This window comes from Panthera onca, chromosome X, assembly GCF_046562875.1.
Source record: "Panthera onca isolate mPanOnc1 chromosome X, mPanOnc1 haplotype 2, whole genome shotgun sequence".
Classification (NCBI taxonomy): domain Eukaryota; kingdom Metazoa; phylum Chordata; class Mammalia; order Carnivora; family Felidae; genus Panthera; species Panthera onca.
Window position 1 is genome coordinate 86,924,063 of NC_138357.1, and position 124,593 is coordinate 87,048,655.

At 50.9% G+C, this 124,593-nt stretch overlaps 8 protein-coding genes across 19 annotated transcripts; 4 read left to right on the forward strand and 4 right to left on the reverse strand.

Annotated features, from left to right (window-relative positions):
• Positions 1–9,793: 9,793 nt before the first annotated feature.
• Positions 9,794–25,786, reverse strand: PPP1R3F (protein phosphatase 1 regulatory subunit 3F). Its single transcript, XM_081792899.1, has 4 exons — positions 24,697–25,786; positions 15,150–15,205; positions 14,629–14,708; positions 9,794–11,562 (listed from the first exon to the last, which is right to left on the reverse strand). Exons 1-4 carry the CDS (start codon positions 25,701–25,703, stop codon positions 10,267–10,269), a joined length of 2,439 nt encoding a protein of 812 aa, XP_081649025.1. The 5' UTR covers positions 25,704–25,786; the 3' UTR covers positions 9,794–10,266.
• An 11,127-nt stretch (positions 25,787–36,913) lies between these two features.
• On the forward strand, positions 36,914–43,560 carry FOXP3 (forkhead box P3). Its single transcript, XM_081792901.1, has 11 exons — positions 36,914–37,825; positions 38,352–38,456; positions 38,544–38,682; positions 39,070–39,157; positions 39,229–39,333; positions 40,220–40,307; positions 40,496–40,576; positions 41,335–41,485; positions 42,157–42,233; positions 42,977–43,078; positions 43,288–43,560. The coding sequence occupies exons 1-11, from the start codon at positions 37,565–37,567 to the stop codon at positions 43,435–43,437; spliced, it is 1,347 nt and encodes a 448-aa protein (XP_081649027.1). The 5' UTR covers positions 36,914–37,564; the 3' UTR covers positions 43,438–43,560.
• Positions 43,561–44,267: 707 nt separating this feature from the next.
• Positions 44,268–58,046, reverse strand: CCDC22 (CCC complex scaffolding subunit CCDC22). The gene is made up of 17 exons (XM_081792900.1): positions 57,856–58,046; positions 56,585–56,762; positions 51,129–51,261; positions 50,249–50,355; positions 50,038–50,104; positions 49,751–49,929; positions 47,993–48,187; positions 47,388–47,450; positions 47,184–47,303; positions 46,511–46,630; positions 46,298–46,414; positions 46,089–46,190; positions 45,896–46,003; positions 45,523–45,618; positions 45,217–45,276; positions 45,063–45,137; positions 44,268–44,626 (listed from the first exon to the last, which is right to left on the reverse strand). Exons 1-17 carry the CDS (start codon positions 57,903–57,905, stop codon positions 44,513–44,515), a joined length of 1,884 nt encoding a protein of 627 aa, XP_081649026.1. The 5' UTR covers positions 57,906–58,046; the 3' UTR covers positions 44,268–44,512.
• A 1,338-nt stretch (positions 58,047–59,384) lies between these two features.
• On the forward strand, positions 59,385–84,204 carry CACNA1F (calcium voltage-gated channel subunit alpha1 F). Of its 11 annotated transcripts, none has more exons than XM_081793586.1 (48): positions 59,385–59,480; positions 61,177–61,429; positions 62,036–62,141; positions 62,365–62,504; positions 62,750–62,892; positions 62,976–63,128; positions 63,770–63,966; positions 64,064–64,167; positions 64,872–65,062; positions 65,329–65,421; positions 65,535–65,628; positions 65,797–65,823; positions 65,962–66,122; positions 67,247–67,472; positions 68,372–68,579; positions 68,672–68,792; positions 68,909–68,990; positions 69,902–69,947; positions 70,132–70,183; positions 70,598–70,760; positions 70,947–71,076; positions 71,547–71,606; positions 71,755–71,861; positions 71,953–72,040; positions 72,490–72,597; positions 72,685–72,737; positions 73,712–73,858; positions 74,676–74,877; positions 74,970–75,128; positions 75,940–76,050; positions 76,300–76,383; positions 77,197–77,217; positions 77,424–77,552; positions 77,882–77,947; positions 78,207–78,298; positions 78,984–79,143; positions 79,371–79,498; positions 79,778–79,874; positions 80,062–80,164; positions 80,428–80,529; positions 80,696–80,826; positions 81,073–81,207; positions 81,501–81,670; positions 82,453–82,578; positions 82,680–82,807; positions 82,914–83,026; positions 83,422–83,619; positions 83,900–84,204. In XM_081793586.1, exons 1-48 carry the CDS (start codon positions 59,456–59,458, stop codon positions 84,128–84,130), a joined length of 5,964 nt encoding a protein of 1,987 aa, XP_081649712.1. In that variant the 5' UTR covers positions 59,385–59,455; the 3' UTR covers positions 84,131–84,204. The 11 variants fall into 11 exon arrangements, with proteins under 11 accessions (XP_081649712.1, XP_081649716.1, XP_081649715.1 ...); XM_081793590.1 differs by lacking the exon at positions 83,422–83,619 and adding an exon at positions 83,161–83,225 and having other exon boundaries at positions 83,900–83,983; XM_081793589.1 differs by lacking the exon at positions 83,422–83,619.
• A 3,453-nt stretch (positions 84,205–87,657) lies between these two features.
• Positions 87,658–99,523, forward strand: SYP (synaptophysin). The gene is made up of 7 exons (XM_081794035.1): positions 87,658–87,773; positions 88,941–89,006; positions 90,128–90,252; positions 93,088–93,283; positions 94,016–94,207; positions 95,368–95,695; positions 98,003–99,523. The coding sequence occupies exons 1-6, from the start codon at positions 87,738–87,740 to the stop codon at positions 95,689–95,691; spliced, it is 939 nt and encodes a 312-aa protein (XP_081650161.1). The 5' UTR covers positions 87,658–87,737; the 3' UTR covers positions 95,692–95,695; positions 98,003–99,523.
• A 1,500-nt stretch (positions 99,524–101,023) lies between these two features.
• PRICKLE3 (prickle planar cell polarity protein 3) lies at positions 101,024–109,945 on the forward strand. Of its 2 annotated transcripts, none has more exons than XM_081793378.1 (9): positions 101,024–101,178; positions 102,320–102,405; positions 103,245–103,428; positions 105,372–105,485; positions 106,056–106,193; positions 106,945–107,169; positions 107,267–107,453; positions 108,230–108,529; positions 109,113–109,945. In XM_081793378.1, exons 1-9 carry the CDS (start codon positions 101,137–101,139, stop codon positions 109,703–109,705), a joined length of 1,869 nt encoding a protein of 622 aa, XP_081649504.1. In that variant the 5' UTR covers positions 101,024–101,136; the 3' UTR covers positions 109,706–109,945. The 2 variants fall into 2 exon arrangements, with proteins under 2 accessions (XP_081649504.1, XP_081649505.1); XM_081793379.1 differs by having other exon boundaries at positions 101,036–101,178; positions 106,966–107,169.
• Positions 109,946–109,948: 3 nt separating this feature from the next.
• Positions 109,949–112,890, reverse strand: PLP2 (proteolipid protein 2). Its single transcript, XM_081793381.1, has 5 exons — positions 112,627–112,890; positions 111,386–111,538; positions 111,185–111,280; positions 110,557–110,647; positions 109,949–110,357 (listed from the first exon to the last, which is right to left on the reverse strand). Exons 1-5 carry the CDS (start codon positions 112,720–112,722, stop codon positions 110,335–110,337), a joined length of 459 nt encoding a protein of 152 aa, XP_081649507.1. The 5' UTR covers positions 112,723–112,890; the 3' UTR covers positions 109,949–110,334.
• Positions 112,891–116,364: 3,474 nt separating this feature from the next.
• On the reverse strand, positions 116,365–120,281 carry MAGIX (MAGI family member, X-linked). The gene is made up of 6 exons (XM_081793380.1): positions 120,177–120,281; positions 119,170–119,316; positions 118,290–118,372; positions 117,977–118,213; positions 117,695–117,866; positions 116,365–116,923 (listed from the first exon to the last, which is right to left on the reverse strand). Exons 1-6 carry the CDS (start codon positions 120,223–120,225, stop codon positions 116,616–116,618), a joined length of 996 nt encoding a protein of 331 aa, XP_081649506.1. The 5' UTR covers positions 120,226–120,281; the 3' UTR covers positions 116,365–116,615.
• Positions 120,282–124,593: the final 4,312 nt, after the last annotated feature.

The window sequence follows — 124,593 nt, forward strand, 5'->3', positions numbered from 1 at the left end:
AGAAACTGACGGGGCGCCTGGGTGGCTCAGTCAGTTGAGTGTCTAACTTTTGATTTTGGCTCAGGTAATGATCTCACAGTTCATGGGTTCAAGCACCATGTCGGATTCCGTGCTGGCGATGCAGAGCCTGCTTCAGATTCTCCCTCTCTCTCTGCCTCTCCCCTGCTTGCCTGCTCTCATTCTCTCTTAAAAATAAATAAATAAAACTTAACAAAAAGAATGAGAAACTGAGGCTGGGAGGGGACAGATGACCTACCCAAGGTCACACATACCAGGACTTGGGGTTCTGGCTTTTAAATGAACTCTTCCAGGGGCGCCCGGGTGGCTCAGTCGGTTGAGTGTCTGACTTCGGCTCAGGTCATGATCTCTCAGTCTGTGAGTTCGAGCCCTGCGTCGGGCTCTGTGCTGACAGCTCAGAGCCTGGAGCCTGTTTCAGATTCTGTGTCTCCCTCTGTCTGACCCTCCCCTGTTCATGCTCTGTCTCTCTCTGTCTCAAAAATAAATAAACGTTAAAAAAAATTTTTTTAAATAAATAAATAAATGAACTCTTTCAGGCTCTAAAACCATGTATGAATGAGGTCCAAGGGAAGATGGACTCCGACGTCTGATGACAAAATGGACAGATCCTCTCCATCCCCCAAGAGGTGCGTGTCCCCATTCCATGGCTGGTGTCAGGAGACACAGAATAAACAACCCCAAAACATGACTTCCACAGACAGGGTTGGGGGAGCCTCAGTAACCTACAGGACTAAATGCAAGACTTTGACCCCAGGGGAGGTTCTGAAGGAAGTAGTCCACCTACACTTCGTGGTCTAGACAAGAAAAACTGGGGTCGCTCAGAGCTTGTGTGGAAGAGTCCCAGAGAGTCACATCACTGCCACTACTCACTACATTTTGTTTTAGTTGTAATTTCTTCTTTTTCCTGAGAAATGTACATTTCAATGAATATTAATGACTTGTACACCCATGAACAACCACCCAGGTAAAGTTGTAGACCAGTATTGACATTCCAGAAGTCTCCTGGGCCCCTTTCCAATTACATCCCTCCCTCCTTCCCATAGAAGTAAATATTATCATGACTTGGTGATAATCATTCTCTTGATTTTCTTTATAATTTTACCACCAGTAAACGGATTCATTTTGCCCATTTTTCTGTTTGACTTCTTTTGCTCGACATCATGTCTGTGTGATTCATCCAGGCTATTATTCCATGTTGTTGTAGATTTTTCATTCTTATCATACAATATTCCATTCTATGATATATAATTTATTTATACACTTGTTGGCACCCACCTTGTTGGTTTTTCTATTTGTAGTTTTTTATATGTTCTAGGTTTGAGCTTTTCATCAGTTATATGTGTTTGAATTATCTTCTCACAATTTGTTCCCAAGTTGTGATTTTCACTCTCTTTAGGGTGTTTTTTTGGTTTGTGTTCTTGTTTTTATTTATTTGTTTATTTTAGAGAGAGAAACAGCACAAATGGGGGAGAGGAGCAGAGGGAGAGAGAGAATCCCAAGCAGACTCCACGCTCAGTGCAGAGTCCAATGCAGGGCTTGACCCCATGACCCTGGGCTCATGACCTAAGCTGAAATCAAGAGTCGAATGCTCAACTGACTGAGCCACCCAGGCACCCCAATGGTGTTTTTTTAATCAACAAACATTCTTAATTTTAACGTAATTGAATGTTTTATAACTGTCATTTATGCTTAGTGTTTTGTATCTTGTTTAAGAAAAACTTTTAGGGGCTCCTGGGTGGCTCAGTCAGTTAAGCATCTGACTTCGACTCAAGTCATGATCTCATGGTTTGTGGGTTTGAGCCCTGCATGAGGTTCTGTGCTGACAGCTCAGAGCCTGGAGCCTGCTTCAGATTCTGTGTCTCCCTCGCTCTCTGCCCCTCTCCCACTCACACTCTGTCTCTGTCTCTCAAAAATGAATAAACGTTTAAAAATTATTTTAAAAAGAAAACCTTTTTTACCATGAGTATATGAAAGTATTTTTCTATATTAAAATCTTAAAGGTCTTTGGTTTTGCTTTTCACGTTTAGGTTTTGAATCTGCCCTAGAGTTATTTTTGTGTTGTGAGGTAAGTATCCAATTTCATTTTTTTTCAATTTGGATAATGGATTGTTCCATTTTTTGAAGTCCCAACTGTTTCCCACTGTCTCATAATACCTCTCTAGCCACCTACTCTGTGTCTATATATGAGTGGGTCTGTTTCTGAGACCACTGGTCTTTCATTGTCTATTTGTCTACCTTCGCAGCAATATCACACCATCTTAATTGCTATGTCTTACAATAAGTATGAGTGTTCTGGCTAGTTGGCACTTCCACATAAATTTAAGAATTAACTTGCTATGATATGCACACACACATCTATTGAAATCATGATCAGATTTACATTGAACCTATGAAACAGCTTGGAGGGAACCGACAGATTTATGACATGGATGCTTTAATTCGATGAACATGTGTATCTATTTATCTAATCTTTTAAAATGTCTTTCTTAAACATAAAATCTTTAAAAGAAAGATCTTGCCCTCTTTTGATAATTTCTGAGTAGTTCATAAATGGTATCTTTATTAAAATTGTCTGTTTGTTGTTAGCATATAGAAGCAATTGATTTTTTTTTAATTTTTTTTAACGTTTTTTATTTATTTTTGAGACAGAGGGAGACAGAGCATGAACGGGGGAGGAGCAGAGAGAGAGGGAGACACAGAATCGGAAGCAGGCTCCAGGCTCCGAGCCATCAGCCCAGAGCCCGACGCGGGGCTCGAACTCACAGACCGCGAGATCGTGACCTGAGCTGAAGTCCGCCGCTTAACCGACTGAGCCACCCAGGCGCCCCAGAAGCAATTGATTTTTTAAAGTGTTTATATTTGAGAGAGAGAGAGAGAGAGAGAGTGGGGGGGGGGAGGGGCAGAGAGAGAGGGAGACACAGAATGTGAAGCAGGCTCCAGGCTCTGAGCTGTCCGCACAGAGCCCGAAGCAGGTCTCAAACTCACGGATCACAAGATCATGACCTGAGCAGAAGTCGGATGCTTAACTGACTGAGCCACCCAGGTGCCCCTCAATTGATTTTTGAATATGGATTTTGTATCAGAAAATCAGAGTTTTTAAACTATTAATAATTAATTCTAATACTTTGTCCATGGATTTTTTTGGATTTTCTATATACACAATAGTATCATTTACAAATAATGACAATCCTGTTCTTCATTTCCAGTCTTTAAATATTTTTTTATTTCTTTTCCTTGGCTTATTGTGCTTGCTAGGCCCTCCAGTACAATGGTGAGTAGAAATGGCGATAGCAGACATTCTTGCCACGTTCCAAATGTCAGAGCTCTTAAAATTTCATTTGAAGTATGTCATTTACTGTAATTCCTTGCAGATAGATACCTTTTAAGAAAATTTATTCAACTAATTTGCTAAGGTTTTTTTTAATTTTATTTTTTATTTTTAAAAATTTACATCCAAATTAGCATATAGTGCAACAATGATTTCAGGAGTAGATTCCTTAGTGCCCGTTACCCATTTAGCCCATACCCCTCCCACAACCCCTCCTGTAACCCTCAGTTTGTTCTCCATATTTATGAGTCTCTTCTGTTTTGTCCCCCTCCCTGTTTTCATATTATTTTTGTTTCCCTTCTCTTATGTTCATCTGTTTTGTCTCTTAAAGTCTTCATATGAGTGAAGTCATATGATTTTTTGTCTTTCTTTGACTAATTTCACTTAGCCTAATACCCTCCAGTTCCATCCACGTAGTTACAAATGGCAAGATTTCATTCTTTTTAATTGCCGAGTAATACTCCATTGTGTGTGTGTGTGTGTGTGTGTGTGTGTGTGTGTACCACATCTTCTTTATCCATTCATCCATCAAGGGACATTTGGGCTGTTTCCATACTTTGGCTATTGTTGATAGTGCTGCTATAAACATGGGGTGCATGTGTCCCTTCGAAACAGCACACCTGTATCCCGTGGATAAATGCCTAATAGTGCAATTGCTGGGTCGTAGGGTAGTTCTATTTTCAGTTTTTTGAGGAACCTCCATACTGTTTTCCAGAGTGGCTGCACCAGCTTGCATTGCCACCAACAATGCAAAAGAGATACTTTTTCTCCGCATTCTCGCCAACATCTGTTGTTGCCTGAGTTGTTAATGTTAGCCATTCTGACAGGTGTAAGGTGGTATCTCATTGTGGTTTTGATTTGTATTTCCCTGATGATGAGTGATGTTGAGCCTTTTTTCATGTGTCGGTTGGCCATCTGGATGTCTTCTTTGGAGACGTGTCTATTCATGTCTTTTGCCCATTTCTTCCCTGGATTCTTTGTTTTTTTGGGTGTTGAGGTTGATAAGTTCTTTGTAGATTTTGGATACTAACCCTTTATCTGATATGTCATTTGCAAATATCTTCTCCCATTCTGTCGGTTGCCTTTTAGTTTTGCTGATTGTTTCCTTTGCTGTGCAGAAGCTTTTTATTTTGATGAGGTCCCAATAGTTCATTTTTGCTTTTGTTTCCCTTGCCTCCAGAGACGAGTTGAGTAAGAAGTTGCTGCGGGCAAGATCAAAGAGGTTTTTGCCTGTTTTCTCCTCGAGGATTTTGTTGGCTTCCTGTCTTACGTTGAGGTCTTTCATCCATTTTGAGTTTATTTTTGTGTATGGTGTAAGAAAGTGGTCCAAGTTCATTCTTCTGCATGTCGCTGTCCAGTTTTCTCAGCACCACTTGTTGAAGAGACTGTCTTTATTTCATTGGATATTCTGTCCTGCTTTGTCAAAGATTAGTTGGCCATACGTGTGTGGGTCCATTTCTGGGTTCTCTATTCTGTTCCATTGATCTGAGTGTCTGTTCTTGTGCCAGTACCATACTGTCTTGATTATTACAGCTTTGTAGTATAGCTTAAAGTGTGGGATTGTGATGCCTCCTGCTTTGGTTTTCTTTTTCAAGATCACTTTGGCTATTCGGGGTTCCATACAAATTTTAGGATTATTTGTTCTAGCTCTGTGAAGAATGCTGGTGTTATTTTCATAGGGATTGCATTGAATATGTAGATTGCTTTGGGTAGTATCGACATTTTAACAATATTTGTTCTTCCTATCCAGGAGCGTGGAATCTTTTTCCATTTTTTTGTGTCTTCATCAATTTCTTTCATAAGCATTCTGTAGTTTTCAGTGTATAGATTTTCACCTCTTTGGTTAGATTTTATGGTTTTTGGTGCAACTGTAAATAGGATTGATTCCTTGATTTCTCTTTCTGTTGCTTCATTGTTGGTGTATAGGAATGCAACCGATTTCTGTGCGTTGATTTTATATCCTGCAACTTTGCTGAATTCATGAATCAGTTCTAGCAGTTTTTTGGTGGAATCTTTTGGGTTTTCCATATAGAGTATCATGTCATTTGCAAAGAGTGAAAGTTTGACCTCCTCCTGGCTGATTGGGATGCCTTTTATTCCTTTGTGTTGTCTGATTGCAGAGGCTAAGATATCCAATACTATCTTGAATAACAGTGGCGAGAGTGGACATCCCTGTCTCATTCCTGACCTTAGGGGGAAAACTCTCAGTTTTTCCCCATTGAGGGTGATGTTAGCATTGGGTCGTTCATATATGGCTTTTATGATCTCGAGGTATGCTCCTTCTATCCCTACTTTCTTGAGGGTTTTTATCAAGAAACGATGCTGTATTTTGTCAAATGCTTTCTCTGCATCTATTGAGAGGATCATATGGTTCTTGTCCTTTCTTTTACTGATGTGATGAATCACGTTAATTGTTTTGCAGATATTGAACCAGCCCTGCATCCCAGGTATAAACCCCACTTGGTCGTGGTGAATAATTTTTTTAATGTATTGTTGGAGCCGGTTGGCTAATATCTTGTCGAGGATTTTTGCATCCATGTTCATCAGGGAAATTGGTCTATAGTTTTCCTTTTAAGTGGTGTCTCTGTCTGGTTTTGGGATCAAGGTAATGCTGGCTTCATAGAAAGAGTTTAGAATTTTTCCTTCCGTTTCTATTTTTTGGAACAGCTTCAAGAGAATAGGTGTTAACTCTTCCTTAAATGTTTGGTAGAATTCCTCTGGAAAGCCATCTGGCCCTGGACTCTTGTTTTTTGGCAGATTTTGATTACTAATTCGATTTCCTTACTGGTTATGGATCTGTTCAAATTTTCTATTTCTTCCTGTTTCAGTTTTGGTAGTGTGTATGTTTCCAGGAATTTGTACATTTCTTCCAGATTGTATCCATTTTATTGGCATATAATTGCTCATAATATTCTCTTATTATTGTTTTTATTTCTGTTCTTTTGGTTGTGATCTCCTCTTTCATTCTTGATTTTGCTTATTTGGGTCCTTTCCTGTTTCTTTTTGATCAAAGTGGCTAGTGGTTTATCAATTTTGTTAATTCTTTCAAAGAACCAGCTTCTGGTTTCATTTATCTGTTCTACTATATTTTTGGTTTAAATAGCATTAATTTGTGCTCTGATCTTTTTTATTTCCTGTATTCTGCTGGTTTTGGGTTTTATTTGCTGTTCTTTTTCCAGCTCCTTAAGGCGTAAGGTTAGGTTGTGTATCTGAAATCTTTCTTCCTTCTTTAGGAAGGCCTGGATTGCTATATACTTTCCTCTTATGACCGCCTTTGCTGTATCCCAGAGGTTTTGGGTTGTGGTGTTATCATTTTCATTGACTTCCATATACTTTTTAATTTCCTCTTTAACTGCTTGGTTAGCCTATTCATTCTTTAGTAGGATGTTCTTCAGTCTCCAAGTATTTGTTACCTTCCCAAGTTTTTTCTTGTGGTTGATTTTGAGTTTCATAGTGTTGTGGTCTGAAAATATACACGGTATGATCTCGATCTTTTTGTACTTACTTAGGGCTGATTTGTGTCCCAGTATATGGCCTATTCTGGAGAACGTTCCATGTGCACTGGAGAAGAATGTATATTCTGCTGCTTTCGGATGAAATGTTCTGAATATATCTGTTAAGTCCATCTGGTCCAGTGTGTCATTCAAAGCCATTGTTTCCTTGTTGATTTTTTGATTACATGATCTGTCCATTGCTGTGAGTGGTTTGTTGAAGTCTCCTACTATTATGGTATTACTATCAATGAGTTTCTTTATGTTTGTGATGATTTATATATTTGGGTGTTTCCATATTTGGCGCATAAATGTTTACAATTGTTAGGTCTTCTTGGTCTATAGACCCCTTGATTATGATATAATGCCCTTCTGCATCTCTTGATACAGTCTTTATTTTAAAGTCTAAATTATCTGATATAAGTATGGCTACTCCAGCTTTCTTTTGTTGACCATTAGCATGATAGATGGTTCTCCATCCCCTTATTTTCAATCTGAAGGTGTCTTTAGGTCTAAAGTGGGTCTCTTGTAAACAGCATATAGATGAATCTTGTTTTCTTATCCATTCTAATTTGCTAAGGTTTTTACAATCATGAATAGATGTCAAAGTTTATCTAACCCTTTCTCTACATCTATTGAGATTATTGTGTTTTTTCTCCTTTAATATGTTAATGAAAGAACTTATGCTGATTGAGTTCAAATGCTAAACCACATTGCAGTTTTAGAATAAATCCAACTTGACTATACTATACTTTTTAAATATATTGGACATAAGCAGTGCTATAGACTAAATGACTGTGTCCCCTCACAAGTCATATGTTGAAACTTAATTCCCAGTGTGATGTTATTAGGAGGTGGGGGGGGGGGGTTGGGAGGTGATTAGATCATGAAAGGTGAAGCCCTCAGGAATGGGATGAGTGCCCTTATAAAAGAGACTGCAGAGGGCAACCTTGCCCCTTCACTATGTGAGGACACCACTAGAAGACAGCCATCTACGAACCAGGAAGTTGGTCCTCATCAGACACCAAATCTGCAGGTGCTTTGATCTTCAACTTCCCAGCCTCCCAAACTGTAATAAATGTTGTTTTCTAGCCACCTAGTCTACACTATGTTGTTATAGTGGCCTAAACAGACTAAGACAGGCAGTTATTTAAGGTATTTGTATATTTTCTTGAGATCTGTAATATTCTTTCACTCATCAAGTTTTGGTATCAAGGTTGTATCAGTCCCATAAAAAGTATCAGAAATGCTCCCTCTTTCTGCCCTCTGAAATTGCTTTTGCAAAATCAGAATTATTTTTTCCTTGAGTATTTCACCAGGGAAGCCATCTGGACCCAGAGTTTCCATGTGAGAAGATTTTGGGCTATAGGTTCTATTACCTTTAACGGTCATAGGACTGCTCAACTTTTCCTTTTTCGAGACAATTTTGGCAAGTCACAGGTCTGTGGTAATTTGAGTGATTTGTCCATTTAATCTAATTTTTCAATCCAGTTGGCATAAAGTTGCCTTTTTTGACATTGAGCAAATTATCACATCAATGGAAGATGATGGACACATGTCTGGAATTTGGTATTTGACCAAGTCAGAATATCCTCATTGAAAGGCAGGTGAAATAAGTGGGTGTTGAATTTGTTTTCAGTAGCTATTTTCCACTTCCAGACCTCTGAAATGCTATTCTTTCTGACTGGACTTCCCTCTCTTCCCCTTCACTACCTGATGTATTCCTTCTCATATTTTAACTCAGTTAAGACACCATACCCTCCAAAAAGGTTTCCAGAGTCCCCACAGTGGGCTGAGCATCTGTCCTGGGACCCCCATCACTGCAAATGCACCAACCACACTGCACTAAAATCCTTTCTCTGTATCTGTCTCCCCGACTAGACTGTGAGATTCTTCCTCTGCGTCCCCAGAGCAAAGGCGGTCAGTCAATGTCAGTGGAACGGAACTGAGCTTTTGACCACTGAATGGCCAGTTAAGCTCTCTAGCCATGTCTCTGTATTTCCCCACATAGATTTATCTGTTCCTTCATTTATTTCATTCAGTAGGTATGTACTGAGTACCTCCTATGTGCCAAGCACTATTCTAGAAGAGTGGCCGATGAGGAAAGAGGAAAACTAGGCAAATGTGCTGTCCTGGAAACCAAGTAAAGAAGGCTTTCAAGGTTGAGGGGATGACCAACTGTGTTAAATGCTGCCAATAGGTCAAGTAAGATGAAGTCTGGGATGTGGCCATTGATATACCAATGTGAATATCACCAGTGACTTCAGCACTTCTGCTGATGTGGTCAGACAAGCAATCTGATTGGAGCTGTTTCAGAAAAGCACCAGGGCCCTGGAAGAGAACTGAAGAAAGCTGGTATAAAATTTTGCTATGAGGGGAGGTAAATAAATATATGGTTTTATTTTGCTATGTAGAGATTTTTATTTGCATGCAGTAAATATATCTATCTTTTCTGTCAAAGCTTCTGAGTTTCCTGTTTCAAGTTAGAAATGCAATGTCTGTGGACAGCAACTCCAGTATGAATTCTTCACAGTACATTTCTGAGACCTTCCCAATCTTGGGGGGTGGAGTGGGGAGAGGGGTCTCCCTCCTGGTGTCAAAGGCTGTTTTTTCTCCCGGTAACTTCAAAACTGTGGCTGATTCAAAACTGGTATCCCCACATCTATGGTGGACCACAGCTACGTGTTTGACACCAAACCCTCATGTGGCAACCACTCTTCCTCCCTCCCTGGCAGAATATGGAAAAGACCAAAGGACCTGCCTCCCCCACAAGACCACTGGACCACACAGAGTAGGCCCATGAGGTGAGGTGACACAGATCCTCAAGGATACACTGAAGCAGCAGCAACAGGCATGACCATGTCTCATGCCCCCCTCCCCACCTTCATCCTCCCACAGAACACGACCACCCCACACGCTCAGGCCCAAACAGGAGAACACGGCACAGAAAGACACATCATTTCTCATAGAGCTCTATTGTGGCATATAATAATAGGTACTCTATATAAATTAAATTAAAAATAAAGCTCCAGCAGGTTGCACAGGTTGGCTGTTAATAAATATATCTCTGGGTAATTGTGCCCCAAGACCAGCTCACGACCACTCTCCCTCATCCAGAGAATTATACAAAAATAAATACAGGCTTGGGGGGGGGGAAGGGAGGACATGCCCAGTTCCTTTCTGAAAGTTATCTCACACCATCCACCTTGCCCTGTTCCCCTCCACTAGTGTCACCACAGGGAGCCCTGTGCCAACAAGACCTCAGGGACAGGAAGGTCTCTCTTCAGTAGGGCATCCTCAGAAGCAAAAGACCCCTCACTATATAGGCCACATGTACCATCTGAAGCCCCTGGGGGTGGTGCAGGGACTGCCTCTCCCCAGATCCCAGAGAGGGGAATGCCTGCTACTGCTGCTCCCCACAAGCAGCTCCTACGAGAACCAGGCCAGAGAGAGGCACAGTGCAAGCACCAGCAGGGACATACCACTGTTCAGAGCCACAGGGACAACTACCAACCCAGCCAGGACCCCCAGAGTCTGGGTCAAGGGCCCCCAGAGCTGGGGAGGCAATACACACACACATTCTGCAGGAGTTGCTAAGGTGGGTGACCTCTTTAGGGGCTCAAGGCTTGGGCCTGAACCCTTTTCATCCTGGGAGCTCACGTGGGGCCTGGCCAAACTGGAAGGGCAGACTTCAGCCCCCGAGGGACTAAGGTTGGTGAGACCTTGCCTCCATAGGGCTGGGGCAGCTGGTTCCTTGCCAGATATAGGAACGAGGCTGCCTGCCCACTCAGTGGTAAACTCCTTGCGGCCTTCTTTCCCACCCAGGGACCTAGTCACCCCAGCTGTCACCTTATTCATGTGCAAAGAATCAGTGTCCTTGCCCAACCCCTTTTCTGGAGCCCCAGCGAACTGACCCTCTGTACCCAGAACCACGGTGCTGTCACATCCCGAGCCCTCTGCCCACGGGAGCCACACATCTCCCATAGTGGCTACCACAGAATGGGCCCCAGAGAGGATTTCCGGAGGTGATTCCTTGGGGGTATCCCCTTCTGGACTGGAGGGTATAATGGAAAGCCCCTCTTCACCCTCCCCCTCCTCATCAGGATCCTCAGTGTCCTTGATAAGCTCCACACCACGCCCCAGCCGGGCATAGTGCAGTGTGATCTCCTCAGCCAGGGCACTGTTCAGAGCCCGCTCAGGGCCAGGCCACTTCAAGATCAGGTCGCGGTCCGTGAGTATGCCCAGGGGATGGCTGGGGGACACCCCCCCATCTGTGGGGCCCTCCCCACCACCTCCTATCCCACCTGCAGCCACAGCAGCCCGCAGGCGGCTCAGGTGAGACAGGTAGAGCTGCTCCAGCTCTTGGTCAATGGTGTCCTCGCCAAGCAGCTCCTCCAACCCACTCACGACCTCCAGACCCCCAGGGGGTTCATCCATAATGGCCCCCACGACTGAGTCCTTTCGGCCCCCTCCATTCTCTCTCGATACTTCCCACGTGGCCTCCACCTGTTGCTGGCTGGGTTCCAGGAGAGGCCCGGCTGCCCCCTCACTTGCATCGGGCCCTGAGGCCTGGTCCCTGGGGAAGCCACCCAGGCCAGAGTGAGAGGAAGAGGGGAGAATCCTGATGACTGGTGCCTGGGGGACCTCTGTGAAAGCCAAGGGCAGATTGCTTCTAGGAACGTCACCTTCCTCTGGGGGTTTGCCAGTCACTGTAACTTCAGGAACCTAGAGCCATTGGGAGGGGGCAGGGCAGGAGGGGAGAGAAAGGGAAAGGAAAGAAGTAGAGGAGGGGTTGGGACAAGCAGAGACAGTGAGAGCTGGTGACAGCCCACACCCAGCCCCACAGGTGTTTCCAAATAAACACTCCTTAAGGAGCCCTCTATAATTCTCCAAACTCGAAAGACTATGTCATCTGTATTAAAATAACACAATCAGATGTAGGAAAAGGGGGCTTCTTGCAGATCATAAAGCTAAGGAATTCCGTGAGCACCAATGTTTGGTGAATGGCTGTCAGTAAATATTGTTGGTTGGTGTCCAAAACATATCTAGAATATCCATATGTGTTCATGTGTTTTCTCTTTTAAAGCAAATTTATTTTGGGGCACCTGGGTGGCTCAGTCGGTTAAGCGTCCGACTTTGGCTCAGGTCATGATCTTGCGGTTCGTGGGTTTGAGCCCCACGTCGGGCTCTGTGCTGACAGCTCAGAGCCTGGAGCCCGCTTCGGATTCTATGTCTCCCTCTCTCTTTGCCCCTCCCCCACTCATGCTCTGCCCCCCCCCCCGCCCCTCCCCTGCTTGTGCTCTCTCTCAAAACTGAATAAATGTTAAAAAAATAATTAAAACAAATTTATTTTGACAAGGCCTAGCAACAATGACCAATCTAGCAGCAACAAAAACATCTAGCACCCAGATCTTGATTTCTAAATACCATTCTCCACTAAAAGGAACCAGAGCTTTTTTAAATAAATGGCTGCTTTCAGGTGTGAGGCAGGGAAAGCCCAAGATGAGTCTAGGCCATACTGTCATTCCACCGTGTAAGGAAGTATTCAAAGAAGGATGGGGAGTGGGTTCACAAGGAATCTGGAACCAATGTAAGTAAGTTCACACTGACCAGAGATAGTTCAATTCAAGCATCAAAACAAATAAATGCAATGGATTGAAACTTATTAAATATGTTTAAAATTCATGAGTTAATAATACCCCAAAACCAAAAATCCTTTAATTGGTCACCCTTGGAGAAGTTCATTACTTCTGAAAACTGGTAAACAAAAGGGAAAAAATTAAGTATTTATACAGCTTTTTCAGCATAAACTATATACCCTCAAGGTAGCCAAATGGCTGATACGAGAAAGTTTTTTTTTAGAGAGGAATTCCAGTTAATAAATGAAATGGGAATAAGAGAATTCAATAGAGCCCCATTCTAGTTAAATTAGTTTAATAATAATAGATTATATTTAATAAATCAATTGAACAAAATTGATAGTTAAATAAATTAATTCAATTTAATAGAGCATACCAATTAAATGGAATTAATATATTAATAGAATAAGAAAGGTGTTTCCACATGAATACAATCAGCCAAAACCAGACTGTGGGAAACTCTAAAGGACAAACAAGGTTTCTTCAACAAACAAATTGCCAGAAAAAGTGGGGGAGATTTAAAAATCTAAAAAGACTCATCAACTAAATGCAATGTGTTGACCTGGTTTGGGTCTCACAATGCCTATGAGATAAGGAAATTTGAACACTGATCAAATATTTCATGATACTAAAGATTGACTGTTAACTTCCTGAGGCATGATGTTGCATCAAGTGTATGTGGTTTTTGTATGAGTGCTTAATTTTCTGAGATACAAACTGAAGTCTTTATGGATAAGATAATGCTTGGATTTTTTTTCCAAAATAATTCCATAGGAAATGGGGGAGAGGGAGTAAGGAAAAAGTAGGAATGGACAAGTGCTGAAATTTGTTGAACCTGGGTGATGAATGTATGTGTGTTCATTATACTAGTCTCTTTACTTCTCTGTATGTTTGAAAATCTTTGTACTAAAAAGTTAAAACATACATACACATACACAGTAACATACATCTCCAGAATCTCTCTCTATATATCCCTGCCAGCACCGCACCGCTTGCCTGGATCACTGCAGTAGCCTCCCCCTCACCGTCCCCCTGCTCCTGCCCTCACCCTTACAGCCTATTTCCCTCACAGCAGCCAGAGGGAGCCTGTTAAATCCTGTTAGATCATGGCCCTCCTCTGCTCACGACCTTTCTGTGGCTCTTCCATCACTCAGAGTAAAATCAGAGCTCTCTCCATGGCCCATGACACCCTACACAATCTGTCCCCCACCCCCTGTCTGACCTCATCCCCTGCTGCTCCCCCCTCCTGACCACTGCTCCTTGCTGTTCCTCACACACATTCGTCATGGCCCTGCCAGGGGACTTCGCACCTGCCCGGGATGTTCTTCCCCTAGTTATCTGCATGGCTCACTTTCACCCTCTCCAGATCTTTGCTCAAATCTCACCACTAAGGACTCCTCTGGCCACTGGATCTAAACTCACAAAACTTCCCTCCACCCGTGTGTGTGTGGCTGTGTCTCACCCGTGCACATATCATACACACACACACACACACACACACACACACACTCCCCACCCATCCCTTAATTTTTTTTTCCTTAGCACTCATCATCATCTAAAATACCCTACATTTTGGGGCACCTGGGTGGCTCAGTGGGTTGAGCATCTGACTCTTGATTTTGGTTCAGGTCATGATCCCAGGGTCATGGGATTGGCCCCCACATCGGGCTCTGTGCTGAGCATGGAGCCTGCTTAAGATTCTCTCTTTCTCTCTCTCTCTCTCTCTCTCTCTCTCTGTCTGTCTCCCTCTGCCCCTCTCCTCCATTCTTGCTCTCTAAAAGAATTTTTAACCTTCTAAAAAATAAAATAAAATAAAATAAAATGCCATATATTTTAACTATTATTTTGTTTTGTCATGTCTCACTCCACTAAAATGCTAGTAAGCCCCATGAAGACAGCGTTTTTGGTCACTACCATATTCCCAGCATCCATAACTGCTTGGCACAGAGCAAGCAGTCAATAAATATTTGCTAAATTAACAAATGACATTTCTATAAGTTCAAGTGAATAACTGCACCCTACTCCTCCGCCATCAGGTTCTGATTTGCAAGGGGGGACTCCCTCCGACCTAGGATAGACCTAGAGCAAGTCAGTCCCCACCACCCAGTCTCCCATTGGGCTGTCCATCCACAGGCTGCCAGAGCCTACTTACCTGAAGTGTCATCTGAGGCCATGGACGGAGAGGGGTGGGGGCCACCAGGGGACCCAGTGACTCCTGGACATTAGGGCGTTCTGTTGGAGATAAGAGAAGGGCAGCATTGGGGTGAGGCAGGTGTCCGAGAAGGCCCGGTTTAGTTAAGTAAATCTGGTCTTTTGGCCACTTGGCAGTTTTGCCTCTGAAGCTTTCTGTGCTAGTCTAAGGCAGAGAGCACCTCTTAATTTGTAAGAAAGAAAACAGGGAGAAAGAAAGAAATGGTAGGGGCGCCTGGGTGGCTCAGTCGCTTGAGCGTCCGATTTTGGCTCAGGTCACGATTTCATGGTCCATGGGTTCGAGCCCCACGGCAGACTCTGTGCTGACAGCTCGGAGCCTGGAGCCTGCTTCGGATTCTGTGTCTCCCTCTCTCTCTGGCCCTCCCCCGCTCATACTCTCTCTCTCTCTCAAAAAGTAAACATTTAAAAATGTTTCAAAAAGAAAGAAATGGCTAAAACCCCCACAGCCTGCCAATTGCTTACCCACAGCAGGGGGGTTATCATCGGTGTTCTTCATCCTCAGCTCTTCCTCATTAGGCCTGTGGGACAAAAGGGAGAATGCATGGATCTGATGTCCCCAGAGGCCAGTCCTGCCACCCACTGGCACCTTCTGAGCCTCTGTGGTGGCCCACCCTCACGTGACAGTGGCTGTTTTCCCTTCTGCCACCTCTTTTTATCCCCTGATTAGAAAAGCCCTACGTGCTCACTCTAGAAGTTTTATGAAACACAGGAAAGCAGAAAGAAGCAGGGAAAGAGTCACACATCAGCCAAAGGCAACTGCGATTACCATTTTGGAAAATTTCATTGCAGAGTCAACGAAATCCCTTAGATTCTGCAGACATAATTTCACAGCTGGCTTTGTCCATTTAGCAGTAATAAGCATCACTAATACACTTTTGCAAACGTTTGCAATGGCTGTTTACCATCATATAGGCTCACCATAATGTATGTACCCATTCCCATCCTACTGAGCAACTAACTTGTTTCCTTCGTTTTGCTCTCACAAAGCAGGCTACAGCAGACATTGTTGGGCATAGCTTTATGAACATGTTGGATCGTTTCTGTAGGGTATATTCCCAGTTGTAAAGGAACCCACTTTTTCCAAGAAAGGGCAGGTGAAGACTGTAGGACTCGGAAAGCAGCAGAGGGGAGAAAGGAAGCAACTGGAGAACAGGATGGAGGCCAGCAGAAAAAGGAAGTAACCCAGGCTCACAAAGGCCCGGGTCCCTCCACCAACCCTCCACCCATCACCATGTCAGCCTCACAGGCCACTTAACCTCTCAGAGCCTTAACCTCCTCACCTTAAAACAGAGCACAGGAGAGCCAGGATGTGCACACCAGGCACAGGGCAGTCAAGAGAAATGAAGACATCAAGCCAGACACCAGGGCCTGGCACAGGGCAGGGGTGGATCAACTATAGATATCTACTAGTGTTGGTCCTCCTCCACCAGGCAAGTCAGGCCCGAGGTCTAAGTGGCATAAGCTAAGTGTATTTCAGCCAGCCTCTGCCAGGGGGGTGGGGGTGGGTTACAGGGATCACAGAGAAATCACTGTTCTCATTCTCAGAAATGAGTATCAAATGTTTATACATTAAGGCAAATGAGAGGGAAGCATTAACAAAAACATGTGCAGGGACAGAGAGGAGCTGAGGCAATGGCTCCGACCTTTTTCTTCTAAAAGGTAATATGATGATGTTGACATTTCTGCAGATGGTTGCAACTTTTTGAAAACAATCAGTGACCTCACAAAAACCAAGTACCACTAACTGACCTGAATATAATACTTACTATGATGTGAGGCACTGTTCTGTGTGCTTCACATACGTTAATTTAATCCTCACAGCAATCCTGAGGTAGGTACTTTTAATCCTCTGAAGTAGGCAGTATTATCTTCACCTCACAGATGATGAAGCAGAAAGCCAAGTAAACGGCTCAAGGTCATGCCGCGAGGATTGAAACCTAAGCCTTCCAGCTCCTATGTCTAAATCTGTGCTCTTGATCAACCAACTGCTACTTCCTGGACGAGGGAAACTGGGGTCTTACCTCAATCCCATCTCTGATCCTTTCCAGAAGTAGATGGGGGTAGCAATAATAGACAAGATCTCTCCCTCTTCTTTCATTCAGGCTTTTCTTTGAACCTGTTTTTTGCCCATATATTCATTCCCAGTTTCCCTGCCATCTTGGGACATGTGGCTAAGAGACCACCAGACACAGAAGTGGCTGAAAGATGCCTCAGGGAGGAAATCTGAACCAGGTACATGGATCTAGAGTCTGGAAGCTCCAGAAGGAACCATCTGTCTTTCTCCATGGACTATGGCTCATGCATCCCACCAAAATCATTTGAATCTGAATATTACAAGGCCCTGGAGCGAGTGACTCTGGAAGCCCAGCCACTAACGCCTGAGCATCACAGATAAAAAAAAGGGGGGATTTGGAACAAACCAGCTTGGTCCTACACCAGTCCCCCCAGTAAGTTTAAAATCCACGTCTTTGGACTTGTGGCCTAACACAATTTCTACTGACTTGCTGGCATCGTCCTCCATTAGATAAAATGTCATCTTCCTAGGATCTTCTAAAGCAAGCCTCTTCAAGAAGACCCACAGACACACAGAGGGGCAGCTCTCCCTCCCAGGGGCAGGACCAGGCAAGCTGTCCCCTGTCATGTGGCCCAGTGCTGACATGCACAGCAACCAGGCTTCTAAATACCACTCCGGGGTCCTAGATGTATGTGAGAGAGAAAAGCAGGAGGAAAAGAAAGAGCTCCACAGTTCAGTTGAAGGGAGAAGAGAGAGAAGAAAAACAAATACAAAACAAATCCCTCAGCCCCCAGAGCATCTCTTCCGCAGCTGAGGAGCGTGAGAAGAGGGGGAACATCCAAAAATCAGGTCAAGCAATTCAGCCGATCCCAAGATGCACAAAGTCAGCAGAAGTACATAGGTCACTCTCCCTACCTCTGAAGTCAGAGACATGAAAGCAGAAGGCACAAGCTTTTATTGTTCATCTCCTCCAACGTGGGCCCTTTTCATTGATACACCAAGTCATTTGAAAACCGTCACATCTATCCTTCAAAGCAACACCCTTCCCTTTTTACAAATGCGGAAACTGAGGCTCAAGGAACCATGTCTCTACACCCACTAACTACACACCACGCTGATAACAATCCAAAGAGGGCTCCATTTTGAAGACAGTGTTTGAAACTGTGGGCTGAAACAAAAAAAAAAAAAAGAAACTAAGTATCTTTGAACTGTCTTTCACAGTAAACATTCAGGAGCAGCTATGACTTTAATCAAAAGGAGGATAGTAAGAGAAATGGAGTACAAGTGTGTACTGACTCATTGATCAGTAACAGAGAAGAGGGCTTCTCAGAAAAATGGGGAGGGAGGAGATTAAGAACAAAACTGTACCTCCAGGGTGCTTGCTAATTTTCGAGAAGGAAACCTGCTCTTTTGGCACTAGCCCCACAAATGCCACGTGGTATCTGCTCAAGGGCAGTGGGCAGTAGCGGGCCGGGGAAAGGCCTGGGAACCCCTTGGGATGCATCCTTTGGGTGTTCTCGAGAACTAGTCAATACAGCACAGCCTAGAAGGAGCCACGCCGGGCCTGCGTGCCAGCCTCCTGGGGGTGAAAATTCCTCCTGCAGTCAGGAAACTCGGTGACCACTCACCTCAGATGGCACCCGGGGAGACCAGAAGGTGAGATTTCAGAAAGAGGTGCCATTGGCCCCAGCCTGGGCCAGCAGAGACACAACCAAAAAAAAAGTGCATTGCCAGAGGCAGAGAGCAAGAGAGGGCTGACAACCCCCAAAGGAGAGGAGTAAAGCAGACTTTCAATGAGCAGTCACATCTCTGCCAGCACCGCCCCGAGTCCTCCGTGAGCACCCCAACGCTGTTTTCAAAGAACTTGGCCAGCCCAAAGTGGGTCATGAGCTGACACCCAGAGGGAAAGTCAGCAGACCCCAGCTCCCATGCAGTCAACTAGAAGAGAACGCTGACTCTCCAGGGGTCGGGTGGCTTCAGAAACCTGCCCTCCGATACTTGGAATTCCGGTTCCAAGCCATCTGCTTTCTGAAAAGAACAGGGTTTGAAGCGGCTGTGAAAGCCACCATATTATGTGGGGCACCGCTCTGCCTTCCCCAGCCACACTGTGTGCTGGTGTCAACCCTGGGACTTAACAGCCCATCCAGCAGGGTGGAGGGAGAGCTGTTTATCTGCTATGAGCTTCTTTTACAGCAATGACTTCATTTGGCCGTGACCCACAATAAGAAATACATTTTACATTGTAACCCAGCAACACCCATACATGTGTGAATATACATACTTACACAGAACTGAAAAACAGTTGTTCTTTGAATGAAACACTTACCTTCACTACATGTTGTGATGCACACTGATTATTTCCTATGCTAGTTCTTTTTCTTTAATATTTGTTGGAACCCAGGAAATGGATTTCCCATCTCAGTAAGGAGTCAGGACATGTAATTTTGAATAGCCTCAGCTCTGCCACCTACCAGCTGTGTGACCTGGAGCAAGTTATATAACCTCTCTATGCCTCAGTTTCCTCATCTGCGAAGAAGGTATAATGGTAATACCTACCTCAGAGGGCTGCTGGGTGGATTAAGAAAATAGTGGGAAATTGCTTATGAAGTGCTAACAAACAGTAATCCCCTCCAAATTTCCACCAAGGGAAACTGAGGCTCTGAAAAGGAAAGCAACTTGCCCAGCAATGCCCGGCTGGTAAGACGCACTACCCGGCCTGGTACAGCAGTTAAGAACTGGAGAACTAGAGCGGGACCACCCTAGCTCAGATCCCGGCTCCTCCACTTCTATAGTGTGTGGCCTCAGTCCACTTCCTTAACCATGATGGCCTACCAATTTCCTGTGGAGTCAAAGATGATCACTTTCTCACTAAACCCTCACTTTCCAAACAACTAAGATGGCCCTTGGCCTGTCCTGTTTCAACTGTAATTGTTCTAGTTTCCCCTAAGACTACAAACTCAGATAGCAAGTTGGGTCCCCATCCATTCAGCAACGGGGGACCTAAAAATCATTTGAGGTCTCACTGCACATCAGCCCAGTGACAGACCCTGGAGACACAATGGTGAGCACACTCAACTAGGAAGCTTACAATTTCATGTAGAGGAAGACATTTAAAAAAATAACTCACACTCATTCTTTCAACAAACATTTATTGAGCACCTTTAAGTGCCAGGCACTGTGGCAGGCCCTGTAGGAATACAGTGGTGAACAAAAGCAGACCATGTCCCTACCCCTCACGGAGCTTACAGTCTAAGAGGGCAGAGAGGGTCGTCCAGTAATCCCCTAATGAAGGTCTAACTACAAACTGAGGTCAGTACCTTCAGGAAAGGAAGAATGCCCTAGAACAAAGGGCCCTGGCCTAGACTCCAGGGTCAGGATGGGCTTAGGATGCGTAGAAGGAAGATAAGCAAGGGATGGGTAGGGGAGAGGCCACTCAGGAACACCATTGGGGAGGTGATGGATTCAGTCTCAAACAAGGGAGGCACCTTTGGGACATCAGCCAAGTGGAGACATGGAGTTTGGCTATGTGAGGCTGAAGGAAAGAGCAAGGAGAAGGGCCAGAAAGTTAAGAGGAAAAGCAGCAGAGCGTGGTCCCAAGGCAAAGGAAGACAGTGTTTTAAGTAGGAGTGCTCAACCACTTCAAAAAGAAAGCCAAAAACCACCTATGGAATCTGGTAGATGTGGGGGGCTGAAGCAAATGGAGGAGAGAGTAGGCAACTCTTTAGAGGAGGGTCAGCAATGAAGGGGAGGGAGGTGATTAGGTGCTGGCCGGGAGTAGCAGGGTCAGAGGTAGGGTCAAAGGACAAGTTTTTAAGACAGTAGACACACTGGCATGTACAAAGGCTGAAATAGAGGATCAGTGAGGAGGGCGGTGAAAAGCTGCCAGGAAAGGGTCAGGTTCTGGAGCAAGTGGCAGAAAACAGAAGCCAGGGCACAAGTTGGGGAACTGGCCTGAGGGGAGGAAAATGGTACCCTCCTCCCCTGTAACACAAGGGAGGGAACTTAGTTTGCAGGCTTTGGGGGCTGCAAGTTGTGGGGAGTTCCATTCTTATGACCTCATTCTGTTTCTTGAAGCAGGAAGTAAATTCTGAAGGTAAAGAACATTTGAGTCACATCAAGGTGGAGACAAGAGTGGATCAGAAAAATATAATAGGACTTCCAGGCAGGGTAGGAAATGATCCTAAATTGGTGGCAACATACAGCTGTTCTGCCATGTGACTGACATTCTCCAGCTGGACTTGCCTATTTGGCTGTCTGTGCTATAACAACTTTGGGGCCTGAAGATGTTGGAATGGACAGGCTTCCCAGAGGAAGTACTCTTAGAACTGAAGGATCAAAATGAGGAGACTACAAGGAGCACAGGACCAACATTCCTGGTGATGGAAACGGCAAGGGCAAAGGCCCTGAGGCAGGAAGGGGTAAGGTACCTTGTTAAGAGCGCAGTGACAGGACCTCAGAAGGCAGAGGACAGTGTGAGACTAGTAGCGGTGTGGGCCAGACTGCGGGACAGGGCAGGGGGTTCTTGAAGGTCATGCTAAAGCTTTCTTGGTCTTTATTTTTAAGAGGAATAGGACACCCCTAAGGGTGCTAAGCCAAGGCACACCAGGAGGACTCCTCCTGACCCAGCCCTAGGACTCTGGACTCTGGGAGCCTCAGTTTGCTCATCCAGGAAAGAGGGGTAAAAACAGTCTCTCTCCCAAGGAATGTTTTGAAAGGATTAGATGAGGACTGTGCATGCAAACCCTCGGCAAAATGCCCAACACAGAGCAGCGGCTCCACCAAGACTCATACAAGCCCTCGGTACCTGCCTCTCCCACCCAGTTCTACCATTAAACCCTTTGACATCTTAGCGTCAGTCTGCAGCTTTTTCCCCGATTGAACCTAGCACTGTGCCCAGCACATAGTAGGCCCTCAACAAATGCTTGTTGATGGATCATCTCCGAGCCGAAGGGTTATCAAAAGCCTGGTCCAGCGATCCAAAGAATGTGGCCATTTCGGTTTCTGAGCTGTATCCCAGTGGCTACCCAAGACTTGCCCTGTGCCTGGTGCATACCACACAGTGGGCCTGTAGCCAACACTTCTGAACTAGGAGCTCTCTACTGTGGGGCGCCTGCAGGTTAAGCCTATCCCCTGAGATCGGCTACAAGCTACCATTTCCCAAGAGGGCTGGGTCGCAGGGGGCAGCTGTTCTTCAACAGCGCTCCAAGTCACCAGAAGCACACGGCTTTTAAAATGATAATAAGTTGAAATGTACTCGCCAAGGAAGCCACCGACCTACAAAGAAAATCTTACCGCTGATCTTGCAATGAGCAGCAACCTCCCCTTTGCAAGAGCTGAGATCAAAAGATAAAGAAGCTATCCAAAAGCCATCTGCCCACTTAAAATAATATCACAAGTCATGTTAGGAACCACAGACCTGGGGCCAGATACCAAAACAATTGTCTGAACGGGCTGCTTCAATTTCTCCTTAAAACCACCCATGTATTTTAAAAGAAAAACACCCTCCCCACCCACCTTGGCCCTGTGAGCTTTTGATTTCTCTGTTCTCTTCCTCTTACACTCCAAGATGACCAAACTGTTACCCAAACTGCTGCATCTTACAGACAGGGCTCCCATGACAGCCACCTGGGAAGACAACTTAGGAAATGACAGAAATGAAGATGATTCTGGGGCACTGGAACCACTCGAAACCTTGATCTGGGTGATCTCTACACAAGAACATGCATACGTAAAAATCCACTGAACCCTACACTTAAGAGCAGTATGCCTTGTATAGGTATGCCTCAAAAAATCAAAGAGAGAGAGAGACAGAGAGAGAAAGAGAGACAGAGACAGAGGCAGGGACAGAGAGAACAGTTAAAAGGAAAGCATGACCTGCTGGGAACACTGGGAGTGAAATGCAGAATTTTCCCTGAACCTGGTCAGACCTTCCAGAGTAGAAAAAAAAAATGCCCCCAGCATGTCCTCCCTGGTCCTGTCACTCACTAGCTGAGTGGACTTGAGCAAGCTGGCTCACCTCCCTGAGCTACCTCAGTCTCCTTTCTTAAACGTGCATAATCATAGCACCTATACCACACAGCATGCACAGCAGGGCTCAGGAGGGAACAGACTTGAAGCTCTCAGCGCAGAGATCAGTAAATGCTGGCCACTGTTATCTTTCACAACTACCACCGCACTTCAGTACCTTGCCCATGTTCACTGCATCCAATCCAACCAAAGTGACTGTCATTCCCCTTTAGCAGATGAGAAAACTGAGGCTTACAGATGAAGAAACTGAGGCAAGGCCACACAGCAGGTGACAGGCAGAGCAGCATTTGGGAGGGGTATCCAAAGAACTGTACGTGTGATTCCCTAAATACAAATATAAACACTACCTAACACTTTCTGGCACGACTATGAGCCACGTTCAGTTCCGAGGGCTTTTACTCATCTCCTGTGAAGTAGGGGTTATAATTATGTTTTCCAGATGAGGGTATTGAGGCACAGTGCAGTCAAATGAGTTAGCCAAGCTCACAATGCCAACAGATGGCAGGGCTGCAATTTGAACCGAAGCGCTCTGATGTCAGAATCCACCCTCTTAACACTGTAAGGAAAGGCATGCTGCCTGCCCCCTTTAAACTAAGTCTCAGGTTACTATGGAGCTCACAGGTCAGTAAGTGGGTGCTTGCCTGCTTGCTCACATACCCAGACACATCTGCCCACCAGCCCCAAGCTAGACCTTTCTGAACCACTCACTCACAGCCTAAGGCCTTGCCAGGACCACAAACATCTTGCTGCAACCAGAGGCTTCTGATCAAGCATATACAAGGTCCCAAACGCATTTTCCCATCCCCATTTCCAGTCCTCCCAGAAGCAGGGAAATGTATGCACTTCCCACAGGTGCACAGAAACTACTTACCCCAGGCTAGACTCAGGTGACCCCCTCCAAAGAATCAGGCCTAGCTGCTACCCTCAAAGAACTCTTAGTTTGATTGAGAAAACCTAGTCTCCTATCAGGGCCTCCTGGGATTAACTGGTTCCTTCTCCCAGGCTCTGAATGGCCACAGGCAAAAACGAAGGAGGAGAGCTTCAAGTCCAGGCCCACCTGGTTCTGCCTCTGCCAGAGCCACTGCCTCCCCCTCAATCCTGCAGGAGGCCTTACACTAGATTAGAACTTAACAGTAAAGAGATGCACAGGCTTCAAGGTCAGTGGTGGTGGAACTGGAAAAGCCAGGCGCCATCACTTCCTCAACCAGTTTCTCCCTCTGGGTCCCTGGTTTGCTGCTCTGTCAAATGGGGATCAGATTCCCTGTCCCCACTGGCAAGGCCCTTGGTGCACACTACCATGTCACTGAAGTTCTGTCCACTCCCACACACTGCTCATCATTCATGCCAAGCTCACTCTCACTCAGGACCTTTGTACTCACTGTTCCCTCTGCCTGGGAACACCCTTGCTCCCATATGTGTGCATAACCACTCCTCTTTTATCATTCAGGACTCAGTTGAAATGGCAACTCCTTGGAAAAGTTCTCCCAGTTCCCTTTTCTACAAACTTTCTCCCCTCCACTCCATATCTGTGCATGACTCTTCTTATGATCATCAAAGACTCACCTCCTTAAAGGCCTTCCCTGAACACTCTAAAGCAGCTATTCCCTCCAAACTATCCCCTTTTTTCGCTTTCCTCTCAGCAACTAATCTTATCCCTATGTATCTTATCTGCTGGCCTGTTTTTCTTCAAACCGTCTCCAATAGGAGCCTGTATGATCCTTGAGGGCAGGGAAGAGGTCTGTCTTGTTCAGGGCTTTACAGTGGAATTCAATAAATGAATGAATGAAACCCCAGTAATTAAAACAGAGCCTAGCATATGTTTGGCCTCTATTACTCTTTGACTAGCTGACTGAATGCGCCCTCCTCCCTGTCCTGGAGAGCAGGCCTGCAGGGTTCCTGGGTCGGGATGCTCGTCCTCCATCCCAGACACAGCCTTGTGTTGGCGGAGGTGGCGCTGGCAGACATTACCTGCGCCTCACCGGCTTCATGCAGCTCTTCAGCTGCCTGGCCTCAGCCTCCACGGGACCCTGGCACTCGGGCTGTGGCTCCAGCTGCTGCAGCTGCTGCTGCTGGGGCAGCCCTTCAGCATCAGTGGGTGTGGGAGCGGGTGCGATCCGGAGCAGGACTGTGTAGTTGCGGCCGTGGTTGTTGGCCCAGAAAGTGCCCTCGGGGGTCTCATAGCGCACCACGAAGTCCAGGCGCGCCCCATCGCCCGCGCCCTCAGCAAAGGGCAGCTGGAAGGCAAAGCGGTCAGTGCGGCCGCCATCGTCGGGCGAGGAGGCGGACGCCTGGCCAGGGCCCAAGCCCAGGCCCAGGCCGGGATCCAGGATGGGATCTCCTGCTCCTGGTCCTCCCGCTCCTGCCCCCGGTGGGCTGCGCGGGACGTAGCGCGCTGGATGGTCGCAGAAGGAAGCCCAGCCGTCGTGTGAGGCCCGCACGTGCACCGCCTTCTCGAAGGAGCGGTTCAGCACACGTACCAACCCGCGCAGCACCGGCGGGCGTCCCCCAGGCACCCACACCCCGGCACCCCCGGGGACCGCTCCAGGAGGCGGCAGCAGCGCCTCCAGCTCCACCATGACGCGCCCCAAGCGCTCCAGACGGCCCGGCGCAGGCGGCAGCGAAAATGTGGGCACCAGGTAAAACCCCCCGCCAGCGGGGACGGGGCACAGCGGCGAGGGCTCAGGGCAAGCTTCCTCTTCCTCCTCCCCTTCATCCCCATCCTCGCCATCGTCGTCCTCGTCAGCCCCGCCGCCGTCGCCATCTTGCCCGGCCGCCGCCGCCATCTTGCCCGCCCCGGGCCCGCCCCACGGCCGGTAGCGGCGCAGCTGCGCCAGCGGCAGCCCCAGGGCCTCGTCGGCGAACAGCACTCTCCGCGGGGCCACCGCTGCCTCAACTGAGGTGCGGGGCTCGCCCGCAGCCGGCGAGGGGGGCGCGGGATGCCGCAGCGGGGGCTCCACAGGGGCCGGGCGCGCCATATCGGCGGCGGCGGCGGCACCGACGGCACGGGTGGCGGGACCGGCGGGGGCAGGGCCTGGAGGGGCGGGCAGCCAATGGGAAGGCCAGCGCGGGGGGGTTACGGCTCACGGGGGGCGTAGGCGGCGAGATGGAGACAGGTATAGCAGAGAGCCAATGGGGAGCCGCGCCCGGATGACGTAGCGGTGACTCAAGTGCAGGAGAAGCACGCAGCCAATGAGAATGCCCGAGAGTGGGCGGTGCAGGAGGCGGGATGGTCGGGGAATCAATGGAGGGGGAAGCTAAATAGGTGTGGTGCGAGGCCCGGGATGAAAAGAGCAAAAGTAGGAGAGGTAGTGGAGGAGCGGGAGCGGCATGTGGGCGACGGGGAAAATGGAATGATTACAGGCGATGGGGGCAATGGGGAGCGAATGGAGAGGCCCGAAAAGTAGGAAATCCCTTAGTTGCGTAGGCGATGGGACGCGAAGACAGAAACTGCAAATAGCCAATGGGGAGCCATGCGCCTGTTGCGTAAAGGAGATGACGATAAGATAATAGCTACAGCGAGCCAATGGGGAGTCTTGTGAGCTTGCACTATACCTTCAGGAGGCGATGCCAGGGCTGAACTAGCTAATGCAAAGGCTAGAAAGAGACCAAGGGGCGGTGTTAGAGCGGCCTCGGAGGCGGGACTGGAGAGGCAGGCCCAATGGAAGTGGACCATGGAGGCGGGAGCCAGGAAGATATTGATGGCGGATAGCCAATGAGAGAGCCAGACTGAAGGCAGTTAAGCCCTCAAAGGGCGGTGCTAGCATGAAATAAACCAATGCCAAGGCTAGAAAGCGTAGCGGGACCGCAGGACTCGGAGGCGGGACGAGAAAGAGCAGAGCCAACCGGGATGTTGTAGGTTGTGTGAAGGAGGGGATGAACAGCCAATAATAAGGAGGCCAGAGGAGGGGACGGTGCGTAGACAGTCTGGGCTGTAGGGTGCTTGGGCCACAGATCCGTAGAATGCACGCAGCCATTAGGGAGAGTGTTCGTCTTGTGGTTGGATTTACCTTCTCCTTAGCCCTTCGTGACTTCTCATTGCCCCAGGGCTATGAATGCCCTAGACTGCTCCCTAGTGTGAGGTTTAAGAAAGCAAAACGGACTCGGCTGTCACAGTTACTGGGTCTTCCCTGCCCAGCATGGAACCTTTGTTTGAGCAGTGCCACTAGCCAAGAATGTCCTTGATTGTCACCCTCAGCATTCTCCAGGACTTGGCACCATTGTTGAATGAATGGCCAAATGAGAAGTTGACCTTTTCTGGAAAATGAGCTTTTTCTAACTTGAGCTCAGCAAAACACTGAGCCTGACTGCATGCCACCAGGAGTTGGTTGCTGGACATGTTGGCAGACATCAACTAATGTAATCACAAACCAAAGTCCCATCTTTCTTGTCTCGCACTCCACACCCCAAAGTGGCCTCACTTCCCTCTTTCTGTCCCCCATCTCTGCTCTGCTGTTCCCTCTTCCACAAGCACTGCTCCTTCTGCTTCCTCATCCTTTCTCTCTCCCTTTAAGGTCCTGCCTTAAACTGAAATGTAGCTTTTGCCCACTGAGCCATTCATACTTTCCCCCTCCATCCTGGGAGGGTTTTCTGAACACCTACTGTATGCAAGGTTCTGACTTACAGCATCCCTAGGAAGGAGAAGGTTACCCCCCTAGTCACCTCCCTTTCTCAAGTCTCAGTGTCCAGGGTGAGGTCATGGATCAGGAAGGAATATGTTCAGTTGCAAGTAACAGGAAAACAATCACAAAAGAATAGGGGCTTACACAAGATAGAATTTTTTTTCCTGACTTCTTGTTAGGGTATTATCTGTGTCCTAGACTGGCCCCAGGACTCTTGCCCTTCAACAAATTCTGTCAGCCCTCCATTCAAAATATTTCCCAGATCCACCCTCTCCACTGCCAGCACCATCATCAGTCACTGGACTATTACAGTAGTCTCCTCGTCTCTGGTGCCTCTGCTTCCACCTTCACTCCTACAGTCTGTTCTACACTCAGCAGTCAGAGATCCTGTTAAATCCTAAAGCAGTTCATGTCTCTCCTGTACTCACAACCCTCCTGTGGCTTCCTCCTTACTCAGAGTAAAAGCCAAAGTCCTTACCACGAGCTACAAGGTCCTGCATGGTCTAACCCCGAAGTCCCCTCTCTGACCTCACCTCCAAACCATCTTCCTCTTGCTCACACCACTCTAACCACACTGACCACCTTCCTAGACGTCGAGAAAATCACACACTCCCACCTCAGGGCCTTTGAGCTGGCTGTTTCCTCTGGAGTCACTTAGATGTCTACATGGCTCCATCCCTCACCTCCTTCAAGTCTTTGTCAAAGGCCTCCCCTTCTCTGGGGACTTTCATGGATGTGCCTGTGTAATCCTGTGTACTCTCCCCCAGAAGCCTTCCACACAAGGGGCACCTGGGTGGCTCAGTCAGTTGAGCGTCTGACTCTTGATTTAGGCTCAGGTCACGATCCCAGGGTCATGGGATTGAGCTCCACATTGGGCTCTGTGCTGAGTGTGCCTGCTTAAGATCCTCTCTCTCTCTCCCTCTGCCCCTCTCCCCTGCTCACTTACTCACTCTCTCTGAAAAAAAAATTTTTTTAAGTCTTCCACACAAGAGGATGTAGTCCAGTACAAAGAGGAGGTGGTGACTTCTGCCTGCCCCTCTCTGCCCTCACTCTGCAAGGGTCCTGGCTCTCTGCAGCAGTAGCATCACCCCACCGACACACCGGGCCCCACTCAAGTGGCCTCCTGGTACTCTAGGCCACCATCCTCATTCAGCTATCTCCCTACTTCTCTGGCCACTCATCTCATGGAGTGAGTGACAATAAGGGAGAGATGGCCTAGGGAGGGTATAAGAAGGATGCAGCTCACACCTCTGACCCTGTAAAAGAAAACCAGCCTCCTCTCTCAAGAGGGGACAGGTGCTGGGGCAAGGAATGAGGCCTTGACCTCTAGAACTGGTCTAGTTTATAGTTAGTTACACAGGGAGTACAAAGAATGTTGAGACCCAAGTCCATGAGGAGCAAGGGGTCATTAGCTTCGGGAACATCCCTAAAGTCAGCTCCCCAGGACTTCTTCCTGATCAACAAGCTTCTCACACCCTCTTGCTCACAACCACATGCCACACCTGTTAAGCCCCTGCCGTACATGAGGTCCCTGCAGGCCTCCAATCTGAGAACCTCATTCCACTTTGGTGCCTCCCCTGGCTGCCTTGCACACACAGGCCATCTTTGGGCTTCAGATGTGTCCCACCAACTCAGAAGCCTCAACCAGTGAAAGTCTTGTTTTGAACTAATGGTAGGGAGGGTTGGTTTCTTATTTTTTTAATTGTTGTTGTTGGCTGATTTTTTTTAGGTCTTTTTTTTTTTTTCTATTCACCTTTTTTTTTTTTCTTATCTTCACAAAGCCAGACCATCAGGCCCCCTCTAGGCTTTTCCAGAAAGGTGAGTCTGAGTTAAGGAAAGAGGCTCTCCTTTTTTTCAGGACTTGGGAGGTGGCAGGGGGAAGAAAAAAGGTGAAGGGGTGAAGGAGTGGGTCTTGGCCACTGGGTTTGTATCATGTGAATAAAAAGCCGTTTCCAATTTCTCTTCCCCAGGCCCGAAGCCAGTCTTGCAGAGGAGTTGGAGTAGACATTGGATGACAGAACCCTGGGCCATGCAGGGCACTGAGGAACTGGGGGCTGGGATCCTCAGCCACAGCCTATCAGTAGAAGCCCCTGGGGCCTGGTCTCCCCTGTTAACCATTGGTTAGAGGGGGTCACTGCTGAAGTAAGGAAATGCAGCTACCAATACTTGGACAACCATAAAACCTCACAAGCTTCAAGCCCCCAGAAGAATCTCCAAATCTCAGAACTTCCCTAGAATTTAAAACCCAAGACTTTTGGGGTCAAGGAAACCTGGGGATTTTTAAGCCCGGCACCAAAGAAGGCAGAGCCCCCACTTGCCAACTCTGTCATCTTGGGCAAGTTGCTCAACTACTCGGCACCTCCGTTTTCCCCATCTGTAGGATGGCTGTGATGACAAGATGGACCGCAACAGGCTGCAGTGAGGACTGAATGTGATCATTTGTGAGAATCATTCAGCACTATGTCTGGAACCTGGAAAACTGGAGATCAATGTCAGCTATGGGGATGATGGCGGTAATCTAGAATCCTAAAACCTTGGAAGCTGGGATTTGTTGAAGTAGAAAATTGCAAAGGCTGAGGGCCTCAGAATCATCAGGTCATGGTGTCCCTGACTATGAGGAGATTGGGGTCCCAGGGGGCCTCTGGCCATCATGAGAATGGATGCGTTAACACCAGGGGCCTTGTCAGGACCTTCCCTGTAGGATACCCTCCAGGTCTGAGTTTTCAGGCTCTACGACATGATGAGGCAAGACTTTTCTCCCTTTCCTTACTCAGTGATGCTAAGTGGATTCTGGGAGCCAGTGATTCTCAGATTCTTAGATTCTGTGAATTGTGGTGGTGGGGGGTAGAGACGGACTCCCTGCATTTTTCTCCGTGAAATAACTTTTTCACCCTCTGTGGGAAGATGGGATGCAGAGCTCCCCCTCCCTGGGCAGTAAGAGCAGTGCTGACCATATCAATTCTCCCTAAGGAGAAACTGAGGCATAGAGCAAAGCAAAGCTTCTGGAAACCCAGTCCTATTCAGTTTCTTTCCCTGGTGTTTCCCGTTCCATCACACACACAGAGTGATGTCTCTACCTGCTTGGGACGCCTCTGTGATTTATTTGAGTTTTTTTCCCTTGTTTTTTTTTTTTCTAACTCTACACACTTTTGTTTAAAAAACTGTGGTTTCTCATGAGCCCTGTTATCTCATTGATACCTCTCACCTCTGTGGTGAGGGGAAGAAATCATATTTTCAGATGACTCGTAAAGGGCAAAGAAAAAACCCAAAATTTCAAAATTTCCGTTTAAGTCTCATAATCAAGAAGAGGAGAAACAGAGTGAGTGAGAGAGAGAGAGAGCAAGAGAGAGAAAAAACTATGAGAACCCCCCCCCCACCCTGTGATTATCAGCACACATACTCATCGAAAAAAAAATTGGATTATTAGAAGAGAGAGGTCTGTGGCTTCCACACCGTGGTTTTTCTTCTCGGTATAAAAGCAAAGTTGTTTTTGATATGCGACAGTTTCCCACAAGCCTGGCTGATCCTTTTCTGTGAGTCCACTTCAAGAAGGTGAGTGTCCCTGCTCTCCTCCATCAGATGCGGGTCCAGTGAAAGAGATGGCAGAGAGGTAGGCACTGGGGGGCGGGGGGCGCGGTGCAGGCAGGGGCCCTCCGGTACCATCAAGACGCACACAACTACTGTGGTTCCAGTCAGGTAAGATATTTTTGACAATAATAATAGTAATAATCAATGCCAGAAGACTGATAGGTAAAGTACTTAATCAATGTGTGGGCAGAGGCAAAGATAAATAAATTAATATATAGATGGGCAGGACTTTTAAAATATGCCAACTGCCCGTCTTTATGAATTCCCGAGCCTTGAACAACCTGAAACACTGCCCAGGTGTAACTGAAAATTTCAACTACACCTCTCCCTCCTCTTTGTCTCTTGACTCTTGATAGCTTTCATCCCTCTCTGTCTGCTGGTCCTGTCTCTTTCCATGTTGCTCTGCCTCTCTCTTTCTGTCTTTTTCCCAGGTACTTAGACTCTCCACCACTCTGTCTTTCTCTGGCTCTGCCCAGCTTCCCTGTCTCTGTCCGTCTATCTCCCACTGTCTCTCCTGCTCTCTTGTCTAGCCTCCCCCACCTGCCTTCCCACCCACCATCCAGCACAGAGCTTTGGACTGTTGGTGCTTAATAATAGTGTATTGAGTAACATTGATGAAGACATTTACATTTTACAAGAGCGAGCATCAGTTTTGTTTGCCCCTATCGAAGGAGGGTTGTGAGCTGTCAGGTCAGGCTGAGCATTTCATTGAACTTGTGCTTGCATGGCATGAAAGACCCTCCTGGGGGGCACTTTCAGTCACTGGCAACCGTGGTTTAGCTCTGTGGTCCTACCCCAGGACTCTGTGTGTGTGTGAGTGTGTGTGTGTGTGTGTGTGTGTGTGTGTGTGTGTGTGTATGTCCAGAGTCCATGTCCAGGAACCAAGCAGTCGTTCAGGGCTGGGGCGAGCTCATCTCTGCAGGCTTAGCAAGTGCTGACTCTTCACTGTTAGTATTTTTTTTTTAAACCAACTTAGAACCACTCTCTCTATTGGTATTGTTCCTGCTTTATTCAAAGAATAGGAGCATTTTTGTAGATCACTAAAAATTGTCTCAACAGACGATCTTTCATGGCTGTCAAGACTGTCCTCACATTGGTATGAACTCTGAATTGACCAAGTGCCAATTATTAGACGTTCAGGTTATTTCTAGATTTTCCCCAGAATCATCCCTGATTAGTTCCTTGGATTCCTGAAAATGGAGTTGCCAGGGCAAGACATGTGTGCGTTTTTAAGGTTTCTGACCCTCTCTGCAAATTGTTCTTCCAAAAGGTTGTCCTGTTTTATGCTCCTTGTACTCGAGCTAGGCCCTGGGTGGGTATTATCATTTTTAAGTCCTTTCTCAGCATAACAGGTAAGAAAAAATATTACCACATTGTTGAAATTTGCATTCTTTGATTACTTATACTGTTGATCATTCGTACTTTTTCTTAAGTCATCTGGTCACATCCTTAGTCCTAATAGAGTGTTCATCATTTTTTCTTATTGATTTGTCACAGCTTTTTATTTAGAAAGGATATTAACCTTCCAATAGCCATACATATGTAGCAAATATTTTCCCCCAATTTATCACTCACTATTTCTATTTGTTTATGGAGTTTTGTGATGCTATGATGTTTTTATATAGTCAAATGGGTTACTCTTTTCTTCTGTGGTTACTGTCTCTGGTTTTGTGCTTAGAAAGTCCTTGAAAATGAGATAAATGTTCGCCTGTGTTGGCTTCTAGTCTCTTTTATGGCTTCATTTTTTCCATTTGCTGTGGAGGTTAAGAGTGTGGGTACTGGAGCCAGACTGTCTGGGACAAACCCAGCCTCACACCAAGTCATCTGTGTGATTTTTAGCTAGGCATTTAACTTGTCTGTACCTTCATTTCCTCATATGTACTGTGATGATTCTAGTAGTACCTACCTCAAAGAGTTGTTATAAGGATTAAATATCTTAACCATGTTAAGTGCTTAGCATAGAGTCTGGCATTCAGTAAACCCAAAAGCAGCATTAGATATTATCATTTATCTCTTTAATAGATCTGGATTTTATTGCAGGGTCCATGCTCATGACATTTCAAACTGGGCAGAGAGGAATTGGTGGGGAAAATGGACTGATTATTCATTCAATAACTTTATTTTCCCCTTAATTGTCCCAGAAACACTTGTTAAACAATATATTCTCCCCTGTCTCCCAGTTTGAAATGCCACATTCATCACAAACTCGATTCCCTCTAGACATTGGTCTGTGATTGAGCTTCCCATTTTGTTCTGTTCCTCAGTGTCTGTTCTTATACCTGGGCTGTCCTGATTTGCTGATTGTTGCTTTGCAGTACAATATATTCCCTGGCCATAGGTCCCCAGCATCTTGCCCTTCCTTATTCCTTGTTATTTGATGCAGCCTCAGTTCCTCCAGCCAAAAACCAGCTAACAGTAACTGTTCTTATCTGGGGCATCCCTCTCTGTCTCTGTCTCTCTCTCTGTCTCTCTCTCTCTCTGTCTCTCTCCATCTCTATGTGCTATTGTTTCTGTCTCTTGTCCTTTTTGTTTCTCTCATTTTCTGTCTCCCTTTTTGTGTGTACTTCTATGACTTTCTGCTCCTATGAGTTCCCCTCCCTCCATCTCTGTCACTCTGTCTCTCTTTCTCTCAGCATCTCACACTCTCTATTTATCTCTGTCCCACCTCATGTTTCTCCCATCTCTCTGTATCTCTTGTTCTCTGGGTCTTTCTGTTCCCCTATGTCTATCTGTCTGTCTCTTTCTGTTTCTGTCTCTACGTATCCCTGTCTCTCAGTCCCCTGGATAGAGGGGCAGTTGTCAACTTGACGCCCTGCAGACAGGTGAACAACTCACCCAGACACAAAGTAGAAGGGCCCTGGCCCTCATCTACTCCATGCTTCTCCCCACCCAGTGTACAAAGGGGCAAATTGAGGCCCAGAGATGGGCAGGAGGGCTTCTCCCAAGGCCTCACAGAGAGGCAGAGGCAAAGTTGAGACCCAAGCTCAAACCATGGGATTCTCCGTGGGACCCTGGTTCTGTCTGCCCCCACCATGGGCCTCAGTTTACTTCTCAGCACCCATGAGGGGAGAAGGGGGACCTGAGCTGCCTGCCAGCTGCTGCCATTCCCCCTTCTGCCTTCTCATGACTTGGGCCCTTACTCAGGAAGGAGGCCCTGTGGCCACATGGGCCAGTGTAGGGCCCAGCCTCACAAGAGCTAGTCTGGGTGGGGTCCCATAGTCCCATGGGTTCAGAGGCCTTTTGGCCAGAGGGTGGTGATACTGGAGGGACATAAGTCAGTCAATGTATCTGTGGGTCTGACTATGAATAGAGCTTAGCCACGTCCCGAGAGTTGACCCTGGCCCCTGGTAACTTCCATACTGGAGCCCCTCCATAGAGCCTGGCAGTGGGCTCTCTACTGGCAAAGGCCGAGGCTTTTCCTGCTCCATGCCATGAGGCAGGCCCTAGCTGAAGGCACGCTGGCCTCTACCTCCCTGCCTCCTTCCCTATCCCTCATGGAATGGCTATGAGTGTGGGAACATCATCCCAGAATGGACAGGGAGACTGAGGCCCTGTAAGTGTTCGTTTACTGAGCTGACATTTTGTTAAGCATTTCATGTACATTAACTTTAGAAGAGGGGTACTATTACTGTCCCACCTTACATATGAGCCTGAGGAGAGTTATAGCTAGTTAGTGGCATAGCCCAGCCCCAGGCTGGGAGAAGGAGAGGAGATGATTCTGACCCTCCTGCCTTCACAGAACTTAGGAGGGAGGCTAAGAGGAGACTTGCTACGATTCCAAGCCTGGTAATCCAGAGACCCTATGAAGTAGTGACCTTCCTGTCCTTCAGGGAGTTCTAGTGAGTTTGGACACCATTGACATTGGCCTTCCCATATTGAGAGGTTGGACCCCTGAACCCCATAGAGTGGGTTTGGGATTCTGAGATCCTTTGAACCTAAGAAATGATGTTCTGTGATTCTGAAGTATAGTGATTCTGAGGTTCTGTGATTCTGGCATAGTACCATTTGAAGATCCCCAGGGTCCCAATACCTGTAGGCTCTACACAGTACTCCCCAAGCATCAAACCTTGGGCCTCTCCATGGCCCAAGAAGGGCCAGGTCTACAGGTCCCAGGGCTTGTCATGGTGGCCAGATGGACGTCACTCACCACATCCGCAAGCACCCACATCACCCCTACCTGGGCCAAGCCAGCTGCAGGATGGGCCAGCCAATTCTCGGAACGAAACCCGTGGGGTGGGGTATCTGCCCCCTTCTCTTCCTCCTTGGTGCCGATGAAGCCCAGTGCATCCGGCCGCCATGACGTCAATGGCGGAAAATCTGGGGAAGTGACAACAGGGCCCAGATGCAGACCCCGATATGAAAACACACTCTGTGTCCCAGAAACATCCTCCATGCAGCTTCTGAGAAACAGTCAGAAAGGGACGCCCCAACAGACGATGCAGGAAGCCGGCTGCCCAGCCCGGCCCTCCAGGTTCCCCACCACCAGACAGACCCTATCTATGTCCCCTTTCTGAGAATGTATTGGTGCTTCCCTGAGTCTGGCCATTCCAGATGTGTTTGGGGAGGAGATTTCTTATAAGCCCTAGCCAAGTGTCCAGGCAGCTTAAGAAGTGACCACAGGCCAGTGATGTGGGCCAGGCCAGAGTGGTAGAAACCATCTATAAACTGACCAAAAGTCAGTATTCGTTTACTCAGTTTTCTGTAACAAATTACCAAAAACCAGGGGGCTTAAACAACAGAAATTTATTGTCTCACAGTTCTGGAGGCCAGGAGTCCGAGATCAAGGTGTAGGTAGGGTTGGTTCCTTCTGACGCTGCAAGGGAGAATCTGTCCATGCCGCTCTCCTAGCTACTGGTGGATTGTTGGCAGTCTTTGACATGCCTTGGCTTCTAGAAGCATCACCCCAATCTCTGCCCTCATGCATTTGCTCACCTCCTCATGGTCACTGAGTTCTGAGCCTCCGTAGACCCAGGATCTTGATTCTCACTCAGTAATGTTCTAACCCCGAGCGCCTAAGAGTTTAGTACCTAGTTTCTCACCTCCAACCTCCCTCTGCACTAGAGCTCTGTCAACCCCTGTGAGCTCACAGTAAAGAAAGGAAGGAGTGACTGTTCCCCCTAAACCCTCCTTGTGCTGGCCTAGGCTACTATCGGCAGCTGTGTGCCTAACCCAGTGCTGCGGGGTGGGGATTCTCTCTCTCTCTCTCTCTCTCTCTCTCACACACACACACACACACACACAGCCCCACAGCATGGGCCTTGTGAAATGTGCACACATGCATACTTTCTGGAGAAATATATGGAGCTCTCAAGTTGCCGTGGGACTGTGAAACGCTGCACCTGGGTGTCCCCTTCAGTAAAACGGAGGCTGGACTAGGCAGTCCCTTCCAGCTCAGGCTTCCTCTTAGACTGGGATTCTGAGAAACTGAAGCCCTGCCTGTTGCAGAGTGTAAGGTTCTGGGGCTCAGCAAAGGTGCCTGGAGCCATTATGGAGAACTTTCTGGATAGGGTTCAGATAGGAGATACCGAGGAAGAGCAGACTTTCCAGGCAGGGCATATAGCACGAGTGCAGGCTTGGACAGCAGAGTTGGGATAAACTCTGGTGGGGGCTGAGTCAAGATGCTCCCACAGACCTTGGCTCAAGAGAGTCGGTCTCTCCTCTCTGGCACCTGCCATGTCAGCTCCATTCGGGGCAAGAGCCCAGAGATGATCAGACCCTGCCCCTGCCTGGGCCCCAGACTCCTGTACTCAGCTGCCGCTCAGTATTTCCACTGGCATGTCTAACACCAGACCCTTTGTGTCTATCCACACCTGGTGTCATCACCCCCAACCTTGCTGTCCCCATTGTCCCCATCTCAGGTGATGTCCGCTCTGTCCTTCCAGCTGCTCAGGCAAATACCTGGAGATCACCTTGACCCTCCCTTTCTTACCACCCCCTACCACATCCAAGCTGCCAGCAAATTCTCCTGACTCCACCTTCAAAACACTCAAAATCCACCCACTTCTTACCATCTCCACTGCCACCACCCTGGTCTGTGCCCCAGCTGTCACTTGCTTGACCCTCCTTGCCAGTACTCCTGTTTTCACCTTCCTAGAGTCTGTCCCTCTCACAGCAGCCAGAGGGATCTTGAGTCCATGCCCCCCTCCACTCTTGTGTATGCCAGGTCACTGGGATAAAATAATGCCATCAGGAGAGTCATGGACCAGTCCCAGCAGGATCAGCAAAGGTCACATGGCCTGTGCAGAGTGCAGAGAGACCCAGGTGGCTGAGGCTTGGAGACAAGCCTCAAATGGTTGGGGAAAAAAGCTGAAACCTGCCCTGGCTGAGGCCCCACAAACCACCCCAAATCCCCCACCTCCCTTGTGGAGGGCATATCACCACCAGGGCTGTGCCAGCATGCACAGGACCAGTGCACATCTGCATACTGAGCATGTGTGGAGACACACACATACCTGTGTTCCTGACACCAATGTGTGTGTGGTGTGTGCCGCACGTACACGTGACCGGTGCTGGGGTTCAGCTGGGGAGCCTTTGGGGACATGCCCCAGCCAATGCCTGCTCTGACCAGCGGAGGTGCCCACGTGGTTCAGGTGGTTGAGTAGTTCACACACACACACCCCACAAGGGACATGTGTAACTCCTTCCCCATATGTCCCCACAGCCTGCCCTCGGACAAGGACCCAATGCCCAACCCCAGGCCAGCCAAGCCCTCGGCCCCTTCCTTGGCACTTGGCCCATCCCCAGGAGCCTCACCCAGCTGGAGGGCTGGACCCAAGACTTCAGACCCGCTGGGGGCCAAGGGCCCAGGGGCAACCTTCCAGGGCCGGGACCTCCGAGGCGGGGCCCATGCCTCCTCCTCTTTGAACCCCATGCCACCATCGCAGCTGCAGGTGAGGCCCAGGGCCCAGAATGGGGCAGGCAGGGTGGGGTACCTGGGCCTACAGGTGCCGACCTTTACTGTGGCACTGGGCGGGGGGCCCAGCTGGGGCACAGGAAGTGGTTTTCTGGGTCCCAGGCAAGTCTGTGACTTATGCAGATGTCACAGGGCCAAGAAAGTCCCCAGTTAGCAGGTCTCAGAGATTCGAGGCTCTCCCCAACCTCCCAATCCTTGTCTCAGGAGAGGAGATCCTATCGTGGTCCCACAGGCATGGCTATGTGACCCCATCCCCATGTGACAGAGGGGAGGGCTGGAGCCCAAAGAGTTGAGGCGATAGGATTGAGGCCAGCTCTGCCACTTATTAGCTGCTTGATCTTGAAAAAGTCATTCACTCTCCCTGAGCCTCAGTTTCCTAGTACATGCAAAGGGGATGGTCAGAGTCCCTGCCATGTAGGCTTGTGGTGAGGAGTGTGTGAATTAGACATGTAGGCCAATGAGAGGAAGGATGACATCTCACCTGCCTGCCTTCTCCCCCCTAGCTGCCTACAGTGCCCCTAGTCATGGTGGCACCCTCTGGGACACGGCTGGGCCCCTCGCCCCACTTGCAGGCACTCCTCCAGGACAGGCCACACTTCATGCACCAGGTACTGACCCAGACTGGGCAGGGAGGAGGGAGCAGGAAGGAGAACTGGGTGGGGGCAGGCTAAACCACAGCCCATATGTGCCCCCAGCTCTCAACGGTGGATACCCACGCTCGGACCCCCGTGCTGCAGGTGCGCCCACTGGACAGCCCAGCTATGATCAGCCTCCCGCCACCCACTGCTGCCACTGGCGTCTTCTCCCTCAAGGCCCGGCCCGGCCTGCCACCTGGTAACACCCCACCCCACGGCTCTACAGAACCCAAGCCCCCAAGTCCTTGAATGTGAGCAGTGTAGGCTGCTGAATGGTAGCCCTCAGGAGGGCAGAGGTATCAGGTCTTATCATATTGGAAACTCCAACCTCCAAAAAAATGTCAGGCTCAGAACCTTAAAGATGCAGAATGTCAGAATCACGGAACTGCAGATCTTTGCATAGTCAAAATGTCAGCTCTTGCAAATGGCAGTCTTTGAGCGGCTCTACCAGAAGCCTTGGACGTGAGGGACAACAGAACCCATTGGGAGTCAGGGCCTGCGAAGCTCAGGAGGGTGGGAAGCTCAAAATGAGAGTCTCTGTGGGCTGAGCTCTCAGTCCCCAAAGGTGCCCTGTCCTGACCTACAGGAATCAACGTGGCCAGCCTGGAATGGGTGTCCAGGGAGCCAGCACTGCTCTGCACCTTCCCAAGCCCCAGCACACCCCGGAAAGACAGGTCAGTGGACAAGGCTGGGAAGGACCCCCGCCCTGGCATTCCCTCCCCTGAACACCCTCTGTTCCCCCTAGCACCCTTTCAACCGTGCCCCAGGGCTCCTATTCACTGCTGGCAAATGGTGTCTGCAAGTGGCCTGGATGTGAGAAGGTCTTCGAGGAGCCAGAGGATTTCCTCAAGTGAGTGACCCAGGCCCTATCCTGTCCAGGAGGGCCCCCAGTTTGTAGGAGGATGCCTGTGGTACAGGTCTCAGCTCAGGCCTCATAGGTAGCAAAGAGGCAAAAGGCAAAGGCTGAGACTGTAGGTTCAAATCCCAGCTCTATCACTCACTGGCTGTGTGACCTTGGGCAAGTTACTTAGCTTCTCTGGGCCTTGGTTTCCTCATCTGTGTAATGGGGCATCATAATAGAGGTGCATACTATTATTTACCTCCATTTTACAGATACAGAAACTGAGGCCAAAAAAAGTGTCTTGATCAAGATCACCCAGTTCCTAAGTGACAGAGCTGTGGTTTGAACCCAGGCAGAAGGCTCCAGGCTCCAGAAACCACACTCCTAACTGCTTTGCCCTGCTACCCTGATACCAACACACCAGCCTGATTTTATTGATCCCTAAAGTCCTAGATTCTCACAGTGGCTGTTGCTGCCTCCCTCAGCCCCATCACACACGCACATACCCCTTCTCCAACCAAACCCAACTATCAGTGGTGACTCTGCACCCTGTCTTCTTCACGACCAGGCCTTTACACAGGCTGTCCCCTCCACCTGGGGTGCCCCTCCTGCCCTAACCTACCTGGCCTGCTCTCAGTTTAGCAGCCTTCCAACATCACCTCCAGCACCCTGGCCAGGCTCAGGTGGTGAGCTCAGGCCTGGCACCAGGAGGTGCCAAGTAGCGTGTGTTGAAGGAATAGCAGGTGTAAGAGGAAGACTGAGGTATAGAGAGGGGAGGGAGGCTGAGACTCTGAAGAGAGAACTCCCAGAGTGTCTGGCCCTCCTCACTTGGAATATTTGAGCCAGAAAGCCAGGCCCACCATGGTCACCCACATGGAATCTCCTCCCGACCCAGGCACTGCCAGGCGGACCATCTCCTGGATGAGAAGGGCAGGGCACAGTGTCTCCTCCAGAGGGAAGTGGTGCAGTCTCTGGAACAGCAGGTGATGTAGGGGAGGGGTGGTTGGGCGATGATGGGCAAGCCTTATGTCCACCCTGTGCCAGGAGCCAAGTTCACCCAGGATGGGGGCTGGCATAAAGGGAGGGGGTGGAGCACTCCCAGGGAACCTGAGCAAAAAGGTGTGGTGGAGAATGGCCAAGGTGAGGCCTCACTTTGTGCCCATCCTCACAGCTGGTGCTGGAGAAGGAGAAGCTGGGTGCTATGCAGGCCCACCTGGCTGGGAAGATGGCTCTGACCAAAGCTCCATCCACGGTGAGCCACGCCAGGCCTGTAGGTGGCACAGACTGCTTGTGGGGGGGGGGGGAGGGGATGGGGACTTGTCCTTGCACCCAGGCCCCAGGACATCTGGGCCCCTGTCCCCAGCTCCAAACATTCCCAGACCTGGAAATCTGTCCCCTCCAACTACAAAGCCTCTGACCCTAAGATCCCAAAACATCATGCTCTTGAGTTTTCAAAGCAACAGCAAATAGCCAGACACTGACTGAACACAGACCCCTTGCTACTGGCAGGATTGGCTATGTAACTCGCAGGGTCCAGTGCAAGATAACAACACGGGGCTCAGATTTCAAGATGATAACCACAGAGGAGTAAACAAAGTGCAGGGACCTATGTGATTAAACAGGTCACACACCCATGAAGCAGGCCCTGGGTGCCAGGCACCGTTTCTGAGAACGTTGCTAGAGCATAATGATCTAATCCTCAATAGGTATTACCATCATCCCTAAGGTCACAGGTCACAGGTCACAGTTGGGGAGAAGAGAAGCCTGATTCAACCCCAGCTCGAGGCCCCAGCTTTGGTGTTCTACACACACACACACACACACACACACACACACACACACACGGGTCCACACGCACACTCTAATAAATACAGCTCACACTGCTTCATGGGATTCCGCACCAGACGAATTGAGAAGAGAGCTCCCTTGCTTTTAAAAAACACTTACTTATTTAAAATTCAAGTGGAAAGTTTAAGGCTCTGAATCACCAGCGTCTCCCTCCTCCTGCAGGCGTCATCCGACAAGGGCTCCTGCTGCATCGTGGCCACTGGCACCTCAGCCGCCACTGGCCCAGCCTGGCCCAGCCCCCAGGAGGCCCCTGACGGCCTGTTTGCTGTGCGGAGGCACCTCTGGGGCAGCCATGGAAATAGCACATTCCCAGGCAAGGATGTCCCATGCCCTACTTGGTGCCCCTTGAACCCCTAATACCCCTGACTGGCACTGGGTGGGAGACAGGAGCCCCAATAGTGCTCTTCCCCAGCACTGCCACCCAGCCTTTGGGAAAACACAACTGCTTACAAAAGCTGTCTGTCAGCATTTCCAAGGCCTGCAAGCCCCCCACTATGGTTTCTAATTTCTAGCCCCATCTCTCCTGGGGACTGGGAGAAGCCCTCATTCTGGGCTTCAGCTACTCCATTTGGTCATCAGAAGGGAGGGAACTAGCTAAGCAACTCCCAGGGACTCTCCTTTTCCCTTCTCCCAAGCTCACGAATCCCCTACTACCCACAAGGCCCGGGGCCAGGAGCTTATCAGGGATCAGGGCCCTTGAGTGTCATCCTGGCTCTGCCACATGGCCAGTTACATCCCTTTGTGTGCATACTCCACTTCCTTTAAACTTTGGAAACAATAAGGCCCATTGAGGTGGGAGTGGTACACACAGTAAATGATACATTTGATGTCCGGTGCTCAGCACAAGAACTGTAATGGTGAAGCCTAGTGCTGTTAGCAAGGGATTTTAGGATTTTAGCCGCGTAGACTCTGCTTGTAGACTGGAGGATGGGAGAGGGGGCAAGGAGCCCCGGAATGGGACCTGACTCTCCCCCATTCCTACAGAATTCTTCCACAACATGGATTACTTCAAGTTCCATGACATGCGGCCACCCTTCACCTATGCCACCCTCATCCGCTGGGTAAGCAGGCAGCACAGACCATGGAGAAGGAAAAGAAACAGGGGGTGGGGACAAGCCTCCCACAGTCCCAGCCTTCCTCTTGAGTGCCCCCAGTACAGGCTCCTGCACAAACAAACCCATGTCTCAGATGCGACCCCCCCACGCTGGCTTCACCCCAGACCTGCCTCAAGCCCAAACCTAACCACTACCCAGGCAAGATTCAGGCCCTTGACCCACCCCTTCCCTTATGCCCATCTCAACCCCATACTTAACCCCCTCCTGGACCTGTAAAATAGTCCCCAAACCAACCTGATCTTTGTCCCTGGCCCCAAACCCACCCCAGATATTATTCTAACTCCTTCCCCAGCCCTCACATATCCCAATGTGCCCACATATCCCCCAGCTGGACCCTGCCTCTGACCACTTCCTTGTGACACCTGTCTGACCCTTGTCCTCATCCCATCCCAACCCCTTCATCTGAATCTCCCTAATGCCTTCCCAGAACTTTCATCAGAGCCTGCCTAGACCTTCATCCTAGGCCCACACCTAATCCCTACACAACATCACACATTCCCCTACCTATCCCTAGCCCCATCCTGACATCCTGACCCAGAACCTCACTGCAGCCATCATCTCTGACCCTTAAACCCATTCCTAAATCCAAACAAATCAAGCTCCCACAGTTCTACCCATGTCAGACACTGCCACCCTCAGCCCAACTATGAGGGAGTGGCTCCCTTACCCCCATACCCCCTTACCCCCAGGCCATCCTGGAGGCTCCTGAGAAGCAGCGGACCCTCAACGAGATCTACCACTGGTTCACACGCATGTTTGCCTTCTTCAGAAACCACCCCGCCACCTGGAAGGTGAGCTCCTTTGGGGTGGCGGAGGCTGGGAGGGCCTCAAATGCCACCATGGTGCTGCACCAAGTTCAGGAGTGGGAGGGCCTGAGGCTGGGCTTGCAGGCATGCTGGAAAGGGGCAGGAGGCCGGTTTTTGGTGAGTAGTGCTGACCTTGGAGGATGGTTGCCTACCCATCTCCCCTGCCCCTGGCCTGGCCGGCCTTCCTTCCACAGAATGCCATCCGCCACAACCTGAGCCTACACAAGTGCTTTGTGCGGGTGGAGAGTGAGAAGGGGGCCGTATGGACCGTGGATGAATTCGAGTTCCGCAAGAAGAGGAGCCAGAGGCCCAGCAGGTGTTCCAACCCCACACCTGGCCCCTAACCTCAAGACCAAGGAAAGGAGGAAGGAAGGACAGGGGCCGAAACGGGGGACAGGGTGGGGGTGGTGGAAGTGGCCTGGGGCAGGGGTGGCAGGCCCCAGATGTGCCCACAGGGACCAAGAAGTGAGGGGTGCACAGTCTTGCCTGCCAGGGACCCTGATCCTCAGCTGACTACCCTCCTAGATCATATGCTCTGCACCAAGGCTGCTCACAGAGGCCTGGCTTCCTACAAGCTCTTTAGCCAAACTGAGCCTTTGCAACCAACCACACACATGGCCTGCCTCAGTCACTCTCCCAGATGACCGTGGGGGCTCAAAAAGACACACAGGCAGTCACAGTCCTGTCCCTCGGATACAATACAAGCACCAAAACACAAAGAGCCTGCCACAGCACACCCAGGCAACCTCAAATCTGCAATCACGCAGACGATTGCACCTGAGCACAGTTCTGCCAGCCCACATACCCCAAAGCACACACCCACAACCATCCTCCAGGCCCACAGGTACAGGGCCACATGGGGTGTGCCCAAGCAGCCTTGGTACCTTCAGGATCTCAGGACCCAAAGAACCACACAGACACATACCAGTCACACACATCCTCCGGCAGCTCCCAACAAATCCTCTTGGTCACACAGCCCATCAGAACACACCTGTGCATCTCACGTGTGCACACACCCACACAGCGCCACAGTGGATTTCCTGAGTCCCACATGGGCTTTCACAGCCACACACACACTGAATCACCAAATATACCCCATGCCTCTCCTGTCACCCACCCCACCTCCCCCGTTCTGTGCCTTACGTCCCCATCCATGCCTCAGCTTAGACTGCAGTCAGAGTCCCTCATTTATTCAGGATCCAAGGCCCTAACCCCAATAAACTGTAGCCAAATTCCCACACTCTGGACGATCACCCCAGATAAGGGTTGGGGTCAGGTGGGCAGGGGTCTGGAGCCAAGGCCATAGCAGGAGGAATTGCACAGCCAACAGAGGGAATGGCTAGGGCAAGCACTTGGCCATGGCCCCCAACATCCCAAATCCCTGCCTAAGGCCAGGAGGAGACCTGTGCTGGGGGTTCCTCAGGCCTCACGGACCCGCCCCAGGAGGCCAGCGTTCTCCTGGCGAAGGGCTCGGTAGTCCTCGCGGATCTTCTCCAGGTTGCTGAGGGTCTTCTTTCCCATCTCCGTCTCGATCTAAGGCAACGCGAATCACATCCCTTCAGTGGGCCTGGCCCCCTTCCCAGCTCCTGTTAGCCACCCTGCCTCCATGGAGGCCACTCAAGGCCCCTCCCGTGCTCCCCCCACCCTCCTCCAACAATAGCCTGCTGTGTCCCACCGACAGGCCTCTGCACGTGTCATCTGTTCACCTAAAGCATCATTTGCTATATGGCAGGATTAGCCACCGCATACTCAAGCTGAAGCCCTGGGAGGCAGGTGTGAAGACCTTTGGGGTGGAAACTGGGGCTCAGAGAAGGCCACCGGCCTATGTCAGCTCACATACACACAGCTACTAAGGGGCAAGGCTGAGAGTCCAGCCACAGGCTGTGTCCGGTCCCACAGCCTCTCGTGATGTTAACCAAGCAGCTGTCCACTGGCCTGCCTTGGTTTCCCCTCCTACCCCAAGCCTCACCTGCTCCTCAAGGTCTCGAACCTCCCGCATGATTGTGCCTGTGTCCTCGATGGTCTGGATGAGCTGGCTGCAGTTCTGGGGACGGCAGGAGCAGAAGGCTTGCACCCCAGCCATGCCCCACCCCAGGCAGCCCCAGGCACGCTTCTCCACTCACCTCGTGCAAAGCAGCTAGATACTTGTATGCCTTCCGAACGGCATCATCCTTCTTGGCATCCTGACCGGACAAAAGGGATCAGTGGGCCTCCCCCACGCTCCCCACATCTACCACCTCCAGGACCCCACAAGGCCACCCTCTCCCACTCCCCTGACTTCATCCTCCATGGCGCACAGCCAGGCCCAAGCAGCAGTGTACCTACAAGGCTCACACAGGGCCTAGGCCCAAGCCAACCTGTGAGCAGACAGGCAGGCAGTAGCCTAGCACCGCCCCCCACCCCTCCACCTGGCCCAGCCTGTCCCACACCTTGAAAACAAGCTCATCAGTCACTGCAAATGTCCGGTCCAGCTTCCCAGACAAGGAGTTGATTTCCTTCTGAAGTTCCTTTGTGTCCGATAAGATCTGGTGAAGAGCAGTGTAGCCAATAAGCCCATGTCTGGCACAGACTAGCAGGCCAGCTGAGGGCATTCGTGTACATGCTCTCACATCCAGACAGGGTGTGAGTCACTGCATCGAGTGTGGCTGGAGTGGACTGGGTAGGACCGCTCTGTGTTGGGGTATGGCTACACAGCTCTGCCTTTCGGAGGGAGTGGGGTGTCCATGTGGCCATGCTACACACATCTGCCCCTTGGGCGTGCCTGCCCGTGTGCCCCAACCCTCCACAGCCATGATGGTGCACCTTAGTGATCTCTTCCTTCTGCTTTCGGATGTTGCCCACAATCTCCAAGATGCGCTGGGTATAGGCCAGCCGGGACACGTCTCGAGGCAGGGTCTCCAGCTCTGATACCTAGGTGGGGACACAGCAGGCATTCCCCTGGGACCCCCACCCCCACCCACTCCGAACCACCCAGGGCTCCCCATGCAGGCCTTACCAGCTGCTTATAGACCTCCTCCTTCCTGCGGGCCTCTTCGGCAGCTGCCCGAACACTCTGGTGCAGCTCCTGGATCTCTGCCAGCCGTCGAGAAGATTCCAGCTGCCAGGACCCCATGGGCAGAGGGACAGTGAGCAGAGCACAGGGATGGCCCCCTAGGGAGGGACTGAACCTGCCCCCCACATACAGCCCAGGACCCCACAACCTACCTCTCTGCAGTCCTGGAGCTTTCGGAGTTGGCGGTACTCAGCCAGGAGAGGGACCCGGTGCTTTTCCCACTGACCCGCCAAGTGGATCACCCGCTGGGCACTACTCTCTACCACGAGCTAGGTGGGGGTGGGGGTGGTGGTAGGGGATACCCGTCACACAGGCTGGACCCTTCCGACTCCAACCCTCCCACCAAGCCATGGCACCAGCCCCACCTGCAGCTTGGCGAGGTTGGCAGCACCGTCAGGCAGCAGCTCCACAGCCTGGCTCTTCAAGCGCAGGGCCTGCTCACGCTCCGCTGTGCTCAGCTCGCTCTGCCGACACTCGGTCTCCACCTGGCACCCGTGACCCCCACTGCCGTCATTGCAGGAGCCCAGCCACACACTACATCCCCCACTGAGCCTGGAAAGCCCTAGCCTAGCCTGAGCCCCCACAGATGACAACACATCCCTCTACCCTCTATTGGCCCCCTGGCCTGTCCTGATTGCCACAGAAACCTACAAGTGGTGAGAGACACCCATAGTCCCCTCTGACCCCTCCACATCCACAATGACCCCCAGGAACCCTGACAAGGCCCACCAGCCCCTGCCCACACAGATCCGTCATGCCCACACAGATGCCCACAGATGCTCGCACCCCTCCTGATTCTCATAGACACACACATGGCCTGACTGATGCCCACAGGTGACCCAACCCCATAGGTCCAACCCCCCAACCCTACATCCCTCTCTCACCCCCACTGGTTTTCCTGAATCATCAAGAGCCCACAGGTCCCCAAGGTCGCCTGTGAACCCTTCTAACATCTGCAGACCCCTACAAAGTCCTCTCAGCCCCTTCAAGTCCCTCTAGGCCCTCTAGGCCCCACTGTGACCCACCCCCACCTCCCACCTGCACGAGGCTGATTCCCAGGGTCTTCATGTCGGCTTCAACCTCTTCAATGTTATGCTTCACTCCCTCCAGTTGTTCCCGAAGAGACTCCAGCTCCTGCTCTTGAGCTGCCCGTGTGTCCTGGGAGGCACAGGTCAATTGGATGGGGGTGTCGGGCCCAGCAGGCAGGCAAGGGCCCAGAATGCCCGCCACTGCTCTGCTTACCTGTTCAGGCCGCTGGGAGGTGGCCGGCACATCAGACACCTGGGCTGCCTGGGCCTCAGGCTCCTGGGGGAGTGAGAAGGGAGTATCCTGACTGTTGAGGAAAGGCCCTGCCCCTCCCAGCCCAGCCTTAGCACTCCCTCCAAGTGCCCTCCCTGCACCATCCTCATGTCCACTCAACCACTGACAGCTGTCAGACTGAGTGTATAAGGACCCAGGCACTCTCTGAGACCACAGGCTGGAAGCATTTGCTCATAAAGAAACCTCCCTGACCCTGACAGCTCCTGCCCACCTGCCCATGAGAAGGATCAGCACCCTTCTGGGTAAAGGACAGAAGATATCTCCAGAGGAGACTGTCTGGGGGAAGCCGGGAGTTGCACAAGGAGCACTCCTACACCCTTACATGGTCTCCTGCCCTCCACCCTCTCTCCACTGAAGCCCCTGAGAACCCAGGGGACGCCTCTGGGTATCCACCCCAGTGTGGAGAGGGCATGCCCAGTGGGAACACAGAAACCTGTGTGGACAAAGTGTGCTGTCTGTACACAGAGCAACCCTGTGAGCCTGCCTCGGCCCCGTCAGCACACCGGTGTCCATTGAGACACACTCACGGGATGGAAGGTGAACTTCTCTGAGTGTGTGAAGCGGGAGCCCTTGGAAGCACCAGTCCTGGCTCCAGCACCCCAGGCCTGCAGCAGCTCCCCCAGGTCTCGGGCTTGTGGAGGGGCCCCTGGCCGGCCCCAGGTGTGGCGCAGATGCTCAGCCAGGTGCTTCTGTAGCCGCTGCCGCTGAGCCCATGTGTCCTCCTGGAAACAGATGGCAGGGCAGACAGGAGGGCGTAAAGGCCCACTAGGCACCCAAGGCCCTGTCTCCTCCTGGGAGCTGCCTGACAAAGTGCTACCAACCAGTCATGGCCACCCAGTAGCCTCTCCCACCGAGGGGGCCCAGTCCCCCTCTCCTGACCCACCGGTCTGGGAGCTCCCCAAGGACAGGGTCCCCTCCTCACAGCCATGCTTCTCTCCACACCAGAGGAGCAAATCAGTAGCTCCCAAATAAGAGAGGAACATTAAAGGGTATGTGGGGACAGAGCAGAGACAGAGAGCCAAAGGTGCTGGGCAGAGAAGCAGGTAGACGCAGAGTGGAATGGGGCGGGGGACAGAGGTAGTTTTGAGACAACTGAGGAAATCTGATTACAAACTCAGTGACAGTATTAAAAGATTATTGTTAATGTTACTCAGTGTGAAAAAGACCCAGTGGTTACTTTAAAAAGTGAATGCCCTTATGAGTTAAGAGATGTATACTTCAGTATTTAGAGTTGAAATGGCATGAATACTGGGATTTGCTTTAAAATAATACTGAAAGGGGGCACCTGGGTGGCTCAGTCAGTTAAGCGACTGACTCTTGATATCAGCTCAGATCGTGATCTCCTGGTCATGAGATCGAGCCCTGTGTCGGGCTCTGCACTGAGTGTGGACCTGCTTGGGATATATTCTCTCTCTCTCTCTCTCTCTCTCTCTCTCTCTCTCTCTCTCTCTCTGCCCTGCACCCATGCTCTCACTCACTCTCTCAAAATAAATAAACATTTTCTTAAAATAAAATAATAGTGAAAAAAATCGGGGGAGAACAGATGAAGAAAGATTGGTGAGACGCTTATAGTTGAAGGTGGATTACAGCTCCATAAGATTCATTAGAATATTCTATTTCTGTGTTCGAAAATCTCTGTAAGTTTAAAAAAGATGGACAGAAGTAAAGATGGAACAAGTGGCAGTGGGGGAGGCAGGGGGCAAACAGAACAGACAGTTACAGAGGTGAACAGACGGGAAGGGGAGAGACGCAGTACAGACATGAGGAGACAGACAGAAGGGTGGGAAGGAGGGGCAGCAAAGCCACAGAACAAGAAAAACAGTGACCAGAAGAGACAGTGCAGAGATCTAGGGACAGAAAAAAATGAGTATTGGTGACAGTGGCAGAGACAGAGAAAGAATGAGACACTCGGGGGTGGGAAAAAGGTAGTAGAAACAGGAAGGAAGGAGTCAAGTCCTGACCATTCTGGTTGCTGGGAGCCTACACGTGGTTCAGTCAAGCACTAGCCTGAGCTGGGGGGCGGGGGTACTATCAGCTCCTGTATCTCAGAATTGGAAACCAAGGCTCTGGGGAGGGATACTGACTTGTCCGAGGCCCACAGTCTTTCTGGCTCCGGTGTTCTCTCAGGGGAGGAGCCAGGGAGGTGCATGCATGCAGAGGGGGGATGATGAAGGACAAAGTGGGGAAAGGAGGGGGCAGAGGACCAAGGGAAGCTGAGATGGGAGCAGCAGGAAGCAGCCATGAGCAGGAGCCCTGGCAGTTGGGAGCCAAGCGTCGGGCAGTACCTGGGTGGGATGGCGTGGTGCCCGGTGGACCCAGTCCTCATCCCCAGGGTGGTCCTGGCCCATGTGCTGGCAGAGCTGGATGGCATGGCATTCGAGGAGCGAGGCCACCCTCCCAGTGGGCTGGGGCACCTGGGTGGGGGCTGGTAGCAGCAGAGGACTCGCCTGGAACTCCCGGGACTCTGGAGGCAGGAACAGAGTCAGCTAGCCCTCCTGCCTGGCCGCCTGGCCATAGGGTCAGGCCCACCTTTACCCTTCTCTCCAGCCCCTCTCTGCAGCTTCACACTTACCTCCTCTGGAACTCAACTCAGACATGGCCAGCCTGGTAGTGTGGAAAGGCTTCTGGGAGGCAGAGCCCTGGTGGGAGAGCAGAATCAGAGCCTCCATGATGAACTGTAATAGGGGCACTGGTGGGAGGGGGGTCAAAAACCTGAGCCCCCTGGGGTGGGGGGGGCAAGCTAGGGATGAGCAACATCGATATAAGTTGGGGGGGGGTCCCACCTGGAGGTGCTGTAGCTTGGGAGTGCGAAGGAGGGGAGGGACCCAGGGCAGGGCCAGCTGGTCCCGGATTTGGCTCCCGATGGCCCGGAGAAGGATAGCTGAGTCACCTATGAAGAGTGGGGAAGGAGTATCAATCAGGTGACAGTGCCACAGTTCCAAAAATGCATATGCCAGGAAAGCAGCCGTGGCTCTGGGACCCCGTCCCAGAGATGCAGATCTGTCTAGCTATGGTTCTCACACTTGGCCATTCAACACTTACTGAGCACCTACTATGGATCAGTCACTGTTCTAGACTCTTGGGATCCTTCGGTGAACAAGCTGATAAACATCCCTGCCCTCATGGAACCAGCATGCTGGTAGAAGAGAACATGACGAAGGTCATGAGTACGATACAGAAAACTGTTGGATGGTGATCCAAGAGGAGGGTAAAAACTGCGGAGAGGAGCATGTCATTTTAAACAAGGCAGTCTGAGGAGGGCCTCCCCAAGGGGACATGTGAACAAAACCTCTAAAAGGTAAGGGGGTGAACCAGGAGGATATCCAGGGGAAGAATAATTTGGCAAATACAAAGGCCCTGATGCCTGGAGTGGCTGAGAAGCACCAAGGAGGCCCATGTGGTTGGCGGGGGTGAGGGGGGGGGAGCAAGGAGGAGGTGAGGCAGAGAGGACCCTCCCAGAACAAACTCCCCACCTGGGGCAGCCCAAGCCCAGACCCCCTTCCCCCTGCACTGCCTCCCCTCCCCCAGCCCCAATCTCCCTCTCCTACCCAGCTCTCCCAAAGACACATCCCACACACACCCCCAACCTTTTTACCACCTCCACCTCTCTCAGCCCCTCCGCCACACTCTCCTTCACCCCACCATGCCCTGGGCAGCCCATACCTGCAGGCTGATCTGCATCCTCAGAGGCATCGGAGGGCAGACGCTCAGCCAAGAAGAGAAGTAGATCCCGGAGATCAGGCTCACTGGGGTAGAGGAAGTTCTGATAGCCAAGCTCCAGCGGATAGCCCAGGTCCTGGGGGTTGGGGAGGTAGCCTCTATTAGGCAGCCAGAATCCTCCTGCCCTGGGAGCCCTGGGCCTAGACCACAAACGCTCCCACTCTCTCACCAACCACTACTCTCTGAACTTCCCCTTGGCTCCCCAAGGCTTCCAGACCTCCGGGGGAAGCCACAGAGTGATTATAGTCAATGCTACAGAGAGAGCAAGAAATAAGTTTAAAGCTCTGGCCTAACTATGAGCCAAAATCCAGAGGCCATAAAAGAGAAAATGAATATTTCTGAATACATGAAAAGAAACAAAATTTTTTAATGTTTATTTATTTGTTTTTGAGAGAGAAAGAGAGAGAGAGGGAAGGAAAGAGAGAGAACAAGAGCAGGGGAGGGGAAGAGAGAGAGAGGGCGAAAGAAAATCCCAAGAAGGCTCCTTGCTGCCAGTGCAGAGCCTGATGAGGAGCTCGAACTCACGAATCACAAGTTCATGACCTGAGCTGAAATCAAGAGTCAGACATTTAACCAACTGAACCACCCTTGTGTCTGAAACAAAAATTTTAAAGAATATAATTACCAAAGTCAAACAGTGATGACAAGATGGAAAAAAAATATTTGGAGTTCCTATCACACACAAAGAGTAAATCAACCTAGTATATTAAGAGTAAACAAGCAGGGGCCTGGGTGGTTCAGCGGGTTGAGCATCTGACTCTTGATTTTGGCTCAGGTCATGATCCCCGGGTCATGGCATCGAGCCCCACATCGGGCTCTGCTTGGGATTCTCCCTCCCTTTCCCTCTGCCCCTCTCCCTGACTCATGCTTTCTCTCTATACATAAATCTCAAAAAAAAAAAAAAAAACTAAAGCAATAAAAGACTGGTAATACAAGAGAAAAGTCGGCAAAAGATAGGAACAGACAGCTCACAGAAAAAGAAATGAAAATGGCCCTTAAACATAGGCAAATATATCCAACCTTGCTTATAAGAAAGGCGCAAACTGAAAGCACATTGAGAGATCTCACACAAGCATCACCGACCCGGGACCACCTGACGTTCTCTTCTCCAGGTGCACGCTGGGAGGGAGCCCCCATTGCTCTGGCAGTGTTCCTGCCCAAAACCTGCATCTAATCATAAGAAAACACTCTGACCAACTCAAATCATAGGGCATTCCATCCAACAGCTGGCCTAGACTCTTCAGAAACATTCCTCATCACAAAAGAAACAAAGAAACAAAAACAAGGGAGGACTGTAGGATGTGTCTGATTAGAGACGCAACAGTGAAATAAAATATGTGATCCTCGATTAGATTCTACAGGTTTTTAAGAAAAAAAAAACGCTACAAAGGATATTTTTGGGGACAACAGGGGATATTTGGCCACGCACTAGGTATTAGATACTGGTATTCTAATATATACTGTCAATACTAATATATACTATCAATATTACATTTCATGGGTGTGATCACAACATTGTGGTCATGCTGGCAAATATCCTTCTACTTAGGAGAGGCATGCTGAAAATTTTAGTGTCATGCTGTCTGCCACTTTCAAATGGCTCAGCAAAAAAAAAGTGTGTGTGTGTGTGTGTGTGTGTGCATCTATATACAGAGACAAGAATGGAGCAAAATGTTAACACTATAGGAAACTAGGAGAAGGGTATACAAGGGTTATACAAGGGTTATCATTCCACTTTTGTTTTTCTTTAAATTTGAAAGTTTGTCAAAGTACAAAGCTGAGGAGAAAAACTATACTGAGATGCCATTCCTCACCTACTGAACAAGCAAAAATCAGTGGACAAGGCTGTGGAGAAACAGGTGCTCTCTCCTACACTGCTATTGGGAAGGCCAAAATTAAACAAAGCCCAGGGAGGGCAATTTGGCAAAGTCTAACAAAACAACACACTTGATTAATTTACAACGTAGCACCAGTAACTCATAGAGACTTTCCTCAACACAACAGCCAAACTAACGAAAAAGCTGCTAAAGAAGAAATAAAAAGGGGCAGAGACCTGGAAAGTGAAGGGCTCTGAAAAAAAAACTTCACGTGGTTCAAAGATGACCTCAAGTCGACCCTCCCACAGTTATAAGAGGGCCTTTTCTCCCCAGCTTCAAACCAGGAAGCAGGCTTTTGGTTTTGCTTTTTCCCTTCCAGACTCTGCAGAGTATATAGATGTGCTCTCGGGAGAAAAACCACCAGGAAACGGAGAATATGAAATGCCATGAAAAGGAAGGACAGGCTGTCCGATCATGTTAAATAAAATGCTCCGAGTGGATCACTTTCTGATACAGGTGTTTTAGACTATTTCAAAGAAATATGCTCTCGACTTGCTTCATGGTTTGTTATGTACCTTAGACAGTTATTAAGTTAGGTGGAAAGGACTTTTAGTATGAGTCATGAACCATTGCTTATAACCAGAAACTGGGCAATTAAAATCTCTTTAATACGAAAAGAAAGAAAGAAATGAAAAAGAAAGGGGAAAGAAGTATATTCACATTTGCTTATATCTGCATTAAAAAAAGAAGAAGAACCAGAAAGACACACAAGAAGCCAATCAAATAACTCCCTTATAGCAGACAGGCAGGGTAATGGAGTGAACAGTCTGGAATGGGAGCCTCGGCGAGGTATCATGTTCCTTCTGTCACACCTTGGAGATCCCTTTTACCCCTTCAATAGCTAACCACCTTTTACTTGGTTAACACTTCTTTAAAATTTTTTTTTAATGTTTATTTATTTTTGAGAGACAGAGAGAGACAGAGAATGAGCAGGGGAGGGGCAGAGGGAGACACAGAATCCAAAGCAGGCTTCAGGCTCTAAGAGTCAGCACACAGCCTGACACAGGGCTCAAACCCACAAACCGTGAGATCATGACTCAAGCTGAAGTCGGACACTTAACCAACCGAGCCACCCAGGCGCCCCTTGGTTAACAATTCTTTATATCAAAATTTCCCTGTTCCAACTACTGCTGGGGTTTCTATCTCCAGACTGGACCCTGTCTAATAAAATGACCTACTCAAAACAATAATTTTTTAGAAATTTTTATTTTTATTTTAGAAATAATTTTCCAGGCTTTGGTATAAAAAGATCGGAGTTGGGGCGCCTGGGTGGCTCAGTCGGTTAAGCGGCCGACTTCGGCTCAGGTCATGATCTCATGGTCCGTGAGTTCCAGCCCCGCATCGGGCTCTGTGCTTACAGCTCAGAGCCTGGAGCCTGTTTCAGATTCTGTGTCTCCCTCTCTCTGACCCTCCCCCATTCATGCTCTGTCTCTCTCTGTCTGAAAAATAAACGTTAAAAAAAAATTTTAAAAAGATCAGAGTTAAAATCCATCAACTGCTACTTACTGGCTATAAAGCCTTGGACCAGTTATTTAACCACTTGGAAACTCAAGTTTCCTAGCTGTAAAATGGGGCTGATAGTACTTTCCCTATGTGTCTGCCTTAAGAGATCAGAGGCCCTATCGGGGTTCTGGGTGAGGACTGAGACACCGGCCCAGAAAGCCTTTTTCTCTGCCAGAGTTGCTGTTGGTCTGGAGCTGCATGGGCTCTGAAAGCAGACTTCCTGGATCCAAATCCAAGTTTTGCCTCTTCCCAACCTTGTGACCTCAGGCAAATCACTTAACTTCTTGGTGCTTTGCTTTCCTCATCTGAAAAAAGGAATACCAATGGTATCTACTTCTGAAAGTTGTCGCAAGAATTAAGTAAGTTAACATCATGTCACCACAGTGCCCAACACAGGGCATACACTCAGAAAACATCATTATTACCTGCATGTGTGTGTATTAGGTCACAACATAAGGTCACAGTCAAAAGAGTGTGAAAACCACTGGCTTTTAAGCTACCTTATTTTGGGTTCTTTCCGACACCTGCAATCAAAGAGTTGTGACTGATATAGAAACTCATTCCAGGAGTCAGGTGTGTGAAGTGATAGACACCAAACTATGGAGGTGGCTGAGTGGCAGAAAGTGGTTCCAGGCGTGGGGCACACGAAGAGGCAGACAGCCGAACATGGAAGCATCCATCTGGGTTAGAAGAGACCTTTTCTGGGGCGCCTGGGTGGCTCAGTCAGTTGAGCGTCTGACTCTTGATTTCGGCTCAGGTCATGATCTCGCAGTTTGTGGGTTCGAGCCCCATGTCGGGCTCTGTGCTGACAGCACGGGTCCTGCTTGGGATTCTCTCCCTCCATCTCTCTCTCTCTCTCTGTTCCTCGGCTTGCTTTCTCTCTCTCTTCCAATCTCAAAATAAATAAACATTTAAAAAAAAAAAAAAAAAAGAAGAGACCTTTTCTGCCTACTGCAGGCAAACGGAGGTTCTGGGGCCAATCGAGGGTCCCTCTTGGCCACACTCTCTGCCCCACGCTAGAGAGAGTGTAAGCGCAGGTAAGCCAACACCAGATCCAGTGAGAGTCCACACAAACAGAAGAGAGGAATAGAGAAACAGGGGAAGCCAGATCCCCAACTCCTCCTCAACATCACTGTGTACTGTCCTTGGTCTAAGAGAACAGAACTTCTCCCTTAAAAAGTGTCATCCTCGAGAAAACAGCTCCAGGCCAGGGGATAGATTGCCGGGCTCGAGAGGGCACCAAGGGCCCCAGAGAGAAGAACCTGAGAACCCCCAAGAGCAAAGTGAACCTGAGATCTAAGGGAAGGGCAGAGCCCCACAGCCTACTGTTAAGAGATAGACACTACGTAAGCAAGGTACAAACTCAAGAAACTTGACCACCCTGTCCCCAGAGGCTAAATGGAAATTTTCACCCTACCACCATATACTAGGTCTGTTTGGCCATGTTTACATTCATTAAAAGCCATAGGTTGCTGGGATGCAAGCAGCCAGATCGGGCCTATCTAAGAAGAGTAAAACCACTTGCACAAAGCTTATTATATCCAGCTTTTTACATATCAGCTCATTTTTAATGCTCATAGCAACCCTATGTGGTGGGTACAATTCTTACGTCCATTTTGCAAGTGAGGAAACTGAAGCCCAAAGATATTAAGAGACTAACCCAAAGTCACAGAGCCAGCAAGCTAGGAGAAATGACATTACTCAGAGCCTCTTGGTGTTAAGCGTCACAAACTAGATCAACTCATTTAATGCCCATAAGGACTCTACTTTTATCATCTCAGTTTCACAAATAAAGGAAACTGAAGCCCAGAAGGGTTACGGTAAAACAGTTCACAAGCAGTATAGTGAGGGCCTGAGCAACTTGGACGGTTTGACCATAGACCCAACATCCTTAACCACTAATGAACACTAAACCACCAGGGGAGGTGGCAGAGAGGAAAGGCAAGAGTTTCAAAGGAGCTTAGTAACTTTGTGAAGGAGGAAGGAAGAGGCTGTGTGTATTGGGAGGAGGGCACTCACCATGCAGGCCTGAGCCAGGCTCATGGCCAGGCGGAACCGGGCGGACATGGCCAGAGGCAGCAGGGGACTGAGGCCAGAGCCCACAGCAGGATTGATCACACGCAGACAACGGACCACAGCTTCTACAACCAACTCAGTGGTGAAGGCTCGCAGGGTCTGCACATCTGGAGGAACTGCCCTGAAAAAGAAGGGAGCAGGCTCAGTGTAGGAAGTAGCCAGGAAACGGGGATCATGCTGGGCCCTGCTGCCTTCTGGAAGCCTTAGTATCAGGTGGGAGTAGGGAGGATGACCACATTTCAAACAGGTCCTAGGTGTTGGTGACTGCGACTTCCATTTGGGAAACTAAGAACTGGGGAAGTCCTTAGGTCCTAATGGTGGACAGAAGGGATCTGAATTCAAAAAAATCTCAAATTTCCTTATGATTAAAAGTCTTAAATTTCTGGGGTCTGGGAAGGGCAAGGGACCCAGGCGGCATGCTCTCTGGGTTTCTGGATTCCCAGGTATCATGTTCCCTGCATGTCAGGGGCCCCTAGATATTGAGCTCCTGGAGTTTTGAGACTAGATATTGGGAGTCCCGGGTTTTCAGGACTTCCAAACGTCAGAGTCCCTAGATGTCAGGATCCCTGGATAATAAGACCTTCTAGTTTCAAGCAATCTAGACATCAGGCTCCCTAGATATTAGCACCCTGGGGTTTTAGGGGCCTCGAATACAGAAGTCCTTGTGTGTCAGGGTCACTAAGTGTTGAGATCGCCAGATTTTAGGATCTGGGAATTTAAAAAGCCCAGGTGTTGGGGAACAGGGTTTGAAGGTTCCCAAGTATCCAGTTCCAGGGTTTTTGAGTGCCAGGGTCCTGGGTGTTTAAATTCCCTGGTACTCAAAATACAGGTGGCTTAGATTTTCCCAGTATCAGGGTCCCAAGGTATTGATGTCAAGATCCATAGATTTCAGGGTACTGGGTCTTGAGGTTCCAAGGTTTTAAGGTCTCGAGATGTCTGGATCCTGGAGTTTAGTGTTTACCAAGTGTCGGGGTCAAAGGGTTTGCGAAGCACCTGATGTCACAGTGCCTGCGTGTGTGTGTGTGTGTGTGTGTGTGTGCGCGCGCGCGCGCGCACGTATGTGTCTGTGAAAGGGACCAGGGGTGTCTTAGGGTCCTGGAAGTTGGAACCCTGGATATCAACGTCCAGGGTTTTAAGGTTCCCGGGTGACTGGGTCCAGAGTTTTGTAGTCCCGGATGTGGGTATTTAGGGGTGGGCGGGGGCTGTGTCCTTACGTGCCGGCCTGGCGAAGGGAATGGATGAGGATTCGGTCCGCCTCCTCCATGATGGAGCCGTGTTCGAGTCCGAGGCCGGGTCCAGGGCCGGGTCCGAGCAAGAGAGGCGCGGCTGTAGAAACCCCGCTCCGCACTCGCGGTCCAAGGAGTGTCACAGGCTGCGCGGGGACAGACGGGAAGTGTAGTTCCGAGAGTGAGTGTGGCGCACGCCGGACGCCTGGCGTCCTGGTGCAAAGGTGCGTATGTAGGCTTGAGTGTGCAATGGCTGCTGGGACTTGTAGTTCTTCCGCTTGCAGTCCGGGGGCGGGGGGGGGGGGGTCTTCCAAGGAGGCAAAGAAATATACCTTGAGCGAGAGCGAGAGCGCGAGCGTGTGTGCCTTTGTACGCGCGTGCCCGCGCGCATTGTTTAAAAAAGGGACCAGCCTGAGAGCGGCTTCCTGACACGTACGTTCAAGGCGGCATTCATCTTACCGTTGTAAAAGTGTACAAGTTAAGGGCTGGGGCTTTAGCGTAAAGCGGCTACGGTTGAATCTTAGCTTTTTAGCTCAAGTCTTTAGCTCAAGTAGCTAAAGGTGCAACGGTGGGCAGGTTACATAACTTCCCTGTGTCTTAGTTTCTTCATCTAAAATAGAACTATCACTATACCTGCTTCCTAGGATTAAAACAATTAATTCATGTAAAGCATTGTTACCGTGTACCTGACACATAATACAGTAGCAAAGCATTACATACATTGTAATCACTAGTATTCATGCATTCTGTAATGCTTTTTTTCAATTTGTTTACATATGTGTACACTCCAAAGAATAATTGCACAGTAAACATTCATGAAATCCCCATTCATTAAAAAGACCACCCTGTCTCCACTGAGCAGGGTGTGAGTCACATTTGTCACATTTGTCAGGGTGTGAGCCAAATGTGAGCCACATTTGTCATAAATCATGTGGACATATATGTGGGGCTCAGTTTCTGAACTCTGTTCTGTTCTTAATTACTGTAGCTTTATAACAGTAAACAGTGATCTGGAATGTCCTCCCATCTTGTACTTTTTCAAAGGATTTTGGCTTTTCTAGGTCCTTTGTGTATCGATATACATTTTAGAATCAATTAGTCAAATTCCATGGAAAAATCTTTTAGGATTTCGTTCCGGACTACACTGAATCTCTAGATCATTTTGGGAAGAATTGAAATGTTCACAACATTGACTATTTCTATTAGTAAATTTAACATATCTCTCCATTTGGTTAGGTCCCCTTTAATCACTTGATAATATTTGATCATTTTTTCCCATGGAGATCGTGCCCATACGTATATTGTGTTAGGTCTATCTCTATGTACTTCAAAGTTCAGATACTGTTGGGAAGTGATATCCTTTTTCTTATTTTAATTTCTGACTGGTGCTGGTATGTAGTTTACAAAAATATTTTTTAAAAATCAGTGCCATTTCTGTTGCCAAGCCCTGGCCCATAAATATCCTCTTTGCCCCTACTCACCCTCCCATCCAACCCTGCTATGGCCCCGCCCTGTGACCTTAATCTCTCTAAAGCTGGGGGAAGAGAGGGAGGCTGTGTGCAGATGGCTCTTCAACCTCGAAAGGAGGATGTCGGCATCTGAAAGCGGGAAAGGTGAGAGCAGCCTTCCACCCCTATAGACCCTTGGAGCAAGCCTGGGCTCTGCTCTACCCTCTGTCCCTCTGACCCATCTCCTGCCCAACAGGACCCCACTCCCGGAGAGCCACCAGGGGATCAGAACCACATCACCCTGTTTCCATCCCATCCAGCAACAAACATAGCCTTACCACCACCTGAACCCTGACTCTCAGCCTGACCTAGACCCTGCACCTATGGCCTCCCAGCCCCATCCACAGCTTTAGTTCCCAGCTGAATCCCGACCCTAATCCTGGCCCCAACCTCTATTTTAGTGCCCACCCCGAGTCCAATTCCAAAGCCAGCCCCAAGCTTAATCCCAACACAAACCTTACCAACCAAAGGGCAAACTCCTGTTAGAGTCTAAACACCAACATAGATACAGCCCTTACTATGAGCTCTAAATTCACCTAACCTCAGCCCCAATATCTGGATATCAATACTGTTAATGAGTAGGTCTCTGACTTTCCAAAAAGAGTGCAGATCCATTTTTAAGGACTAAGAGAGAGAGAGAGAGAGAGAGAGAGAGAGGAGAGAGAATTAACACTCTTGGTGGTAGTAAGTCATGAAGGCTTAGAGTCAGAAATTGCATAGGTTTGGGGTGCCTGGGTGGCTTAGTCGGGTAAGCATCCGACTTCTGCTTAGGTCATGATACCATGGCTTGTGAGTTCGAGTCCCGCGTCCGGCTCTGTGCTGACAGCTCAGAGCCTGGAGCCTGCTTCAGATTCTGTCTCCCTCTCTCTCTGCTCCTCCCCTGTTCATTCTCTGTCTCTCTCTGTCTCTCTCAAAAATAAATAAAAACATTTAAAAATTAAAAAAAAAAAGAAATTGCATAGATTTGAATCCCAATTCAGCCACTTCACCAAATCACTTAATCTCTTTTTGCATCAATTTCCTTACCTACAAAATAGGAATAATAGTTGGTGCCAGACATTATTCTGAATGCTAAACTCATTAATCCTTACAACAACTCTAAAACGTAGGTACTCTTATCACTCCATTACACAGATAAGGAAATTGAGGCTCAGAAAGGTTGTGCAACTTTTCCCAAGACTACACACAGCTACCAAGTGGCAGAGTTAGGATTTAAACTCAGACAGCTTGTTTTCTCCAAAGCTTGGGATCTTAACCAAGCCAACTTACTGCCTCACAGAGGCTGAAACAAGGCCATGGGAATTGGGAATGGCCTTAGCTGAAAACCCCAATGCCAAATTCAAATCCCATTCAAACTTAACTTTAACCCTAATCTTGATCTTAATTCTAATCCCAACTCATTCAAACACCCAGTCCTAACTCTAAATCCTATCTTAAACACACTCCACTCCCACCGGTATTTAAACCCAACCCAGAAATCCACCACTTGAATTTAACCCTAAATTTGCCTCCAGCTATAAACTCAATCCTACCCCAAGCCAATTTAAACTCCCTACCAAGTCTAACAGCAAATACTACTTTACTTGGAAATGTAACGTCACCCTCCGTTCTCCATAAACTCTCTCAACCCCCAATCAATTCCAACACCAATTCTCACCCCTCAATTTTTAACTCAGGCACCCCCCAACTTTCCCTAATTTTACAAGCTCTTCTTCCCCCACACACTGGGATGGGATCAGGAAGGAGGTAGCCATGATTGCCCTAATAACCAGTCCCTCCTTGACTTGGTTTCTCCACACAGACACCATCCCAGAGCCCAGTCCAGCCAATGGGACAGGCCCTGGTCCTGAATGGGGGCTGTGCCCTGGGCCTCCAGCATCAGGGGGTGAAGAAATCAGCGGGGCATCAGGCCTGGGGACCCCTAAGCGAAGGACTCAGCACAGTAAGCACAAGACAGTGGCAGTGGCCAGTGCCCAGCGGTCACCCCGAGCGCTCTTCTGCCTCACTCTGGCCAACCCCCTGCGGCGGTCCTGCATCAGCATTGTGGAGTGGAAGCATCCTTGGAAACCAGGGGCAGCGCTCAGGGGTGAGGGTCACCAGGGTACCAAGAATCAAGGATTAGGCCAGGGCTGGAATGGAGGAGGGCTGAGGTCACTAGGGATCAAGAGTCAAGAATTGGGGGTGCTTGGGTGGCTCAGGCAGTTAAGCATCCAAGTTTGGCTCAGATCATGATCTCACAGTTCGTGAGTTCGAGCCCCACATGGGCTCTGTGCTATCAGTGCAGAACCGCTTCAGATCCTCTGTCCTCCTCTCTCTCTTTCCCTTCCCTGCTTGCACTTTGTCTCTCTCTCTCCCTCTCTCTTTCTCTCTCAAAAAAAAAAAAAAAAAGAGCCAAGAATTGGATTAGAAGGTGAGTTGAGAAAGGTGAAGGTCACTGCGGGGAGGAGGAGTGTCAAGAGTAAAAGACTAAATCACAGCAAGAGTTGGGGATGTCTAAGGTTTCCAGGGGGTTCAAAGTCAAAGCCTTGGTCAGGGCAGGGGTTGGGAATGTCAGGGCTGGTTACCTTGGGTCAAGCGCCAACATTGGGTGGGGAGGGCCCCAAGGGAATGTGGGGATATTCTGAGGCCTATCTACCTGGGTCCTTGACTATCCACCTGAGGCCCTTCGACATCCTCATCCTGCTGACCATCTTTGCCAACTGTGTAGCCCTGGGGGTCTACATCCCCTTCCCAGAGGATGACTCCAATACTGCCAACCACAACCTGGTGAGGCTCACCACCCCCGCCACCTCCAGCCAGATACAGCCCCAGTAGAACCACACCACAACCTTTCAATCCTCCCCACACCCGCTCCTCTCTGACCCAGATGGCCCGCCCCCATCCAGCCCCACCCTAGGTCCCCGACTAAGCTTCCCTTCCCCGGCCCCCCTCAAGCCCCACCCCCAAATAACTCCCTGCTCTCCCACCTCACCCCCGGCTCCGCCCTCAGGAGCAAGTGGAGTACGTATTCCTGGTGATTTTCACTGTGGAAACTGTGCTCAAGATCGTGGCCTATGGGCTGGTGCTCCATCCCAGCGCCTACATCCGCAATGGCTGGAACCTACTCGACTTCATCATCGTTGTGGTCGGGTACGCGTCTGCGAGGAACATCCCCACCTTAGTTCAACTTCCTACCCCAGGCCCGCTGAATTCAGGACTCAAGGGAAAGTCTGCTTCCGACTGCCTCCATCTGGCAGCCAGAATCAAGAATATTAACATGTTTTAAACTTGTTTGCATTTCCAGTTACAGGGACTCGTGCTTTTCCGAGAAGGGAGGGGTGGAGGGAGGGCCCAAGGCCGGACCTCTGCCTCCTAATTCCGTGCTACCCCACCAGGCTGTTTAGCGTGCTACTGGAGCAGGGCCCTGGTCGGCCGAGAGACACCCCACATACCGGGGGGAAGCCGGGGGGCTTCGATGTGAAGGCGTTGAGGGCTTTTCGGGTGCTGCGGCCACTGAGGCTGGTGTCTGGGGTCCCAAGTGAGTGGCATGCCCCCGGGGGTTGGGGGTGGGGGAGGGGAGCAGGAGAGGGTTAAGCTGACCCCGCCCCTCGGTCCCCACAGGCCTGCACATCGTGCTTAATTCCATCATGAAGGCGCTGGTGCCACTACTGCACATCGCACTGCTCGTGCTGTTCGTCATTATCATTTATGCCATCATCGGACTCGAGCTGTTCCTTGGACGAATGCACAAGACATGTTACTTCCTGGGATCTGGTCAGCCATTCCACCCCTCCCCGTACAGGACACTCCCCTCCACTGGCTACTAGGCCCCACCCACTTCTCCTTGAAACCCACTCAAATCCACGAGACTCCGCCCCCAACCTTAGGCTCCACCTCCAGATAAGCAAGCCCTATCCCTTTACTCAAGACTCTGCCCTCAATCCCAGACTACAACCGCCCCTTTGCTAATAGCTCCTCCCTCTATCACAAGTCTCCACTCACAGGCCAAGGCCCTACCCTGCACTCGACACCATCCTCCAGGACTGACCCCATATACTCAGGCCCTTCATCCAGACCTCAGCCCGAGCCTTGCCCCCACTCCATTTTCAAGAGACCCTTCCCAATTCACAGGACTCCTCCCCCAGGCTCAAGTCTCACTGTTATTTACAAGATTCCAACCTAAATTTTACAGTTCCACTACCCGGATACCTGTAGCTGGGACTCACAACTTTCCAGTGGTTCAGAATCCTGACCTAGCAGAGTTAGGAACTTAACCTTGCCCTTGATTTAGAAAAATCTCGAACCCCATACTGAACTTCCCAGGTGGGCGGGGCTACAGGGTAGCCATGACTGGGCGGGGGGGGGAGGGGTGGGGTGGGAGACGTGCTTCAGAATCGGAACTGATCTCCCCACAGACGTGGAAGCGGAGGAGGACCCGTCGCCCTGTGCGTCTTCTGGCTCGGGGCGTGCATGCACACTGAACCAGACCGAGTGCCGCGGGCGCTGGGCAGGGCCCAACGGAGGCATCACCAATTTCGACAACTTCTTCTTCGCCATGCTGACGGTCTTCCAGTGCGTCACCATGGAAGGCTGGACAGATGTGCTCTACTGGGTGAGGTGGATGGCGGGCGCACAGCGCGAGACTGTACCTGCCTTTCCTCCGAGAGTGTCTGCATATCCTGAGAGATGCATGCCCTCTCTCTCCCCAGATGCAGGATGCCATGGGGTATGAGCTGCCCTGGTTATATTTCGTGAGTCTCGTCATCTTTGGGTCCTTCTTCGTCCTCAACCTTGTGCTTGGTGTCCTGAGTGGGTGAGAAGCTTAGACAACTTCGCCAATAGTCCCTTTCCCATTTTTTTTTGTTCCTAGCACACTCCTAGGCACTCTTTCAGAACCCATCTGAAATACCCCTTCATTCAGTGAGTCAACATTGAACATCTGTGTGCAAGCACCATTTTAGGAATGGAATAAAAGACAAAAATCCCTGTCTTCTTGGATATTACACTGTGGTGGAGAGAATAGCAACATACACAGTAGATTGTGTATACACCCATGCGTGCACACCCATAGTGGTTTATTTTTATTTTTGTTTTTTATTTTAAGTAGACTCCACGCCCAACGTGGGGCTTGAACTGACAACCCTGAGAGTCGTGTGCTCTACCAACTGAGTCAGCCAGGCAACTCACATATGTAGTGTTTCGTATGGAATCTGTGCTATGGAAAGAAAGGATTGATAAAAATAGAAATGGGCAAATCTTGCAATTATAAATAGGGACAATCAGGACAGACCTCCTTGAGAAGGTGTTATCTGAGTAGAAATGTGACACAGATGAGATAATGGGCCATGTGGATGTCTGAGGAAAGTGTTCCAAGCAAAGGGAACAGCCTTTGCTTCTGCAAAGCTAGAATGTGCTTGACCTATTCAAAGAACAGCAAGGAGGCCGGTGAGGCTGGAATGATAAAGGTATGGGAGCCAGGGTGGTCCCCCCTCGCAGCCCTCTATCTTCCTCCCTCAGAGAGTTCTCCAAGGAAAGGGAGAAGGCAAAAGCACGAGGGGACTTCCAGAAGCTTCGGGAGAAGCAGCAGTTGGAGGAGGACCTCCGGGGCTACCTGGACTGGATCATGCAGGCGGAGGAGCTGGACATCGAAGAGTCCTCAGCTGATGGCAACTTTGGTTCTATGGCTGAAGAGGGCAGGGCTGGCCACCGTAGGCAATCCCATTCTGGCCCATTCCCTGCCCCACGCATGCCTCAGATGTGGGCTACCCTCCTGAGACCCAGCCCAAACCGGCAACGACTCCAGGCCCAGCCCCTAGTTCTGACCTAGAATACAGACCCAGACGCAGACCCCAATACCCTTCCCAGACTATACCCAGAACAAAGATTCCAAATAACAGCCCCCCTGCCATACATGCACGCCTGGCCCTAACCCAGCCTCAAGCCATGCTCCCCAAATGTACTCCTCACCCCGCAGGGCCACAACTGGCAGAGCTAACCACTAGGAGACGTGGACGTCTGCGCTGGTTCAGTCACTCCACCCGCTCCACACACTCCACCAGTAGCCATGGTGAGGGTCCATCCAGGTTGGGGAGGGGGACAGGATGGGTAGACAGAGAAGAAAGCCAAGTGTGGAGCCTTTGGGTCTTCACAGACTGACCTCTATTCCCACCCTGACCACAGCCAGCCTCCCAGCCAGTGACACTGGTTCGATGACAGAGACCCCAGGCGATGAGGAAGAGGAGGAGGGGGCTCTGGCCGGTTGTACACGCTGCCTGTGAGGGCCCGCAGCCCTTAACCCCTGACCCAGCCCAGAACCCAGTCCAGACCCTGACCCCAGTCCTTACTTTACCCTCGAACCTTGATCCCAGCCCCCCACCTGCAACCCCAGCCACTGACTGCCCCTTAGTCCTTTATGACGCCCACCTCCCATCCTCTTTTCCAGAAACAAGATCATGAAAACCAAGGTCTGGTGAGTTGGGATCCTTGGACCCCATGACTTTGTAAGCCCCACCTCCGAGTCCCCCATGACCACCGGGCTACCCAACTGAGCACCCCCAGGCTTGGTTTAGGTAGGTGATTTCATCAGTGGGCTCGCATTTCCCCTCAGCCGCCGCCTCCGCAGAGCCAATCGGGGCCTTCGGGTGCACTGCCGGCGGGCGGTGAAGTCCAATGCCTGTTACTGGGCCGTGCTGCTGCTCGTCTTCCTCAACACACTGACCATCGCCTCAGAGCACCACGGGCAGCCCGTATGGCTCACGCAGATCCAGGGTGCGTACCTCCCCTCGCAGACTGCCAGCCCTCTTCCCCAGTCCCCAATTCCCTCCACCCTAGAAACCCAAGTCCAGGATCTCTAGGGTTCCTCAGACCCCCAGACATTGCATTCCTGCCCTAATAAATGCAGAAACCTTAGCCTGTCCCACCCCACGTTGTAGCTTACACTTATGTAGCACTTGTGTGCATCAAGCTCCATTCTCAGCACTTTACATGTATTAAGTCAATTTCTCTTCACCAAAACATTGTGTGAATTAAGTGCTAAGGCACAAAGTACTGAGCAATGAGGTAGTGAAGAGTTCACTGATTAATCCCAGGACTCAGCTAGTAAGTGAGTCAGGCAGATGGCTCCAGAGTCCAGAATCTTAACTCCACACTGGATGGGTTAACCCCTCCATCTCTCTGTTTCCCCATCTACAAAATGTGGACAATATGGGGCACCTGGGTGGCTCAGTGGGTTAAGAATCTGACTTCGGCCCAGGTCATGATCTCAGGGTTCATGATTTCGAGCCCCACGTAGGGCTCTGCGCTGACAGCGCGGAGCCTGCTTGGGATTCTGTCTCCCTCTCTCTCTGCCCCTCCCCTGCTCGCTCTCCATCTCTCTGTCTCAAAAATAAATAAATAAAACATTTTTTAAAATGGGGACAGTAATTTTATCTGCTTCATGGGGTGGTTGGGGGGGATTAAATGAGTTGAAGTGAAAGGTGCTTAGAACATTGCTGGACCCACATAGAGTGCTATTAAGTGTTAGCTCTTACTATTACTTGTTTTCACCTCAACCCCAACCTGAATACTGAACACACTTCTCACTGCAAGCCTCAAACCAGCCTCAGTCCCAACTAAACCCCAGACTCCAATGCTACCTTTGAGTTGGAGTTTTCCTGAACTCATGGAGGCTCACCAAGGCCCCCACCCCAATTCTGTCCCTCACCCCAGTTCCAAGCCCCTCAAAACCTCACCCACTCTGACCTATAAATTCACCCCAATTCCTAACCCTAGAGCTACCACCAACCTGTGTCTTGCCTGATACCAGCTACCTCAGATCGCCCTGTGGCCCCTACCTCCCTGCACATCTCCAAGGAAATTGGCCAGTTCGGTCACCCCTGTCCTTCTCCCTACAGAGTATGCCAACAAAGTTTTGCTCTGTCTGTTCACGGTGGAGATGCTTCTCAAGTTGTACGGTCTTGGCCCCTCTGCTTATGTTTCTTCTTTCTTCAACCGCTTTGACTGCTTTGTGGTCTGCGGGGGCATCCTGGAGACCACCCTGGTGGAGGTGGGCGCCATGCAGCCCCTGGGCATCTCAGTGCTCCGATGTGTGCGCCTCCTCAGGATCTTTAAGGTCACTAGGTGTGTGTGGCGGGGGAGGACTGGGGCCCCAAGCACAGCCCCAACAGCTGCCTCCCCAGTTCCAGTGACTATCTGCATCACCGTTCATTTAGCAAATATCCATTGAGGGCATACTGTGGGCCAGACACCCTTCCAGGTCCTGGGAAACCCCAGGAATCAGAGCAGACACAAGTTCCTGCCTCATGGACATTAAAGTCCATTGGGGAGGGTGTCTACTCCATTTCCATCCCCTTCCTCAACCTCAGCTCCAGCTAAAACATTATTCCCAGCACCATCTCTGAACTCAACTCCATACTCATCCCTAACCTTACACCATCTCTAACTCCAACCCCCAGCCACTCATTATACCAAACTCATTTACAGCTCCAACACCCAATCCCAAAGCCAGCCTCATCTCCAATCTCATCCCTAACTTGCAGCCCCAGCCCCATCACTAACCACAACCTCCATGTCCCTAACTCCTAACCAGCAACCTATCTCCAGCTGCAACTCCAGCCCCAGACTCTATCTCATCCCTATCCCCTCCTCTATCCAACTCTCAAACACAACTTTATCCCCAACTCAGCCATCTAAAACACCAAATACTCTCTTAACCCCTAACCCCAACCCCAACCCCAGCTATAGTTCCTAACCCCAATCCCAGCCCCAGTCCCAACCTGAACCCAATTCTAACTTCATCAATTTCCATATAACCTCCATCCTAACTTCATCTGTCATTACACCCTTAACACCAACCCTAACCCCAAACTCAATCTTCCCCTCACTTCTTATTTTCACCTCAACCCAACTCCAAAGTTCATTTTAACCCAGCCCACCCCCAGTGCATCCCAAGCTGGCATCCTGCCCTTGCTCCTGACTCACCACTGGACATGTCCACCCTACCTCCATCTCTATTCTAGGCACTGGGCATCTCTGAGCAATTTGGTGGCATCCCTGCTCAATTCAATGAAATCCATCGCATCGTTGCTGCTGCTTCTCTTCCTCTTTATCATAATCTTCTCCCTGCTTGGCATGCAGCTGTTTGGGGGCAAGTTCAACTTTGATCAGACCCACACCAAGCGAAGCACCTTCGATACCTTCCCCCAGGCCCTCCTCACTGTCTTTCAGGTAGGGCCTGGAAAGCATGGAACAGGTGGGTCTGGAGGGGGGGACCATACGGTGGGGGTCCAAAGAGATTCACAGTGAACTCCCACCCTCAGATCCTGACAGGTGAGGATTGGAACGTGGTCATGTACGATGGTATCATGGCCTATGGTGGCCCCTTTTTCCCAGGAATGCTGGTCTGCGTCTACTTCATCATCCTCTTCATCTGCGGCAACTGTATCCTTGGAGCTTTGGGGGGCTGGGTGTTGGTAGAACATGGGGTAAGATAGGAGGTTGTTGATGGCCCACAGGCAGGCTGCTTCTTCATCTGTTGTAGCCTGAACTCACCCCAGATATCCTTTTGAACGTGTTTCTCGCCATTGCTGTGGATAACCTGGCCAGTGGAGACACAGGAACTGCCAAAGACAAGGGCAGGTGATGTCTGGCTCTGCCATCAAGACAGTCTCTCCCTGGGATCCCTGACTGGGTCCCCACACATACATCCCACACCATCAGAGATGCCTCAGCCACCCTGGCAATCCATATCCCCAGATCCAATCTACCAGTCCCCATTCATTCAACATGCATTCATTGAGCATCTACTTTGTGCCAGGCCATATTCTAGACACTGTGGAGACAAGAGGGGTCAAGGTAGACAAAGTCTTCACCTTCATGAAGCTAACATGTTCATGAAGTTAGGGAAGGCAAGCAAAACACAAACAAATGAATACATAACGTAAGTTAATTAAATATATATTAATAATATGTAATGAAGCAAAGAAAATGGAATAAAAGAATAGAGAGAAATGAAGATTGCTATTTTGGTTAAGTAGTCAAGGAAGGCCTCTATGTGGAGGTGACCGCTGAACAGAGACCCAAGTGAAGTGAGGGAGTGAGCCATGAAAATATCTGGGGAAAGAGTGCTCAAGGCAAAAGGAAAGGAAGTGCAAAGGTCCTGAGGTGCACATTCAGCACATTCACAAAAACCACCAAGGAAATCAGTGAGTCTGGAGTGGGGTGAGCAAGGAGGAGAGTGGTAGGAGGTGAGCTCAAATGGGAGAATAGGAAGGCCATACTAGGAGCATTCTGGGCATGGCAAGGACTTCAGTTTTTGCTCTAAGTGAGTGGGATCCATGGGAGAGGTGTGATCAGATGAAGAATGTGCCAGACTTAAGATTTAACAGGACCCCTTTGGCTGCTGTGAAAAGGACAGACTGTGAGGATGAGGGCGGAACCAGGGAGGTTCTATGGGACCTCAGAAAGGTCTGTTCTGACTACATTGACTCCCCCTAAGCTTTGCCTATCTACTGCAAACCTTAGCAATCACTCCCCCTTTCCTCACACAGGGAGAAGAGTGGTGAGGGGAATCCCCCACAGGAAAATGGAGTATTGGTGAGTTAGAAGCCTGGGCATTGTCTATACCTCCCATTACCATCAATACCTGTATATGTGTATATCTTTAACCCCCATCTTCTGCCTGTGCATTCCTCCATTATTGTGTTCCTTCCATGCCTCCCCTGGGTCCATCCTATAGTGCCTCCCCCACCATCAGTGACCCCCATATTTCTGTCCCCAGGCACCTGGTGGGGAGAATGAGGAAGAGGAGGGCAGAAAGAATGAAGGAGCAGGCAAGTGGGCAGGGGCAGGTGGAGGAAGTGTGGGACCTTAGAGACAGCACCCAGGCAGAGCTCTTGACCCCTGAGACTCCTCTCTCTGAGCAGAAGCCTTTTCTGAAATCATCTTGAAAATAATGGGCTTGGGGTTTGGCCAACACCATTTGGGATGTTGAGATTAAAGAAGAGAAACAGACATTTTGTTTTACCGCAGAACTTCTCAGAGCCTTTATTATAAAGTAGTGTGTATTTGACTGTGAGGATAGTGATGTTCATTCAACACACATTTCTTCAGCTTCTACTGTGCCCCAGGCACTGTTCTAAGTGCTGGAGACACAACAGTGAGTTTGCCACATGACAAGCACTGTTGTAGGTGCTTTACATACATTTTCTCAATTAATTGTCTGTATTTTGATCTTCTGGTGCCAGGCATGGAGGAAGAAGAGGAGGAGGAGGAGGAGGAGGAGGAAGAGGAGGAAGAGGAGGAAGAAGGTGCAGGGCGTGTGGAACTCCTGCAAGAAGTTGTACCCAAGGAGAAGGTGGTACCCATCCCTGAGGGCAGTGCCTTCTTCTGTCTCAGCCAAACGAACCCGTGAGTGCTGGGAGTGGGTAGGGGGCCAAGGCAGGAGGGGATAGGGCAGGTGGAGGGCCAGGAAGCAGCCAGGGCTCTGGCAGGGTGCATGGCCTGATTCAACAGAGCCTGAACTGTGTCCCTTGGGCTCTCCCAACCAACTCTGTGGTCCTGGGCTCTGACCAAAACCCATTCCCTACTCCCCAGGCTGAGGAAGGCCTGCCACACCCTCATCCACCATCATATCTTCACCAATCTTATCCTGGTGTTCATCATCCTCAGCAGCGTATCCCTGGCCGCTGAGGACCCCATCCGAGCCCACTCCTTCCGCAACCACGTGAGCCTTTGGCTGGGGGCTGGGGGGGACACTCCTGGGGGGTCCTGCTGGGCACAAGCTGGGGCCAGGCTGGAGACACGGAGAAGATCCTAGTTGGGCAGAAAGAGAAGAGTGATAATGGCAGCTGCTGCAGGTGCCAGCCCTTACTGTGCACACTTGGGGAAACACCAGGGAGATCAGTATTTGGCTGAGGAGGAAGCTTGGGCTCAGAGAGGTTGAGCAGGCCAATGGCACCAATATAGATGAGCAGAGGTAGAGGAGCCCAAATCTGCCCAAATCCGAACCCCAGTCTTTCTGGTGGCCAAGACTTTTGCCTTATAGCGAAGTCCTTGATGATGATGAGAGAGGAAGGAGAGGGTGTGGGAGGGACAGGAAAACTTACAGAGAGGTGCACACAGACACACACACACACACACTTAGGATTCCCCCCAGTTATGATTCAGTGGCTTTGCCTCTCTCTTGCCTGCCAGATTCTAGGGTACTTTGATTATGCTTTCACCTCCATTTTCACTGTGGAGATTTTACTAAAGGTAACTAACAAGCCCCCAGTTGTACCCCCAGTTGCCCCAATCCACTCTGCACCCACCCCTGCAGCCCACCTCTCCTGTTTCTACACCCTCCTCCCCTCTCTATCCCCACACCTGGAGTCTAGCCTGATGTCCCTCTACCTTTCCACAGATGACAGTGTTTGGGGCCTTCCTGCACCAAGGCTCTTTCTGCCGTAGCTGGTTCAACCTGTTGGATCTGCTGGTGGTCAGCGTGTCCCTCATCTCCTTTGGTATCCAGTGAGTGACTCTCCCTACCCCCTGCCCACTCCAGTCCTCCCAGAATGGAAGCTAAGCCTGGGCCAGGGACTGAGGACTGACCCCTCCCCAGCTCCAGTGCCATCTCAGTGGTGAAGATTCTGAGAGTCCTCCGAGTACTGAGGCCTCTCCGAGCCATCAACAGGGCCAAGGGACTCAAGGTAACCCAGCCCCACCCAAATCCACAGGACCCATGCCCTGTCCCACTGCTAGGGCCAAGATCTCTAATCAGACTGACCGTTTGCACTGGTGCATGACCGCACAGCCTGGACCCAATCTGTAACCACACATCCCTGACCACTGATCATGTGGCCTCACCCATGTCCCTTACAAGTGACTATAAATCCCTTACCAATGGCCACATTTCTCTGATACAAGTTCCTGAAATGTGACCACATATCCCTTCCTGGTAAACACTTATTCCTGGTTGGTGCCCACATGTCCCTGGCCCGTAGCACTGCCCCTTGACCATATGTCCCTGACCACACATCCCTGATCCATGACCAGATGTCCCCGGCCCAAGTCCCTGAGCCCCATCTACACCCAGAATCCCTACCCCCGGCTGCTGTGGCCCGCAGTGTTTGTTAGTCATATTTGTGGGTGCCTGCAGCACGTGGTGCAGTGTGTGTTCGTGGCTATCCGGACCATCGGGAATATCATGATTGTGACCACACTCCTGCAATTCATGTTTGCCTGCATTGGCGTGCAGCTCTTCAAGGTGGGAGGAAACACTGGAAGGAGGTCCAGGCATGGGTCAAGGTGGGGAGTAAAGGGTGAACCTGCCTGACAAATATCTTCCATACAGGGGAAATTCTACAGTTGCACTGATGAGGCCAAACACACCCCCCAAGAATGCAAGTGAGTGCTCAAAACCTTGCCCTTTGTGGAGGTCTTGACCTCTACTAAAAGCCAAAGAGGCCCCTATATCTCACCAAGGCCCCTGGAATCCTTAGAGCTTCCTCCTAAGAACTGCAGAGACTCCCTCAAGTTTTATCAAGGCCCCCCCAAACCCCTTGAATTCCCCAAGGCCCCAAGATATACCCCCAGAACTTTCCCAAGAGGTGAAGAGGCCCTCATATCTCACCAACCCCTAAGAAACCCCCCAATACCTCTCCCAAACCCCTCTCCATATTCTCCAGAGTTACCTACATTCTACTCCAGACTCCCCAGAAATCTCCAAATTACTCCCCCACCCACCATCACTGCCACCAAATCCCAGGCTTCCATCTTCAGATTACTGTAGAGGGTAGTGGTTAAAAGCATGGGCTTTGAAGTCAGGCATTCCTGGTTCAAATTCATCTCATGAGACATGGGTACATTTCTCAGCCTTGCTGAATCCCATTTTAATTAACTGAAAAATGGGGATAAAAAGAGTGCAGATCTCACAAGGTGGTGGTGAGGAGTAAGTGAGTTACTACATGGAGAGTGTACTACAATGTAAAGTTATTACATGTAAAGCCAAGCACAGTGCCTGGCATATACTTAGTGCTGATAAATGTTGATTATTAGTGTTACTTTTTCTTGGGGGTGGTGATGATTATAATGGTGATGATAGCTAATATATATGGTACCAACTAATGCCAGACACTATTCTCATTGAGTGACTTAATTAATCCTTGTAACAAGTCAGGAAATGTATTATCCTTAATTCATAGATAGGGAAAACTGAAGCACAGAGAGGTTAAATACCCAAGGTCACCCAGCCAGTAAATGGTGGACAGGATATCCAGCTCTACCACTCTGCCCTGTTACTTCCATGCCCTACACCTCAGTCCCCTTTCCCCAGATCCCCACCTTTCCTCACCCACCCAGCCTGTCTGCAACATCCACAGGGGCTCCTTCCTGGTCTACCCTGATGGAGATGTATCGCGGCCTCTCGTCCGGGAGCGGCTCTGGGTCAACAGCGATTTCAACTTTGACAATGTCCTTTCAGCCATGATGGCCTTGTTCACTGTCTCCACCTTCGAAGGCTGGCCTGCGTGAGGAGCAGGGCCCCAGGAATGGGCAGGGAACAGGGCAGGAGTCTATGCTAGGGTCTTCTTGGGATGGGTGGGAAGGTACCTTGGGATGTGATAAAGGTCTCTTGAGACTGGATAGGGTTTTGGGGGGACTGGTGGGCATATCAAAGAACTGGCTGGGGGTCCTCCAGAAGTTGGCTGGGGATGCTTTGGGAACTGGGTAAGGGGTGTCTCCAGGAATTGGGTATAGGTCTCTGAGGAGCTAGGTGGAAGTCTAGAGAGGACTGGGTGTGGGATTTTGGGGAGGACTAGGTAGAGGTCTGGAGGGGACACTGGGGGAGGTCTCAGAGGAGATGGAGCTGGAGATTCAGGGGTTTCCAGAGAGATGTACAAGTCTTTAGGGGTACTAGTTGAAGATCTTTGGGGGCAATGGAGCAAGGAATTCAAGTTTATGGGACAGGATTTAGAGATCTTTGGGGGCTTGTGGAGGAGTTCTGGGGAGCTGCATGGGGATTTCCTGGTGGCTGGAGAAGGATATTTAGGGATATGTGGGAACTTAAGGGATTTGGGGGTCTTGGAAGACCAGGGTAGGGATTCTCTAGAGGGTTGTATGGGGATCTCTAGGTATCTGGAGGGCTGAGACAGGGAATTGGGGGTCTTTGAGGTCAGGTGGGGGTCTCTTGGGGTATGTGTGGAGGTCTAAGGTGGTTAAGTCAGGGGATTTGGGGGTCTTTGGGATGCCAAGCAGGAGATTCTGGAGTGTTTGTTATGAGGTATCTGGGGGCATGTCTGGGAGGGGGCTGGGATATCTCCTCATCTACCGCCATTGGCTCCCCAGTCTACTATACAAGGCCATCGATGCAAACGCAGAGGACAAGGGCCCTATCTATAATTACCACGTGGAGATCTCAGTGTTCTTCATTGTCTACATCATCATCATTGCATTCTTCATGATGAACATCTTTGTGGGCTTTGTCATCATTACTTTCCGTGCCCAGGGCGAGCAAGAGTACCAAAACTGTGAGCTGGACAAGAACCAGGTGACCTCTGACCCTGACCTATGGCCACCAACCCCTCCCCACCTCCTTGCCTTGAGATACCAAGCTCACTCATGCCCTGCACCCATATGCAGCGCCAGTGTGTGGAGTACGCCCTCAAGGCCCAGCCACTCCGCCGCTACATCCCCAAGAACCCACATCAGTATCGCGTGTGGGCAGCTGTGAACTCTGCTGCCTTCGAGTATCTCATGTTCCTGCTCATCCTGCTCAACACCGTTGCTCTAGCCATGCAGGTCTGATCTCCCCCACCCTGACTCCTGCCAGACACCGGACCCTATTCTGTCCACACAGCCCCCTGGGAAACATTAGGAATGCTTTAGGCTGCAAGTGCAAAACCCCCAGCTGACAGAGATTAAGCTATAAAAATATTTGCCACATTTCTTCACATCTAAGGCCAATAATTGTCAGTTGCATCCTGACTTAAGAGATGTAAGAATATAGGGGAAATGGCAGATGGCCATTGTAAGTTGCCATTGATTGTGAAATGTACCCCAGTGTCAGAGATTCTAAATGTGAAAAGATGTGCATAGTGGAGTCAACAATATATGATAGCTACCTCACATAACAAGAAGTGTAGAGGTGGGCTGTTTGATTATGGTTCATCAGGTATCCAGGCTCTTTCTCCTCCACCATTCTTAGCAAGTTGGCTTTCATTCTCATGATTGCTGCTTCATTATCGCAAGATAACTGCCACAGCTCTAGACATCAAAACCGCATTCAAGGCAGGAAAAATGAGGGAAGGTTGTACCCGGGGCTCTCCTCATTTGAGCCTTTTATTGGAAAGCAAAAATAGTTTTCATGGAAACTACTTAGCAGCAGACTTCTGTTTCTTTCTTAGTCAGAAGTAGATGCAAGGAAAGTCAGGAGATCAAGAGCTGGGCTTTCCAATATCCTTATTGAGAAACAGACAGTGTGAGGGATTTGGCCAACCCATCATGCTATCTCATCTCCAGACTCACCTCAGTCCAAGCCAGAAAATATTTTGTTGTGGGTGGGGAGGTCTCTGCCTCAGGCTCTGTCCTCACACCTGACTTTCTCCTCCAGCACTATGAACAGACTGCTCCCTTTAACTACGCCATGGACATCCTCAACATGGTCTTCACTGGCCTTTTCACCGTTGAGATGGTGCTCAAAATCATTGCCTTCAAACCCAAGGTGCCTCCTGCGAGCCTTAGACTCTCCGGCAGTGGGTGAATTCCTTAGGGTGGAGCTCATTGCAGAGCTCTCGGGGGAGGGGGCGGGGAACAGGAACCAAGGACTCTTGAGACCATGGTGTGAGAGGGGTCCATATGCAGGCCTATCATGTGGTCCAAGCTGGGCCCTGCCTCCCCAGTGTCCCCTACCACTATTGGTCCCCTATGCTAGCTCTGAGAAGACAGGGATCTACTTTTTTCCTGCCTACAGCATTATTTTGCTGATGCCTGGAACACATTTGATGCTCTTATTGTGGTGGGCAGCGTAGTGGACATTGCCGTCACTGAAGTCAATGTAAGGACTGGCCTCTCCACTAACCCACCTTTCCCCTACCAACCTTCCCTCGCCTCAACCCCAGGTCTTTCTTTCACATGAGTAGGCGCCTCACTCACCTCCATCCTACTCCTGAAGACTCAGTGCTCTTCATTCTAGCTCTATATCTCCTGAGTCCCTACCAGGTTTAGCCAAAGTCCCCCTCCACCAACTCCCTTATTCCATTTGCAACCTATCCTCTGGCTCTGTCATCTCCTAAAATGACTCTCTTTTTATTTCTATTATTTCCTCCATTGCCTCTACATTCCCCTCCATCGGCTCCATCATCTCCACCAACTCCTGCCATCTCTTCTGACTACTTCATTGGCTCCATTTCCACCACTGACTCCATTGTCTCCGACACTGGGTCTTTCACGGCTCTGTCATCACCAATGACTGTACCATTGGCTCCATCATCTCCTCCATGGTTCTATCACCTCAATTGACAATGCTGCTGGTTCCATATCTTCATCGCTGTCTTCTCCATTGGGTCCTCCATCGGTTCTCTCAACTCCATCATCTCATGAAACCACTGGCTCCATCATTTCCTCCATTGGCTCCATTGTCTCTCTTCCATCATTTCCTGTCCCTTCTTCTTTCCCTTCCACCCTCACTGCCAACTTTTCCCACAACCATCTTGATCCACTGCCACATAACCTTCTCCATAATCCCTTGAATAATGACTCTACCATCCATTATCCCCTATATCTGCTACATCATTTCTCCTTTGTTCATTTGGGCCTGTGATCTCATCATATCCTCTATCACCTCTGTCTTGGCCGTATCTCCCTTCAGAATGGTGGCCACCTTGGCGAGGTACCCCCACCTCACAACAGGGACTCTATGCTTCTTTCCACACCCACCTGCCCTTCCTTGCTTCTTAAGAGTCCTTAGAAATGTTCTCTGACTACCCTGGGGCCTGAGTTCTGAGGGATTTGGGGGCTGGGAGGGCCAAAGAATGAGATAGGGAGGTGACTGGGGAAACTGTAGACTGATCATACCAACCACACCCTCAACCTCAGAGCTCTGAAGACAGTTCTCGCATTTCCATCACCTTCTTTCGCCTCTTCCGAGTCATGCGGCTAGTGAAGCTTCTCAGTAAAGGTGAAGGAATCCGCACATTGCTCTGGACATTCATCAAGTCCTTCCAGGTAAGCTCCTGTCCCTTTGACCACCCCTCGCCCACATCTCATACCTCTCAACCTGAACTGCATCTCCCAGTGTGCCATATCCATCTGCAATTTACCATTTCCGGTTTTCTCTCTTTTCTAGGCTCCCAATTCCCAACATACCTTGGCCTCACTAACCTTATTCTATTGTATTTAGTACTGTGTCCACATTTGGGAGACACTGGTAGTCATGGGAACTTTGGGGATGGGCCACATCTCTCATCAAGCCGAGACTTGAGGAAGCAGTGTATTCTGGGGCTTATAGTTCTCTGCCTGGACCTGAATATCTATCCTCCTCTCCACCCCTATAGGCCTTGCCCTATGTGGCTCTTCTCATCGCGATGATATTCTTTATTTATGCAGTCATTGGGATGCAGGCAAGTGGGGACCCTAGGGAGCATCCCTCAGGCACACTTCTGCTGAGGGGTGTTGGGTAAGAATTCATCCACAATGAGGGTGGTGGGTTGAAATACAAGCTGGTTGATGCTGAGTCAGTCCACACACCTGTGAAATGGAATGTGCAGTGCCTGCACATCAGAGTTGTGAGGATCCTTTGAGTATTAGAAGTTGTGAAATGAGTGACAACTTGTAGGGGCATGGGTTCGCCCCTCTGACACATGCCCTGTGTGCCCACAGATGTTTGGTAAAGTGGCTCTTCAAGACGGCACACAGATCAACCGAAACAACAATTTTCAGACCTTTCCACAGGCTGTGCTACTTTTGTTCAGGTGACATCTACCCCCCTCCACTGCCACCTTGGTCCCCAGCATGCCCTTGGGTGCTCACATACCCTTGTCTGGGCCCTGGACTGCCTGAGGTGTAGAAATAACAGGGCAGCATGGGGCTACATTTTGCCTGAGGTCTTTTCTGGCTGTGATTTGAAGAATTTTGTATAATAATCTAGCCTCAGCCATCCTTTTCCTGGCTGTAAGATGTATCCTCTTCTTAGGCCTCAGTGCCCCATCAGTAAAACACGAACATGACTGTCATCATCTTGGCCACACCAGCTTCTAAAATATCTAAATGCTGGGGCCCTTGGGTGTCTCAGTCGGTTAAGTGTCTGACATCAGCTCAGGTCATGATCTCATGGTTGGTGGGTTTGAGCCGCACATTGGGCTCCGTGCTAACAATGCAGAGCCTGCTTGGGATTCGTTCTCTTCCTCTCTCTCTCTCTCTGCCCATCCCCTGCTTCATGCACTCGCTCTCTTTCTTTCATCTCTCTTGCTCTTTCTCTCAAAAATAAAATTTTTTTAAAAACTTAAAAAAATAAAATAAAATACTGAAATGCTATCTGTGCCAGATACAGCCCCTGGCAAGAAGTGGATCATCTCCTCACCCCTCCAGCCCCCACAATGCCACTTGCCATGACTTCATAGCCTCCCCTCAAGGATGGCCCCTTGTGTGACCCCCCAGGTGTGCCACCGGTGAGGCATGGCAGGAGATAATGCTTGCCAGCCTTCCTGGGAGTCGGTGTGACCCTGAGTCTGACATCAGCCCTGGTGAGGAGTTTACCTGTGGCAGCAATTTTGCCATCGCCTATTTTATCAGTTTCTTCATGCTCTGTGCCTTCCTGGTGAGGACCGTTTCCCCACAACCACCACCAATGCCATGGGGGCTGTCCCTGAGGGGTCTGGGGAGGAGGTGGGGAGCCCAGATCTTCAGAGTAGGTGAAAGGGCTGGTCTGACAACATCAACCCAGGAACTCGTGACCCAGTAACCATAAGTTTACCTCAGCATCCCACCAACCCCCCACACCCTACTCTGCCCTTCACCTAACCCCCACTATTCACTGGCCCACAGATCATAAATCTCTTTGTGGCTGTCATCATGGACAACTTTGATTATCTAACCAGAGATTGGTCCATCCTGGGCCCACATCACCTCGATGAATTCAAGAGGATCTGGTCTGAATATGATCCTGGAGCCAAGTATGACATGTATCCACATAACTGGGATTGCAGGGGACAGTGCACTGCCCCACCCATTCCCCCACACACAGAACCTCTGACCTGAACCTCCCATTACCTAGTCAATAGATGCCCCAAGTTTCCACTGCCTCTGTTCTCTGTCTTCCTCAACTACCATAGATAGGGTTGGCTCTGGGGTGTTGGTAGGGGAGGTATTTATAAGCTGGTGGAGTCTTCAGAAAGGGCTGGAGGGGTTATCTCCAATCCAGCGGTGCCTCCTACCCACCCCACCTGCCCCAGGGGCCGCATCAAGCACCTGGACGTGGTTGCCCTGCTAAGACGGATCCAGCCCCCCTTGGGATTTGGGAAGCTGTGCCCACACCGAGTGGCCTGCAAGGTCTGTGCACCCACCCACCCCCCACCTCTGAGAGGGCTGTCCATCACATGGCAAGGGTGGGCAGGGGTGTGCCTTGGGTGGGGAGGGTGTGTTTTGCTTTATCCTTAAAGGTTTCTGCCCCTGGGCATCCAGTACCTTCATCCCTGGCATTTGCTCAAAGTGAGTTCTATGTCCCTGGTGTGTGTAGAGACTTGTGGCGATGAACATGCCCCTCAACTCAGATGGGACAGTGACATTCAATGCCACACTCTTTGCCCTGGTTCGGACATCCTTGAAGATCAAGACAGAAGGTGCATGGGAGGGATGGAGAAAGGACAAGAGCAGGAGAGTCCCTGGGGAGGGTGCAGGGATCACTCATTGAGTGATGGGCCTGGCTCCTGTCTCTGAACCTCGAAATGAGTGACTTTGGCTTCTCCAGGCCTGTTTTCCCACCAGTTCAATGGGGGCGGTGTGTGACTGCGGTAGAAGCTGGTGAAGCCCCTTCCAACAGGGAGGGAGTGGCTGTGAAAGGCTCTTCCTATTGGCTCAGGCCCCACATCCTCTCCCGATGCAGGGAACCTGGAACAAGCCAATCAGGAGCTGCGGATTGTCATCAAAAAGATCTGGAAGCGGATGAAGCAGAAGCTGCTAGATGAAGTCATCCCCCCTGCTGACGGTGAGCTAGCTCCACCCCAATTCCTTGAGCCCGCCCAAATGTCAAAAGATTGCTCACCATCACAAAACTAGCACTGGATGGAGGGGGGCGAAGGGGAGCCTATGCTCTGGGTAGGGGGGTAACAGGAGACCCCTGTGTGACCTTGACTTTTCTCCCTTGCCCCCAGAGGAAGAGGTCACCGTAGGCAAATTCTACGCCACATTTCTGATCCAGGACTATTTCCGCAAATTCAGGCGGAGGAAGGAGAAGGGGCTACTAGGGAGTGAGGCCCCCTCAAGCACGTCCTCTGCTCTTCAGGTCTTTAGAGGGGCCTGGGTGCGTGGGTGGGAGTATGTGGAGGACTGTGGCTGAGGCTGACTGCCCTCTTGATCTCGCGGAACCAATGTCACAGATGAGGAAATGGAGGCTCCAGGTCTCACAGAGGGTCAGTGGCGGCTGAGGGACCCCTTCCCCCACCCCACACTCCTGCACAGGAAGCAGCCTCATGAACAGGGAAATTTAGACCCTGGGCTGCCTTCCTTCCCCATTTTTTCACCCCCACAGGCTGGTCTAAGGAGCCTACAGAACTTGGGTCCTGAGATCCGGCAGGCCCTCACCTGTGACACAGATGAAGAGGAGGAGGAAGAGGGGCAGGAGGGAGAGGAAGAGGAAGATAAGAAGGATCCAGAAACATACACAGTGAGGACAAGTTTTCACTCCCCTGGGAATTTGATTGTAGAAATAGTTCCTCAATTCCTTAGGTAACTTTGACACTGCCTCTGGGGGAAGGGAGGGAGGCCCCCAGAGAAGTACTCCCCCCGAAACAGGCAAACAGGTATTATTTGATACCTACCATCCACTGTTGGAGGGTGAGACCCAGATTCAGCCCTAGTAAGGTCATTGGAGATAAACTCCAAGTGACTTGTGTCACTGACCAAGTGACTTAGATATGATAACATGAATGGCAACATTCAATCCTATGACTTCCACAGGCCCCAACGGGCTCCCAGCCCCCATCTCGCCGGAGTTCTGTGATTTCTGTATCTCTGCCTGTCGGGGACAGACTTCCAGATTCACTCTCCCTTGGGCCCAGTGATGATGATGGGGAGACTCCCAATTCCAGACAGTCCAGTGTGCCCCAGGCTGGATCCCATGGCCACAGGTATGGTCAAGGGTCTGGTGGGATATTGTAAGGGAAGGCAGGAACTAGCCAATACATGGAGATAATTCAGGGGCAAGAGGGCCTTTGAGTGGAAATTTGGGAAGGGTGGAAGGGACTCAAGGGCTCATATGGGAATAGAGGATAAGAAGAGATTCATATGAGAAAGGCAATGCAAAGGTTTAATACAAAGAACACATAGGGGCGCCTGGGTGGTTCAGCATCTGACTCTTGATCTCAGCTAGGGTCTTGATCTCAGGGTCATGAGTTCAAGCCCCACATTGGACTTCACACTGGGCATAAAGCTTACTTAAAAAAACAAACGAACAAACAAACAAACAAAAGAAGCACATAATGTGGAACTTCCATGGTCCTCAGTTTTGTCACCTGTAAAAGGGGGATAATAATAGCACTTATCTCACAGGGATAATGAAAGGATGAAATGAAGTCACACCTAGCTGTCACTTTGACAGCCTCCTCCTCACCTCTCCCAACACACCCCCAGTTCTTGTGTTGAAGGTGTCTCTTCAACAGGCCAACTTTGATTTTTTTTTAAATGTTGCATCCTTCCCATGAGAAACATGTATTAAAAGAAAGCCCATGTTCATTTTAAAATGATGACAGGTTAATTTTCTGTTATGTGAGTTTTCCCAATTAAAAAAAAACCTAAAATCCTACTGTAGGGATGGGGCACAGAACAAGAAGGAACCAGCAGTGCAGGGCCACATACTGGGGGGCGGGGGGGTGGTGGGTCTGGTCTGTCTAACTTGCTTCACTTTCCCCAGGAGAAGCTCTGGGGGGTTCATTTTCACCATTCCAGAAGAAGAAAGTCCTCAGCCCAAGGGAACCAAAGAGAAAGAGAATCAGGATGAGGAAGAGGAAGTCCCCGCCAAGGACTCTGGCCATGACATGTAGGATGAGCCCATTAGCCATGTGCAGGAGGGCAGAACTAATGGAACCCCATTGCCCATTCCCAAGCCTGAGCTCACCCCCAGCCCTCTTTCCTGCACAGGCTCTCCTACCTAGATGAGCAGGCAGGGACTCCCCTGCGCCCCATCCTTTTGCCGCCTCACAGACCCCAGAGATATGTGGATGGCCACAATGCACCACGCCGCCGTCTGCTGCCCCCCACACCTGCAGGTGAGAGCGGGCATGGGTGCTGGGGGCCCCACAAGGGCCAGCAGGGCAGAGGGCTGGGGTGGCATTGAAATTCTTCTTCACCCCCTCTGCCTCCCCCTACCCCCAGGTCGGAAGCCTTCCTTCACTATCCAGTGTCTGCGGCGCCAGGGCAGTTGTGAAGATTTACCCATCCCAGGCACCTATCATCGTGGGCGCAATTCGGGCCCCAGCAGGGTGCAGGTGAGATGGGGGAATAGGGTGCTAAGGTCTGGAAGGGTAGAGTCACCCTAGGCTGAATTTATCAAACACACTACATCTTCTGAGGAATGGGGCATGTATGAATTCACAAAACCCTCACTGTACCTGTGACAGAGGTTAGTCCCAGTTTACAGATGAGGAAACTGAGGCTCAGAGAAGTTTACCCCAGATCACACAGCTAGTAAGTGGCAAAGCTCATATTGAAATCCAGGTCTTCTGTGCTCTTAAATAAACTCAAGTCTGATTTATATGCATTCAGTTTGACTCCAGCTGTATTTGCAGGGGTGGGGGTGGTAAGATGCAGGCACAGGGCTGAGTCCTAAACTTTCACACGTCACCCATCTATAATTATCCCCCTGATGTTTATTCTGGTCCAGGGTTCCTGGGCAACCCCTCCTCAGCGGGGTCGGCTCCTATATGCCCCACTGTTATTGGTGGAGGAGGGTGCAGCGGGGGAGGGGTACCTCGGCAAATCCAGTGGTCCACTGCGCACCTTCACCTGTCTGCATGTGCCTGGAACCCACTCAGACTCCAGCCATGGCAAGAGGGGCAGTGCCGACAGCCTGGTGGAGGCTGTGAGTCCAGCAGGGCTGTGGGCAAGAGGGATGGGGGAGAAGGGGAGGAAGTGGGAGCTTGGGAAGGAGGGAATAGGGGCCCTCAGTCTCTGTGTTATGCATGTAACTGTCTATCCCCTTGCTCTGTGACTGCTCAGCATGATGTGTGTGTGACCGTCCCCAGTGACTACCCTGTACACCTTCATGCATGCATCATCTATCTACACTGACCCCTCTGTACACACTGCTTTGGCTCCATGTTGTGCTCTCTGTCAACTCTGATCCCATCTGTGCCCCCCAGGTGCTCATCTCTGAGGGCCTGGGCCTCTTTGCCCAAGACCCACGCTTTGTGGCCTTGGCCAAGCAGGAGATTGCAGATGCGTGTCGCCTGACACTGGACGAGATGGACAGTGCTGCCAGTGATCTGCTGGCACAGGGGACCAGCTCACTCTATAGTGATGAGGAATCCATCCTCTCTCGCTTAGATGAGGAGGACCTGGGAGATGAAATGGCCTGTGTCCATGCCCTCTGAATTCCCATCTGTCCTCCACTGCTCAATAAACCTCCTGCTCTCCCTTCCCCAGAGGGAGACAGGCATGGACTACACCCGTGGATTTTGATATCTTTGCACTGGGGGCCTGGGGCTATCCAGCGGCCCCCAGCTATCAATCCCCTGCTTCAGCCCCAAGCCACTGCCCACACACGAGTATTTCCAGAAACCAGGACAGCCAGGCCTGATTATTCAGCGTCAGAGAAGGAGGGAGGAGGAGGAAGAAGAGACAGAAGCCAAAAAAAGCTGGAGACTGAGTGGAGGTGGTGGGGGAGGGGAAGGGGACCAGACAGAGATGGAGGAAGGAGGAGAGAGGATGTGTGGGGGCTTAGATGAGGAGTGGGGGGAAGTCAGAGATGCCACAAGGGGTCAGGCAGGTCAAACTGAGGAAGGACAGACAGATGGGACGGAAAGATAAGAATACTCAGAATGGAGTCCTGCCAGTAGAAAGGCCAGGAGGTTGGAATTAGTGTGGTATGTAATATGTCAGGCAGAGGGGTCCTCTGACAGCATCAGGAATTTCCGGGAAGCTAAATCAGGATTACCCTGTCTCCCACTTCCTACCTTCTGCCTAAGAGAAAGAAAATCTAAGTCCCTAACAGAAGACATGGATGACAGCAAACGGCGAGGCTCCTGCCCTGGGGGAACCCACTCAGGGCCCACCGGGTATTCCTGAGACCACCTAAGAGTATCCCACTCTCCTCCCACCCGGATCCAAGAGCTCCTATTTCTACTTCTTGCCCTGCCTGTAGTCATTACCCACCCTTTGGGGTCTCATTAACTAAGTAAAGCTGTATCGGACATTTACTTTGTGCCAGGCACTCACTGTTCTGGGTTTCCCTCAGACCAAACTGAGCTGGCCTAGACATGACACAGGGCTTGTCCAAGGTGGTAGTCAGCCCTACTCCAAAGGAATTGGAGGCAGTGGTGGGAAAGGTCATGGATGGGGCCACCACTGGGGAGGATCTGACCTGGGGTTTTATCCCAGCTCTCAGAGCAGTAATTTCTCATTTGTATAATTTGTGTCAATCCAGCCAGGACTGAAATTTGAGGGAAGCCAGAATTGGAGACTGGGACTCAGAATATAGGATTGCACCAGGCCTTGAAACCAAGGCTTGGAGTGGTTAGGCTGGGGTATTGTGGGCACAGCAAGTCATGGGCAGAACATAGAGAGTGAAAGGAGACTGTTGAGGGGTAAGGTGGAAGAGGCCACCTGAGGCGAGATGATGCAGACCCTTCAATGCCTATCTCTAAACCCTGGGAGTTTTCCTAAAAGCAGTGAGGAGCCATGGGAGAGATATGAGCAGGGTAGTGACATAGTTAACTGCATTTTAGATGGATGCTCTGACGGCTGTGCTGAAAACAGAAGGGAGGGGGAAGAGACTGGAGATGCTAAAATTGGCAGGAACCATGGCTGCCTTAGCCAGGGGAGGTGGCAGAGGAGATGGTGAGAAATTAGTGGATTCCAGAGATGTGTAGGAAGTAGAATGAACCATTTATTTGGCCCTGGGCTAAGTGCATAACAGTGATTACCTTGTTTAATCAGTGCAACAACACTATAAGTACCATTTTAAACTATTTCACATGTCTGAAGTCATACAGGAATAAATATTAAAAGTGGTCTTCAAATTGAAGCGATTAAATGCCAAAACCCATGCTCTTTCCCCCAAAAAAGGCACTAAATGGGAAATATCTATTACATATTTGTGTGAATTTGACTGTGAGAGGAGGATGTTTAAAAGATAGGTACACATTCAGATGGTTCGAAATTCAAAAGGCACAGGGGCGCCTGGGTGGCTCAGTCGATTAAACGTCCTATCTTGGCTCAGGTCATGATCTCAAGGTTCTTGAGTTTGTGCCCCAAGTGGGGCTCTCTACTGTCAGCTCAGAGCCCAGTTCGGATCCTATCTCCCAACCTCTCTGCCCCTCCCCGGCTCACTCTCTCTCTCAAAAATAAACATTTTTTAAAAATTCAAAAGGCACAAAGGGGTACAAAGTGGAAAATTTCCCTTCCCTCTAGAGGCAACCTGTGTTATCAGATGTTTTATACAGGTATAGGATGCTTTACTGTTAACTTAGCACAGTGGTTAAGAATAACAGGTGCTAGAGCCAGGCTTCCCGGTTCAGATCCTGATTCCATTACTTACCAGTTGTGTGAGTTTAGGAAAATTCCTTCACTTCTCTACACCTTAGTTTATTCAGCTATAAAGATGTAAAATGAGGATGATACTAGTACCTGCCTTATAGGGTTGCTGTAAGTATTTGAATGAGTGATATATTGAAGCTATCCCAACAGTGCTTGACATAGAATAGCCACAATTTAAGATGTTAGCTATTCTCTATATAATTATGATATAATTCTTTCCTTTTCTTTCTACACTATTCCCACACAGTTTGGCATCTTACATTTCTTCTTTAACTATCTTGGTGATCATTCCATATCTCCATATTATTATTAATGACAGCTGCATAGTACTCCATTTTGTGGTTGTATCAGAGTTTACTTAAACAGGTCACCAGTATTGAGCACTTAGGGAGTGTCCATTCTTTCATATTATAAAGTGCTGCAGTGAATCATCTTGTACATACACCTTTTAGCACATGTATGAATCTACCTGTAAGCTAAATTCCTAGAAGTAGAAATACTGAGCCAAACAGTATATGGATTTGTTAGTTTGTTAGATTTTGCCAAATTGCCCACTCTAGAGGTTATACCAACTTAACTTCCACTGGCAATTTATGGGAATGCCTGTTTCTGGCCAACCTGCCAATATTGAGCTTCAGCAAACTTTTTTTTTTATATTCACCACACTCAAAGACAAAAAAACAGTATCTTAGTAGTTTTTGTAGGCATTTCTTTAAGTATAAATGAAGTTGAACATCTTAAATTGCAGTTGTATTTTATCCACTGGATTTTGCAACATGGCAATCGCCATTGACCTTGTAGGCCTAGTTTTAGTAGCATGAAAGAGGGATAGTCCAATTAAGAGGGCTGAGGAATAAACAGGATACAAAAGGTAGAGTAGGAGCAGACAAAAATATGACTAAAAGGAAAGAGATTAATAGGGGAGATGGTTGGAGGGGGAGGGAGGGGTTTTTAAGACCTTGCACTATGTTTAAATCGCAGGGACTTTGGGCACTGCCAATTACTAGCTGGGCGACCTTGTGCAAATAGCTTCACCTCTCTGGGGACTCATTTTCCTCATCCGTAAAAATGGGGCTAATAGTTCCTACCACATAGGGCTGCTATAATGATTAAATGAGTGAACACATTCAACAAACTCAGTAAAAGGCCTGGCAAAAACGTCATACAGTAGGACCGACCGGTCCTCCTCGCCCCAAACCTTGGGCTGTGTTTTCAGAGACACCGATCTTCCCGGAGCGCTCTCGCGGCCCCAGCCTTAGGACTGGAATGGCGCCTGGCGAGATTGAGGTTCGGCCGGCTGTATGCAGGCGCGCGCGACGAGTGGGGCGGGGGCGCGAGGGGCGGAGCCGCAGCCGCCTAGGCTGTTCCGACGATCGCGCGCCGCCCCCGCCGCGCCCCGCGCCCGCCCTTGTTAGCAGGCGCCTCCCGCCCCCCGCATTGCTGATGCTGCTGCTGGCAGACATGGACGTGGTGAATCAGGTACGCGTTCCAGCACCGAGGACAGAGCCCGCCGCTGTCCGGCTTCCCCGTCCGGATGCAGCGGATCAGGCGACTCTGAGAGGTGGTGGCCAGGGTCCTGGCAGCAGACACCCGGTCCCGGAGCTGGGGCTGGGGTCTGCGGCAGGCGAGGGAGGAAAGGGGAGGTGGAGAAAAGGAGTGAGCCCTTTGCCGCAGCGAGGGCCGTCCTCTCTGCCGCAGCGGGGTCCGCCAGAAGCTGGGTTCCTTACTGGCAACCGTGAGGAGAGGAGAGGAAAAGGGGTCTTGGGGCTAGGGTAGGGGCGGAGGGGGGCGAGGGGAGGAGGAGTGGAAGAAGATGGGGGTTGCTGTAGATGAGCTAGGAAATAGAGCGACAGAAGGCGTTGGGGCGGGGGTTGGGGGGGGAGCTGACACCTGCCCCTCCCAGAGAAGGTATCCCAGTGAATGACCACCCTTTCCCCCAGAACAGACCAAGGGGGACGATCCAATTTTGCCTCTCCAAACCTCCTACTCTCCCCTCCCCTAGCACATATCCAGTGAAGCCATGTCCCAGCCCTCCCCCACCTTAATCAGCCCGGACCCTCTCTGCCATCTCACTCTTCTTCACCACCTCAGAACCTCACCCCCTCTCTAACCAGTACCAACCCCTCCCCATCCTCATCACTTCAGACCCCCCAACCACCATCTGACTCACCTTTACCACTGCAGACCCCTCCCCCACCCTAGCCAACCTGATTCCCTCCCTGTTATGACTCACCTTCACCATCCAAGACCCCATCCCCCACCATAATGAACCCCAACTCCTTCCTCACTCTCTCCACCTGATCCTCTTCGTCATCTGACTCACCTTTACCGTTTCAGACCTTTTCCCCTTCCCCAGTTAGTCCTGACCCCATCCCCATCTTTCTCACCCTGACAACCCTCTGCAACCTACCTATCTCCCCTAACCCCCCCCCCACCAGTCCTGAACCCCAGGGGTCTTCTCTCAGAGACCCTGTGCTCAAACCTTCCCTTAAGTGTCACTTTCTCCTTCTCACTCCCTCTCCGAACATCACTCCCTCCTGGAGGTCACATGCCCTATCCCCAAGGGTCATTGCCTGGTGGCCTTGCCCCTCACCTCCCTCTCCATGCCCAACAACCCCACCCCCTCCCCACCGTTTCTCTCCTCAGCTGGTGGCCGGGGGTCAGTTCCGGGTGGTCAAGGAGCCCCTTGGCTTCGTGAAGGTGCTGCAATGGGTGAGTGTGGACTGGGCCATGAGGAGAAAGAAGGAGGTGGTGGGGTCTGGAAGAGCAAGGGTGGAGTAGGGGTGGTGAGCACAGAATGGATGAGTAGGTAGGGGGTGGAAGAGGATGAAAGAATTGGGCTCCAGGGTGAAGTCCCAAGGGGTTGGGGCTAGAGAATCAATGGGCTGTGATGTGACGTCATGTAAGACCAAGGGTACCCCCATTGTAAAGTGGAAGAATGTGACGTCCTACCTCCTCCCCTGAGGTGAGAGAGGGGCAGGGGAGGTGGAGCCTGAAGCTGGTTGCTGCGGAAAAGATGCAAGCCAGAGAAATCCAGGGACAGTGAAAGAGAATGAGAGGCAGGAAATGATGGAGACAGAGGTGGAAATACAAAGAAAAAAAAAGATACAGAGATGAGAGAAAGTGGAGACAAACAGAAAGAGAAAAAGAAAAGGGAGACAGAGATGCAAAGAGAAATAGACACAGGGAAAGTGGCAGAAAAATGGAATGGGGGAGAGATAGAAACAGAGAAAAAGAGATACTCAGAGGAAAGAGAAAAGGAGGAACTGAAAAGAGAGAGATACCACAAGGGAGACAGAGACAGCATGATACAGAGACCAAGTCAGAGACGGAACAGGAAGATAGAGACAAACAGACCAAGGACAGAAAGACACATAGAGAGAGACATACATTTACACAGAGATAGAGAAAAAAGAGACATAAAAAGACACACATTGATGCTAGAGAGTCAGAGGCAGAGAGAGAAACAGAGATACAGAGACATCTGAGAAAGAGAAACAGACAGATACCAAGAGAACTAGAGACATAGAGAACAACAGAGACAGGCAGAAATACACAGAGAGACACAGAAATAGACTGAAACAGAAGGGGGGGTCAGGGCACGGAGAGGTAGAGACTGAGAGAGACATTGAGAAAAAGACGGAAGAGATGGCCACACCCCTGTAATCAGCTTGTCCTTGGAGCCGATGAGCCCTGATTAGGGGATGGGGGTGGGGGTGGGGACTGGTCCATCTGGTGCTGCTTGTGCTGGGCCCTGATCTGTCCAGAGGAGGGCATCCCTATCCCACGTGTACACAGGATAACCATGGCCATCTCCATCCCTGCTGCCCAAGGTCTTTGCCATCTTCGCCTTTGCCACATGCGGCAGTTACACCGGGAAGCTCCGGCTGAGCGTAGAGTGTGCCAACAAGTCCGAGAGTGATCTCAGCATCGAGGTTGACTTCGAATACCCCTTCAGGTGCGCCCCCACCCTACCCCACCCCGGAATCCCGAGAGAGAGGGTGGAGGTGGGGTGGGACTGGCCAACGCCACCTCCCCAGTGGCTCCTGTTCAGCCCCCACCTCAGGGTACCACACTGGCTAAGGTCACTGTGCATGCACTGAGCACCTACCTTGTGCCTGGCACTGCTCTGGACATCTAGATGTGTGGTGAGCCAGACAGGCCTAGACTGTTGCCCTCTGGCTATGTTCTAGTGAATAGGGAGGGCCAGGAGACCGGTAATAAACAAGATCCCATATATATATATATATATATATATATATATATATATATATATATATATATATGGCCTTAATGCAGTAGGTGCTCAATTAATGTCAGCCAATCTTATTTAATTCCCATTCGTTTTTTCAATACACATTTTTGAGAACCTATTGTATGCCAGTTTCTGCTCAAAGTGCTGGGGACCTAACGGGAAAAAACAGACCTAGTTCCCTACCCTTATGGAGCCAAATTATAACAAATAAATTGCTAGAAAGGGATGATTGCAGATTGGGAGAAATTCAAAGAGGGGAATCCTTGTGCTGGGTTTTATAACAGAGAATGATGAGTGGGTGCTAATTAGCTATAGGAAATGACTAAATCCAGTTAAGCAATTCTGATATTTACTGAGTTGTGTGCACCAGGTGCTAGGTACATGAGGGCAAGCATAAGCAGGCAAGGTCACTGCCCTCACGATGCTGCTTACCTCCTGGGTGGGTGGGAAGACAGAGACCCACAGACAACTTTAATAGAGACTTTTGAGGCTCCTCTACTACTTAGACAAATCACATAACTGCTTTGGGTCTCAATTTCCTTGTCTCCAAAAGCAGATAATAATACCCACCTTACAAAGTTATGATGAATATTAAGTAAGTTAATACTTGGAAGGTGCTTAGCACAGTACTGGGAATACAATAAGTGCTCCATGAGTGTTTTTTATTTTTATATTTTTATTTGAGAGAGAGAGAGTGTGTGTGCGTGAGCAGGGGATATGCACAGAGAGAGAGAGAGAGGGAGGGAGAGAGAATCTTAAGCAGGCTCCATGCTAAGCACAGTGCGCAATACGGAGCTGGATCCTACAACTCTGGGATCATGACCTGAACAGAAACCAAGAGTCAGACGCTCAACTGACTGAGTCACCCAGGCGTCCTGCTCCATGGGTGTTTGTTAAAATAAAGAAAATAAATACATTTAAGGAACTCAGGAAAGAGGTCAGGGATTGAGTTGGAAATTGGGCATTTTTTGAGCACTAAGGATAAATGTAGGCTCAGGGGATCATGCAGGGTGAGAGGGAAGAGTGGAGAGAGGAAAACCCAGCACAGGCTGTGAGGAATGGTTGAAAGAAAAAGAGGCACCAGGGAGATGCAGCCTGAGGGGCAAAGGGGAGCAACAGGAATCCACTGGTTCACAGAAGCCAGGCAAGAGAGTTTGGGGAAAGAGGAGTTGGCAGCGTGGGATACTGCTGGGGGCAGGCCCTTTGGGAATCGAGAAGGCCACAAAAACCGGTGGATCCCCCCGATTGCTCCCACACCTAGGACCTCCAGTCCTGAAGATATGCCTTTTACCCATAAGTCTCCTGGAAAAAAAAGTCTTTGCCCTGGTCCCCCTAACCGACCCCCACTTCCCTTATAATCCCCCAAGAACCCCTCAGGACACCCCCCTCTACCAACCCAGCCTACTAGGAACCCAGAAACTCAACCCAGATTCAACTCTTAGCTCTGTCACTTAGCAATTATACAACCTTGGGCAACTTAACATAACCTTGCTAAGCCTCTGTTCATCTATAAAATGGGTATAATAATGCCTGCTTTAGAGAATTGAGGGCGGGGAGGGTCATTAAATGAGTCAATTATCTAAAGTGCCTTGTAGGTGATCAATAAGTGCAAGCCCCTTCCCTCAGAACCTTTGCTACACAAGGAGCCTAGCACCATTTGCTCAGTCTCAGGATCCTGCCCCCCAGTCTGAGACCAAGGATCTGGAACCATACCTCAGACCTTCTCCCTAAACACGTTTTCTCCCTATGACCCCTCCTCCATTACACTGCAGGAAAGGTCCCAGGATACCTTCCCAATCTGCCTCTCCCCACCTCACATACATACACTCTGTTTGTTCCAGGATCTCTTCCACCCTCCTGTCTTTCTGTCTGTCTCCTGCTTTGTAGTCTCTGAGCTTTCCTCTGCTATGCATGTTCCTCTTCTCTTGGGGACCTGAAGTGAGGTAGGGAGAAGAGTCAACACGATGTAGGGAAAAACACAGGGTTCAGATCCCAACTGCACCATTCTCTCTCCAGCTGTGTGACTTTAGGCAAGTTAATACGCTTCTCTGAGCCTCTGTACATTTCATTTGATACACATTTACTGAGCACCTACTATGGAGAAAAATGGAGCTAGGAAGGGGGCTAAGGAGTGCTGGGAGGGAATGGCTCCATTTCATTTTAATAGTGAGAGCAGGGAAGGCCTCACTGAGGTGACAGTTGAGCAAAACCTGAAGGACATGAAGGGAGTAATACATGAAGATATCTAGGAGAAGGACATTCTAGTGCAAAGATCCTGGGGTGGAAGGGTGCCTGGTATGTTTTACAAGTAATTAAGAGGTCAAAGTGCCTGGGTTGGAGGAGGGGATGAGTAAGACCCATTTCACCAGGATGCTGTGAGTAATCAGTAAACTGTGACTGGAATACAGTAAGTGCTCTGTGACTGGTTACTTCCTCTTTCTTCCTGGGACCTTGTCAGAATCTGGGGAACCCATGGCTGGGTAGGGGGAATGAGAGTGTTCTTAGGGTCTGGGCCACACCTGCCATCTCTCTCCACAGGCTGCACCAAGTGTACTTTGATGCACCCACCTGCCGAGGGGACACTGACAAAGTCTTCCTGGTGGGAGACTACTCCTCATCAGCCGAATTCTTTGTCACAGTGGCCGTGTTTGCCTTCCTCTACTCCATGGGGGCTCTGGCCACCTACATCTTCCTGCAGAACAAGTACCGAGAGAATAACAAAGGACCCATGATGGTGAGCCCCCACCGCCACTCAAATGCAGGGGCCAGGGGGACATGAAGGCTCAGGGACACCACCATGTTCACAGGCCACACCGAACCCAGACAGTCCCACATGCAAGCAGTCACCATAACAGCCACAGATGTTACTGCTGCTGAGGCTGTGAGCATAAAAGAAACCAAATCATAGAATGACAGGGACACACTCATAGCCCACACAGAATCCCAGACAGGCCTACACCTGGAAACCCGCCACCTCACACACAACCACACAGTCTAGATCAAAGAAAGGTGCACAGAGGTTCACTGTGACAGTCATGCCTGTCACTGTGCCACCAGACACACTGATTCCTACACAGCTGTACTCATACACCCTCATCCCAGACACAAAGTGACACAGATTCCCACATTCAGACAAAAGCATGAAGACACACTACTTTCCACAGATTCGGAAACCATCCCACAAAATCCCCCTATGCCCACACCCACACATCACAATTACACTCCCACATCCTCTGTGTCACACACACACACACACACACACACACACACACACACACACAAGCCCAAGCTAGGAACGCTCACCTTCAAGTGAGTATTGGTGGCTTCAGAGCTCAAAAGGTAGAGGGGAGACAGGGCTTTTCTGCAGGACCTCCCCCTCCCCAAGAAAGCCTGTGATCTGAGGAGGCCCCACAGCATGACATGAAGCGGCCCACTCACAGCATTGTCTGCCTCTCCTCTGTCCTAGGACTTTCTGGCCACGGCAGTGTTCGCCTTCATGTGGCTGGTTAGCTCATCAGCATGGGCCAAGGGGCTGTCAGATGTGAAGATGGCCACTGACCCAGAGAACATTATCAAGGGGATGTCTGTCTGCCATCAGACAGGGAATACATGCAAGGAGCTGAGGGACCCTGTGACCTCTGGCCTCAACACTTCAGTGGTAAGCCCTGGGAAGGTTACTGGGATGGTGGGCCAGCTGGGGAAGGAGGCTGGGAAACCCACTGTCTGGCATGGGGAGTGGTGGAGAGAGAGTATGAGAGGAGAGTTCAGAGGAGATCCAAGAGGGCTCCCTGGAGGAAGCATGCCAACAACAGTGCCTTAAAGGATGAGATAGAAATTTTAACCACTGCAATACCCCAAATAATCCCCAAGAGGGGAATATAAGACCTTCTGACCGATTAGGTTAGGGAGATCTGGATCCCAGGCCCAGCCTAGTCATGTAGAATCTCTGACGACTCAAGACGGCCTTGGGACCTCAGTGTCCTTATACAGTATGCAGAATGAGAGTAACTTGAAATGTTTCCCACTTGGACGCCCCCTACTGGCCGGAGTCAAACTGTCTGAGTTTCAATCCCAGCTCTGCCACCTGTGAGCTCAAAACTAGTTACTCAGCACCTCAGCCTCAGTCTGAGCATGTAATTGAAAACTAGTACGAGGTCCTGCTCCAAAGTTGAGTATTTAGTGAACTAATAACAAAGTGTTTAGAAAAGGGCCTGGCACGTGGTAAGTTGTGTACAAGTGTTACAGATGCTAAGATTCCAACTTTTTTCTGTTGCTTGCTGGGTGTGAGACCTTGAGCATCTTAGCCTCTAGAGCTGGGCCCCAGTTTCAACTATAAGGAGGAGATATTACTTCCTGCCCCCAAACTGAATTATATTACATATATTTAAGTTCTATATATGTGTTTTAATATAAAAGTACATATTTATATATGTTGTATGTGTATGTACATATATTTGCATATACATACCTATGTGTGTATATGCATCTATTAGTGGTATACCTACATATTTAATAAAAATTTATACTTAGCATTTTACTATATTACAAATTTATATTGTTTACCATATTTTATACATGTATAAATATATATATGTAACAGTGACATCAACATCCCCGAGAATCTGAATTCTAACACGTCTCATGCCCCCGCACCCCAGATGACTTTTCTCCACAATTACGTTCATGCCCCAGGACTCTACAGGGTCCGAGTTTTAGAAACCACCACCCTTCGGGAGGCCCAACACGCGCAGTCTCGATGTTCCCCAGGGCCAAGTCAAGGGACGCGCGGTACGACAGCAGGGCTTTGTCTCCCCGCAGGTATTCGGCTTCCTGAATCTGGTGCTCTGGGTCGGCAACCTGTGGTTCGTGTTCAAGGAGACAGGCTGGGCCGCCCCATTCATGCGCGCACCCCCTGGCGCCCCTGAGAAGCAGCCAGCGCCCGGGGACGCCTATGGCGAGGCGGGCTACGGGCAGGGCCCCGGCGGGTACGGGCCCCAGGACTCCTACGGACCCCAGGGTGGCTACCAGCCCGACTACGGGCAGCCCGCCGGCGGCGGTGGCGGCGGCTACCCACAGGGAGACTACGGGCAGCAAGGCTATGGCCCTCAGGGTGCGCCCACCTCCTTCTCCAATCAGATGTAGTCTGGTGAGTGACTGGCGGGCGGTGCGGCCAAGGAGGGTATAGGAAAGGAGACGGGCGGGTCAGTAAACCAGTAAGAGCCAAGAATAAGTGATTCGTAGATTCAGGGGAGTTGGAGGAGCCAACAGAGAGGCGGAGCTACATGCTAAGGACGAAAAACTAGCCAATAAATGAAGAGCAAGAGAGTGGTGCTTGAAGATGGGCAGAATGAAGAACCAATGGGAGAGAAGTAGAAGTGCCTCTCTGAAGGGAATGGCAGGGAGATTTGCATAGTGTAGGAGCTACGGTGGGAAGAGGAGGTGGGCCTTAGAACTGATTGATAAGCCAATATGTTAGGATAAGGCAGGTAGATGGTGACGGTAAACAGGCTTGGGTCATGAAGGTCAGACAAGCCCACCAATCCCAGAGGAAGTGATAGATCTGCCACTTCTCCCCAACCCTAGTGGTGAGGGAGGTGCTGTGGAATTTCACAGAAGGAAAAGGGGACGGCGGAGGCAATGCGAAAGCTTGCGGGCCTTTTTGCTGGGCCTAAAAAGGGAAGTGTGATTTCCTCACGTAGGAGGGAAGGAAATGGGGAGAAGAGGCAGGGGGATGGCAACACGTGGGTGGAGGTAGCTTCTTGCACTTGGCCAGTATGGAAAGTATAGGGAAGAGTTTATTAGGTACCTCACATCTAATTCATCAAAAAACCCTGTTGCCTCTACCTTCAAAATATATCCATAATCTTCCACTTCTCACTGTCCTCTCCGAGCCTGGACATCTTCATAGCTTTCCACCTGCATTCCCATTCTGTTCTACTCACAGCATTAGGGAGGGATCCTGTTAAATCCTAAATCAGGACACTGCCCTCCTGTGCTCAGAGCTCTGCCTGGGCTCCCATCTCATTAAAAGCCAATGCCCTCACCAGGGTCTACACAAAGCCTTACCCATCACTTCTCTGACCTCCTGCTTCCTACCACTCCCCACCCCCAACTCTGTTCCAGGCACAATCCAACTTCAGGACCTTGGTACTTGCTCTCCCCCTGGAGTTTTGCACCCACATACCCTGATAACCTTACCTGGCCAGCGGCTTACTAGTCCCCTTTCTAAGTTTTTTTACATTTATTTTTGAGAGACAGAGAGAGACAGAGCACAAGTAGGGGAGGGGCAGAGAGAGAATGAGACACAGAATCCAAAGCAGGCTCCAGGCTCTGAGCTGTCAGCACAGAGCCCAATGAGGGGCTCAAACTCACAAACCGGGAGATCATGACTTGAGCCGAAGCCAGACACTTAACCAACTGAGCCACCCAGGCGCCCCAAGTCCCCTTTCTTATCTCTGTTTTAGTATCCCGTGCTTTTCTTTATCACAGTCCATGATTATTAGTTAATATGTTTATTGACTATCTCTTCCACTAAACTAAGGGATGTCACCATGACTTATTTATGCTGTACATATATCAGAGCCCTACTAATGTTAAGAAACATTTATTGAGGAAATAATAGAAACGACATGAGATATTTTACTCTCATTTTATGCTTCTCTGCTCAAAATCTTCCCATGACTTACACCTCATCCAGAGTCAAAACTAATGTCCTCCCAACCTAGTCCACAAGGCCCTATATGACCCCATTACCTACCTCTCTGACATCACCTCCTCCCATGCTCATACCACTCAAGCCCCACGGACCTCCTTGCTATTCCTCAAACACACTAGACATGGTTCCACTCCAGGGCCTTTGCACTGGGTGTTCCTCCTGCCTGAAACGCTCTTCATTCCAGTTATCTGCATGGCAAATTCCTTCACCTCCTTAATTCTTTATTCCAATATCACTTCTTAAATGAAGTCTTCTCTGACTACCCTACTTATTACAGCAACATTTCTTCCCCTGTTGGTACTCCTAATCCCCCTCACCCTGGTCTACTTTTTGTTTTTCCATTTCCTTTATTATCTCCTTATGTCATCCTACAACTCACTTATATATTTTCGTTATTGTTTGAAGTCTGTCTCCTCTGCCACAATGCAAGCACCACAAAGATAAGGATTTTTGTTTTGCCCAATACAGTTGATCACCAATGGCTAGAACATTACCTGTAAATGGATTTTTGGGGGTTGGGGGAGGGGTGACCATAATGTCTTTGATACTTAACCTAGTGGGCGCAAGGTATATCTTCCCAATAGGAGCAGCTAGGGGACTATGAGTGAAGGAAGAAGGAAGAAAAGGCATGGCAGACAGAGAGTAAAGCCAAGGTGGAGGCATAGAAGCCCAGCCCCCCTCCCTAAGGGTACAACCTAAGTCTGGACCCCCTCTCCATTCTGTCTTTTGTCTCCACAGGTCAGTGCAGCCCGGGAGGACCCCATGGGTGGGCAAGAGCTCAGAAGCCCTGCCCCCCTTCCCACCCCTACACCCCAGGTCTCCGCCCCTCAAGCCAGGAGACTCTAACTCTCTTTGCTGTTTATATATATATATATTATATATAAATATCTATTTATCTGTCTGAGCCTTGCCCCCACTCCACACCCCTCATGCATTAGGGGCCTGACCTTGAGTGGGCCCCTCTCCTACCCCCACTGCTTCTCTTGCATCCCTTGGCCCCTCTCTGTTCTCTGGCCCTGTTCCCTGAGGTTGGGGGACTCTGAAAGGGGGACAGGGAAAAAACAGATCTCAGCTATGTGGGGAGGGTGGGTGTGACTTCAGATTCTCTCCCCTCTCTCCCTTCCCTTCTCCCAACTTGGTCTGGATTCCTCCAGCAATGCCTGGACAGGGGCCATTAGGGGAAATTAAACCCTGAGATGGGATAAAGGTAGACTGGTGGACTTGAGATGCAAGGTGGACTTGGAGAGGAGCTCTGGGGTGGAGAGGACTAGTCAGCCATACTGGATCTGGAGTCAGAAAAGGGATGCCCTAGGGCATTCTGGAGTGGGTCTTGAAAGGAGGCTGAGGGCATGGTTCTAGAATGGGTGGAGCCTTGAGTGAGGCAGGGGTTGGGCCCCAAGAGTGGGCAGGATTTGGAGTAGGACAGGATTTTGTGTAAGGGGTGTGACTTGGAACCTGGAGACTGTGTTTGGAAGATCATTGAGGGCATGGTTCTAGAGGGGTGGGGGAAGGCTCCAAAGTGGGCAGGTCTTGTGTTGGGACTCGTCTATGGAAGGGGTGTAACTAGGAACATTCAGGAGAATGAGTTTGATTCTAAAGAGGATAGATCTTGTGCAAGGGAAGAAGTGGGATTCAGGAATGGGCTAAGCTTGAGGTGAGGTCATGGTCTGGGTTCTAGGCAGGGCAGGGCTTAGAGTGGGTGTTCATGGTGGTTTCAGAAGGGGCAGCCCACCCTAATGGAGCAGTGAAAAAAATATGTTTTAGAGTGGTCAAGTTTGGCAGTGGGGGGGGGGGGGTCAGGAATATCCCTGGCCAAAGCTGGGGACTGAACTGGCCTGGGAGGAGCTAAGAGGTATAGCTGGGAGGGTAAGGGGTGGGACCCAGAGAGAAGCATCCTCCACACCCTTGCCCACCCCCATGATGAGACAGCTAGGTAATCAGAGGACAGAGCCAATAGGTCTGTGGGGCCAGCCCACCCTTCTTCCCCTTTCCTTGCCTCCTCCCTCCTTCCATACCCCCACCCATCCTGGGGTGGTTGGAGACCCGGTCTGGAGTCCCTATCCTGCACCCACTGCTGTGTCTGTGACGTCGGTAGTGCCTGTGATTGTGTGTTGCCACTTTGTCTGGCTGTGGTCCCTCCCCCTCTCCTCCAGACACCCACCCTTTTCCTTGCCCTTCAGTATTGTTTGAAGACCTCCCTAAGGAAGAACAAATAGGATTAATTCTCCTCCCCTAAATAAACTCCTCAACCACCTAGTCCACCCGGCTCTGATTTCTCAGTGTGTCTTTTTGGTGGGGGGGCAGTGGTGGGGGATGAGAAGAAGGACAGATGGGGGAGAGGTAGAAAGAGGAAGCTCCACCCCTGACCTGCTGGACCTGCCATTCAAGTCACCCCATCATTTTAGGTCCCTCTAGCAGTGTTATGCCAAGCCATAGCCTCTGTGAAGCCTCTCCTGTTGATCACTTTAAGTCACACTCTGAGTAGTCCTGCCCAGTGTCCCACTACTGGCAACCGGCTGAATGCTCTATGGTTCAGTTCTAATTCTGGTCCACTAGCCACTCTCCTTCCAAGACTCCATGGAACCCTGTCTTCAAACCCCAAATGGTCTGAATAGAACCCCTACACTTAATAGGGAGACTTCTCTCTACCTAGCCCACCTCATATTCTTCAGACTCTGCTTTCTTGACATTTTCTTCCTCTGCCCCAGCTGGAGAACTGGGAGACCCAATGGGCTGCAAGGCCAGGAGGCAGGGCACTGGGGTGACTCATTAGTTCATTCATTCACTCATTCCCTGGCTACTCCATGGGGCAGGGAGGGGCGGGAAGTGACTGGGATGTGCATATTGGAGCTGGGTATGGATGAGGTCCCCTGTGCCCATAATAAAAGGCCCAGCTGCCACTGCCACCATGCCTAATTAGAAACCCCTGCCTGGCACCCGAGTCCTGACTGCTGGGTCAGGGACCCCCTCCTCCCAGCCCTGAGGGGCCGTGAAGCCTGACATGTGAAGGAGAGACTCCCAGCTATGGACTGAACTCAGGGAAAGGGATATCTAGCTGGAGAGAGAAAAATGGGAGCCAGGGAGGGAAGGCTGTAGTATCTATTTCTCAGGATTTAGGGGACAAGACAGCTGGGCCTGTAAGGAAGGGGAGGGAGCAGGGAGTAGGGCCTCCCAACCTGGCCTGTGTCTTTAACCTTCTCCCCATAAATATCAAATGGTCCTGGCTCTGATAGAGTTTTGGTGTGGGGGCTATGGGGGTGAATAAAAGTTAGTTCTCTGATGGTGGTGAGGGAGCACCAGCTGGGACTGCGATGGGCTTGGTGATCACACTTGCAGCATTCACTGGGGAGAAAGAGACCCTCGGAAGATCACCAGTGGGGAGGGGGCCAAGAGGTGGCTTTAACCCCTCCTCCCAATAACATCCAAAATAAATGGACATGAAACGCCAGTACAAGTACCCTAGCGCACCACTCCTTGCAGCCAGGTGGCCACTTCTAAGTTCCCCTGCCCCGCATCCCCCCCCCCCCCCCCCCCCCGCCTCTTTAGGCCCTAAGATATTCCTTGAGAGGCCATGTGTTACCCTGAGGTTCTGGGAGGCGTGCCTTCTGAGGCCTGGTTCTGGCTCGGGGCAGGAAAGCTGGGGAGCTCTCCTGTACGGCGCTCCTGGGCTGCGTGCCCCTCACCTCTAGGCAGGGGGCGCCTTGGCCCAGGAATGAGTGCAGGCCCAGGAGCGGGCGGTGCTTGGCGCGCTCCTCCCATGCCGGTGTCAGATATACGGAACAGATCTCCCAGGCCGGACGCGCGGTGGCCTGACGGCCCGTGAGGATTCCATCGGCCTGACCCTGCCCGGCTTGACCCTGCCCGGGCGCGCCATGTTCGCGCGTGGGTCCCGGAGGCGCCGCTCCGGGCGCGCGGTGAGCGATACTCCGGGCAGCGGTGGGAGTCAGGGGTAAACTGAGGCCCAGGAGGGGGGCAGAGGATAGGGATAGCGAGGAGGCGCGCCACTGAGGGTTTGGGAATCCCCATCTCCAGATTCCCAGAACAGAGGGGCTGGGGCTGCTGGAAACGTGTGGATGAAGGAATGTGGAGATCTGGTGGCAGCTGCTCCCTAATCGCCTCTCTGCACACTTCCATCAGCACCCCAGGACCTGGTGGTCCTCTCGTGTGAATTCTGGGAGGGGATTCTGAGGGCCAAAAGACTGGGTCATGGAGTCCTGAATTGAGTAAGGACCTCCTGAGCATCTGAGGGAATCTTGTACCTTGGCAGAAAGTGATCTTAGGGGTGAGGTCCTACACTCCTGAGGTGCCTAAATACTAAGGGTCCAGGGATTGGGATTTGGAGTTAGAGGGCTTCCAGGCTTCTACCTGAGCCAGGAGCTTTTTGACTTCCTAGACAGTGGGGCTGCTCTTCCTTTGGAGGGGGTCTTTAAGTGGGGTCTGGGTTTGGTGGTCCAAAGGACCAAAGGCCAAGGCTTCTTGGGGTGGGGATTATTGAATGGATCATGGGCTTCCTGAGATCCTGATCCAGTTCCTTAGGAATGAAAGGGGGGAAGCCAGGGTTTGGGGGAAGGGCTTTGGAAAAGAGGGACAGGGTTCATGTGGGGATCCCAAGTGAGGATGGGGCCTCAGACTCCTACCCTGTGGAATTGGAGTGCTGCTGGCCTCCTGGATGGAGAAGGGGCCAAGATGAGGCCTGGGAGGGACACCCGGATTAGAGTCTCGGTGCTCTGGTGTGGAGAGTGTTCTGAGTTCTGGGGGAGGTGTTTGAGGCCTGGAGGAGTCAGAGGCTGGTGGGAGGTGTCCAAGGCTGGGTGAGGGGGAAGGGAATTCCCTGAAAAGGGGTATATAGGAAGGTGGCCTCAACTTCCCCGCCTCTACCTCAGTTGTGTCCTCCGCTCCTGCACTCCCGGCGCTGTCCCAGCCTGCCCAGCGCTGCCCTGGTGGGACAGGCCCTGGCGTGCGGTCGCGGGCCTGGGAGTGGAGAGGTGGGCGTTGACTTCTCTCTCCCCGCCCCCGCACCTCGTCTGGTACTGCGTCTGCCCTCACCCACTTCAGCCTCCAGAGGCGGAGGACCCAGACCGTGGCCAGCCCTGCAACTCCTGCAGGGAACAGTGCCCCGGCTTCCTGCTGCACGGCTGGAGGTAGGTGACCATCTGAGGGCCTTGTCTTTGTCAGGGCCCCGTCCTCAGGGGAACCCCCAGAAGCTCAGGCCACACCCGTAGGCTTGAGCTTAGTCCATGGAAGCCTCTCAGTTGGGGCAATAGCCTAACGCTCAGACTCAGGGCCCCGCCCCCTGACTCATTCCCAATTGTCCAGTTCCCAGGAAAACTCCACCCACTACATAGCCCCGCCCCCCAGAAGTGTTCTCGCCTGGTTGCCAGTCCATCCCTAGGGAAGTCCTCAGTCCCAGGGGCTGAGCACCATCCACTGACATCCAGCCCCTCTCAGACTCAGAACTCTTCTCCCAGACCCAGTGTCCTATCCTCCCCCTGGAGCCCTGTACCCAAAACGTCTCGTGAAATCCCACAGAACCCACAGCCGGCACACTCAGGCCCTACCCACAGGCTCAGAGCCCCCACCCGCCCACAAGTTCAGACCCAGCACAAGCTAGAGCCTGCCTCTAGGAAAAGTTCCCCCACAATATCCAAAGCCAGTCCTGGAAAGAAACCTCTGAATATGTAACTCCAATCTCAGACTCAGAGCCCCACCTTTATTCAGGCCCACTGCCAGGACAGTCTGACCGAGTCCCAGAGATGATAGTCAGGGGCCACAGCCCCACCTGCAGTTCACAGCCACTCCCTCTGCTCCTCTCTCACCCACAGCAGTCCCACCCCTGGGCCCAGAGCCCTGTCCTGGCTTAGAGTCCTTGCGTGACGATAATCTGTATGTCCCTGCCCCTTATTTGTACTTCCTTGGGGCTGCCAAAGGGTCCAAGTGAGCTACTATGCCTTAGTAATTGACCCCCTTCCCTCTCCCTCAGAAAGATCTGTCAGCACTGCAAATGCCCGAGGGAAGAGCATGCTGTGCACATGGTGCCTGTGGACCTGGAACGCATCATGTGTCGGCTAATCTCAGACTTCCAGCACCACTCCATCTCCGATGATGACTCTGGCTGTGCCTCGGAGGAGTATGCCTGGGTGCCCCCTGGTCTCAAGCCAGAGCAGGTGACCAGAGGCTGCCACCTGCTCCTGTTCTCCAGTGGATGCACACACATGCAGGCACACACATATACACACTCAGGTAGAAACCTATTTGTGGGACCACACTAGGGTGTGTGGTCAAATTGCATGTATCCTTCTGACCCTTATGTAATCTTACAGTGGTCAGCCCCCCACAATTCTCAGGGAACCCTGAGTGGTCATTGAGTGGGTTAATTAGGGCATGTTCACCCCACTCCTATTCCATCTCTTAACTCAGGTCTTATCCCAGCACTTCATTCACCACATCACCATTAGTTAATTCATTCAACAAATAGTTATTGAACACCTACTGCATCCCAGACACTGTTCTAGGCACTGAGGACACAGCAGTGAACAAAACACAAAAAAATACATCCGCCCACATGGAAGTTAGATTCCTAAAGTGAACAACAGCCAATATAAACAAACCTGTAAAAATATGTCAGATGGTGTAAGGACTATGGAATAAAAAAGCAGGGAAGGAGTAGAGAGAAAGTTAGAACTGTAAATAGGGTGCCCAAGTCAACCTCTGTGAGAATATGATGTTTGGGCTTCCTGAAGGAGGTAAAGAAGTAAGCCATGCAGATACCCAAGGGTAGAGCTATCCAGGCAAAAGGAAGAGTTGATGCAAAGGCCCTGAGGCAGCAGCATTCTTGGCACGTGTGAGGAACAGTGAGGAGACCAGTGTAGCTAGAACAGTGAGTGACTAGGAAAGTGGGGGGAGGTGAAGTCCAAGAGGTGGAGGGGGGTCATGGAGACTTTGACCTCTACTCTGAATGAGGGGGAAGCCACGAAAGTGTTGTGAGCAGAAAGGGATGTGGTTTGTTTTAGGATTAGCAGGATCCCTCTGACTGCTGTGTGTAGAACAGACAAAGAGTAAGGCTGGAAGCGGTTGGGGGCGGGGGGCGGAGGCAGTGAGGGAGAGGCTACTGGAGTAGTCCTGTGACTGATGACAATATTGGCAGTATAAGTAGCAAGTGGTGATCAGATTGCAGATGTTTCACAAGCAGAGCTAAGAGGATTTGCTTGTGAATATGTGAGAGAGAGGAGTCAAAAATGACCTCAAGGATGGATGGATTAACTGATGTGGGACCGGCCAAGGCCGGAGCAAGTTGAGGAGTAAGAACATAAATTTGGGTTTGGCCATCTGGAGTTTGAGATGCCTGTTAAAGGTTTGAGTGGCCATGTTGCTGGGATCTCAGGGGAGAAGTCACAGGGCTGGAGGTATGCATTTGTGAGGCATTAGCCATGACGTGGTATTCATAGCCATGAGGTTGGACATGATTCCCAAGGGACTGAATGTAGAGAGAGTCAAGAAACCCAAGGATGAGCCTGAGAACCCTCCCACATTTGGGGCTCAGCTATTTGAGGAGGAACCAAAAGGGAGACAGAGAAGGATCAGCCAATAAGGTAGAGGAAACCCAAGACAGTGTGGTATTCTAGAAGCCAAGGGAACAAAGTGTTTCCGGGATAAGGAAGTGATCAACTGTGTCCAGTGCTACTGATGAGTCCAGTTGTTATAGGGCCTGAGACGTGAACAATGATTTTAATGGTGTGCACCTTGTCAATGACCATGACAGGAACAGCTTTGGAAGAGGGGCAGGGATGGAAGGGGTGGGGAAGCCTGACTGAGGTTGGGTCTGGAGACAATGGGAGGAGAGGAAGTGGACACAGTGAATGCACCCAACTGCTATAAAAGGAAAGAGAATGGTGGAAAGGAAAGTGGGGTCAAGACCTGAAAGAACTTACAGTGTATTTGGGGGGTGATAGAAATGATCCAGACTGTAGGAAGGGGAGATGGAGAGTGTCACTAGACATTCCCTTGTGATGACTTTAATTTTCTCAGAGAAGTAGGGTCCCACCATCTCACTGTATCACAACTCACCCCTAGTCTCAATCATTGTCTCCCATTCCCCATGTCCTCCCAGGTATACCAGTTTTTCAGCTGCCTCCCAGAGGACAAGGTCCCCTATGTCAACAGTCCCGGGGAGAAATACAGGATCAAGCAGCTGCTGCACCAGCTGCCCCCACACGACAGTGAGGTGAGGAGAGAAAAGACAGGAAGGGCATGCCAGGTCGGGGTGGGGGGGGGCACAGCCTGAGCAAATGCTAAGCAGCTAGAAAGAAATGGACAGGGCCAGGGGCACCTGGGTGGCTCAGCCGGTTAAGCATCGAACTTTGACTCAGGTCATGATCTCACAATTTTGTGAGTTCCATCCCCGTGTTGGGCTCTGCGCTGACACTGCGGAGCCTGCCTGGGATTCTCTCTCTCTCTCTCCCTCTCTCCCTGTCTCTCTATCCCTTCCCTGCTCACACTGTCTCTGTCTCTCTCAAAATAAATAAATAAAACATTTTTAAAAAAAGAAATGGACAGGGTCAGAGGAGGAAGGTAAGCTGATCTGAGGTGAAAGGTCTGGACAGACAGGGACAATCAGGACATTCCTTGGCAAAACCACAGCTGAGCCTCGGGAGAAGAGGTAAGGGGTGGGAATTTCAGGCAGGAAGTAACATCCATAGAAAGACCTTGAAGTGAACTCTGAGCTGAGATGAATTCTGGAAGGTGGGGAGGGGCAGGCATCATGGAAGGTGCCTGGAAGACCTTCCTACCCCAGGCACAGTACTGCACAGCACTGGAAGAGGAAGAGAAGAAAGAACTCAGAGCCTTCAGCCAGCAGCGGAAACGAGAGAATCTGGGGCGCGGCACTGTGCGCATCTTCCCCGTGACCATCACTGGAGCCATCTGTGAGGAGGTGAGCAAGGGAGGGCCTGGGTGAGTGAGTAGTGCCTTTGTTCCAGGCCCTGGTAAGATGAGGCCTGCCACTTAAGCCCTAGTGGTCTGTCTCTAATGTCCTCTCTGGTGGATGGGGTCTTTTCCTCCTATCCCACTGTTAGGCATGGACCATCCCTTACCACCTCCCTGGCCAGCAAGGTCTGTCTGTAGGACCCCCTGGTGGACAGAGCCTATTCCTCCCATCTCACTGTTGAGTGTGGTCTGTCTCTCGGGAGGCTCTAGTGGACCTTCTCTATTAGTTCCCTCCACTCAGTGGATGTGAGGTGTGGGCTGACTCTCTGGTCCTCTTGTGGTTGCAACATGTCCTTAAGAACTGACCCCCAGTAGCAGGACCTGTCTGTAGGGCCTAGTGGTGGGTCAAATTTATCTTCAAGTCCCCTCCTGGTAGGTAGAGCCTGACCCTAAATCCTACTGTTAGGATCTAAGGTGAGGTTTGTCACTAAGTTTCCCCCACTGGGCCAGGCCTCTTTGATTTCCCCAGCTCCCTAAAGCCAAGATTTGCCTTTAAGGCCACCCATGATTAGAAGGGCCTGTCTCTATGGTTTCCCCCAGGAGTAGGGTCAGTCTCTAAGGTACCCTCCCCTGTAGGCAGGACCTGTCTCAAAGTTACCCCACTGGTGGAACCAGTCACAGAGGTCTGCCATGGGGATGGCCCAAGTGCGACCTGCATGACTTGGCTGACCCCATCCATCTGACCATCTTGGTGGCAGTGTCTATCTGTCATTTGGCAGTGTGGGAAGCAGATTGGAGGTGGGGACATCGCAGTGTTTGCCAGCAGGGCAGGCCTGGGTGCCTGCTGGCACCCACAGTGTTTTGTGTGCTCCACGTGCCGGGAGCTGCTGGTGGACCTCATCTACTTCTATCATGCTGGCAAAGTCTACTGTGGTCGCCACCATGCTGAACGCCTGCGCCCGCGCTGCCAAGCCTGTGATGAGGTTCGTGCCTCTCTACCCAGGGGTGGGAGTGGAGGGTGGGCAGGGCCACGGGCAGGCCCCTCTGATGGCCAAGGTGGCCTGTGTCCCCCCCCCCCAGATCATCTTCTCCCCTGAATGCACCGAGGCTGAGGGCCGGCACTGGCACATGGGTCACTTCTGCTGCTTTGAATGTGAAGCATCGCTAGGAGGGCAGCGCTATGTCATGCGTCAGAGCCGCCCCCACTGCTGTGCCTGCTATGAGGCCCGCCACGCGGAGTACTGTGATGGCTGTGGGGAGCACATCGGTGGGTGAACGTGATATTGAACAAGGGGACAGATGGACAGCTGGGCCATAGCACCACCCCAGCAGGATCCTCCGTTAATATTCCATGCTTTCAGTCTAGTGCCAGGACCAAAGCCCTATACCCTTCAATGCAAATCTCTCACCGGTATCCCCCGTTATGCCGTACTTTCTAAACCCCACCTGCACAACACTAGGCACCACGACACATCTAGGCCCACTTCCAGAGTTCCCTCTAATTCCCAGCCCCTCCCCCCCCCTTAGTCCCTCAGCCAAAGCCCAACTCCCCCAAGCTGTGCCCTATTCTGTCAAGATTCCTCCTACCTTCTAAACCACACCCTACCGTCTAAGACCCACTCCTTTCCCACCAAGGCCCCGCCCTACCTTCTTCTAAGCCCTGTTCCCACCACCCTGGTCTTTTCATCAGGTCTGCCTTCTGCACTGCATGCACCAGAAGCCACTTCTTAAAGTTGAAGCCTGACCCACATCTTAGAGTCCAATGCCAAGCCCCAACTCTGGGAGGGAGCACCCTAGGAAAGAAAGGGAAGGAGGAAACAGTTTCCAGAAAAGAAGGGATGAGGAAACTCAGGGCAAAGCCCAAAGCTCGGGTTTCCTGCTTTCTCCAGAGAAGAGCCCCATTCTGAAGAGTTGGGGGAAGGAGGGAGTCTTGGGACACCCTGCCTCAGATTCCCTGCCTCTTCCCAAGAAGGGCCCATTCAGAACGGGTGGGGATATGCCTGATGACCCTGCCTCAGCTTCCCCATTCTTCGGTCTCTGCAGGCCTGGACCAGGGGCAGATGGCTTATGAGGGCCAGCACTGGCACGCCTCAGACCGCTGCTTCTGCTGTAGTCGCTGCGGGCGAGCCCTGCTGGGCCGCCCCTTCCTGCCACGCCGCGGCCTAATCTTCTGCTCGAGAGCCTGCAGCCTGGGGTCGGAGCCCACGGCTTCTGGGTCCGGCCGCCGTAGCTGGAGCGCGGGCACAGTCCCCGCGCCTCTTGCAGCATCCACGGCCTCTTTCTCTGCTGCGGAGGAGGCGTCCGAGACCTCCACCAAAGGCACCAGCACGGAGCTGGAGCCTGGTGAGCTAACCCTCGAGCCACGCCCAGCCTCTAGAGCCACGCCCAGCCTCTACTCGTCCCTCCGCCTCAACCCTGGCCCCCTGAGCTCGATTCACCCAGGCCTTTCACCTGGGGCATCCCCGGCCCCGCCCCCATCTCAACCCTTGTTCCATCCCCAAACTAGGTCTCGTCTCCAGCCCAAACTACACCCCCCCGTGAACCCTGGTTCCTCCCCGCTCAGTTACAAGGCCAGTCCCCTAGCCTCAACTTGTTCCTGCTTGAGCCCGAGTTGTTCCACCTTCCCTCCAAACCCTCGACCCTCCACCCTCCACGCCCAGGCCCCGCCCCTATCCTAAGGCAAATTTGGTCTGCTTTAGCCCATGCCACGCCCCTTCTATCAGAAGCCTAGCTCCCATTCCCTCCACCCAGAGCCTGCCCTAGGCCTCATATTGCCCAAATTCCCCACCTCGCTGCCCCCCTCCGACCCCTGTCCCCACTTTCCCAGTCCCGATGGGGGAAAGCAGAGAAAGCCTTTCCACAGGCCTCCCCTGGGTGGTTGGGGGCGGGGGGAGATAACAGGGAGTTGCTCCATCTCTCTTTTCAGTTACAGGCCCCGAGGAGCCAGCCCGCTTTCTGAGAGGGGCCCCCCACCGCCACTCCATGCCAGAGCTGGGGCTCCGCAGTCCTCCCGAGCCACCCCCAGGACCCCCCAGACAGCCAGACCCGAGCCCGGAAGATGGTGCCTTTGGTCGCCAGAGCACCCCTCGTGTCAGCTTCCGTGACCCTCTGGTGTCCGAGGGAGGCCCGCGGCGGACCCTGAGTGCGCCCCCAGCCCAGCGTCGCAGGCCACGCAGTCCCCCACCCAGGGCCCCCACCCGTCGCCGACGCCACCACCACCACAACCACCACTATCACCGCCGCCAATCTGGCAGATATCGCCACCACCAATGTGACTTGGGATCAAGATCGGACTCAGGATCTTGTTCCAGCTCACCTTCTAGCCCCAGTTCTGAGTCCTCAGAGGAGGATGGCTTCTTCCTAGGGGAACGCATCCCGCTGCCCCCGCATCTGTGCAGGCCCCGGCCTGCTCAGGACAATGCAACTGGAACCCCTAAATCCCCATCTCCACAGCTCTCCGGGAACTCACGCCCAGGGATGCCTCGCCAGGCCAGAGACAAGAACTGCATCGTGGCTTGAAGGCAGTGTAGTCCTGGAGGGCTCCATTCTCAAGTCCGAGTAGATGACCCCATCCCCCAACCTAAATCATAAATCCTCTTCCTCCTTCATCTGTTTTTTGTTAATGGAGTAATTTAATATTTGTTGTAAAACAGGCCTGGCTTCTTTACCTCCTTGCTCCAGCTGTCCTCCTCCCCAATTTTGCCCCTCCTGATGCTTGAGATTTATCCACATTTGATCAAAGGATTAATTTATTCATTACCATATGTTCTAACAATCTCTTTATTTATCCCTCCACAGAACCACCACCCACACTGAGGAGTTTTTTTGGTGTGGGTCACAACCTGGGACCTAAAATCTCAAATCTGAGGCTCCCTCCTCCCTCATTTTGTGGCTTAAGTGGGTGCATAGTCCAGGCAGAACAGGTGTCTCCTTTTGGATACTGCAGAAAGAAGGGGGACATAGGCACACCCATAAAAATGGCCACACCCAGGAGGGATTGGCAGGTAGGAAAATAGATTCTCCCAATAAAGGCACTTTTACTTCAAATAAGGGACTGGGAGTTGGCTGGGAGTGCTGTAGGAGCAGGAGGGAGTTATTTCCATGGAAGTGTTATTTGCAGGTTGCAGAGAGAAATGAAGGGAGTTCACCTACACCGGGCCATCTGCAGGGTCTGCAAGTGAGGAAAAGAGAGGAAAGCATTGGCTGGATTCATACGCCTATTTACAGACAAGAATACTGAAGCTTATGGTACTTACTGGCACTAAAGCCATCAGTACCAATAAGGGGCATTCATGCCCTTGGGAGACCCCTTTCCTTCTCTCCTCAGCCCCCTAAGCAACACTCCCCCCCACACACACACACACACTTACCAGTAGGGGCTGCTGTATGTCTTTGCTGCCGCAAGGGGAAGGTGATGTAGGCATCATAGCCAAAGAGGCATGAAACAATTAGGCCCAGTACCTGAGGGTGGCGATGGGAGTAAGTGAGGTTGGATTAGGTTGGTCAGCTTACTCAGGCTTTTGCTTCTTTGTCCACCACCTCCAATGACTGCCCTACACAGGGATGGTGACTAAAACCCAGATCAGGAAGCCAGAGAGCCCCAGGGAAAGACCAGGAGACTGGAATCTACCCTACCCTCCCTCCTCCTAGACCCTCCCAACACAGGGAAACCACATGGTGGCCCCACATGTTGGTGGCACCATTCACACTGTACATTTGAGACAAAGTTCTAGCAGATGATAGTCTAATGTATTGACAAAGGGGCTGCCTCTTTGCTCTTCCCACAAAGGTCCCTGTGTTGGACAAAGTATGGCCTTTCACAGCAAATGGTGATCTTGGGAGGAAAACCAGGGCCTGGGCCAGACTTTCCTGTAGGCTCTGAGGACAAGTGTGGCCTGCTAGGGGTCACACACTTTCTGGCAAAAACAGGGGCAGAGATGGCCCCTGGATTCTCAAACCCCTCTCTCTTTACTTTAGAGCTGCCCCTGCAGCTTTTACCCCTGCGATGATTTTGGAGGCATTTCCTCTCTCAACCAGGACAACAATGGAGGTGATCAGGTAGAGGATGGCCGCTATGAGGGTTCGGAAGAAATCCTGTGATGTGTAGAGAGAAGAGGGAAGTCAGCATCCAGAGTTACTGGGACCATCCCACCTGCCCAGGTCCCTCCCTAACCACGCCATTTTCAGCCCCCTTCTCACACTCCAAGGCCAGTTGATGATCTGTATCTTAGTGTGCACGTCACACATGTAGATGACAAAGAAGATAGTAGCAAGGATCATTTCAACCACCGACAGGGAGGAGTATCCTGGTGTGGAGGCACTGAAGCAGATCAGAATCACCAGGCAAAATATCTGGAAGGATGACAGGGGAAAGGGGGCCTATGATCAGTGCCCATCAGGGCTGAGGGGATTGATTTAAACTGAAGGTCTTAAACTCAGATGCCTACCAGGACTGGAAAGATGACAAATAATAATCGCTAAACATTTATTGTGCGCTCATTGTGTCTCAAAGGTTCTTCTTCTAAGAGCTGTACAAATATTAATTTACTTAATTATCACGACAACCTAATGAGCTGGGTACTATTAGTATCTTTATTTTACAGGTGAGAAAAGTGAGCTCCAGAGAGGTTAAGTGACTTGCCCAGGGTCACCTAGCTAGTAAGGGGTAGCGTTGGGTGCCTCAATTTCGCCCCTTTTCCCTTCCAGCATAGGGGCGGGCTGCTGGGAGTGGTGCAGCCAGGTGTTTTGTGAGTACTGCTGGCGCCAGCTTCAGGGCCTTGACAGGGGCGGGACCTGCGGTTCCCTCGGCAACCCTTTTGGGAAGCGGTGAGAATGACACCGGAGGGGCAGGGCTGTGTTAAAGGCGTCGCACCCCTTTTACAAGTGAATCAAAGGCGGCGCCCACTTTGAGGGAGGTAGGAAACCCAGGCTCCCGAGCGGCCGGAATAGCTAAGGACCTCCGGCCCGACCACAGAAGGGTGAGGAAGAACTGGTAAAAGGCGGACCGCCCTACCCCGAAGGACCAGCTCTCAGGGCCCCACCCCAACAGGCCCCGCCCCTGGGCTCCCGGCCAGCCCGCCCGCCTGTGCCCAGGCCGCGCCACGCCCTGCCACGGGAGGCCCCCCACCTCCCAGCCCCCTAGGATCCCTCGGTTGAGCCCACCGATGTGTCCACGCGGTCTCCCTCCACAGGGCCCCCCATATGCTCTATGGACCCCTTGCGTCACCCCGTGGCCCAGCAGCTCCTGACCACCTTCTCCAAACCCCACGGACTCGCCCCGAGCCCCCAGTTTCGGGCTTCTGCCGCTAAGTCACCCACCCACCCTCCCTCACTGGGGAGCGCCTCCGGGCCCACGTCTGCCTCACCTGGGGTCGCTGGGCTACGCGTGGTCCAGCCACCCCACCCCGCCTTTGCCCACCCGCCTATCCCGGGACGCTCACAATCTCAGCCAACAGGAGAATTCCCTTTCGGGTGCGCGAAAAGTTGGTGCAGGCGGCCCAGCAGCCGGGAGCCGAGAGGCGCTCGGAATCCGCCATCGGGTGCGCTGGAGTCCCTAGGGGCGCAGAGTATCTACTTGCTTGCTCGTGGATTGGGGGACGCTGCACACCCTGCCGTCTTGCCCGCCGTCTGGACGGGAAGGGGGCCCCCGAGGCGAAGGAGGGAGTGAATCACCTCGCAGAGCAGAAGCGGGCGGGGCCGGAGGGGGCCGGGCCAGGTGGCTGCCGCCCCGGAAGCCCCTTTGCCCCGCCTGCCAAGGATACTCCCCGCCTGTCTCATAGCCCCCAGGGCGCCCCACCTCCAGAGGCGCCAGCCTTTGAGGCTTGGCAGTGCGGGGTACCAAGTGCGGTAATGGCGGTAATGGCGAGACCTTTCGCGCTTTCAGAATAGGAATGCTTTCGGTGCTGACTCAATTCGGAACCGCGGGGATCTGGTTTTGGTGGGAGGAGGGGGGGAGGTATGACTCCGTTTCCTTAGCTGTAAAAATGACTGAGGGCATGGTTAAACCCATGTGTGTTTCCAGAATTCTGAATATTTCGGATCTTAGTTGTGTGTTTCTTGACACTCTCAGCGAGGTTTGAGGCTGCTCCGTTAAAAAAACACACACACACCTTAATATTTCTTCAAGAAAAGGTGTGGATGTCGTTTACAGTAAGTGGGATAAGTCAAAACTGAAAATTGTGCCTCGTTAAGTCAGGTCAGGTTTCGTAACCAAATGGTTCCCAACATGTGCTTTTTGGACTTCGGAATTTCGGATAAAAGACCATGGTTGGTGGAATAAACCTCCTAGCAGTGATGGAAATGAGACTGTGCTAGCGCACCGGCTAAAAGAGAACAGGGCTTGGTGAGCATCAAGCTGCTCAGTAAATCGGGACAGATATTATTAACAGTGTCACAGCCCAGGGTCTGATTCTCTGTTCTGCAATCCTAGGGAAGCCCTGGCCCTAAGTGCTGGGCCTCCATTTCCTGGTTCTAAGGAGAGCAGCCACCAGCACAGCCCTTGATGAGGAATGGGGAAGGATCATGGATTTCTTTATTGCTGGAAGTTTGACAAGATGAGAGGAAGGCTCCTGGGGTGCCAGTCTGGGTGACAATGCTGATGACATTTGAAGTGTGTCATCCTAAGTGAGCAATTTCTCCTGACTCAGCCTTGATTTCTGCATCTGAGACATACACCTGGTCACGGGAATCTGGATATCCATGGAGATGTGCTGAGGATCACACTATCCAGACTGGACTTGGTTTTATTCTCACCCCATTTTAGGAGGGAAGAGTTGTAGCTGGAAGGCCAGGACAGTTCAACACAAGGACCTGCCTGTACCCCCAACCTGGGGCCCCTCAAAACCAAGGAAGGGGCACCCCTCTGTCAACCCAAATTGCTGAGAGTGGTTGGGTGGTGGAAGGAATGAAGCACATTTCTCCCACCCCTGAATGTGTGCTTTCAACTTTGTGAGGACATGTCTGAGATTCTAGAACAAAACAAACTCTGCTCCACCTCAGGGCCTTTGCACTTGCTGTTCCCATGGCTGTCAATGCCCTTCCTCAAGCTCTTCATACATTTGGCTTCTGGTCATTCAGGTCCCAGCTCAAATGTTATGTCTCCAAAGAGACCAGCAGCCCACCATCATCACCTCCACCAACATAACCTCCTTTTGTTATTTTTATAATTCTGGCCTCTGAAGCTATCCTTTATTTATTCATTTTCTTGTCTTTTCTTTTCTGACATAAATCTACACAAGGTTAGAAATCTTTATGTTTTTCATTCCACCGTCTCCCTAGTGCAATTATTTTGTCAGATGCAGGTGAGATTAAGAGGACAGTCTTGGGAATCTGGCCTTGATTAAGATTTTTTAGGGGGCACCTGGGTGGCTCAGTCAGTCAAGTGTCTCTTAATTTTTGGCTCAGGTCCTGATCCCACGGTTGATCTCATGGATCTCCATGATCTCATGGAGCCTGCTTAAGATTCTCTCTCTCCCTCTCCCCCACTTGCACTCTTTTCTCTCTCTCTCTCTCTCTCAAAAAAAAGATTTTTTAATGTTTGTTTTTGAGAGCAAGAGAGAGAGCAAGCAGGGGAAGGGGAGGGAAGGGGGGGGTACAAAAGATCCAAAGCGGGCTCCCTGATGACAGCAGAGAGCCTTATCCGGGGCTTGAACTCACGAACTATGAGAACATGACCTGAGCCAAAGTTGGATGCTTAACCAACTGAGCCACCCAGGTGCCCCCAAAAAGATTTTTTAAAAGTAATCTCTACACCCAACATAGGGCTCAAACTCACAGGTGTGAGTCAGCGGGCTGGGCTGAATAAAACCCCCAGATCAAGAGTTGCATACTTCACCTACTGAGCCATCCAGGTACCCCATTCTGGCTTTAAATCTTGCTTCAACACCCTCCCTCAAGTCATTTATACTGTCTGGGCTCACTTCCCTCCCCCATGAAATGGACACAACAGGATTGTTGAGTAGAGGAGTAAGTAGATGAAAATAGATAGTGCAAGTAAAGCCAACAGGGGAGGCAAGGCTAAGTAAATGGTGGCTGGGGTTACTATTATTAGTCTCCTGGGTGTGACTGTGTTTATAGGACTGGGGCTCCTGACTTCCATAGAGCCACACCTCCACCAGGCTCTGAGTCAAGGGTAGCTGGAAGCCCCAGCGCACTCTCCCACAATGTCCACAGTGCTGACCATTCAAGGGGTCACCTCTTTATACCCTGGCTCCCAGCCTGGATTTGCAGTCCTTCTCTCCTCTCAGTGTCACTCTGGAAACTCACCTCTGGTCTTTCAATTTGTCGCCCCTCTCCGACCCCTCCCTGTAGAGGTGGGAGTTGCCCACTCCTGCCTGACCACAGCTTCCTTCATTGGGGGTATGGGGCCAAGTGTTCAGGATGTGGTGACAAGCGGAGGTGACTGGACATTTCTGGCTTCAGCCAGTGCTGGCTTTGGGGCTATCCCGGTTGGAGTCCTGCTGGCCATATAAGCCCTGGCTTTGGGGCACTGCTCCCAGGATGGAGGAAACTCTGGCCTCTCCCAGGACCGGAACGCCCAGCATGTGGCGTGTGCATACAAGCCTGGCTGCAGTTCCTCACCATCTATGGAAGAGGGGGCCACGGCTCAAAGGTTCTAACAGCCTTTTTTTAGCCCAGCCCGCTGACTCACGCCTTCCCGACTCCACCCCAAAGGGGGTTCCAGGGCCCCAACCAATGCCCTAAGGGTGGCAGTCAACGTGCCAGCAAAAGCTGGTCAACCAGGCCGGAAGTGAGAGACCACAGGCTCCTGGCGAAAGAAGCCACCCAGGTTCTAGCCTTGCTATCTGCTCATCAGCTGAGGGTCTGGAGGATTCCTGCCTGGAGCTGTGGGTATATAGGTGCACTCCCGCTACAACGGGCCCACCTCTGCATTCCCCGTGCCAGGAGCAAAGATTATCTGTGAGCCCTGCACACCTCCCCAAAAGTGAAACGAATGCGGAGAGAAGCAGGAGTTGGGGAAGAGAAACCGAGTGGGGAGAAAGCACGCCCGGCTGAGGATCAGCAAAAGCAGACCCCGCTAGAGGCACAAGTGAAACAACACGAAGTAAGTTTGTCAATGGCTGCAAGAAGAGGCCCTCCTTGAAACCAGATCGACCCACCCCCTCATTTACGGGGTGAACTCAGGAGCCCCACCCGGCCTACAGCACCTGGCAAGTCAAGATTGGGTCGAACCATTTTATTACCACCCCCGCTCGAAACCAGAAGCGCTGGTCTGGCCCGTCCGGAGGGCTGTACCACTGACACCGCGAGGGGAGCATGAGCTGGTCCGCTGCTCAGCAGGAAGCAGGGTGAGACAACACAGAGAGGAAGCTCTCCCCGCCCATGATAGCGATGCTAGTGTGAGGCCGGCGGGGCACACCAGATACAGGTTGGGCTGTACCAAGGGAGCACTGAACCCTCTGTTACATGCTCAGTGCCTCCGCCTCCCAGCTGCCATCTCCAGAGCAAGCTGCGCAGCCCCTGGGACCCCTAGGGCCCGCGAGAGCCGTTCCTCACTCGGCACCAGCCAGGGTCCCGGGGAACCTGGGGTTCGGTCATCAGGGTCCTCTGTGCGGCGCTCAGGTGGAGGAACCGCGGGGCAGTCGGCTGCCCCCTCTGGGCTAGGCTCTGGGCTGCCCTGGGTTTGGGCCATAGTACGGGATAGCGGGTGCTGATGTGGGGAAGCGCTGGCGCTGCGAGACTTCATCACCTCTGGTCCCCCAGGATCTGGCCTGCGATCTGGGGATGGCAGAACTGCGGGTTAGATTGGGCGATAGGATGGGGAACTGAGAGCCAAGACCCATAGTGGAGCGTGGCAGGGAGGCTCCAGGGGCTGCAGGAGACAGAGACCCCAATCCTTAGAGAAATATCCCTTTGAAGACTGGACACAACATTCAGGAACCGATGCCACCCCTCAAGACCCCCCCCCCAACACCACTTTTCCCAAGACCGTGCCCCACCTGAATCCAGAACATGCCCCCCCCCAAAATAATTTCCTACAATCCCCAAAGGAAATCAAACCCTGACGGTGACCTCAAGATGCCAAACCCCTCCTATCTAGTACCGTAGACTCTCCCTTTCCTTAACCCACCTCCCTCTACTCCCAACCTTTTCCCTAATGGACCCCTCAGCTTTGGAACTAGACCCCCTACCCTCTGTATCCCCCTCGCTTCACCATCCCATGCTCTCCCTGCTGAGACCCACTCTGCCTTCTGATGTGAGGACCACAACTCTTCCTTCTGAACATCCACTTTTACCCCAGACCCGTTCTCCCCACTCCTCTCCCAGTACCTCAAAAGCCTCCACTCTAAAATCTACTTTTATTCCTATCCTGGGACCCTGCCCTTCCCAACCCTGATTTTGGTAATACCATGACCCGTCACAGACAGTGAACTCTGACCCTGCCCACTGAGACCACCACCTCTTCGTGCCCTGGACCCCAGCCTCTCCACTCTGCCACCCTCTCCTTCCTCTCACAGATCTCTGACCCCTCTCCTTTGGGAAACCCACCATCTCCTTTCTGAGGCCCTCCCATCCCCTCAGGCTTGCCGGGGTGGGTTTCAAGGGGCCTGCTTAATACAAGGCGGAGACGGGGTCCGCCTGCGCGAATCCGCTCCACCACCTGCGCGTGGGTGAGGCCCTGCGTTGGCTCTCCGTTGAGGTGGAGCACGAGGTCCCCGGCCTGCAAGAATACAAGGCGAGGGGTGTTGTAAAAAGAACAGATGGAGGACACCCCAACAAAGGGTAAGGATTGGGCTAGTCCTGTTTAATGAAGGGTGTCTTATACCTTACCTGCAAGCGACCACAGCGCTGTGCCGGCCCATCCTTCAGCAGCCCACGCACTGCCAGAGGAGTATCCCCGGCTGAATCTTGGCCTCCGCTTAATGTGAGGCCAAAGCCCGCGGAACCGCGAACCAGTTCCACATAGAACCGTCCAGAGGCCTGGAGCGGCTTCGAAGCAGAACGTGCCTTATTCTGGGTCACTTGGGGCGGTGCAGTACCTGTACCCAAGGTCTCTGACCGGTGATGCTGGAGTAAAGACACAAGTGTACATACATTTCCAGTCTAAAAACAGGTGGCATTCTTTAAGAAGACAAAATGGTACCTGGGGCCGGTGATCCACAAAAGTGGCATTAGGCAGGCGACTGTCTGTAACCTCTATGTCGGCAGAATCTAGCACACTAATGGCTGGAAGATGGAAAAGGCAATCAGAGGGATGCTCCATGGAAACCACCAAGGATCTACCCCCTGATTTAACATTCTAGCCTCACCTCATTTCCTTGCCTGTGGAATGCAGAGAGACACACGCACTCATTTAACTGAACTCAGCACACCTGAATAACTGACTTGACCCCCCCCCCCCCCCTACCTTTTTAAGTAATAAATCTGGGCCCGGCTAATAGAATAAGCCTCCAGACTTTCCTACAGCCCTCTAATACACACGAAGATCTCGCTCCTCATATTAACACCCTCAGGCCCTCCCTGGAGGGTGCAATTCCAAGATTGGGCTCCGGAACTTTCCAGGCTCCGCCCTCTAACTGGCCTATAAACTTCAACCCATTCCTGACATTTCGAGTCCCGCCCCTTCGCGTTTGTAGGCTCCACCCCCTAGAGTGGCTTTCCAGGACCGCCCCTTAGCCAAGTGCCCGCCCCCAACGCTCTCCAGGACCCACCTTCTCAGAAATGCCATTCAAAGCCCCACCGACAGGGATAACCAATCCGGCCCGCACTCACAACTAGCCATGCAACATTCACCTACTGCAGTAACCTTCCCAGTGTCACCTCCTGGAGGAATATTCTAGGATCACGTCAGGGCTCCCCCGTCTCGCAGCTCCCTCCGAGCCCCGCCCCACCAGTCCCCCCCCCCCAGGGGAGCATTGGCCCCACCCAGGGGAGCAACCAACCATCCCGGGTCCGCTACGTCAGAATCCGGCTCCAGTCAGACCCCGCCCCCCGGGAGGCCCCGCCCCGACCCCGACACGCACCGGCCTTGGGGCGCAGGCGCAATGTGGCGCCCGTCCTGCGTACCAGCGCCGCCACGTCGGCCGCAGCTCGGGCCGCCAGGGGGCGCGCGTCCAGCCGCGCCAGGAGCTGCCGGGCTCTGGGGCCCGCGGGCAGGGAAAGGCCCCGGCCTGCGCGGGTGAAAGGAACAGGTCAGCGCCCGCCGGAGCCTCGGCCAACCCCCACGCTCCCCGACGTCCGAAGACCTAGAATGCCCCTCAAGATCTTCAGAGCCCCCCGACCACTCGCTCGATAGTTCCGAAGGTCGCCCACTGCCCCTCTCAACTCCCGCGACCCCCAGACCATCGCGAGTATGCCGGTGGACCCCCGCCTGCCCCCACCATAATCCTGGAGATAGCTATTTGGCCGAAATATTCCCGGACCCTTCCGAACATTTTGGGACTATCTCTGGAGGTCTCCGACTGCCCCTTCATAACCCCAGATTCCAAACTCTTTCCGCACGATATCGAGAGGGACCCCGATTTCTCCAGATGCCCCGACAGAACAGGGTCGGCCGCCGCTGCGGCCCCGGCACCCCCGATTCCCCTTCCAGATATCCAGGTATCCAGATACCCTGATGGCCCACGTAGTCCCAGATTGCCCCTCCATCTATCCCAGAGGCTCCCCGCCTAACGCCCCCACCCCCGCAATTCACTACAGACCCTGAGTGCCCAGGTGTCCCCAGTGACCCGGGCAGACCCCTGTGGCACAACTCCCCGGAGACTCCTGAGAGCCCCCGGGTCTGGTACACGGCCCCGCGGTGCGGATGCGGGTGCGGGTACGGGTGCAGGTCGGAGACCTGGAGCCCAGCCCGGGTCGCCGGGCCCCCCTTCTCGCCGCCGCCGCCACCGCCACCGCCACCGCCACCGCCACCGCCACTAGGGCGCCGGGGCTGCTTTGTTTACTACCTGTCGGAAGGAAAAGGTGAGGAGCAGACAGGCGGGGCGAGGGGTGACAGGGACGCGCCCAGTCCCTCTCCACCCTCCCGTACCTCCTCTGCTCCCCCTAGGGTCCGTGACGCCCCCCGCGCGCGGCTCCATGACCCGAAGTCGGTCGGGTGGACGCACGGCCGCCAGCGACGCGTTTGGAGCTCCTGGGCGCGCTCACCTGGCGGCCCGCCCGAGCCTGGGCGCCGCTGTAGCCGGCTGGTCCCGTGCCCGGCGACCTGACCCGCGCAGTCACCTACCTGGCGGCAGGCAAGGAGGCCTGGCTGTGGGAGCCAGCGTGAGCGCTTGGCCTCCCTCTACCTCAAGCGCCCCCTCTGCTCTCCCAGGACCCTGGGCTGTGCTCCTTTTCCCACCCAGGAGAGGCTTTATTCCGTGAGCGAGAAGGGGAAGTCGAGGCCCAGAAAAGTTAAGGTCCCCGCCCCAGCTCTGACAACTAAGCACGGGGGTGCAGAAGTGGAACCCACGTTTACCAGGGAACTCTGCAGCCTCCAACAGAGCTTTGCTCCTGGTAGTTACTCGGTACATTTGCAGTGAACGTTGGCCTGAGCCAGGACCTACGTGGGAACTGGAAGAGTCTGTTGAGCTGGGCAGGGGGTAGCCCTTGAGGAGACTTGGGTACCACGGGAGGGTTTGGAGCCCTGAGCATGATAGGGCTGGGAGACTCAAGAAGCTGGGAAGGGCAGGTGCCCTGGAGAGTGGAGGGGTGGTAGGGGCCTGAACTTGAGGAGGCTTTGAAGGCCCCCCTGTTGGGAGGGGACACCAGCCAATGAGAGGTGAGAAATGAGGCCTCTCTTAGGTATTAAAAGTGGGGGCAGCCTGGGGACAGAGGTCCGGGGGGGGGGGGGCGCTTGGGCACAGTGCTACTGTAGTGGAAGGAGGAATGGGGTGCAATGAGAGACAGTCTGTGACCACCGTGACCACCACTTTGTGGAGGAAGAAACTGAGGGGCACAGGGGCTCAGACACCTGTCCAGGGCCCTACAGCCGGCCAGTCTCAAGAAGCTTACCCCCAACATGCACTGTTTCTGTGACTTTCACTATAAGCTGTGGACACACTGTGTCCTGATGCTCATTCTGGGTGGCCGGGCAGCCTCTCTGGGCCACCTTTCAGGGTCTCTGTGGTGTCATAGGTGAGAGGGGCGGAATGGTCCCTGCTTTCCTTCCTCCTGGAATGTTGTGGCTCTCCCACCTCTGATCTGACCTTGTCTGAAGGGAAATACACTGGACCTTGTTGACTGACTTTCCCTGCTCTAGTTGAAACTTCAAGCAGTAAAGATGGAAAGCACAGCTTTCAATATGGGGCTCATGGCTCTGGGAACTGGTGATTGGTGTAGAGGGGTGATTACATTCTGCAAAAAGAGAGCTTCAGGCTGTGTGGATTGGTGGACAGGAGGTTTTGCAGGGTTTGTGCACTCTTGTAAGGCGAGGCTGGGGGGGGATGATGAGGGGAGGCTTTCAGGCATTGACAGCCTCAGTGCTTTGGAAATGGGTCATGGAACTTGCCAAGTGGATGGGGGTTCCAGGGTCTAGAAATGAGAAAAGCTTCCAGAGTAGGAGATGCTCAGTTTTGGGTGACTGTGGGAAAGAATGGGATGTCTAGGGTCATCCAGGTCATGATCTCATGGTTCGGGAGTTTGAGCCTGGCGTCCAGCTCTGGGCTGATGGTACAGAGTCCGCTTGAGATTCTGTCTGTCCTTCTCTCTGCCCCTCCCCTAATCAAAATAAATAAGTAAACATTAAAAAAAGAATGGGGTGTCCATGGAGGCCTCCGGGATTAACTGTAATGGCAGGGGCCCTGGGTGTTGAGTGGGGGTTCACTGAGAGCTGAAGCCAGCAGGGCCACAAATGGGGACACAGTCAAAGATTGAGTTGAAGCAACAGTTCTTAGGTCATTGAGGATGTTGGCAGGGTTGTGGGGTGGGGGCATCCAGACAGAAGGCTGACCCCAGTTACACAAGGTGGAACCCTAGTGACTGCTTCATCCAGAGCCTCAGTTTACCCCTCTGGGAAGTGAGGGTAATGAGATGTGCATTGTAACATTTTCAAGGGATTAGGAATAAAGCTTCCAAATCACCTGCATTGTGTCCAGCTAAGCTATGTGGTAGCAGTCCTGGTGCTTATCTTTAATCAAAATTGATTTTTTTGAGAGAGAGAGAGGGAGAGAGGGAGGGCTCATCAGCTCACCCGATGTGGGACTCGAACCCAGGAACCATGAGGTCATGACCTGAGCAGAAGTCAGATGCTTAACCGACTGAGCCACCCAGACACCCCTAATCAATCAGAGTGGACAGAGCCAAATCCCTTCTCAGTCCTGCTTCAATGTGGTTTAAACCAATGCTTTTCCTAGCCTTGTTCACTCATGAATATAAACCTATTACCCCTTTTCACCTCATCTCATTCATGGATTTAAGTCAATTCTTCTCATAGCCCCACCCAATTCTCAACAATTTAATCAAGCCTTTTTTTTTCTTTTTTTAGTGGATTGAGGTTTAACTGACAACATGTGATTAGTTTTTAACTGTGTTTACATCTCTGATACTATTACAATCAAGATAGTAAACATAATCCTCACTGCCAAAAGTTATCTCTTGCTGCCTAGTAATTCTCTTTCCTGTGTCCTGCTCTTGCCAGCCACTGATTTATTCTTTTTTTTTTTATTAAAATTTTTTTTAACGTTTATTTATTTTTGAGACAGAGAGAGACAGAGCATGAACGGGGTAGGTCAGAGAGAGGGAGACACAGAATCCGAAACAGGCTCCAGGCTCTGAGCCGTCAGCACAGAGCCCGACGCGGGGCTCGAACCCACGGACAGTGAGATCGTGACCTGAGCCGAAGTCGGACGCTTAGCCGACTGAGCCACCCCGGCGCCCCTGCCACTGATGTATTCTATCGCTGTACATCAGTTTGCATTTTTTCTAGATTTTTCTTTATTTTTTTTTCTTTTTAAGTAGGCTTTGTGTACAGCATGGAGCCCAACGTGGGACTTGAACTCATTACCCTGAGATCAAGACCTGAGCTGAGATCAAAAGTCAAATGCTTGACTGATGGAGCCACCCAGGCAGCCCTAGATTTTTTTTAATTAAAGAATAGCTGACATACAATATTCCATTAGTTTCAGGTATACAACATAGTGATTGCTTACCACAAGAGTAGCAACCATCTGTCACCATAGAACACTATTACAACACCATTGACTGTATTCCCTATGCTGTACCTTTCACCCCATGACTTTGTTCCATAACTGGAAGCCTGTATCTTACACTGCCCTTCACCTATTTTGCCCATCCCCCCACCCCATCCCCTCAAGCAACCACCAGTTTGTTCTCTGTTTTTATGGGTCTGTTTCTGCTTTTTGTGTTTGTTCATTTGTTTTGTTTTGTTTTTTAGATTCCACATATAACTGGAATCTAGATTTGTATATAATGGAATAATATAGTATGTGCTCTTTTTTGGGAGTATATCTGGCTTCTTTCACTTAGCTGGGTTATTTTGAGATATTTCAAAAGTGCAGAGATAGAGGCACCTGGGCGGCTCAGTCAGTTGAGCATCCGACTTCAGTTCAGGTCATGATCTCCTGGTTGGTGAGTTGGAGCCCTGCATCGGGCTCACTGATGTCAGTGCAGAGCCCGCTTGGGATCCTCTGTCCCCCTCTCTCTGCCCTTCCCCCACTTGCACTCTCTCTCTTTCACTGTCTCTCTCTCAAAAATAAATAAACATTAATTTTTTTAAGTTCAGAAATAACAAGTAAAACCAATCACGAAAGTAGTAATTAGTAAAACTTTATTTTTAAAAAATGTAATGTTTATTTATTTTTGAGAGAGAGAGAGAGAGTGGGGGAGGGGCAGAAAGAGAGGGAGGCACAGAATCTGAAGCAGGCTCCAGACTCTGAGCTGTCAGTACAGAGCCCGATATGGGGCTTGAATTCAAGAACCAAAAGATCATGAACTGAGCCGCAGTTGGCAGCTTAACCAACTAAGCCACCCAGGTGCCCCTAGTAAAATCTTATTGTGCACACACCAAGAAAATAATTGGTAAACAAGGAGCACTCAGACCAAAACATGGAATGAAGCTCAGGGGTATATAGTTATAAAGCAGTTTATACAGTAAGAAAGTGGTGACTGTTTATTCTTCACAACGATTTGCTATAATATTAGAATTTTCTTCAGTGATAGAGAATTGGTCAGTGGTTACTGCATATCAACCTTGGGAAACAATTTTTTTTGTTTATGATTTCCAGATGCATAAGCAAGAAATGACCCAAGTCAAATTAGCCTTGCAAGAAAAGTTAAACTTTGTTTGTATGACCAAACTGGTTTTGTTTCCTCAGCAAATTTTCTAAGCTGTTCCCTGTTTGGTTTTTATTCTAACAGATCCATCAAAATTTTTCATTCTTTTTTATTGCAGAGTAATATTCCACTACGTAAATATTCCACAGTTTGTTGATCCACTCATCTGTTGATGG

Coding starts and splice junctions, on each gene's coding strand:
- MAGIX (XM_081793380.1), bottom strand. CDS start 120,225: ATGGAGCCGCGCGCGGGGGGCGTCACGGACCCTAGGGGGAGCAGAGGA. Junction 119,317..120,176: donor CCCTAGGGGGAGCAGAGGAG/GTACGGGAGGGT, acceptor TCACCCGCGCAG/GCCGGGGCCTTTCCCTGCCC. Junction 116,924..117,694: donor AGGGCCTCAGAAAGGAGATG/GTGGGTTTCCCA, acceptor TGCCATCCCCAG/ATCGCAGGCCAGATCCTGGG.
- PLP2 (XM_081793381.1), bottom strand. CDS start 112,722: ATGGCGGATTCCGAGCGCCTCTCGGCTCCCGGCTGCTGGGCCGCCTGC. Junction 111,281..111,385: donor TCATCAACTGGCCTTGGAGT/GTGAGAAGGGGG, acceptor TACACATCACAG/GATTTCTTCCGAACCCTCAT. Junction 110,648..111,184: donor CCTCCAAAATCATCGCAGGG/GTAAAAGCTGCA, acceptor CGCCACCCTCAG/GTACTGGGCCTAATTGTTTC.
- PRICKLE3 (XM_081793378.1), top strand. CDS start 101,137: ATGTTCGCGCGTGGGTCCCGGAGGCGCCGCTCCGGGCGCGCG. Junction 106,194..106,944: donor CTGGAGCCATCTGTGAGGAG/GTGAGCAAGGGA, acceptor TCTTGGTGGCAG/TGTCTATCTGTCATTTGGCA. Junction 108,530..109,112: donor CAGCACGGAGCTGGAGCCTG/GTGAGCTAACCC, acceptor CTCTCTTTTCAG/TTACAGGCCCCGAGGAGCCA.
- SYP (XM_081794035.1), top strand. CDS start 87,738: ATGCTGCTGCTGGCAGACATGGACGTGGTGAATCAG. Junction 87,774..88,940: donor ACATGGACGTGGTGAATCAG/GTACGCGTTCCA, acceptor TTCTCTCCTCAG/CTGGTGGCCGGGGGTCAGTT. Junction 93,284..94,015: donor ATAACAAAGGACCCATGATG/GTGAGCCCCCAC, acceptor CCTCTGTCCTAG/GACTTTCTGGCCACGGCAGT.
- CACNA1F (XM_081793586.1), top strand. CDS start 59,456: ATGTCGGCATCTGAAAGCGGGAAAG. Junction 73,859..74,675: donor ACCTTCGAAGGCTGGCCTGC/GTGAGGAGCAGG, acceptor TTGGCTCCCCAG/TCTACTATACAAGGCCATCG. Junction 81,208..81,500: donor AGGATCCAGAAACATACACA/GTGAGGACAAGT, acceptor TGACTTCCACAG/GCCCCAACGGGCTCCCAGCC.
- PPP1R3F (XM_081792899.1), bottom strand. CDS start 25,703: ATGGCGCGCCCGGCCCCTGTGGAGCCCCCGCTGCGGCATCCCGCGCCC. Junction 14,709..15,149: donor TGATAACCCCCCTGCTGTGG/GTAAGCAATTGG, acceptor TATCTCCAACAG/AACGCCCTAATGTCCAGGAG. Junction 11,563..14,628: donor GGCCTCAGATGACACTTCAG/GTAAGTAGGCTC, acceptor CAATGGCTCTAG/GTTCCTGAAGTTACAGTGAC.
- CCDC22 (XM_081792900.1), bottom strand. CDS start 57,905: ATGGAGGAGGCGGACCGAATCCTCATCCATTCCCTTCGCCAGGCCGGC. Junction 47,451..47,992: donor AGAAGTTCACCTTCCATCCC/GTGAGTGTGTCT, acceptor TCACTCCCCCAG/GAGCCTGAGGCCCAGGCAGC. Junction 46,004..46,088: donor AGGAGGTCTATAAGCAGCTG/GTAAGGCCTGCA, acceptor GTCCCCACCTAG/GTATCAGAGCTGGAGACCCT.
- FOXP3 (XM_081792901.1), top strand. CDS start 37,565: ATGTGTAACTCCTTCCCCATATGTCCCCACAGCCTGCCCTCGGACAAG. Junction 38,457..38,543: donor GGCCACACTTCATGCACCAG/GTACTGACCCAG, acceptor ATGTGCCCCCAG/CTCTCAACGGTGGATACCCA. Junction 43,079..43,287: donor ACCACCCCGCCACCTGGAAG/GTGAGCTCCTTT, acceptor TTCCTTCCACAG/AATGCCATCCGCCACAACCT.